The following is a 144,179-nucleotide window of genomic DNA, read 5'->3' on the forward strand; positions in this document are numbered from 1 at the left end:
ATTATAACTCTTTACCCGCCAAACACGGAATTTCCCATTATTTATGGAAAAACGCATCCAGGCCAAAAACTGGATTTTCTCAGCTTTTTGTTCAAAATGTTCCGTTTTTTTAATTAAACTTACCCATATTCAAGTGTTAATAAAAAAGGAATTCAAGAAGCTAGAATAAAACTGGGTGTTTTGTTTAAAAGAAGAGGATCAGCTCTTTCTTTTGATAAATTGCATGCTCAGATACTTAAAACAAAATATTCTATGGGCTATTCAATTTTGGTGAAAATGGTCAAAAACTCTGGCGGTGGTTGGCAACTTTTTTTGTTTTTAAATGCTGGTGGGGAAAGAGTTAAGCAGACAATCTTCTAATACTCTAATGGCTGCTAGTTGACATGTAGTTGCAAAGTTACTTATAGTCCGTAGAAAGACTAAAGTGGACTATTGAACGTGTTACCACAATGATCCCTCCATCCATTCCTAAGACATTTCTAATATGGTGTTCTACATTAGAGACCTTATTTCTGGAGAAAAAAAAAACTTTTTGAAGAAATCGTCCAGTTTGTCTCTTTAGTGTTTTTTAAACTGGTAGCATTAAGTTCATGGATTTCGCATTTCTAAAAAAAAAAAAAAAAAAAAAATCTAAAAAAACCCTAATAATTACAGGTGCTGGTCATATAATTAGAATATCATCAAAAAGTTTATTTATTTCACTAATTCCGTTCAAAAAGTGAAACTTGCGTATTATATTCATTCATTACACACAGACTGATAAATTTCAAATTTTTATTTCTTTTAATTTTGATGATTGTAACTGACAACTAAGGAAAATCCCAAATTCAGTATCTCAGAAAATTAGAATATTCTGAAATGGTTCAATATTGAAGACATCTGTGGCCACACTTTAATCAGCTAATTAACTCAATACACCTGCATAGGCCTTTAAATGGTCTCTCTGTCTAGTTCTGTAGGCTACAAAATCATGGGGAAGACTGGTGACTTGCCCAAAAGACGACCGCTGACACATTGCACAAGAGGGCAAGACACAAAAGGTCATTGCAAAAGAGGCTGGCTGTTCACAGACCTCTGTGTCCAAGCACATTAATAGAGAGGTGAAGGGAAGGAGAAGATGTGGTAGAAAAAAGTATACAAGCAATAGGGATAACCACACCCTGCAGAGGATTGTAAAACAAAACCCGTTCAAAATGTGGGGGAGATTCACAAAGAGTGGACTGCAGCTGGAGTCAGTGCTTCAAGAACCACTACGCACAGATGTATGCAAGACATACATCTTTCAGATTCCTTGTGTCTAGCCATTGTTGAACACCAGACAGCATCAGAAGCGTCTCGTCTGAGCTTAAGACAAAAAGGACTGGGCTGCTGCTAAGTGGTCCAAACTTATGTTCTCTGGTGAAAGTACATTTTCCATTTTCTTTGAAAATACAGGGTCCCAGAGTCTGGAGGGAGAGAGGACAGGCACACAATCCACGTTGCTTGAGGTCCAGCAACCTGGGCTCTTGTAACAACTGAGCAGTGCCACAGACTGATTGACTCCATGCCACGCCACATTGCTGCAGTAATTCAGGCAAAGGTATTGAGTGCCATGCTCATACTTTTCAATTAGCCAAGATTTCTAAAAATCCTTTCTTTGTATTGGTGTTAAGTAATATTCTAATTTTTCTAAGATACTGAATTTAGGATTTTCCTTAGTTGTCAGTTATAATCATCAAAATTAAAATAAATAAACATTTGAAATATATCAGTCTGTGTGTAATGAATTAATATAATATACACGTTTCGCTTTTTGTGGAATTAGTGAAATAAATGAACTTTTTGATGATATTCTAATTATATGACCAGCACCTATATATATAATAACCAAACATACATATCAACACTTCAGTCAACTGCTCATTCTGCTCTCATAAAATGTTTCTCTTCGAGTCTTCTAGTTCTCTGTTACCTGAAGGAAATGAATGTGATCCTGTGTGTGTGAAAGCTGCTCCAGCTCAGCGCCTCTCCTCCTCAGCTCATTGATCTCCTGCTCCAGTCGTCCTTCAGCTCGACTCACTGCAGTCTTTTCCTGATCTCTGATCTGCTGTGTGGCCTCAGAGCAGCTTCCCTCAATGAAGCGGATGAGCTCAGTGAAGATCCTCTCACTGTCCTCCACTGCTGTCTGTGCAGAGAGCTGTTAGGACACACATCACAATCAGCTCTCACTGGCATTTCACAGTCCATGAGCAACTAAACCATCATGTGACCAGCTGAATCCAGGAAAAGTAGGGTGAGGTAGTTTAAAGGTAACTTATTTGGACTTTTAACAAACGGCTGTAGGTTCAAAGTCAGGGATGAATGATCAATTACCACCATCATACATTAATTATCATGAAGCATAAGACCTAGTTCAAGCTGCAACTGTAAGTATAATAAACATGAATCTGACCCAGTATTTGCTTAGCATATTTTTACAATTTCAATACAAATAGGCTGAGAGCTGAAACTATTTGCAGCCAGGACCAGACTAGAGCATAGATGGATGTCTAGGGCCCAAACATACTAGTGGATATTGCCCACAAGAAGAACTTGCTGTTGTATCTGCAATTATATCAAAACCATGTCTTCCATGTCATTGACTATGGATGTACATGGCCCTATTAATTTAACACACTCATTCATTAAACACGCGCAGAACAAGTTTTTGTGTAAATCGTTCGTAAAGCTGTTCTGATGTTAATTTTCAGATTAATGAAAATATTGTATTTTGAACATTTTAGTTGGTATGAAAGAAATTTACACCTGTTCCCTACCACAAGTAAATGGTGCATGAAATATTTGAATGTTCTGTATTCTAATTTAGGTAAACTGATGACTGCACTTTAATGCATTATTTACCATAATAATATTTCAGGAGTTTGACCTGCCTTTTTCTTTTCACTTGTTTAACTTTGGTTAATAGGCACCACTTGTCCCTGTAAATTTTACCCAGCCGTCCACTCACAGTGGAGGACGGGCAAGACAAATACTACACCAACCAATCATCCATCCTACTTGTATAATGACTGAACAACATTGGAGTAGTTAATAGTCACTGCATTTTCATATTCAGTAATATTCTTCAAAATGAGATACTAGTAACGCATTACTGCCATGGATATTCTGTATCATAGCAACCAAAGTATCTCAGCTGAAAAAAAAAACGCTTACAAAGTCCTTTCAAGCACCAACATCTAATGCCAGCAACATATAGGGCTGGGAATCGATTCCAAAAAGAATCGATTCCTCGATTCCAAGGCGTTGGGAATCGAGAGTCGATTCCAACGTTTGGAATCGATTCCATCTCGGGGAATCGACTCCTCTTTATTCACTTGTCTCTCGCTTACTAATAATGATTGGAAGTCTATTTATTTTTTGCAAAAGGTTCTTTTGAACACTTAGTTTCAAATTACGAGTTAAAAATAAAGCAATTCAGCGTTTTTTTGCGTCATTGTGTGATGGCGTCACTAGAACGTAATTCTAACTACTTATTTTTATGGTATGAAACGTTCAAATCGAGCCATATGAGAACCCATATCGCTGATTATTACTATACCTTTCCTTCACTTGGTTTAATAGTGTTTATTGTCATTGTTTCCTTCTGTGATGCTGCATCGTGGACAAGTTTGCTACATTTTGCACACAAAAACTCCATAATTTTAAATTGTGAAATGGTTCTGTTATCCACAACGGTAGGTTTTGAGCGCTGCTTACAGATGCAGATGTGAGGGTCTTATTTTAATTTTCTATTTTCTTTTATTTTCATTAATCCATTGATAACAGAAAGAAAATGCGCCTAGTACAGCTTAATGACCGAGTCTATGTTGCTATAGTAATGAACGCAACTTGCTCGCGCATCTGATTGACAAACTGCGCACTCTTATATAATTCTTTTTCTTTAATATTGTGGTTATTTTACCTCGTACATTCTGTGCAAGCACTTATTTGAATGTAGTTATTTAACTTAACTGTGCACATGCATTTTAGACATGTCATGTAGTTTTAAACATGCAATAAATGCACATCCATGAATAATGTGCTATCCTTTTGATTTATTAGGCTAAATCGCATTTACTTCTGGGCTATATGGGCCATTTCAGGAGAATCCATCATTTAAAATTCATCAGAGTTATGGAAACGTATCATCATTTTACAAATAAAGTTTCAGAGAAGGATACTTTCTACATCCTTGTATCCTGCGGTCACTCCGGAGGTTCACCATCGATTTTGTTAAAAAAAAAAAGAAGAATCGAAAAGGAATCGAAAACAACAGTGGGGAATCGATTCTTGGAATCGACTCCGTCGATTCCGGAAACAGGAATTGGAATCGGAATCGATTCCAAAAATTTCGGAATCGACCAGCCCTAGCAACATAAGCCAACATCTGGCTAAATTTGCTTTGGTAAAAAGTGCTTTTGGTGAATAATTGGATATTGCTAGGCATATGGCCAGTTGGTCTCTTTAGCATTTATGCATAATACTGGAGCCAAACCTGAGAAGGAGGTCCAGGAAATTCTAGTGTTCCTGGTCATGTAATTTGCATAGTTGTAACTCATGGGCCGGGATTATGCAAATTAAGAACAACCGTGAACTTGCGACCCATTTACGAATGTTTGGAATTCTTTTTATTATACACGTTTCACTAGTGAATACGTGCATCCAGATGAGAGTTAAATAAAGGTCAATTTTAGGTGCAAATTACTCTGAATTTGCACGCTTGTATATTTACGAAAGTTTCATGAATGAGGCCTAATGATGGTGAACAAACTAAATACATATAAAAGATAGCTATACAAAGCAACAAATGCTAACAGTGACACAAATAAAGCAACAGTACAAACAGAAGTAGCAAACAGTAAAATAATGAACAGTAACACAGTAATCTGCATTATTTTTCATGTAGTGGTGTATTGCTGGGACATTTAGTTAAATACCATAGCTCCTCAGAACAATTAGCAAAATTTGGATAGCAAAAACACTTCTACTGCATAAAGTTTGACATGTTTTCTTAAGAATAATCTGAGCGACAAATTCAAACAGTGATCTGTGTGTAGGCCCGATTTAAATGATTTAATTTGAATTATATTATTTTATTTTTCCACACATTGGTATACCTGATTCCTCTGTCCCATCTTTTAATTTGTTTGTGTACTTTTTTTTTTTTTTTACTAAAAGTAAAGCGAACAAACAAATATACATTAATACTGGGTTAAATAGGTATTTGTCTTTGAATTAAGAAATTATAATTTTAGTGATTTTCCTTTAAAAAAAACATATTTGTAATGTTATGACAATTACATTTGTGTGGCCCATTTTCATGATATTATCTCCACAGAGCACCACAATCCCACCAGCCGGCCCTGCTTACAGCTACAGTACATTTCTGTTGACATCTGCAGTGTGAATGTTACCTTTTAATGAGCCTGTTAGCATTACTTTCTCAGTGCCTAGTTTTAAGTTCATACCTGTTTCTCCGTCCTCTGTATTGAAGCTGATACAGTATCGTGATTCATCCACCATCCAGAGTCACAATAGCTCAAATACACTTAAGTTTCCTGGACTCAGAAGATATCTGTTCCTAGACAACTACACTTAAGTTTCTATTTCCCTGAACTCAGGAGATTTCTGTTTCCTAGACAACTGCACTTAAGTTTCACTTTCCCTAAACTCAGGAGATTGCTATTTCCTGGTTCTGTGTTTAAGTGACATAAGCAAAATGGGTGTGTCTGCAAGTTATCAAATAATAAATCATTCACTAAATGTCAGTCTACAGAAAGACACTCCAAGAATACAAGTCACAAAGAGACAGGGCCGTAACCACCATAGACATAGAGAAGTCCCCCCAAATAATTATTGTCCCCCCCAATATGTGAAATTATTGCTCTGCTGCACTCCATTACGCAGCGCTCTGTATGTTAGGATGACAGTTTAAAAGTTAAATTTTTAGTTTGGTCTGCCTCAGGTTTAACGGCATTCATCAATATAAAAAAGGTTTGAGATGGCCTGTCAAGTAGGCAGGGTTTACAAGCCTTTTTTGGCTTGTGTGCAGTTTTCACACAGACAATCGCGTCAATCTATCGCTTTGCCGGGATTCTATTCTTTCTGGTGAAATCACAAAACAAAATGCCTACAAACGTGTCCATGCTCTTAATATACAATAATTGAACATCTTTGATTTTAATGAAGAAAAAAAAAAAACTGTATGAGGGCGGATTAGAACCTGTAACCTTCGACACAATACAAAATGTCTACCTCAAGACCACTAAGGAATTTAATTTATTATCAGCGTATAAATAGTACGAGTTTGCAATCTCGTAGAATGAATACGCCAAAATGAGTTTTGGCGTGCGTATGGTACGCGGTTTATGGCGTGCATATGACACGCTCTTGGGTAGGTTTAGGGTGGTGGGGTGGGGGGTTCGTATGTATAATACGCCATAAAGTGCGTCTCATATGCACGCGGAAATCCGCGTACCATACGCACGCCAAAACTCATTTTGGCGTATACATTCCACGAGATTGCAAACTCGTACTATTTATACGCATTTTCTAGAGATCCGGCTCGTATTTTTTCACTAACGGGAAGAATCTTGAGACTAATAGTCTAATAGACTAAAAGTCCCCAAATTAATATTTCCCAACTAGGATTAGACCTAGAATTTCGTTCACTGTTGTCTCTATGCTTGGGAGATCATTAAGTATTAGTGTTGACAGGTTCCCACTTTATATTAACTCTTTCCCTGCCAGTGTTTTTGAAAAATTTGTCAGGCAGCGGCAGCATTTTTGATCATTGTCACAATTTTAATGGCCCCCAGAATATTTTATTGTATGAATATCTGAATATGCAATATATTAAAAGAAATAACAGTCCCTCTGCTTGAGAAAACAAAACAAAAACAAACCCCCCCAAAAAGTTTTATCATTTTTTTTAAAAATACATTTGAATGTGGGTATGTTTGATTAAAACAAATAAAACAAAACAAAAATTTAAAATCAAAAGTCTGAGAAAAAATCTTGCTTTTGTCAAATAGTATGTCTTGATCAGATTCACATCGATGATCAAAACATAGATGGAGTAGATGAGTCCATCAACAGCCCCAAAGCTGCACAGTTCTATAGTTCATCCTGGGTCAACATTTTATTCAGTAATTATAAGGCAGTTTTGATTTATATCCTGTTCCCTTTCAATCGGTCGCGTTGGATGTACGTCAGACGTCACAGATGAGTTGGAAGCCTGTGGACAGGCTGCGTCCGCCCTGCATGCCATGCTGTTGCTCCAGGTGCACCAGGCCCTGGCACTCATGGACATGCACGAGGGTAGAACTGACCCTGAGCTCCTCCGGGATCTCCGGGCGACGAAAGTCCCCACTTGGTCCATTGGTTTAGATGATGTTCACCATGGTGTCCCAGGAGTGCCATCTCTGGCTCAATAAATGATAAATATTGTTTCCCGAACACCCCTATTTCCCAGCAGTTCTCGGCTGCCTAGAAGCAGACGGAGGCCATCAAGCACATCCTGCCCTGGCAGGTCGCTGCTGCTTCCCACCACCCACTGGCTGCAGATCCTCTTGGCAATGCGTCATCGCGCATCACGCCCGGATAACAGAATATGGGCAAAGAGACGGGACGTGGGCGGAGCTGAGGTGATGCGATGAATAACAGACAGCGGATAAATGGCTATCCACCTGTCACTCAAAGTGGCCATGCCCTTAATTATACAGAACTTTAGGCTTTTTATAATGTATATGAATGAGTTATAAAAAAATTATTAAAAAAATTCACCCCCCTCACAGATGTCATGAAGGGCAAAATTACCAAATGACCAAAACCACAATTTGTATCAGGCTGTAAACATGTTTTTTTTTCTGCTGTAAAGTAGTGAATTTTAACATGGGGCTCAATAAGATTCTGCTCCCTTCTGGAGCCTGTCCCTAGTGGTCAGTCGAGGAATTGCAGTTTAAATGACTTTCGTATTGGGTTTAATAGAAACTGGGGGAGGTTGCTGCTAGGTAAATCCAAGTAACCTTGAGACGGACCACGTTAACCCACCCCTCCGTTCCAACGTCTATGCACATGTACCTCATATAAGCTATAGCTCATATAATCGGGTTCAAAAATCGCTATTTTTGTTAGCATGAACCAGCAAGGGAGACTTGTGTTTACGGTCTCGTTGATACAGTAATATGCAGCAACTAGTAAGTTACGGTACATCCAATGGTGCTTAGCATTCGTTCAAATCTGTAGGTCTGTAATCTTCAACCCGCGTTTTGCAAATTGCAACTCGTTTTTTGTCGATTACCTCATCATTTTTATATCCAAACTAAACTATATTTGCTTGTTGCGCATATAAATGTGTAGGCAGGTGCACATTTTTTTCATAGATGCAGATACACTGAGAGCGGCGCAGCCGTGTGAACATTTTTTCCCCCAGGTTTTCATGGGAAGTAGCAAGTCTTTGCTTTCTTGTATTTCTCACGCAGAGAAATCGCCAGGCACACACTAAGTTGCGCGCTATTAGAGGAATCAAGCGTGTTTCCCATAGTATAGAGCACGGCCCTGCCACGCACCAGTTAATCTAATAAAAATAGAGACCGAACAGCCAATCATAAAATAGATTTGCTGTATCTGGGTAAGATATAGATATTCCCTCCACCCAATAACGTTTACGTTCTGATTCCAATGTCACATTCTGTGATTCACGCCACATGCTCGATCATTGAATCAAATGCTCGCTGAAGTACCGTTAGTTGGCAACTAGAAGCAACGATGACAGACACAGAGACACAAAGATAACGGTGTTAAGTTAAGTTTCTGACAGCACTTTGTGTTTTCTATTCTTAATCCCTCAACAAAACGTAAAGGAAGCTCAATCATGATTTGCATAAATGCATTTTGCTATCTTACGTTATTGCCCTCTCACTCAGTGAACATCTGTGCTCACCTGCACTCGTGAATGCGGTGATGGACAGCTGTCCTCATTCCACTGGTGTTTGGATGGGATGTTTTTTTTTTTTTTTTTTAACTCACTTTCATTAATTAATTTATTAAAAGTAACTCCATTTTGTAAGATCATTTTCATCTAAGTAATTCCAAACATCACGAGGCAGACGACATTGATCAAAGAGATTTAGAGGGATTTATAATGAATTCACTGCATTTACGGCAAGCGAAGCAATATAGTAAAATTTCAATCTTATATTTATTTTTCAAATATCAATTACAAATCGAATATATTCGTGCTCACCCCTATTTTTGAAAGTGGAAGTGTAGAGATATAAAATTTTCAATGCAATATGCAAAATGGCAATGCATTTCAGTATTTAAATTTACATTTTTCATACCATATGTGCAACATTTGGAACAAAATGATAATTCAAATTGAATAATATAATTTACATTTGCTATTTCCTACACTAGTTTTAACATATAATTTAAACATAAATTGTATATTGTAATACTTTGTATAAGTAGCTAAATTAAAATGTATTACAGAATTAATTAGATGTGTTTAACATGTTCAAGCAAAAATTGTAGCAAAATGATCATTTAAATGTTATTTTTCTAAATTGCATTTAAACTTCCATTTAAGATACTTGCTATTGCATTTAGATGATATATCCTGCAATGAATGTAGCAAAATTCAATGTGGAATTGAAAATGCAAAACTCCATCTCGCCTAGAGCCAGAGCCGGCCCTGCCGCTGTCATAAAGAGAGGAAAAAAATACAACCATACTGATATAGCAAACAATAATCATAGGCAGCTTGTCTAAGATTATTTGAGAGTAAAATAATCTCTGTTGTAAACCACAGCTCACTTCAGCGCGACAATGCTCATGTTAAGGTGCCACCAACCTCTGGACTGAAGGCCTCAAAAACCTGCTACCAACACCAATAAACAACACTCTCTCTCTCTCTCTCTCTCTCTCCCTCACTCACACACACAAACACACACACAAATTAAATGCATATTTTTTTTATTTGTACGAATGTGTCATTTTTTATATCAGACCCCCGTACCCAGCCAAACCCCGTTGCTGTCGCCACGGCCGAAATCTCACTCTGAACTCAGTTCAAAATTTGAGGGCCCTGGTGTCAAAGAATATCAGGGGAGACGGAGACAGGTGTGTTTCCAGTTAAGTCACATTCCAAGGAAGGTGGGGAAAACCCTGCTGGAGCTCCTGAGCCGACCTCCAGCCCCACCACCACAGTCAACTGATGAGCACTTCCTCCTCAGCCTTCTGCCTTTTCTGCAGAGCGTGCCGCCACATAGAAAAGAAATTGTAAAATTTAAAATTTATAAATTGGCTATGGAAAACAGCACAATTGTGCTAAATTTGGATCAACTGGACCCCCACCCCTCAGTAAAGTCAGAATGCCCTCCTTCCTCTTCTCCTATATATTGTGCCCTGCGGCTATTTCCACCTATCAAGCAAGGTCATTTTTATGTATGTAAATACTTTGTACAAATTTGTCAACCCATATTGTTGTTTTATATGTAAATAGTTTGTACATATTGTACATTGCAGTTCATCTTTTTATTTGATATGTTTGGCCTCAATAAAATATTTTGCAATATGACTAAATGCCTGGTGTGGTTTTAATGCTCAACAAAGCAAATATTTTATCACTTAACTTTATTTAAATATATGACACATATTTATGTCGTATTGAATGCTATTGATTCCATATGCACATCTATACATTATTAGAAACATCTCGATTGTGATGTAAAAAAAAAAAAACCATCATACTTTAGTGTACAACATCTGTGTAAGATCTCCTTCTATCATCTCAGGAACATTGCTAAACTCCGTCCCACACTTGGTCTGTCAGATGCTGAAAAACTTGTCCATGCTTTTATATCATCCAGGCTGGACTACAGCAACGCTCTCTTTTTTGGGATTCCTGGCAAAAGTCTACAAAAATTACAATACATTCAGAACAGTGCTGCCAGGATCCTAATGAGGATAAGAAAATATGACCATATCACACCCATCCTTCACTCACTCCACTGGCTCCCTGTTTCACACAGGATTAATTATAAAATCATCTTACTTACCCATCAATGCATCCACGGAAACGCTACCCCCTTCTTAAAGGAACTACTCATCGCAACACAAAACTCTTCATGCAACCTCCGTTCTGGAAATAAAGCCGTTCTTCAACCATCCACAACTAAGCTCCGCACTATGGGGGATCGAGCCTTCTGCTCAGCCGCACCGCGTCTTTGGAATTCCCTTCCAGAAAACCTAAGGGCTCCTCAAGCCATAGACTCTTTTAAGAAAGAACTAAAAACCTTTCTTTTTAAACAAGCATTTTTTACTTTTTGCAAAAAAATTTATTTTTATTTTTTATGTGTAGCACTTTGTGATTGTTTTTAACTATAAAAAGGGCTTTACAAATAAAATATATTATTATTATAAGAACATAGTTTGTGTCTGGACAGTGTTGTGTGAGAAGAGAACCCCCCCCCCCCCCCCCCCCCCCACAAGACCAGGTAATTAAATTTGGAGGCTGCCTCCATTTATCATCCAAACCAAAATAAATTCCAGAATATTTTACAGTAATAACCTGCAAAGTGAAATGTCACCGACCTATACCATTAATCAGGACTTCAAAGAAGGAATGTCATTGTTTTTCTAAACTATGCATGTGACAACTGAAGACTTGCAGTCATACATTTCTGATTGAGATCAAGAAAAAGTGTACCTATGGGATTGTATATCATGTTACATTGCTAATTGGAGTAGAGCAGCTAGCAGAATCAATGCAGCAGCAGAGCAGGTGCAGATAGACCAGCCATGACCTGCAAACAGAGGAGGATAAAAAAACTAGACACACAACAAAACAACATATTGCATTTAATCTAAATAATAAAAATAATGGAGGTTGAAGGATATTTTCATTTATTTTAAGGAAATGTTTATTATTTTCATGCAAGTTGCTTATTATGATTTTAAGTATTAACCATGTTGCAGATGATGATTCACAGTCTACAATATTAAGTATACAGTATTAATTGTGTTTTTCACCATGAAGTATTAATGATTGAGTATAATGTTCATTATGTATTGATTATATTTGCTTATGATGATTTAACTTGCAGATGTGCAGATGATTTTGCAGAAGCGCTATAAAAGTTGTGAAACGAAACTGAGGAGAAGTAGATGTGGTACGAGGTCAAGCAAGTGTGAGACAGCGGGGGTAGAGAATTTCTGAGAACCACATAGCTACAAGTGAAACTGAGGTTAAAGATGAAACAAAGATGCAGAAGGATATGTCTTATAATATGGAAAAATACCAGAGCTGTACTTTCTTTGTGTGTGTGTGGTTAACCTGTGTTCATAGAAATACTGCCTGGAGACTGATGATGCGGTACACCCAGATTGGAGGAAACGTGGTGTGGGGAGGAGATGGAAGAACAAGAATATAAACATGGATGTAAAAGTTGTGCGGCATTCAGGACTGCCCTGATGCTTATATCTGTTGTTCTGAATCCTGAGCTCAGAAACCTTTTTTACTCGCTGTTACTTTTAATAAATGTATACTTTTAATTGATAACCCGACTCCTGGCCGATCATTGAACTTGGGGAGGACTTTGGGGAATAAAAAAAGTCCAACAAGGTGCAACTATTTTTTGATAGTCATGCTCTTTATAGGTTTGCGGGTGGCTCTTAAAAGAGCCGTTGTGGGGGAAGTCATGAGGAGGACTTCAAAAACTACTCTTTTGGCTGCCATGGTACTGCTCCCTCCACTAAGAAGTGTGCCATGAATACATCCCTCACCCGGAGTGCCTTTCTGGACGAGTTGTTTGCTGCAACCCGACCCAGCCCTGGCAGTGGCTCCTCTCCAGCATGGGCCGTACCCCTCACCACAGGTGTTTCTCTCCCCTCCGAACACCTCTTAAAATTGTGGAGAACACGTCGCCTTCACACACTTCTCTGCAACTTCATGGTGGACCTCGATGAGGCGCCAGTACATCCACTACATTTTTGGGTGAACTATCCCTTTAAGTTATATTTCATTTATCATTCATCAGAACTAGGCGTATGCATTTTAGACACTTGCTTTGCGTTTGCTCTGTCCATATGATTTTTTTTTTTTTTTACTTGAACTGCTTGGGTATTAACTTGACCCATTTCCGTAAAACGTCTATTTTATTTGATATAAAATAACAGTGATGTTTCCACGCAATGAAAGCGTTTTATTTCAACAGTAGTGACATGGCAGTTAACAATGGCTAGAGCTTAGAACTATTCCTCGATGGAGAGCGGTCATCTTGTCATGTGATAGCAGTGGCCGTCCTGATGGAGAGCTTAAACGTGGACTGCTCAAAAATGTGTCAATGGAAGCTACGGATGGAACGTGAGCATAATTCAGTGAAAGGTGGAAAAGGGTGCAGCACTTTTCTGTGAAGGAGAGCTGTGGGGGCGCGGATGACGGCGCAACTTCGCCATTAATTCATGCATGTGATATAATATAATCTAATGTTTGAAAGACTTCGAAAACACAATTGAAAGACACAAACCTTTAACAGTTTGATTAAAGTGATCTATTATGTTATAAAGTTATTGACTGTTTTATTTGCTCACCAAAGCCCTTCAAAAGAAGAAAAAAATGTAGAAAGCAGTAGTAACTCTTTCATGCCGTATTAGTGGGATAAATGTTTATTTGTAAGCACAGTTGTTAACATATGACTGTAATATTGCTTGTTCTAATATTAAGTGGTATGTGGTTAAGAATGTTAAAGGGTTAGTTCACCCAAAAATTAAAATTATCCTATGATTTACTAGTCATCCTGGGTGTATATGACAATCTTCTTTCAGAAGAATAAAAACAGTTGTATTCAAAATGTCATTGCTCTTCCAAGCTTATAATGACAGTGGATGTGGCTGTTTTTGAAGTGCATCCATCCATCATATAACTGCTCCACATGGTCTGCAATGTTGTCAGGCATAGTGTAAGCATTTTGAATTGAGAGGTGCTACACCTTTTCCACCGATTCACTTCAGAAGGCCTTTATTAACCCCCCGGAGCCGTGTGAAGCAGTTATAAGATTGATAGATGCACTTTTATGGACTTCAAAAACAGAGCAACAGTCACTGCCATTATAAAGCTCGGAAGAGCCAGGACATTTTTAATATAACTGATTGTGTTAGTCTGAAAGAAGAATGTCAAATACACCTAGGTTGGCTTGAGGGTGAGTAAACCATGGGCTAATTTTCATTTTTGGGTTAACTAACCCTTTAACATGTTGGTATAATAATATTGTTTTGAACCATTTTGTAATGGGTTGAACCAAAAGTAATGCTGTACTAACAATAACTACCAAACATTAAACATGAAAAATATATCTACATCAACTACAGCAATACATCAAGCAACAATAACAGTAATTACCAACAATTTATTAACAGTCTGTCATTTTGTGTGTGTGTGTGTGTGTGTGTCCTAGTGTCTTAGATTGTCATAAAAGCTGTGGAAGTCTTTTGGTATGACCTCTTTGAGGTCTTGGAGGTGTCTGTATTTCATCTCCTTTATCTTCAGGCATTCTGTATAGAGTGGAGTGACTGAGGTGGTGTGTTGTAGTTGGCGCTTTGAAAATGGAGTCCAATCAGCTGAGTGCTGGATCTTGTAGTCCATGGTGCCATTAATGTTGTACCTAATAACGTGCAAAAATAATGATTTGACATGAGTTTGGACACCACCATTTACACAGCATCATTATAGTATTGTATTTTAACTGTTTTAATATTACATTGCAGATTTAACAGAAACTAAATGCAACATTATGTCTTGGGCTGGTGAGAGAGACATGATTTTAGTTTGATAGTTACCTGATGGCTCGGATATCATGGACAGGAGGGTCACACAGTTTGATCCCTGGGTGGATAGACTCACAGAGGCTAAGTTTGGTGAAATCTTGGAAGAAGTTATGGTCCACATATTTGACTTCATACGGGCTGGGCTTGGACCGCGCTGACTTCATCAAGGCAATATATTGAGCTGGGACATAGATTTCCTGGTTTCTCAGACGTCTCTCGATGACACTGTGCACTGAGTCACATTCCATCTGTGTATGCCCCTTCTCCAGGAACTTCTGAATGACTACCTTCTTCTTCTCTGTGGAAAATTTCAGAAGAGCACTGTCGACCACAGAATTGCTTTGGTTTTGGTAGCCACAACCATCACTCCACAAAATGTACTTCTCATGCTTCTTATGCTTAGAGAGGAAATCGATGACACATGATGCAAACTCACTGGCAGAAAGAGCTCCCTCACCTTCATGCCAGACGTAGCAAGTGGTTTTGTGTGTAGACATGTCATAAATTGTAAAGTTGTGGACAGTGAGTTTTGTCTTACAGTAAAGAGCTGACACGTTCAATCTGGGGCAGAAGAGGGCTTGCAGATCCATGCAGACTACCATGATTTTGTCACTCGCAGCATTTTTGTCCTGCACTTTTGCCACATGGGCCTCTTCCTTTATAAGCAAGTGGACCTGCCACTCATTATCTGGCAAGTTACCAGCCTTATAGGAGTAGCAGGTGTTACAATTGTCCTTCTTTGGTCTGTGAAGACTCAGGTTCTGCTGCTTAAATTCTTCTGAGAATATCTGCCTTGAAAAAGGTCTCAGCATCTTTTCCTCAGCAGCACGATGGTAGACTTTATAAAGGTCCATCATGGACTGAAAGAAAGGCTCTAGGTACTGTTTAGATGTCGAAGACCTACAGAAGTGGGAAGACACCTTAGGGAGATCCTGTAGAAAACTCCTCAAAAACTCATGAGCCTCATGTCTGTTGCATGATGCTGCATTCTTCTGTGTATTTCCTGTTTCTTGCACCCAGTTAAGGGCAGACCATGCCCCTATTCCAAGTGTTGCCAAAAACAAACTCTTGCACACCCTCCTTCTCTGTCCATAAACTTCTAAAAAGAAAATAAGAGTAGATGACCTTCTTGAATTTTCAGACCCCCTTCTCCTCTTTACAGGGATGATGTCTACCAAACCACGCACATACATTTTTTTTTCTTCCCAGTTCATGTTCTCCCAAAAATGTTTAAAAATATTCTCCCTGTCTGCTTCCCCAATTGTACTGCAGTGAAGCTTGGAGGATTTCACGCATGCAGCTGACTGGCATCTTGGTCCCATCACCCGGGGCTCCATGTTAACCTCTTCATTCCTGCTCATCCCAACATAGGGTTGTCCCATCATTCTTCTCCTTTTCTGCACACACTTCCAATTACTTATATCCTTCCTCTTTCTTCCTCCATCTGTACCATCCTCAGTGCCATCACAGGAGTCTTAAAAAATACAACAAAAATATTAGCGTGCATGTATATATCTACTGCTGTGAAATGTGCCCATCTATCCATTCAACACTAATTACCACTCATTATACATTGAAAAAAAAAATTCCAATAAAACCCATGAACCATTCACACACTGTTCACTGCACCTGCTTCCATATTAAATTCCTCTGAGCTGGTATAAACCTCCCCCCAATACATATTTATGTCTCAAATAGACAATACTGAACAGTGATGAAATTCCGATAACAGATAACTTAACAAAATAACATGAATTTAACTAGAACTTTTGACAAAATATTAATTGTTACAGCCTTAATGCTTAAAGGTCCCGTTCTTCGCGATTCCATCTTTCAAACTTTAGTTGGTGTGAAATGTTGCTGTTAGAGCATAAATAATACATGTAAAATTATAAAGCTCAAAGGTCAATGCCAAGCGAGATATTTTATATAACAGAAGTTCCCTTTCAAAGCCTACAGCGAACGGCCGGTTTGGACTACACCCCTGCACTTCCTTCAGGAATGACGTCACTAGAACCGTTTGTTGACTAACCCTCCGCCCACAAGTACACGCAAAATAGGGGGTGCGCATTCAGCGCCTGCATGCTCCCCGTTATGGTAAGAGGCTGGACCTTTCCGGGCAAAGTGCGCTATGCTGCTGTCCAATCAGAACTCGTTACGCATTTCTGAAGGAGGGACTTCATAGAACAAGGAAATCATCAGGCCGTTTTTAGGACAGAGGAAACAGCGGTGTACAGATAAGTAAATTGTGTGAAAAATACTGTTTTTTTACATGCGAAACAAACTCATGTTATATTGCACACTGTAAACATAATCAAAGCTTCGAAAACACGCGAAGAACGGGACCTCTAATTCTTTTGAACAAATTATTTAAATAAAAAAAATCTATCAATGTTACTATCAAAAGGTGATTTACTATATTTATTTTGATCACTACTGTAGATATTAGCATTATATCTAAACTATAAACTTTTATCCAAGTACTTTTGTGATTGCATAGTCGTTTGAATTGAAAACTTTCACACACAATAACAGATAAACTGCACCCTCCTATTACAGTGTTAAGTTGTGGACATTTCAGGTAATGTTAATGGTATGACCCATTTCAGGGGAGGCCAACATTACGATTTAAAATCGAGAAATACATCTTCATATTTACAAATAAAGCTTCACAATATGGATAGACTTTCTTTCATTTAAAGCTGCACTATGTAATTTTCCGTATGCTAGGGCGCCTATTCAAAACAAAGGTGTCATTTGATGACGGCAAGTTTGAGCGCAGAATCTTGGGACTTGTGGTCTTCACCTCACAGCCAATGGAAAAGAATCAGGCTAGGACTCTGATAGAAATCATGTTCACGGATACCGTTATTAATGTTACTGTAGTATAAAGCAGAGCAGGACAGAGTGTTATGGGAGCTGAGCAAGGCCACTGGAGCGATTTTTACGCAAACACACCTCACTAGCAATGGGACTTTTATTATGATGGGACAGTCGTCAACGCCATTTCCTGTCATGAGTATTAGGCAACGCAGATCTGTTTATAATATTAGATACATTTAAGCGTGTTTAAAAGGATGACGTTACTCTGTGCGTTTGCACAGCAGCTGTGCTATGACAGTTGTTGTACACTGCTAAGAGTAAAGTGTTTCTGCCAAATAAAACCGGAAACCGAGTGGACCGCAGATATGACGCTATTGACAGGCGCCTCCTTTAGACGTCCCGGCTCCTTGGTTTAAATAGCAATTTTCTCACAATTTACAAACAGTTGGAAACATTTGGAATATTGTAAGAACTCAACTGAACAAAATATATAACACTGGCCTAGTGGTTTTTGGATATTTTACTACAAAAATACTACATAGTGCACCTTTAATTTCTTGTCACATCTCTTGCCTACACTAGTCTCCTCAGTAAACTATTCCATCTATAATTTTCAATAGCCTACAGCTTAAAGATCCAATGGAGTTACGCGGTATAGTCACAAACGCACCTGAATATTTTCAATTGGTTGAATAATTGTAAAACAGACAGATGTAAAGGGTAACAAATGTTATGATTTATGAAAAACACTACAAATGACTACCGTATTTTCCGCACTATCAGGCGCACTTAAAAGCCTTTAATTTTCTCAAAAAGTCACAGTGCGCCTTATAATCCGGAGCGCCTTATATATGGATCAAGGTGCTCTGTCAAAATGTTTCAGTATGAAAAACCAATAAAAACGATTTAATAATAATAAAATGTTTCAGTACGACTGGTAAACTACAAAGCTGCACCGCGTCTCTACAGTCACTATTTGAATGAAGGCAACAGCACTAGTATGGGGCATGAACATCGATGAATTTCGAGGCGGTCCTTCTTGGTGCTTTCGTTTTACGAAACGACGTAATCTCTCCATACGAAAACGAACTACCGTCTCGCAGCAACCTGCCAAAAGATTACCACGGCTGGGAGATATTATTATGCAAATCAACGTTTGAACAACGTTACCATGGGAGTGAATGGAGTTGTCAGAACGCTTAATAAAGTTTGACTTGAGCCCTATTCGCATTGGATTAGTATCTGTGATTTCTGTGATTTAGAAATTTCTCCCCCACATCTGAGTTTTGCGTGGCAGTGGCACATTCGCACGTGATAAGCAAACCCTGTGATTTTACTCACATTTACTGACTTCTCCCGGATATGATGTCAGGACTTGTAAATGTTTTTTCGTTATAGCTGTATGAAATCATAAACAGTCGTATCGATATCGTTTTGATAGTTTTATAGTAATACAAATGATTTCGTTCAGTTAGAGAACACGCCACAATTAAAAACTGAACTGAGCACAGACCAGCGGCAGGAGTCAGATTTCATTCATCACGAGTGAGATGTTGACAATATACGGCGGAAGATTGAGTTTCAAAGCTAAATGTAGAAGAGCCCATTTAAGCGAGCTTGTCATTGTTACTTTTCTATTGTTATGTTTTTTATTAAGAATAGTATTGATGTTAATATTAAACACACCATTCAAGCAATTTGCTCCCAAATTGGTACTCATTCGAAAGTGAAAGTATAATCCGTGCGGGAATTCATAACGGTGCACATAATGAATGCAGCCTCCATTCTTCGTGAAAGATAATTGATAGAAATGCGCACAGGAAAAAAAAAAAAACCTTGCAAAAATTATATACGATCCGCCCAATCCTGGCCAAATCACAGAGATGCCAATTCGCACGGGACTAATATTATCACAGGACATCAGTGTTCGGCGAAATATGGTAGGTAATTTGCGGGGGAATTTTTGCTTTACAAATTACAGACATGGCCAATTTGCACGGGATTAAGATCACAGACAACCTCTGCAATTATTACAAATCACCAGAGGTCCCAGATAATACTAATTCCGTGCGAATAGTCAGTTTGTCTGACTGCTTTGTTGACATTCCCTTTAGCACAGCTCCATCTAGTGGATGCATAACGCAAACCCAGTCCAACGTTTGACTGCAATAGTTTCTATTCTATGCGCCTTATAATCCGGTGCGCCCTATATATGAAAACAGTTTTAAAATAGGCCATTCTTTGAAGGTGCGCCTTATAATCGGGTGCGCCTTATAGTGCCGAAAATACGGTAGTCGGTTTTCGCCAGACAGCAACAATATTTTGTTGACATGTGTAAAAGGTTACTTTGTCAATATAGCAAATGTGTGCGTGTTCCTACAGATTATTCCTCTTATCTGCTTTCACAAAGTTTGTGGGGATTTGTGTGTGTTTGTTTTTCTTTAACATAATTTTAATGTAGGTATTTAAAAAGTATTTTTGCACATAATGTATAGCACAGACGTACCCTTATGAAAAATATCCATGGTCTAATTATAGTAAAACCACGTGACTTTTTTTGGCAATAATAACATTTTACGGGCAAAAAAACTTTAAAAGCGATTTTCTCCGGGTTTCAACTGGAAAAAAAGGGCAGACGACCACAATTCAAATGGGTATAGCTTTAAAACCATATCATTTTAAAACTCCTCTTTAAGGAGACCATGATAAGGAAAATAAGCCTTAACATGTTGACATATTTTAGATGCAGAGAACAAATGTGAATGGCTGTGCATTAATTTGCGCATTAAATTATAGCTGTCACTGAAGGTTATGCATGTATTTGTGTACATTTATGGTGAACTTACAAAACCATGTGTTGCATGTAATGGTAGTATTCGTTGGGAAGATTTTGTGCTTTTAATGAGAGTGAAATGACCTGACTGCTGCTGCTGAAACGGAGCTGAAAGATGACCCTTATTACCCAGAACATTATGCCACATATGGTAAAATAGCATGACATTCAAGCATTCATTTCTATAGAAAAGGACATTTTAATAAGGATCAAATGACTGAGTTCAGCCTTGAGAATGAAACCAACCTGTTTGTGTCTCTGTATCTTCTGGTTTCACTCTGAATGTTTCTTCAACCTTAATGTCTTCACTCTCATCTTTAATAAACACTGCCTTTGATTGTCCCTCAGTATCTTCTTGTTTCACAGTGAATGTTGCTTCAATCTTCATGTCTTCACTATCCTCTTTAATAAAGGCCATCTTTTTTTGTTCCTCAGTATCTTCTTGTTTCACAGTGAATGTTGCTTCAATCTTAATGTCTTCACTCTCCTCTTTAATAAACGCCATCTTTAGTGTGTCATGTGGATCTCAGTTGCTTCACCAGGAGTTATTCTGTTTGCACAATAGGTCAGGATTGTGAAGAGAATAATTAACAGAAAGAAAAAATCCAAAGTACTAAATCTCTGGGTGCGTCTCAATCAGCTACCTAGTTCACTAGTCAGCACACTGATTGATTAGTAAAAATAAAACATACCACTAATAATATATAGTATGCATTACTATACAAAATATATAGTTTGCTCCTTACATTTGGTATTTAATGGTAAATTACACTTTAATGAAAGCATTTGGAGTTTCGTTTTTTAAAGTTGCCATTACGCATGCTTGTGTTTGTTTCTAGCTGCATTTACACTGTTTTGACCAGCATGTGTCGTCAGCGTGCGGCGATTCGAATCACTGAATCATTATTTTAAGCATTTGGTTCAATTGACTTTTGATTTCAAAAAGCTCCGTTTCTTCATCCCTATTTGCCAGTGACTGAATTCGTGTTGATTATGTATTTATTCATTAACTATATAGGGGGCGAAATGAGACGCACCTTTTCTGTTATTCATTTTGGGGATGCAATTTACTCACAATTTATTTTAAGTTTATTAACGTAAAATCAAGCATTAGAATGTTACATTCAATAATAACTAATCGTATTTCATAATGTATAAAAAACTATGAACTTGAATAAACATTTTGCATTGATTTAAACAACTTAAATGCTTAAAACCACTAACCTTTCTTCAGTCGAATCACAACAGACGCAGGAGCGCGGCGCGGGCGTATGACGTCATATACCCAGACCAAAATAAAAGTCCTGTTCAGTGTTCACATCCTACTGTCTAAAATCCAAAAGTTCATAGTAATTTACATCGATACACACAATGAAACAGATGTCAGTGGAATTTAAAGTTGATTTTTTTGTGAAGTACAATTAAATACTGGTCCAATTATGTGCTAAAAACATTCATCATATACAAATCCCATAGACTGTGACAAATCCTCATATGTAGCCTTATGGGATAGTAAAGTGTCCATTGAATATAAACTTCTAAATCTGGGTGGTAGTAATATTGTATCAATAACATTGATACAAGTTGTATCCATGTACATTGTGCAACAGTTCTGGCTTTATTTGACAAATGAATTATTTAAAAACGTTTTGTATATCAATGTATATCAATGGCGTAACTTTGTTTTAAAAAGGGGGTAGTATGTGTGTGTGGGGGGGGGGGGGTGTATATGGTTGTATATCAAGAGCAGGGACAGTTTGTTTAAATGCATTTTATTTCATGATTTCACTGGAACAAATAGAAAGTCTCTGCAATGGCGATTAAAGCGCTCGTCTGTGTGTAGACTGCACATGCACGCGCCACTGATAACAGCGGCAACGAGCGCCCCATATGGGCCTTTCACACCGAACTCGCTGCGCTTGCCGCGGGGTTCAGCGCAGCCCTTCAGATGCGCTTCACTGGCCAGCGCAAAGTAGGCGGAGTTTTCAAAACTTCAAATTATTTATGCACTGCAAAAGATCATGACTAGATCCAGAACAATACTGAATACAATTCCTCATAATAATCTCATTGTTAACACTAAGTAAAGCTAAAAAATGGTTTCAAAATCAATTATATCTTGATTTTTTTAAACAATTTTAAAAACCTTATTCGCCTACCTACAAGCTACCTTAAAACACACCTGGCATGCCAACTTGAATTGAGATGTGTCTCCATGACACAGCTTTTCTTCCGATGTCCCTATATGACCGCAAACTTGTATTATACAATTCCGGAAATTCCGACACGCACAGTACAAGATGTTCATCCATTTTGATTTCCGTGCTCGTTTCGATGTACTGTTTCCATTGGGCGCGCGGGTAATCGTCACAGAGCGCAGCGGCAAAAGTTAAAATATTTTGAACTTTGACCGCGGCATGTGCGCAAGCTCGTCAAGGGTGCGCTGACTGCACTCCGCTGCACGTGCGCTTTGGTCGGCGCAGCAACAAACCGTCCTTGCGCGGCGCAAGCCATTGAAATGAATGGATTTCTTAGCGCAGCGGCGCCGTTGCCGCGTTCGGTGTGAAAGGCCCAGGGCTAGTGGACGCGTTTGTGCAATTAATCATTTTTGTATTATTTTCGGTGGAAAAATAATTCCACTGAAAATAATAGTCTAATAATAATAGTAATAATGACTGTTCAGAAACCACAAATCTCATTATTATTATTTTTTTCTTCAAAATTAAGTTTGTAGCTATTTAATAAAGTATTCAGATTGGATGTGTAGAGCGCTTGCATTTTAGTTGCTATAGCGACGCGTGTTATGAATTCTGAATACAAATATACACACGCCAACCGATCTCTATCTGTTGGTTTGATTCACCAATTCACACACTTGCAGAATATTTTCTGTGCTGCTGATTTTGCGATCTTGAAGCAAATTTCTGAGAGACTTTTATTCTTGAAGAACATCGGAAGATAATATCCTTTATAACGTTATATTTTTGTTCATATTATCTTTTAATTTATTGTTCTTTTCTTATTTTAGAAGGAGTTTGGAGTTTTATTGAATTTTTTTGTCGTATTTTATTTTGGGAAGAGTATTTCAAAGGAGAGTTGTAGGTTATTGTATTGTATTTTGTATTGTGTTGTGTTTTTTATTGCAGTTTGGACTTGAAGGATGTCGATAGCTCACATGATGGGTGAAAGAGGAGGTGAGTGTGCTTTTGGTTTTCACTTGTTTATGGTTTGATGTTGTACAGTGATTGACTACATTAATGTAAAGAAAATTGTGTAAGGTTAAAAATCCCCCAATGTTCTCAGCTTAGTGATCACATTTATTTGATTCCTTGCATATGAAATAAAACTTTTCAATTTGAGTAACGTAACTATAGTAACAATATTTTTAATTGATCACTGACAATGTTTATTGATTATTATCGAAACATTACCAACTAACGTTATGTTATGTGTGAAATATTCCAGACTCAGGCCGCTCTAGATCCAGAAGAGCTGCTTTCTCTCAGACGGCTGGTCAGGAGATTTGGAGACCCTGTTCTGATGACCGCGATCTGCTGCCAGACCCGACCCAGATCCAGGCGTTTCCTAGATATTTAGCTCCTCCTGAGTTTTCTTTTTCTGTGTCCACAGGTCAGGCTGACAGGACAAGGCAGAGCGGCAGCCAACAGAGCTCAGATGATGACGAACATCCAATCACTTCATCTAAATGCTCTTGCATGGGTCATAATAGTATTTTAATAAATAAGTTATTTCTCCATTTCTATTTCTAATTTCAATGGCTGATCTGATGTCTAAAATTTTCCAAACTCAGGTCACTCCAGATCCAGGAGTGGATCAGACAGCTTTGATTGGTCGTGCCCTCCGCTGCCAGGTCAAGTTCCTGTCGAGCCAACAGGGACTTCTAATGGCCGAAATGTTCAGGGTGCCATGGAGGCTTCTCTCCTGAACAAGATCTCAACAGGTGAGACTGAAATAAGGCTGGCCAGTGTAAAGTGTACAGACAGAGATTTTGCTATTTCATGCATAACTGCTTCATGTTTTTATCATGGTAATGCCCGTTCACATTTACTGTTGCTCAGCACAATTTTGCTGAAATTTTCTTAGTTTTTTTTAGAAAAGATTTGAATTGGACATTTGTCTAACATTTTCAGAACATCTAGAGAACATTCAAAAGTAAAGTTCCCATAATGAAAAAGTATAAACTAGAATGTTCCTTTAACCAAGAAAAAATATATTTTTGAAAATTGACATTTCTTAACATTCAGGGAACATTTAATTTTAATATTAGCAATCTTAAATTGTTCCCAGTGTTACTAGTCATAATGGCATTTTAACCAGTGAGAATTCAGTTTTAGACATTTAGCACCTCTGTCTCTGTCGTGAGTTTTCTATTTCTGTCTCCACAGGTCAAGGCTGACAGGACGCTGCAGAGCGGCAGCCAACAGAGCTCAGATGATGATGAACATCCATTCTCTTCATCTTCATCTAAATGCTCTTGCATTGGTAAGAATAAGCTTTTAATAAAGAAGTTATGGCTCAGTTTCTATTTCTGTTTTCAGTGGCTGATTTGATGTCTGAAATTTTCCCGACTCAGGCCATTTCGGATCCAGAAGATCTGCTTCCACAGATTCTTCACCGGGCATCATGTCATCCTTGTCCCTGAGCAGCAGAGGCTCATTCAACGTCATTTGGAGGTGGAGTGGCGATGGATTGGACAGCCGAAGCGAACAGGGCAGGTCTGACAGCTTTGATTGGTCGTGCCCTCCGCTGCCAAGTCCAGTTCCTGTCGAGCCAATGGGGACTTCTAATGGCCGAAATGTTCAGGGTGCCATGGAGGCTTCTCTCCTGAACAAGATCTCAACAGGTGAGACTGAAATAAGGCTGACCAGTGTAAAGTGTACAGACAGATTTTGCTATTTCACGCATAACTGCTTCAAGTTTTTATCATGTAATGTCCGTTCACATTAACTGTTGCTCAGCACAACTTCGCTGAAATTATCTTAGTTTTTTTTTTAAAGAAATATTTTAATCGGACATTCGTCTAACATTTTCAGAACAATCAGAGAACATTCAAAATCGAATTCTCAATAAGCCATGAACTCACTGGTACTTGGGCTGACTGACACACACCCGAAACATGCGCACAGAAAGATGCTTCTCAGACGGCAAACAATCCAGAATAGAATTCTATTTCAAGACTTTTTGCTTTTGAATTGTCAAATACACAGAAAATTGTCAAACTGGCTGTCATATTACAGAGTCGGTTATGGCATAAATAACACATAGCTATACATTTAAAAATTAACGTTTATTTAAATATATTGTATTTAATATAACATAAATATATTAAATTTGCCATTACCAGAATCGATTTGGTCAAATGAAACCAAAAAGATCAGATAATGCAAGAAAAATAACTATATTGTGACCACTATAATTTTTAAAATAAGATTTTGGGACCTTTATGCAGGCATATTATCTAGAAGTCAGGAGGATAGCTTGGAAGTATTTCCGTTATTTTGGATTTATAACATTACAGATGAGAATTTAAAAGTAAAATGTAAGTTATGTCATTATATCGTTGCTTAATTTGACGTCATTCAAATGAAAATCTTAATTACAGAAAATCCTACAGAATGTGGGAAAGGGAAAATAATTCGTTCTTTCTTCAAGAGGGTATGGAAGGCTATGAAGAGTCCTGTCTGCTGCTGTTGTCTCAGTAGTGCTGTGGATGTTGTGGAGCCTTTTTCCCCTGATCCTGAGCCATCATCATCTGCGTCAGATCACTCCGGCGTCAAGCCAAATGATGGTAAATCGCTGATCATTATTTCTCCAACATCATTTTAAACAGTATTGTCATCTTGTTTTTCACTGAAAATAATGCTTTTGGCTTGTTTTGAGGAAATATTAAAATATTTTTTTAGGTCATATATTGCTCATATTTTTCTCTTTGTTTTTTAAAGTCTTTTGAGTCTCTCTATAATGTAGGAGAGATGCTTGGATCCGGAGGATTTGGCAGCGTGTACAAGGGAACACGCAAATTTGATGGCAAAAAAGGTAAATCTGACTGAATTGTTTAAACATTTTGCTCTTGAATGCATCAAAACATATTTAAAACTAACTTTCTTTTTTGTTGCAGGTTGCCATCAAGCAGTTAAGCAAGACTGAAAACAATCGTTATCTTAATATTGTAAGTTGGCCAAAACCTGAATATGTATTTAGTCGTTTCAGTGCAGATTACTGTAGTTAATACACCCATAGAAAGCATTAGGTGTAAATGTGACTGACAAATAAGCCTAGAGGCACCAAATAACTTTGAGCTGAAAAGGCTCTTTTGAACGTATCTAAAAATATACTTTAAAAAAAGGACTTTTAAAGATACTTTGATATGTTTTCTTCAGATTTTTACTCAGCTAACCTTCTGATTACTATTTTTCTCTAGCCTGGGCATCCCAAACCTCTCGTTACAGAAGTGGCGTTGCTGCTGCTGATGAGGCGAAAACCCATTAGCCCGCTCATCATACAGCTATACGAGTGGTTTGAACATCCTGGAAAATTCACTCTTGTTATGGAGTTCCCCGAGCCTTGCATGAGCTTGCGGGACTACATCGTTCGTAAACCCGTCCTGTATGAACCCACGGCACGGTTCATCATGCGACAAGGCTCTGCTGGCAGTACAGGTCTGCATCACGCATGGTGTTTTTCATAATGACATTCATGCGCAGAATTTCCTGTTAAATGAAAGGACGTTGGAGCTCAAGCTGATAGACTTTGGCTGCGGTCGGCTATTTAGTAGTGATGGCTACGAGAGCAAAACATACGTTGGTGAGCATTTTGAGAGTGTGAAAACCTGAATGTAGTGACTTATTATTTAATGCTTAAAAAAAGCTCATCAATGTGCAAATGTCTTCTTTACAGGACTACCGTATTACTATCCACCTGAAGTCTTAACAGAACCTCGTTTCCACGCCATACCAGCAAATGTTTGGGCTCTAGGAGTGCTGTTGTACACTATGGTGCATGTATCTCATCCTTTTGCCAGTTGGAAAGAAATCAGACGAGCCAAAATTCCATTTCTGTACTACCACTTATCCAATAGTGAGTGAATGATAATGACAACAGTGATAACACGCACACACATAAAGCAAAGGCCCTGAACAGAGACAGTTAAAGATGAAGTATGTAAGATTTTTTATATATAGCTCAACGTATAGCGAGAGTTTGGGGCGTGGCTAATGTAGCAGGTGGAGCCATGGGAATAAAAATTTAGCTAAAGAAGGGTAAAGCCCAAATTCGCTGCATTTATACCTTAAACAGGTCATGAACATGTCAAAGTGAACAAAGCATTGTGATACAAAGCACGCTTCAATAATAATAATAATAATAATAATAATAATAGATTTTATTTATAATGCACTTTTCATTCCGAAGAATCTCAAAGTGCAACAAAGGGAAAAAATATCAAAAAAATTAATAACAAGTAAAAATATAGAATAATACAAACAATCAACCAACACAGAAAACTGACCAGAAACAGAGCTGATGATGAACAGAAAACAGACCTGATGATATATCATAGTCATGCTCCCGTTCAGAAGGATACATTTTAATAAAGACAAATGCAACAAAGCTAAAAGTATTCCTAATATGTTGACTCTTAAACAAGAGCTGTGTTTGTGATGTTGGGGAAGACGTATTGCACAAAAGAGGCCGTTGCAAGGTTTTTTGAAAATATTATTTATTTTTGTAATTCCGCCCTGTGCCACTAGTGTCACAGAAACTACATACTTCACTTTTAAAGTAAAGCTAAAGAACATTTTACAGTATAATAATCATGTTTTAGATGCTGTTTTCATAGATGCATGACTGACTCCTTATTAAAATTTGTACAGAATACAGGGATCTGATTAGCCAGTGCCTAGCCCGGGATCCAACTAAACGGCCGACGTTAGAGCAGATGTCACAACATAAATGGATGAGATGACCTGCTGTAGAGAAGTTCAGGAGATTCACTCGATCAGTGATTTCAGCAGGTGTGAGGAAGTGTAACAGACAGAGTAGGATTATTATCATTTGTCTTATTTCAAATTTGCATTCTTGTTATAGTCAAGTCACCTTCATTTATAAAGTGCTTTATACAATACAGATAATTTCAAAGCGACTTTACTGTAATAAACAGGAAAATATACAGTGTAATAAACTCTAAAAATCATTCATGAGTTGACTTGTTCATGTAATCTTTGTATTGAATAGGAAACAACATACTTGCTGTGGAGGAGGGCTTGAGCTCGCGACTTGAGCCGAAGCCTGATGTCCAACCCCAACCTGACTGGGAACTCAGAGCCTGTCCACGTCTGAGCAAGAACACGAGAGACTGCAAGACTGGGAAGAAGTCGTCAATCATCACAGCCACATTTGCTTTGATTTTAAACGTCAAGACAAGTCATCTTAATTTATATAGCGCCTTATATATGACCGATCTTTACTCACAGCAGCTGGAATATTTAAACTTGTTATTTTTGATGGCGGATTGTAATCCAGAACGGTCCAAACGACAATCATCAGTGACAACTGGAGATTCACCCGTAGTCAAACTTAAAAGATTCGTCTGAAACCTGCAGGACACGCTAATACACGCTAAATACATAGAGTCATGCAATACTGATGTTTTTAGCATGAACAATTTGAGAACAAAGTTTTGCGGGGGAAATTTTAATTTTTTGCCAGAAATTTAATGGAATTGTTTTTAGGTACTTCACCTTTAGATTCACGTTTTATAATTCGTGGAATTGTTAATTTGCAAAGCTTTAATTATTCATCATAGCCCCTAAGCTAACTGAGTAGCTACAATCAATTCATTCAGTTTATTGACACCCCTTCAGTCAAAAATATAGGCGTTTAATTCAGATGTATTTCTTTGATTCTGTTATTTGATTTAAAATAATTAATTGGAAAAGTGAAGTCAAACTTTCGAAGTATTATTTTATTCATGTAGTAAATTTTAATTTGATGTATGATTTTACTTTACTACTGTACAGTATTCTGAATGCTTCTACTTCTGTTAAACGTCATCAGTCGCTGCCCAATACTGTTCCATTTCAAAGTTTACATCTAGCCAAGAATAGTTTAAATCCCCGGATGTGTCCTTGATCCGCCCCTTTTATCGAGGATTTATCGAGAGGTGACTTTAGCTGACTTGAGACAGACAGGTATCCCAGAATGCATCTCGTGCCAAACAAGTGTCAATAGCAGATGAGAAACCCTAGCCTGACAAGCCAGACCCACATTAAGATGTTTGGTCTGGAAACTCACCATTGACAGCTCAATCCGAGGGGCGGGATAAATGGTTGTCTTTAAAACTCCCTCTGCACGCGATAGGATAGCGCTACAACCAACCAGAGCAACGAAGGTGAAGCAGAGCTAGTTGACAGATAAAACTTTCACCGTATCCGTTCGGCAAAACTCAGAACACATCTTCCCTTTTTAAGAATAACTTCAGTGCCGTTCTTTTCTCAGAGAAAAGCTTAACTCCAAGTCTTCCAGAGTCGCGGTCAAAGCTGATTCGAAAGACCGCCGTTCGCCAGTTTCTATGTTTACTAGAAGCACGCAAGCGCAACTCGGCCGTCATTATATTAAGCCCCGCCCATCGACTCTATACACGATGTGATTGGCCCGACCAGAGTTTGCCGTTTCAGCTCAGAAGTGAATTGAGAGTTGCTAGACGACACTCGTGGCAGATTAGATTTGCTGCTGCTAGGGTGCGTCTAGATTTCTAGGCTAGAGAAACCCAGCGTAATTAAAAAATACTACTGCTAATGTGTCACGAAATGTTCTAGTTTAAAGTTCAAACCTGTGGTTTATTCATAAAGAGATCGCCTATTTGAATTTGATCTGCCGTTTTTAGAGTTGTGAGATCCAGTCGATCATCAGGCGCTTAGCGCTCTTCAACTCCGCCGAGAGCAGCCTTTCCTCGGCTAGTTCTTCTGATGTTTGCCGCTGACTCTGATGTCTCTGTAGTGGTTAAACATGAGATATAATTTGTCTAACTGGCAAATCATTTTGGCTGAGCTAGGGCAAAGTGAAGTTTCATAACTTTGTATGTTTAGGCTTGTTGGCCAAGTGATGAGCAGTGCCTGGTTTACTCCAGACATGACGCTTGCCATTCAGGCCAAAGAGTTCAATCTTTGTTTCATTTTTTCAGACCAGAGTTTAGTTTCTCATGGTCTGAGAGTCCTTCAGGTGCCTTTTGGCAAACTCCAGGCTGGCTGTCATGTGCCTTTTACTGAGGAGTGGCTTCCTCCTGGCCACTTCACCATACAGGTCTAATTGGTGGAGCGCTGCAGATATGTTTGTTCTGGAAGTTTCTTCTCTCTCCACAGAGTTCTTGGTCACTTCCCTGATTAAAGGGTAAGTTCACCCAAAAAGGAAAATTCCCTCATTAATTACTTACCCAAATGTCGTTCAACACCCGTAAGACCTCTGCTCATCTTCAGGAACCCAAATTAAGATCTTTTTGTTGAAATCCGATGGCTCAGAAAGGCCTTCATTGACAGTAATGTTATTTCCTCTCTCAAGACCCATAAAAGGCAGTAAAGACGTCGTTACAAAGCCCATCTCACTACAGTGGCTCTACAGTAATTTTATTAAGTGACGAGAATAGTTTTTGTGATCAAAACAAAAAACAAAACAACGACTTGTATAGTGATGGGCTGATTTCAAAACAAAGTTTCGAACGTTATGAATCAGTGTATTGATTCAAGATTCGGATCACCAATGTCACGTGATTTCAGCAGTTTTATACGTGATCCGAATCCCATTTTTTCTTCAGTGTTTTGTTTTTGCATAAGTCCTTTTCGAGGAGTACAGGGGCCACCAGCAGGGGGTTGACCCCACCCCAAGGCTCAATATGCTCAATAATGTGGCCTCCAAAAAAATTTGTGATCCGGTGTCTTATTGGTTACATGGCAGTGGGGCAGACTAACCTGGCCAGCCTGGGTTTCTTGAATCAGGGCCCGTATCTATGAAACATCTTAGAATTACTTAGAAGTAAAACAATTCTTGGCTCAAAGCTGCCCTTAAAAGTTAGTTATCAAGCATCCCAATCATACTTTAAGTAAAGTGTAGGACTAAATCTTAAGTGTCAGTCTTAGAGTCGTCATAGCCATGAACCAATCACTGAATAGATGTCCTTATTTAAGAATATTCTCAGATAAATTCACATTGAATGGTGAAATTCCTAAGAGGAGTTTACATCCAACACACTTTTGACAATAAAGACTTTATTTCAACTTTAAAAAAAATATATAATCAGCCACCATGGATTCCAAAAGAAAACCCAACATTAACCAGCGCTGAAAAAGATGACACCTGCTCTGTCTAAACTATACTGTTTAATTAACTGTTTGTCGTCAAACATGTCGAACACATTCTCCCTCTCTTTTGCATACGTCTGTCTCCTCAGTCCCATCACAAGCCCCTACTGGCAACTCCTAACCACTTCAGAGACCTCTCGAGCTGTCTTAAATAACTGAGAGAGTAAGAGTGATTCTTAGCTTTAAGAAATTTGATAACTTGCTTTTATACTTAAGTTTGAAAGTAGGAATACATTTCATAAATTGCAACTATACAAAACTAGTAATTCGTCCTCATACATCCCGCCTCCTTCTTCCCTTCATTGAAGAAAAATCGCGTTCAACGTGCAGGCATGTGATGTGACGTTATAAATGTAATGATAGTTAGTAGACATAAATTGACGAATACATTTTTTTTATTATACAAACAATACAACCAGCAGAGATGTACAGAGATGGAGAGGAAACGGAGGAGAGGCACCTAATTTAATTTTTAAAAATGTTTTATAATTTAGGCTACTTATTATGAACAGGCGATTATAAAAAACAACAACAACAAAAGTATAGGCTACTAATAATAACAGTAGGTATGGTTTGAATGTATTTTATTATAAATATGTCTCTATATTGCAGCACTCCCTTAGTGTTTTCCTGGGCACCAACTCCCAATCATAGACTGTAAAAAAGTGCATATTAATCCTAAATAGTAGCTATGTGACATTAGTATTTTTCAATACTATTTAGAGCAGATTACACATTGAGATGCGTAGGGCTTATCCTTTTTACGGTTTATAGTGCTCCACTGCTAAATTTTTAGTTCACCGCTGCTCCTAATATGTATGTAATAACTCCGACTGGAGTTACCATAATTAACCTTCACGTCACTTTTTCTCTTTTTCCATCTCCAAACCTCCTTTATTGCAATTTGAAGAATTTTGTAAAATTCCATCTGTATTTGCTTTTTAAACTCCAAGAGATTTCAATTTAATATCTTGCAGACTAATTTATTGATAAATTATTGATCTTAAATTATACTGATGATAATAAATAATATAATATTTGGCTTGTTTTGGGCCCCTCCACACTAGGTATACTTCATACATGAGAAGAATGTGAAACGGATGTCAGAAAATCCCTTATAGCTTCACATGTTGTATTTGAAAGTACCCTTTACTCATATCAATGTTGTTGTGTTAATATTCATTGTCTATTATACACTACGGTATACGATAATACATTTCGGTTTCAGTGTGTGCAATATTAAGAATATTTTCACTGCTTCAAAAGTCATTAGAAAGCCCTTTCCGCTCAAGAAACTGAAGTCATATGCTTTATAGCAGTGCTTTTCAAAGTGGGGATGCTAGGGGGGCCATGGCAAGCTGGCATTAAAAGTATAGCAAAACAAAATAATTAAATTAAATAAATAATTAAAGTAAACCAAATTCAACCACATTAAACAAACTAAAAAGTTTAGGCTAAAAGGACCCATGTCTATTTGAAAGTTAAACTGTTTTGCAATATGAGGTCAATACAATACAGGACTGAAGCTGCTGTGCATTGTTCTAGTGCAATAGGCTGTTGAAATACAAGCATTTTTTTGTGAAAATGTACATTTTCGTTTTTTTTTTTTTTTTTTTACTGTATTTGCTTAATGTCATTGTATAAAAAGAAGTTTAAATAAATACAAATCTTATAGACATACATGATTTGTATAATTTTTATTTCTGTGGTAAGATGACTTGAAGTGACTCGAAACTAAAATGGTAGACTTGAGACTTGTTTGCTTTGACTTCTGACTCGACTCGGAACTCGAGGGCAAAGACTTGAGACTTACTTGTGACTTGCATAACAATGACTTTGTCCCACCTCTGCCACTACCTAAAACATGTCTCATCGCTGTTTCCGCAGATTTCCTCCCACAAGACCAACCATCTTTCTGCCGAGCAGTGGCGGATCTAGAAAATTTTACATGGGGGGGCAAAGGGTCTTGGCAGGGTGGCAGGTGTAGACGGTACATGGAAATCCCTATATGTGAATTGCTTTAACAAAACAAACACAAAACCACTTTTAAACTACAGTACTTATTGTTTAATCATGCCCTTACACAATACAAAGGTTTTTAATTCACAACAGTAATAAGCCCAGCATTCGAACAAAACATTATAATTAAAAACAGCAAAATTAAAATATAAAAAAGTACAAGAATTGTGGGAATTGAAGGTCTACTCTCTTCCTCTCGGTCATCTTCCTCCTCCTGATCCCTCTATCTGAATCTGGAGCCTCCTCTTCATCTCTCACTGATTCTTCTTTTTCCTCGTCTCCTTCACTTATTTCCTTGTGTCCTTCACTATTTCCTCTTCTCTGTCACTTATTTCCTTGTCTCCGTCTGTCTTCTCCTGCTCTGACCCTCCTGGTCTCTCCAGTTTACTGCCTTCTCCATCATTTCCCTCACCCTCTTCCTCCTGTGTACTTCTTAGGATTTTTTTTTTTTTAAGCAAAAAAGCTAGTAAAATTCTTACTTTTAGCCTTCCTTTTCATGGTTAGGCTCCAGCTACTTTCTTCGCCTGCAAAAGTCAATATGTGAAAACCTTTGATTATCCTAGTATTACATTACACTGTAGGGCCATGTAGCTAATAAGTAGCCTAAATAACAAATATAAAAACAGTAAGATTTATCACATGCACACACCAGTTATGTTTAGACAACTTAATCCTATTGTATTTATTTCCCCAGTTCTAAACTGGTTTCATTGCTGTGATGTCTGAGAGGAAATGAATTTAATAGGACTGCTTAGCTAAATCAAATGTAAAATAATAATAATAATTGCATCACAATAAGTGCATTGTGATTGTCATTAACATTTTAGTAACAACTGAATTTTATTAGGTTTAGTGACAACATGTTACAGTGTTTACATGGTACAATTTCTGGCAAGCTACGCTTTGTTATTTCAATTCAATTATATGATGGCACACAAGATGTACCTAATCTCAAGAAAAAACAACTCACTAGCTCAGCTGGCAGTGCTATTTAAGGTAAAAAATAACTCAAATTATTATTTTTTATTATAATAACTTTATTTAATGATATAAATACAAACATAATAAATATGTAATATGGTACACTACACATATTTAACCAAATACTCTAGCTCTAGCTATTATAATAATCTAATGGCTTTCCTGTGGTAAATGTTATGTGTAATTGTTCTCCAGTTGTTTTATTGACCCCTTTGTTAGATTGATTGGTCGATATATATGAGGAATATACATTTAGGTAAGTTGTAGGCTACTGTTTCTTTCAAAATTGTTCATTCGTGTTTACTAGCTAGTAAGTTAGAAATGATCGGTCCAAGTGCAGCTAGGTGTCACGTAACATTTAACGTTACAAGCGCCAAAACGGCATTTATTGTTTGAATTTCGTAATAAAAGTGACAGAATCTGAGAGCTGGGATTTTTTTAAAATATCAAAACTCAAAAGTAAGTTAACCTGCTCTGTCTAGTGTGTCGGTCTCCGGCGCTAATTTTGGCTAACATAGACTCGCTGTTTTTGCTGATGCTGAATCGTCTTTAGCACACAATACATTCATTACAAATTTAATTTTAAGTTAAACGTGTGTTTAAACTACACCTGGGGAAACTTACTTCACCTTCAGGGGCTCTGGGTCGGCTCAGTCTCTCCATTGGGTTTGTTGGGCTTTGCACCGCTGCAGACTCGGTGTGTGTTTGTGTGCGTGTGTGAGCCAGACTGAGAGCGAACGAACGCAGCTCTGCACGTTTGAATCAGGGACGTATTTGAGGGGCGGGGCCGCGGGGGAGGGCTATTTTATGTATTTTAATGTTAATACATTTCAAATTAAAAATTAAATGGTTTAAAAATTTAGGGTTGTTTTTACAAGTAGGACTACAGTTTTTGGAACATCAGTTAGGGGGGCAAGGCTCTGGAATATTTCAAGTGGAAGCTGCACCGTCCAGCTGACCACTCTCAGGTCCCCGCAGAAGGTGGTACAGAAGCTGTTCAGCCAGGCCTTGAAGAGGCAGTGGAAACAAACAAAGTTTTTTTTTTTTTTTTGTTCCAATTTTGGGTTACCTTTTGTTCAGTTCTTGTTCTGTATTTTATAAATAAAAAAAAATAAAGGTTTGAAAAGTTCCTATTGTCTTGTACCTATTGTCAATATGCCACACTAATTGAATAAACACGTTTAATAAAAACTATTTTTTAAAAAAGTTTCAGACATTGTGTTTTTATGCAAAGTTAGCACTGAAATTACTTGAAAGCTAGTGAAATGTGTACAGTGGGGTGTGCTTAGTACAGTAGAGGTGGTTTAATCAACAAGAACTGAAACCAAAAACACAAAAATGACGTCACAGGCTCGGCAGAAAACTCGGGGTGGAAGGACCCCTGACCCTTGCCCGAACCCAACTGTCACAGGGCTGTAGGACAACCCCACAGAAACATCCCAATGCCAACTTATTCAGTGGCCGCCAAACTGGTTTGACCCCCAAAAGTTCAGCGTTTTTCCCCCTCAAATATTTCCGCATTCACATACTCGCGTATGCAAACCCACTTTCTAATGGTCGTTTGGACACTTTATAAAGATCGGGTTTATCAAGAAGAAAGGAAACAAGGATGCACAAATAAGAATTGAGAAGCACCCCTAATACTTAGAAATCTTTATAGATCACACTTATTCTTAAGTCAAGGAATAAAAATAAAAATACATTATTCTTAGAATTTTGACAGACTTAAGACTAATATTTTAGAGCGGCTTTATACATATGGCCCCAGACAACATACATTTTAATAATAAATGCAAATAACCATTTATTGTTTTAAGTGTTCAAAAATTTGTTTTTGCCTATTTAGAAAGACAGACAGACAAACAGTTAGACCGTTAGTGTTTGGATAAAGCAGAGGAGCCCCAACATTTACATTAAATCATCTAGCACACGTCTTCATCCAAAGCGACTTACAAATGAGTAACTGTGCATTAATTCACAAAAGATTAAACAAATAACGCAATGGAAAGCTCATTATTCTATTTCCTTTGTCCTTTTATCTATCATTTTAAATAAGACTAACTGGTGCCAGTTTAAATGGTTAAACAAGTGCAAAGAATTTTCACACAAATAACACAAAAAGGTTCTTACATCTAAATGATTTAGACTTATCTGCAAGTGTGATGACAAAATATATATATTTTTTACACTCAATGGAAACAATTAGAGTGGCCTCCCTCTGAGTAATTGCACAGGTGAATTTTTTTTTATTTTACATTTCTCAGTTTTCTAAATCTAGTCACACTGAAGAACACTGGTATTTCTTTCCAGAATGAGTTTGCAAATGTTTCAGTTCTGTGTGAAAATGTGAACCACTTTTCTTACTGAAGAAACTCTCTAGTGTGAACTCTCATGTGAGTTTTTAGATTTGCTTTGTTTGAGCGAGTCTTTCCACAGTGATGGCACATAAAAGGCTTCTCTCCGATATGGGTTATTACATGATTCTTAAGATTATGGCTGTCTGTGAAACTCATTCCACACTGATGACATATAAAACTGTTCTCTCTCAAGTGAATCCTCACGTGGCAATCAAGGTTTACTTTACGTCTGAAGTTTTTTCCACACTGATCACATGTGAATAACTTCTCTCCAGTGTGAATTCTTGTGTGGACATTAAGGGATCCTTGATGTGTAAAACTCCTTCCACATTGAGGACATAGGTAAGGCTTCTCTCCGGTGTGAATTCTCATGTGGGTATTAATTGTTGCTTTATGTGAAAAACTCATTCCACACTGTTGGCAGGTATAAGGCTTCTCTCCCGTGTGAACTCTCGTGTGTTTTTTAAGGTTTCCCTTTTCAGTAAAACCTTTTCCACACTGGTGGCAGGTAAAAGGTTTCTCTCCTTTGTGTATTCTCATGTGGACATTAAGATTTCCATGTTGACTGAAACCCTTTCCACACTGAGGGCATGTGTAATCGCTCTCTCCTGTGTGAATTCTCATGTGGACTTTAATCGTAGCTTTATGAGTAAAACTCTTTCCACACTGTTGGCAGGTATAAGGGGTTTCTCCTGTGTGAATTCTCATGTGGACTTTAAGACTTCCTTTTCCAGTGAAACTCTTTCCACACTGAGGGCACGTGTAAGGCTTTTCTCCAGTGTGAATTCGCATGTGATTTTTAAGGTTTTCTTTTTTAGTGAAACCTTTTCCACACTGTTGGCAGGTGAAAGGCTTCTCTCCATTGTGTATTCTCATGTGGACTTCAAGGTTTCCATGTTGACTGAAACTCTTTCCACACTGAAAGCAGGTGAAATAACTTCTAGTTCCAGGCTTTTGAGCTATTTTTTGTGAGGAAGACTTTTCAGTCCGTGAGCAACTAAAATATTTGTCTGCAATTATGAAATCATGATGTTTCTGTTCCTTTACATCCTCCCGTTCTTGACTCTCCTCATTCAGTGGCAAAATATCTAAGGTGAAAAAAGATAAAAAGTTGTTTAACCCCAGTTTAATGGCACAAAGCAACAGACATCATAATGTTTAGACCAGTGGTTCTGAATGTTTTTGTATCCTGGCCCCTTATCAGATCCTTATCCATATCCATCAAATAAAATGTAGTCTAATCGGTTTCCCTAAATATAATTGGTAATTGTTATTTTGTTTATTAGGGGCCAAGCACATATAATGCTGTAATGAACCTATGAACCACACCTTCTGAAATTATGAAAAGTCTGCCATTTTGACATGTTAATGTGTGATAGTTAAGCATTTTTTTTGTTTTTACAAAAAACTTTTTGCATTGGAAATGTTGTCCAAAATTGATTTTCTCCCTATCATACCATTCCATGGTTTATGACAGGGTACTCCATCCCTGCTCATCAAGGTGTTCAGTGTTACTTGAAAATGACAGGCACGTGCTGAAATATGTGAATATTGCTGGAAGCTTTGCTTCAATGTTTTCAGAGAAGGGGTTTCTGATCCACAGAAAATCAGCAGCCTGCTCCATAATTAGAGCTGGGAAATAACTATCAAATTTCTCCAGGACCTTTGATAGATGCTATTTGAGGTTGAATAGTTTTAAAATTCAAGTGTATCTCCAATAAATGCATGGGTGTGCTGGAACCCATGTCACTGAATGGGTCCGAAAGGTATCAGTTGACCAAGCCATTTGTCATTGTCCAAAAACGCTGCAAGGTCTGGTCTCTTGTCTTTAAGAAAGTCACGCAAGACTGGGCATTTCATTTGTAGCAAGCGCCTCTCTGTGCAGAAAGCGGTGCTTTAAAATGGTATGGGGTGCAACATCATTGATACGCTGATCTACCCCGGACTGCCTGTCAGTCATCGCGGCAGCACCATCAGAACAGAACCCAATACAGTCACTCCAGTTTCTCTCATTTTAATTTATGAAATTATCCAAAGTTTCAAAAATGATGCTTGTGTCGTCGTGGTACGGAGATTTAACAAAACAATTTTTTTTTTATTTTATCTTGTTTTTTCCTTTCATAACAAACGTATGCAGGGAGTTGAGCCATTTGAGATATGTCGGTAGACTTGTCTATTTGAAGTGCGACGTAATTGCCAAAAAGTTGCGCAGAAAGCTGACCCCTCGTATCAGAAGACATGAGGGGTCAGCTTTCTGCGCAACTTTTTGGCAATTACGTCGCACTTCAAATAGACAAGTCTACTAAGGCTAATCCTCTCCAAATAATTCCTTAATCCCTGTTGTGTATGAAAAACTCAAAGTTACTGCAATTTTGTGTCCTTTCTTTGCTTTGGCAGTTTTTTCAGGACCTGTATACGATATTTTTAAAAGTTCCTTGTCAGTAGCTGTGTCTTCCCATATTTCATTATGGGACAGTGTCAATTACTTTGCCTATTTCCAGTATTGCTAGCACTGTGACCAGAATTAGTGGGACCTACCTCAGCTGGGTCATCATTACTGTCTTCGATGCATCGATTAATCTAACGATTTATTTTTCCTGTCCGATTCGGTTTCGATTTGATTATCTCCCCATTAATTGCCTAATAGCAATTTATACATGTTGATTTAATTATCTGAATGAGAAAACAAATTCCTTAACATTGCAATATATGTTTATTGCTCTTAAAATTCCAAAGTAAAAGACTATACAAAAGCAATGCATTCAATAAAACATTGAAAACATAAAGTACACACACACACACAGGTTTTGTTTTGGCTCCCATGTTATCACGTTGGAGTTTGCACACCGCGTGCATGCTAGAAATAGAAGAGCGCCTATTTTTCACGCGACATGCTGGAAGCGTCTCCAGGCAAAATAGAACAGGAAAAGATGTTTATATCATTTTGACACGAATACATATTAATAAATGACATTTTCATGTTTGAAAGTCTGTAGATTAACATAAATGCAGATATAGGCCTAATTGTAATAATAAAAAAACGACAATTATCGATTTTGAAATATTGCAACTGTCAATACAGACCGAAATATTCTGTAGCCTATTTTGTCGTCAATACCATAGATATGTGGTTAATAGGCTACTGCCGACGTTGTCTTTGCTGTATCTGTAGGCTATTTATGTTTAACATTAAGTATAGGGCTTCCCTCCGCATCAATAGCAACAGCAGTGCCGCGTCAGACACGCTTCTGAGGCAGAGAATACGCCACGCAGCTCCGTGGATGACACGAAACACAAACGCCACGCGCATCCGCGGCATGACAGTGAAAACAGTTATGTAGAGTGCATTACGGGCGTCAATATTCCTTTTAAAACCGGAATAGTCCTGGGATGAAACTGTGCTCACATGCCATTAGACATTGAACATTTTAAATTTAAAAGCTTATTATGTAGGTAGCCAATGTGCCCGATGCTTTCACTTGATACAAACGTTTGTTTTTGTTATTAAAATACATAAAATATTACCAAAACATCTGTCTTCCTGTGTGCAGAAATTTGTTTATGTAGCCGTGACAACAAAACGTGTGCATGCGCGCCTGTGTTAAGAGCGCTTGCTCCGTGTGCGCCAACCCGCAAGCCTTGCACTTCTGAAAGTCTGAGGAGCCACTCGTGTTGCTACCATAGATATACATAATAAATAATATACTTATACATAATTAAGTATATTATGTAATTAATATATCTATGGTTGCTACTACTCTCCAGCGCCGCCATCTTTATTTTGAGTCTGACGAATCGGCGCGCATATTTTGTGTCAACGTATTTTTTGCGTTGACGTCATTGATAACATTGACTCGTTGTACCAGCCCTACTCAGCTCTCATGAGAACATCATCATGAGAACTCATTCATCACGATGACTGTAATCTGACTGCGTTTGTGATGTGACACTCCCTCAGCGGCTAAATCACATTATATTTAACAGACACATTCAGTTTTTAATTGTAGTGTCTGTACTCTAACTGTAATGATTTTATGAAAATGAACGTGGCGGGTAATGTGTGGTGGTGGTGTTGGGGGGGGTTTGGGGTTGTTCCATGTCAGACGGGGGTTTTCTAGTATTTGACCATGTCTAACATGTATTCAAATGTAAAACCTACAAATAAGTAAGCAGTTATGATCTGCAATACTTCAAGCAACTTGACTATTATTTATTAAAGAACCATAAAAGCACTTCGTGGGTAATGGCTTTACAAATTAAAATTATTATTTTTCCGGCCACAAAATGACTCTAATTTGCCTCTTTGCATTGGAATTCTCTATTTAAACCTTAATTACTACACTAATTGTAATATAAATAATATAAATATTAGAAGAAAAATATTTTAAGTGGTCATTAAGGGACCACAATTATTGCACAAATAATATTTAGTACCAAAAGAGATTAAGTACTCAAAGTACTCAAAATATTCAATAAATATTACTACACTAAAATATAGTTTATTTAATAACATTTATTTATTTGAAAAAATAGTTACGGTGTACAGTCACATTTGACTATGATAGTAAGGAATATATCAGGGCTAAATACAAGAAGAGCATAACATTACAATGTTGCATCTCCAGCAATCTCCATTTTGATGACACTGCCCAGATAACAAACAGACGTCGTTTCAACGTTGATTTTTGGTTTTAAAGGTCAGTATCAGTCGTCAATCAAATTTCAACGTTGAATCAACGTTCACTATTTGGTCGGTACATCAGAACGTTATTACGTCGAAAATATAACGTTGATTCCACGTTGAAATGAGGTTGACTTTCCAACGATATACGGCTGACGGATATGGTCAAAATAACGTCTAATATATGTTGAAACTTGGTTAGAGGAATCAGACCATCGCCTGAACTGAATTCTTATGGAAATAGGATAGCCTATGTCTTTTAATTCATTATGAAAAAAATATTTAAGTAATCTCCACAAGTTTATAGAAGTGGTTGATATTTAAATGGAAAGTCTTTGAAGTTTGCCAGATTTTTTTTTTTTTTTTTTTTTTTTTTTCTTTGTCGTCGGATGCCGACGAATTAAAATTACTAAATGAAAGCAGTAAAAAGAATGAAAGATTGGTGCGTAAGCACAGGTCAAAAACACATGAAGAACGATAATCCCACACAGAAATAATATTTAGGCTACAATACGTGAAACAATTAAATATATTGAAATAGCCTATATTTGAAAATGCATAGAAAATAAAGCTTAAAGAGGATATTTCATTTTATGTGTAAATATGTGTACATAGGCTATCTGAAAATATATTCATGCATCATATAGTTTCAAGTGAGTTTTTGCATGTTTACTATTTCTAAAGCTAGGCTGTATTATATTATAGCCTATATATATATATTATATTCATTGGTAAATATTTTTTATCTGTTGGTATGTGTTTGCTAGAATCCATGATACCATGTAGGCCAACAACATTAGAGAAAATAAATGCAGAGTAATTACATTTTAAACATTAGGTACGTTTTTATCCCTGTGTGCACCAAACCCATCTTGAGTTTAAAATAATTACTAAAATAATTAACTAATTAAAATAATTACCCATCAAAGAACGTTTGAAAAGTGACACTACTGACTTCAGAAGGGACTTTCTGTGGTCAGATGAGGGAGGGGGGAGGGGGGGAGGGGGGGGAGCATCTTGACAGCAAACATTTTTGATTTGTATGATTGAAGCTATTTCATGTCTACTATATAGGGTTTAAAGAATCTGAAAGCACTAAAGACTGGATCACAAAAGCGTTTTTGTAATAATTACATATTTAATGAGATTTTAAATGATGTCATGGTTTAACTCTATGTTAACTGTATGTTTATTTGTGCAAATGTTGCTTGATTGTGACGTGTTTAATGTGCATGCGCGTTAATATATTCGAGTTGCGTTCAAACCGTTCAAACACTGGAGCGGCTCGGAGTTGCCATGGAAACTGGGAACCGTCAACTGACAAGCAGCAAAACGTACTCGGTTACTTTCGTAACCTCGGTTCCCTGAGAGAGAGGAACGAGTATTACGTATGGGAAAAACTCCTTTTCTCGAGAATGTGAAGCAAAACTTTTAATAAAGGTATCTATGTAAAGCGCAGTGAGCTGCACGGCCATAGCCCAGCGCGAGGAGCGTTCTGATTGGCCGGGCTGCGGCAACTGCAGGAACCTATGGTGAGGCGGCTGAGAGGAACGAACCAATGGGGGGCGTTCCAGAAGCCCGCCGAAAAAGGTGCTTATATTTGCATACAGGAGGCTATATAAGACCCTAATTCGCCATAGGTGTCAGGTTTTAAGATCGACTGAAGCGATACCTGAGAAGCATAAACACGGCACGGAACGTAATACTCGTTCCTCTCTCTCAGGGAACCGAGGTTACGAAAGTAACCGAGTACGTTCCCTTTCGAGAGAGGTTCCTCGTATTACGTATGGGAACACAATGTAAAGCGCCGTGTGTGCTGACTGACCCAGTATACCCAAAGCACATGTTATAAACCCCCGAGACACCGACAGAGGCGGCTTATAAGGGGAATGAAGAACCGGAAGAGTCGGTTCGTTTGAACAGCTGATCGGACATAGTCGGATCTTATGATGAAAGAATAGTGCTTAAGGACTAATGTGTACAGGCCAAAATGTAAGGCAATCTGTTTGCCAGGGTCAAGATAGAGCCTAGATGGAGAGAAGCCCTGCTTGTAGAGCTGGAACCTCCAACTTGTAGAATCTGATAAAAGTGGACGGAGAGGCCCAGCCTGCCGCCGCACAGATATCTTCCAAAGAAATGTCACACGACCAAGCCCAAGATGAGGCCATGCCTCTAGAGGAGTGGGCTTAAATGCCTGTAGGACAGGTTAGGTCCTGGACCTATATGCTAGTGGGACTGCATCCACTATCCAGTGTGAGAGACTGTTTCATGACAGCACAAACTTTAGTGCGGCCACCGAAGCAATGAAGAGCTGATCCGACTGCCTGAAGGGGGCGGAGCGCTCTAGATACAATCTCAATGCTCTGACTGGGCAGAATAGGTTTGCGTCTTATTCTCTCTGAGACGCGGGTTAAGCAGTGCAAAGACCTGCATACTGAAGGGGTTGATAGCACTTTCAGCATAAAACCATGCCTCGGTTTGAGCACAACCTTGAAGTTGCTGGACCCAAACTCAAGACAGGAAGGGCTCACGGAGAGTGCAGGTAAGCCACCCACTCGGTTAACCGAGGCCACAGCCAGCAGAAAAACGGTTTTGAGTGATATGTGCTTCAAGCTCGTGTTCTGAAGTGGTTAGGAGGGGGAACCCTTCACGGCCTCCAAAACCATGGCGAGGTCCCAAATAGGGACCGAGGTAGGGGCAAGGCGGGCTGAATCTCCTGGCCCCTTTAAGAAAACACACAATAAGATCACTTTTCCCTAGTGAATGTGCCGCGATCGGAGCGTGGCTAGCTGCTATGGCGGAGACACACACCCCGAGTATGGAGGGGGGACGGCCCGCATCCATTAGCTCTTGGAGAAAGCGAGCGGTTCCGCCAGTTCGCATGAGTGTGCGTCGATGTTTCGCGTGGCACATTGGTTAGAAAACCACTGACCACTTCAAAGCAGAGCTGCCAGATAGCAGGGGCTCTAGCTTCCGAAATAGTGTTCATAACTTGTCAGAGAGGTTCCCGGATACCGTTGATGGGCCATACGTGGAGGGCCCACAGCTCGGGATTGGGATGCCAGACCTTCCCTTTCATTGGCAGAATAGGCATGGGGCTGTGTCTGACAGCTGAAACAGTATGGAGAACCATGTGCGGTTCTTCCAAAGTGGGGCTATTAAAAAGCACAGGCTGCAGCTGGATCGCGATCGGAGGGAACATATAGAGGGAGTCTGGGCCAACATGGGCCAGGGCATCCCTGCGTTTGCAGAAAAAATATTGGGCAGCGTGTGCTGTGCGAGCTGAATTGTTTGCGGGTAAAGGGACCATCCCCCTGGGGACATGGGTCCTCTGGATAACATGTCCAGACCCTGATTCAGAATACCTGGCACGTAAGCCGCCCTTAGGGAGCTCAGATTGTGCTCTGCCCATAAAATGAGATGCTTAGCCATGCAGTGAACAGAGTCTGATCTCGGCTGCCCTAGCGATTTTATGTACATTATCAAGACGTGGTGGTTCTTATGCCGTAAGTCTTGAGTCTATGACAATGACTGTACTGATAAGCCTGCCCCTCGAAGGCGAATCTCAAGAATGGCCTGTAGTGGGGGTGGGGGGTTATCGTAACGTGAAGTATGCGTTTTTCAGATCTATTGAGAAAACCCAATCCCCGGGGCGAATGTGCGCGAGGATTTGTTTCACCGTCAGCACCTTGAAACGAGCGTGCCATAAGTGCTTTGTTCAGATGCCTGGAAAATGGGCCTGAGACCGCCACCCATTTTCGGCATGAGGAATTAGCGACAGTAAAAACCTGACTCGCTAGCGTCGGGTGTACTGTTTTCGCCGCTCTCTCCTTTAACAGTCTCAATGCCTCAGCGAGAAGCACGTGACTGACACTGCTTCTTACAGAGGGCTCGACCACGGCTTGAATCGCGGGGTCTGCGAGCAAAACTGTAGCGAGAACCTCGTTTTATATGTTCAACACCCAATATTATATACCAGGAATGGCCTGCCAGGCCTGGGCTCGTAAAGCCAGGGGTTGAATTAGATTCGGGGGCTGGCCGCTTAGTAATAGGGGCCTGTTAGCCGGGTTGCTTGTGCTGTAACACTGCTTGTAACACTGTGGGGATAGTGTTAGTTTTGGCGGTGCAGGCTTTGCAGTGGGCGCACGCCTCACATTTATATTGTGTGTGCGAGAGTGAACTTTGTGAAAAGTGCTTGGGTGCAGGAGTGCAGACTGTAAAGTGGGCACATTTCCTACATAGAAAGCTCTTTTGTGTGTAGTGTAAACAATGTGCAGTGGCGCACAACCTACGTAGAATACCCACGGTGCAAACCAGTGAGCAAATCCACAGGGGTAAACGCACACAGCATTAGTGTGCAGACGAGCGTGTTTAACACAGGCTAGTTGACTGCAATATTTCATCTCCAGTCACTTAACTTAAGGGAACTGGGAGAATGTAAGGAAGTGCGGGTGGTATGTGAGCCATTCCACAATGCCGTTATGCTCTAGTCTAGACTGAAAGCGCGCATGCAGACAAGCGTGTTTGACCACAGGCTAGTTGACTGCAATAAGGCTAGTTGACTTTATATGGTGTAATCCGGCCGCGGCGGGATTTATTTGTGATTTTGTGAGGCTGAATTAACAGTGCTTATGTAGGGGTGCACACTGTGTAGTGGACACTTTGTCTACAGTGTAAAAACCTTTCCAGCCGCCTGAATAAAGGGGACTGAAAGTGATAGAGTGAAAAAAGGGCTTAGCTTGGCAGCCATTTTCCGACGCCCTTATGCTCTGACAGTGAGCGCGTGCTATGACGTAAGCCGCGCTCTAGTCAGCAACGCGCTGTGGAAGGGGCGCGCGCTATCATGACAAGGCAGCCATTACAACTTCCTTGGCAGTAAGCGCGCGCTGCAGCGACATTGTTCTTGACATACCCAACAGCCCGAGCTCGCTCGTCTAACTTACTCTAGTATTCTCTGTCCGCAGCGCTTCAGCACGGCGGCGGTAGAATGAGCACGGCGAGAGCTTCGGCTCGAGTTTGTTTATTCACTCTAGTATTCTCTGTCCGCGGCGATAGAGCGACAGGACGAGAGAATTGGAAGCGTGAGGTAAAACTCTGTCCGCGGCGCTTCTAGCACGGCGAGAGCTTCGGCTCGAGTTAGTTAATTCACTCTAGTATTCTCTGTCCGCGGCGATAGAGCGACAGGACGAGAGAATTGGAAGCGTGAGGTAAAACTCTGTCCGCGGCGCTTCTAGCACGGCGAGAGCTTCGGCTCGAGTTTGTTTATTCACTCTAGTATTCTCTGTCCGCGGCGATAGAGCGACAGGACGAGAGAATTGGAAGCGTGAGGTAAAACTCTGTCCGCGGCGCTTCTAGCACGGCGAGAGCTTCGGCTCGAGTTTGTTTATTCACTCTAGTATTCTCTGTCCGCGGCGATAGAGCGACAGGACGAGAGAATTGGAAGCGTGAGGTAAAACTCTGTCCGCGGCGCTTCTAGCACGGCGAGAGCTTCGGCTCGAGTTTGTTTATTCACTCTAGTATTCTCTGTCCGCGGCGATAGAGCGACAGGACGAGAGAATTGGAAGCGTGAGGTAAAACTCTGTCCGCGGCGCTTCTAGCACGGCGAGAGCTTCGGCTCGAGTTTGTTTATTCACTCTAGTATTCTCTGTCCGCGGCGATAGAGCGACAGGACGAGAGAATTGGAAGCGTGAGGTAAAACTCTGTCCGCGGCGCTTCTAGCACGGCGAGAGCTTCGGCTCGAGTTTGTTTATTCACTCTAGTATTCTCTGTCCGCGGCGATAGAGCGACAGGACGAGAGAATTGGAAGCGTGAGGTAAAACTCTGTCCGCGGCGCTTCTAGCACGGCGAGAGCTTCGGCTCGAGTTTGTTTATTCACTCTAGTATTCTCTGTCCGCGGCGATAGAGCGACAGGACGAGAGAATTGGAAGCGTGAGGTAAAACTCTGTCCGCGGCGCTTCTAGCACGGCGAGAGCTTCGGCTCGAGTTTGTTTATTCACTCTAGTATTCTCTGTCCGCGGCGATAGAGCGACAGGACGAGAGAATTGGAAGCGTGAGGTAAAAACTCTGTCCGCGGCGCTTCTAGCACGGCGAGAGCTTCGGCTCGAGTTTGTTTATTCACTCTAGTATTCTCTGTCCGCGGCGATAGAGCGACAGGACGAGAGAATTGGAAGCGTGAGGTAAAACTCTGTCCGCGGCGCTTCTAGCACGGCGAGAGCTTCGGCTCGAGTTTGTTTATTCACTCTAGTATTCTCTGTCCGCGGCGATAGAGCGACAGGACGAGAGAATTGGAAGCGTGAGGTAAAACTCTGTCCGCGGCGCTTCTAGCACGGCGAGAGCTTCGGCTCGAGTTTGTTTATTCACTCTAGTATTCTCTGTCCGCGGCGATAGAGCGACAGGACGAGAGAATTGGAAGCGTGAGGTAAAACTCCGTCTGTCCGCGGCGCCTCCTCAGCGCGACGGTATAGTGACGAGAGCTTCGGCTCGAGTTCGCCTATTCACTCTAGTATTCTCTGTCCGCGGCTGAAGCGCGACGGAATGAGAGAAGAGTGGGAACAACTCTGTGGCAGCGGCGGAAGAAGAGCCGCGGCGGCGGCAGAGTGAAGAGAGCTTCGGCTTGAGAGTGTGCTCATGTCCTCTAACATTCTCTCTTTCCGCGGCGCTATTCAGCGCGACGGGACGAGAGCAGAGGGAGAGTGAGAAGAGCTCCGTCTTTCCGCGGCGCTTAACGACGCGGCGGAACGAGAGAGTCCTCGAGTAGAACAAGCCTGTAAGCTCTAGAAGTGGCGTTGCAGCGGCAACACACACACAAACACATATAACACTCAACATAGACACAGTTTAAAGGATATATAACGCCGGATGGCGTAGCTGGAACGGCAGAGAAGGCGGAGAGGGAGTCCGTCGTCCTCAGCTGCAGGTTCCGCTGGTGCCTTTTCAACGGCGGTGCTTCTTCCGGAGACCAGCGAAGGTATCGCTGAAGGAGATAAAATCTGACACCTATGGCGAATTAGGGTCTTATATAGCCTCCTGTATGCAAATATAAGCACCTTTTTCGGCGGGCTTCTGGAACGCCCCCCATTGGTTCGTTCCTCTCAGCCGCCTCACCATAGGTTCCTGCAGTTGCCGCAGCCCGGCCAATCAGAACGCTCCTCGCGCTGGGCTATGGCCGTGCAGCTCACTGCGCTTTACATAGATACCTTTATTAAAAGTTTTGCTTCACATTCTCGAGAAAAGGAGTTTTTCCCATACGTAATACGAGGAACCTCTCTCGAAAGGGAACTCTGTCTCTCGCTGTTTTCACTGGTTTCAGGTGAGTTTATAGTCTCTAAAATCACACAAGTAATACATAAAACTGTTCCTGACAAGTTTCTTACCTGTAATTGACACGCTTCTGTTGAATATTTACTTTATAGAAATGGTTACGTGTCTTCGAAAACTTCAGTTAGCATTAGCCGTTTTCAGAAGAGCTAACATAACAGGCTATCGATTGAGCTCTTGCTTATGAAAGTTTGGGCTTTTAATCACATCTTTATGTGTAGAAAACATTTTTTGATAGTTATGCAAAGGTTTAGCTGGTAATTAGTAAGCTAATTTATTTAACCTAAAAGTATGCGATGTAACACTAATCGGTGACGTCACTTACACGTAGCCGAAAATCAGATGAAAACTCATTGTAAACAAATATTGATATCATAAAAAATTATTACAGGACTGAAAAAACCCTCTACAACCTAGGAGGAAGCTCCCAAGGTTTCAACATTTCTCAATGGAGCTTTTGACAGAATAAGGTGAACAGAGGAAGTTCATAATTTAATATGTATTGCATTAATTTCACAATATATCTCACCTATATCACCATGCATCTGTAGTTTTCTTTCACAAAATTATATATATATATGAACAATACTGAATGATCAAACCTTAAAATATAAAATCTGTTATCTTAAGAAATGTATTTATATTATTTACTTTGTTATGTTCTTCCTCTTTTCTACATTTTAACCTCTGCAAGCTAGAGCTTGGTTCATTGTAATAAACCTGGCATTATATATGAAATATGTTTGACTCTTTGACAAATTGCATTTTATGTTCCTAGATCCTCCCATGCTGATGGCCTGCAGCATCCCAGCAGAGTTGAGCACAATCTCCAAGGCTATAAAACCATATGATGTTTGAGTAAGCTCAAGCTCAAAAGTTTGGGGTCTGTAAGATTTTTTATGTTTTTGAAATAAGTCTCACATTTAAAATCATTAACCCCAGGTTGTTTAATAATAATAATAATAATACATTTTATGTGTAATGCTCTTTATATTAAACAAAATCTCAAGAAAAAGTGAGATTGTCATTGAAAAGCCCGTAATCTAAATAATCAGCTAAATGAAGAAGGCAACAAATATAATTAGGGATGCACTGTTATGAAAATTTTGGCTGATACTGAGAACTTTATATTTGAAAGCCAATAACCGATATATAAGCCGAACATAATTTTTGTTAGCATTAGTTAACCAACAATGAATTAACAATACTTCTACAGGATTTATCAATCTTAGTTCATGTTAATCTCAACATTTTCAGATCCAAAGTTGTGTGTTAAGATTAAGTAATACACTGTAAATGGACTGTTAATAAACAAACATTTTATTAGTAACATTAACAAATGTTATTGCTCTCTGTTCGTGTTAATGCATTAGCAAATGAGACCTTATTTGTGAAATGTTACCAACAATTATATTGCCTAACAAAAAATAAATAAAAAATAAGCCTAAATAATATTGCAAACAAGTCTTAGGAAATATATTATTACAACTTATATTCGCACAAAATCACACACAGGTGAATACCTAAAACTCCTGTGGATGCTCTTACCTGAAATTGGTACAATAAAGGGCTGCAGGTTATTAACTCAACAAAATGCGTCCTATATGAGATCAATCAGATGTTGTCTACATAAACTTAATATTACGACACATGCTTAAAATGACGCAAATGCACAAGCGATCTTTACTCCTGGTCAGAATGCGTTGGTGACGCGCTCTTCCCACAACAGCACTGAAACACTGTAACACAACAATCTTGCTGCAAATGTTGCACAAAAATGTAGTTTCCTGTTTGAAGTGATTCCAATCATATTTCGAGCAATTCAAGCCCATCATGGCGGACAGCGCTCCTGTGTCTCAGCTTAAGGAAATAAGACATTATCTATCGGCTTGAATATATCGGTCACATTTTCTTATCGGATCAATAAGAATAATATAAAAAAAATGCTCATATATCGTCCGATAACGATATTTTGCTGATATATCATGCATCCCTAAATATAATGTTATAATTGTAGTTATGATAATTAATTTAACTGTTATGATAGCAGGATGTCATGTTCGTTAATATATTTTATTTCATTTCTCTAGGTTTGTTTTGAGTTATGTTTGCCAATGAGACAGAGACCATACTGCACAGTGTTCCACTCAAAGGTATTTATTTGTATGTATGTATTTTTACTAGAGATGCACCGATTTTGTAATTTTGTGACCCACCGATACCAATTTTTGACAATTTTCTTTTAATAATTAACACCATATACCAACAAAAACTACTTTTCTAACACTGACTATCACAGCAAGCCTAGTTGCTGTAAAGGTCTTGAAGTATCTGTGTTTATTACACGGCTCTGTGAAATACTTGATTCTGATTGGTCAATCGTGCATTCCAGCGGTATGTTATTTCCAGATAACACCCGCTCATCCGGGTACTGCGAGTTATCTTGACCGGTACTACTTCTGTGCTTAACGCTGGCGCCGTCTTGTGGCTTAAACAGCCGTGGGTTACAATGGAAGACTTCAAGGCGGGTTTCCTTTATAAAGTTTTAAATATGTATATTTTTTTTCCACAAACGCATCGATTCGAATCAGAAGGCTCTATTAACCCATCGGAGCCGTGTGGAGCACGTTATTTGACGGACAGCTGCATTTTTTATGGACTTTAAACACAACTACAACAACTGCTGGGATTAACGTTAGCCTGGACTTTTTAAATATAACTCTGATTGTATTTGTCTGAAAGAAGAATGTCATATACACCTACGATAACTTGAGGGTTAGTAAATCATAGGCTTGGTTTCATTTTTGGCTGAACTAACCCTTTCAGCATTCATTCTCAACATTTAGCAGCAATAGATAAAGGCTTAAAGCAGTCTGGAACTGTTTTTCTTCGCGGAAGCTTTGCGTAAGAGCTAATACAATATTTAATCTCGAGACAATATTTTGTGTCTAATAATTATTTATTTGAGACTAGTAGCCGTGTAATAAGCGGGATAATGTCCACCCAGCCGGTTGTTATCGCAGAATAAACCCCTTCAGAGTGATGCTCCGCTTCGCCTCAGGGTCCTGATCACTCTGAAGGGGTTTATTCTGTGATAACAACCGGCCTGGGTGTACATTATCCCTTACTTAATATATGACTAGTTGTTTTTTTTCAAATTAATCAGTACAATCTCAGAACGGCTTTGGAGATGAAGTTCATCTGTTCATGTCGTCACAAGCTACTAGGGCTGGGTATTGACACAAATTTCACAATTCGATTTGATTACATGACATTGTTTGCAATCCGTTACTGACATGTTTCTCAAGTGATACGGATTTCATTAAGTTGTCCTGTATCTTTTAACACACTTTCAGATGCTCATCCATGTTTATTTGGCACTGGTTCTCTTGAGCTGAGCTGCGGCAGAGCGATCTCACATCACAACACCAAAACGGTATTTATGTTTTTAAATTTTGTTTAAAAAAAAAAAACATTTTCAAACTGAGACTTTGTAAAGTCTTAAAGCACATACATTTATTGCGATTTATTGGCTGGGAGGCGCACTACAATGTTTATTTCATTCATTAACTGAAAACAGGGATTTAAGAATGAATATTGTTTTGTAAAAGGGAGACTCGGATTGAAATCAATATTTTTTTACCCAGCCCTACAATCTACCTTGCTTATGATAATATAAATATAGTATTTACTCAGCATAAGTGCACATGGCTGTGTCTCTATGTAATAATAATAATTATGCCTAGATAATTGCTTATTTTTCACTTGTTTTGTAGTAGAGATTATTTTCTAATTAATATATGATTTTTTTATAATCCTAGATTTTTTTTTTTTGCAGTTCTTTTAATACAGTTATATTGTAAAACTAAAATCCCTATTTTCAGTTTGCGTGCTAGATTTGTGGCTGCATCTGAAGTTCTTTTTCGCTAATATATAAGAAAATAATATTACTGTCATATGCATGTCAGATAATAAAAATACTGTACTAAATACAGTAGTTTACTGTATGTATTTGTTCATGTTCTATTAAGGGTTAAGTCTGAAGCACACTATAAAATAATTCTTGCAACTCATACAGAGCTAGTAGTATCAGATCAGTACTCTGTATCGGCCGAAACCCTGAGCCCAGGTATCGGAGTCAAGAAGGAAAAAGGTTATCGGAACATCTCTAACTACCTATCTACTGCATGGAGGTTGTAAGATGGCTTCAAGAAGATTTCTGAACTGAAAATATGGACTTGAGGAGGATAAACTACTAAAATAACTTATTTATTTGTATTTTTAGATATAATGTGAGGATTAGAAGAGGTGTTTTATACAGTATTTGTCAGGATGGTTGTTATTTTGTAAGATTAGTGAGAGGCTGTACCTCCCATTTTTGTGTCTTGTGTACTATAACTTTAGAACAGGTGCTGCTGGTACTCCTTTGACTTGATTGAAAAGTTTTTCACTTTCTACTCTCATTAGCTCATGATATAATTTTTATAGCATTTATATACTACTACTACTATTACTTCTGCTACTACTACTAATACTATTATTATTATTATGTTAATATTATTAAGCAAAGTTATTAACAAAGATCTTTAAAAAATAAAAATAATGACCTAATTAGAAAATGACTTACTATGAAAATACAGTTTTACTTATATCTGTCTTTCCTTTTACTTTACAGCACATCACTGACTTTGTAACACGGATTCAAGATTTCCACCATTCCATTTATCCAAATGAGGTTAGTAAATGCGTGGAGGTTTTTTTATTCTATATGAAAATTAAAAGAAATGTGACAAGGTCACTGGTCTTCTCATAAAATGCCATGTTAAAGCAATATTCAGATGGGTGAGTTGAGAAATCATTCCTTTTGGGGAATATCATACCACAAATATTGTATATTGAGCTAAATTGAAATTGAACCTGGAAATTATCATTTGTGATACTGTATACCAGAGAAGATGCTTTATAAAGGGTATGTATGATGGATTTAGAACTGTTCAATTTTTATTGCAGGTTTTCAGGGATACCCAGTTTAAAGGCATCAAGACCCCAGATGTTTGCCTGGACAGATGTACCAACAGTCCACCACACCGACCTCTGCTTTTGCATAGATGGCTGATTTACTACCATGTCCTGTGCTATATTATTATGTGTGTGTTGCTATTATTACAGCAAAACTGAGCACCGGTGACAGTGAAATGTGTAGTTTTAAAGAATAGTCACACATCACTAAATGTAAATCATACAGAAATGCGCATGATTGGCCAAAATTTTACTGATCTACAAACGTTTGAGCCTGAGTTTCTTAATTTGTAGAATTGGATTTGTGCACTTGGAATGACGATTTTAAAAAGGTTGTTTTGTGTTTGGGAACGAGAAAGGAAAAAAAACTACTAAGCTTGCAACTCTTAACTTTTTCTTGATGATTTAATGGAAATATTGTCTACAAATTCCACTGTCACAGTTGTTCAGTTTTGCTACACTAATACTAGATATCAGTATAGTCAATATTCAGATCTCTTTTTTCCCCCAAGCACATTTAACAATGCCAATTACATCAAACTTCTTAACTATAAACAATATACCGGTACTCATCAAACCTGCACCTATTTGATCAAAAATACAGTAAAAACTGTAATATTATGAAATATTACTACAAGTTAAAATAATTGTTTTCTATTTTAATTGACTTCTGTAAATCCTGTGATCAAAGCTGAATTTTCAGCATCATTACTTCAGTGACACATGATCCTTCAGAAATCATTTTGTCTCATAATAGTTTAATCAATAGTCTCAGTCACAGTTAGAAAAGAAGCAGTGATAGTGAATTGTGACAATGTTCTGCCTAAAATCTCTTGTGCCCTAATAAAAATAATATAGGCTATTTGGTGCAAAAGAACATGACCAGTTTTATTCCTGAGTAAATATTGCATTTGTGTAAATTGGTATATAATTAAAATTGGTATATAATTAACTTTGATATTTCTGTGTATTTGAGTGTAAATGCCTTTTCTATATTGTAAACCCATACGAAAGGAAAATATATTTACCAATATATTACTTGAAATATATTATAATATATTGTAAATACATGGAATAATATATTGATGGTATTATACAATATATTATATATTCCTGTAATATATTGCAAAATATACAAATGATTGCCGCTTTCATATATTGCAATATTTTGGAGAATATAAATATTAAATCCTATATATGTGAATATATTGCCTAATGTATTACATGATATTTTCCAATATACTGCAACATATTTTTGTTTCATAAGGGAATGTTTTTTATACAGAAGGTTTGTATACTCTATGTAGGCTATTTGTAACTGTATTTGGTAAATATTAAAGCAATGTTAACTGAATGTGATGTGTGTATTTATCTATTAGTATTAAGTATTTAAGATTTTAAAACAAGTAGAAAATGACTGTTATACAGTTGCTTCACCTAACTGAAATCAGCATCAATATTAGGTATAAACCATTAGATCGATTTTAAGTTGATTCTATAACGTTGTTTCACCCAACTGAAAATCAACATCGTTTCAACGTTAGGTAAGCAAACCAATTACGTCGATTTTATGTTAGTTTTGAATGGCGTGTCTGACGTTGGTTCAACATTACTTCGATGAGCAAAACGATGCCGGATCAACGTCGTTTCGATGTCACGAGAAACGTCGTTTCTATGTTGATTCAATGTCAGTTTGCTATCTGGGTGTTGCGGTTGATGTAATAATCAATGCTCACTATGCTGTACTGTTTACCAAAAATTACTGCAAATGCCTGTATAGTGAAGCTGTTGTATGTTCAAATGTCCGCGGGGTTTTAAAAAGTATTAAAAAGTGATAAATCAAATTTGTCAAATTTAAGGCCATTAAAAGTGTTAAATATGGTCTCAAAGGTATAATTTTTTTCCAAATAAGGTATTATTTTTTCAGACTATCAGGTGGCCTATTCTGATTGAAATTTTATCTGCGTTCGCGTTAGTTCGTTTAAATATGGGCTTTAGCATATCTGGGCACATAATCAAAGATCTTTCGTCTCCGTCTCGGCGTATGTTTGACGCTGACGTCATATTCAGTGGTCGTTCGGCATCATCTCAGAACACTGCGCGCTCAACAGAAGTGGCTGGCTTTACGTTTTATTTTAGACTTGCTTCAAGGCATATCTTCAACGACTATCATCATAAGAGCAATCTTAAAGGATTTATATAAAGCCTAAAATGAACAAAAAGAGTTGTGAGAGAATGAGGCGCGAGACAGTATATAAAAAGTGAGATCCGCGTGTCTGTCTGCTCTTAAAGGGACAGCAGCCAATAAAGCTTCCTGTCAGTAAAGTTAAAGAACAAAGGGAACAGAGAAAATGACTCGCTGCTTTTGACTAAATAACTTTTGTAGCTTTAATAAGGATTAACTATTTAATTTATAGTTTATAAATTTAAGACAGGAAGGGCAGGAGTAAACGTGACATTTATTATGGGTTTATGTTAGCATTGTTTTAAGTTTACTTAAATTAAAAACTGTTATGTTTTTGAAGCCTAATAATAAATGTAAAAAAAAAAAAAATCAGTAGCTGTATTAATATCAGTAATACTGGCCTTCATTCATAAAAATATGCCATTTAAACAAGCATTTAAAATATACTGTCTTTATGTTGTTTCTATATTAATTTGATTAACTGTGAAATTATTATATAAAAAAAAAAAAAAATGTAAAAAAATCTTTCTTTATTGCAATTAATCACAGAAAAATATGTGATTAATCTAGTTAAAGTTTTTAATAGATTGACAGCACTAGTTTTTAGTATTTTGTTAAATTCAACAACTTATCACAGTTATAGAAATGTAATATTTGGCTCAAGTTTTGTTGTTGGAAAAAAAACACTAAATAATTTAATAATTTAATTGCTGAATTGCTAATTATTAATTGAAATCAAATGTGTATGCAGTAATGCTTCTCCTTAACCAATCTTTGTGAATGTTGCGATCTATTTTACTGTGTCTGAATAATAACTTATTACAGATTTCCTCCTGGTGTCGATTCTAAATCTATTCTTTTTTGTATGTTATATATGTCAAAATCTGTGTAAATAATAGAAAGGTCGCTGATTAACACTTGCAATTCGGTGTCGTGATGGTTTTAAAAAATATTCTGACGGTAGTAAAAAAGGTATTAAAAAGTAGTAAATTTAACTTAAGGATTGCTGTATATACCCTGATTGACTGACACAGCGTTGATTTGTTTAGAACTATTGAGAGCGCCCTAATCACGTGGCATAAAGTGTAATAATCTCAGAAAAAATGTATTCTAATGTCAGGCGCAGTTGAAGTAGTTGATTGTTTGCTTACATGGGTAGGTTTAGGGACAGTGTCATTATGCCAACATTATCTTCATAACTTTTTGTCACAACTTTCTGACATAAAGTTTATCCCTCAAAAAAATGTACTTTCCTCTCTTGTCAACATGCTTAGTGCATGTGAGCGCGGCACGCGCTCTTCAGTGGTGAAGGCGCGCTGTGTACGTCATATAAGGACGCACACTTAAAAGTTATCCGGCCAGGTCGTTTTCATGGTGGAATGTTTCGTTTGATCAATTCATGAAAAGGTTTATCCCACCCATCTTAAAACAATTTCAATTTCATTCAGTTTGTGCATTTTTATTACTATTGAGGTGTTTATATGGAGCATTTTTATTCAGATAGGACTTTTAAACGATTACAGTGCTCACTGTAAACGCACCCGACTGTAAAAAATTGCACTACATGGCACTTTAAAAACCGGATAGTTTATTTATAGTTCGATATTTCACGCCATTCGAATATCGAATAAAAAGTGGCAGCCCTATATACCACAACTGTTGTCAAGGGCAACACTTCTCGTGTGTGTGTGTGTGTGTGTGTGTGTGTGTGTGTGTGTGTGTGTGTGTGTGTGTGTCAAAGCACCTCAGAGAACAAAGGGGTGGGGTGAACAAAGCTCATTATAATTTAAAGCCGTATGCACTGAAATGGCTTGATGAAAACAGAGCTGTTTTTGTCCAGGTAAAATGAGTGTTTTCTTACAATACTAAGGAGAATTTTTTATTGAAGTATATTACAAAGTTTTAATTTAGACACTAAAGAATCATATTAACTTGGCTTTAAAAATGGCATTATATGATCCCTTTAACCTCGTAAACAATCTTTGAAGTGTAGTCCGTCGCACTTTTTTTGCACTTGCTCTGCTGTTAAGTCCACCCTATACACATTGTGTATTAAGGCCGACTCTGTACACAATGTGATTGGCCTGACTGGAGTTTGTTTTTTCCAAGCTTGAAAGCCAACGGAGAGTTGCTAGATCAGGGGTTTTCAAACTGGGGTCCGGGGCCCCCCAGGGGTCCTCCAGAAGGTTCTAAGGGGTCCCCAGAAAAATGTTTGATAATTAAAAGATAAAGCAAAAATTTATAAAGTCTACTGGCCAATCTAACTGTTTAATTTCTAAACGTTTCTCACCTTGTTTACCTTTCAGAATTGTATATGTTTTTTTTGTATCTTGCTAGTGAATTTCTCACTATAGTCCATTTTATCTCGCTCACTGGGTTCGTAGAGCAGAATTCTTAATCGGCTTACAAGTACATACATTTATTGTGAAAGTTGCTTATACAAGTCATTTTTAATTGAACACCTTCATCAGGTTTATACGTCCAACATTAAGTACATCCAATTTAAATTTGGAAACAATGTTGTATTTAAAATCTCATACTATTTATCTAACAGTTTAAATGTTTTTCAATACATAAAACTATATCGATGGATTTAAGGATTTAAGAAAACCCCTGTGCTAGACGACCCTGGCTGCAAATTACATTCGCTGCCGCAAGTGTGCGTCTAGATTTCTAGGCTAGCCTATAATTGCTTCATGTCAAATAAAAACACTTTATTTATGACACTCATTTGACATCTTTCAAAAATATCACTCATGGATCAAATTGCTGAGTTCAGCTTAGCGAATGAAACCAACCTGTTTGTTCCTCAGTATCTTCTTTTTTCACACTGAATGTTTCTTCAATCTTCACATCTTCATTCTCCTCTTTAATAAAAGCCATCACAGTCGCTTCATCAGGAGTTTTTCTGTGTTTGGACAGCCTGTCAAGGTTGTTTAAGATGAGAATATCAGAATGTTGATTTCATAACAGAATGGAAAATAAATCCACACTAAATCTCAGTGTCTCAATCAGCTCTAGTTCAGTAACAGTGCACTGGTGATCATATAATTAATAAATGCTCTGATTAACAAAAAAAAAAGCATTAAACTTGCAGTACAAATGAATCAAACATTTTAACAATACGTGCCATTACATTTAATAGATTTCAATTTCATGAAAACATTTGCAGTTCGTTTGGTAAAGTTGTCTTACACATTGTGTTTGTTTTCTCGTTGCATTTGCAGTTTTGACCAGCAGGTATCGTCAGTGCGGTGAATTGAAGCATTCGCTTCTGACTAAAAAGCTTCTCCATCACTAACGTTACTTGCCAAAGACCGATTTCGTGTTAATGAAGAACTCATTCACGAAACATGGAGAGAAATGAGACGCGCGGCCGTTGCACGTAATGTACTGTAATGTTGAAGCTTTACTCACAAGAGACACACGTTCATTATGTTTGATAAAGCATTATAATGTTGCATGCAATAATAATTCATTCATTTCACATCGGCGAAAACTGTAACATTGAACGGTTTGTGAAGATTTAAACTATTTAATAATTTAAAAAAAAATGAAACAAACCTTTCTTGAGACGAATCACAACAGACGCAGGAGCGCGGCGCAGGCCTGTGACGTCATATTACTAAGCCAAAATAAGAGTTCTGTCCACACGCTATTCTTCTTCTTTAATGGCGGTTGGCAAACCAGCTTTGGTGCATTTTCCTCTACATATGGGGTGGGGTGTCATATATAATTTTGACATTTCTAAGTATTTGTGTCCACTACACTTGTCATGAGTTTAAGATTTATAGTGTAGAAGAAAATTTCAGCAGTGTTCATCAGATGTTTACAAATCTAAAGGGATTGTTTATACTTAGTAAAAAAAAGCATATTTTGGCGTGTGTGTGATTGAGAGAGAGAGAGAGAGAGAGAGAGAGAGAGAGAGAGAGAGAGAGAGAGAGAGAGAGAGACTATTTTGAATTGACGACATGCCGTCATAATTGTGCGCCGCACTTCTGCGTCTGTTGTGATTTATCTGAACAGAGGTTTGTGGTTTTAAGCGTTATTAACCGTTCAATCCATTGGTTTTATAAGTGATGTAACTGAATTAATTATTATTGAATGCAACACCTGACTGACTTTATCTAACATTAATGAACTTTATTTGTGTCAGTAAAGTGCATCGCATCCAAACGAGTAATTGAAAAGGTGCGTCTCATTTCAATCAGTTTGTCACAACCAGTATTAACCATTGTTTTACTCACAAGATAGCATTACGAACCTGGTTTTGTTTCTGCATTAACAATAAACCTATAGTAATTACAAAATTAGCCATGGTTTTAGTATGCTAACCAGGGATTTAAAAAAAAATGTTCCACTCACCAGCCAATTTGGCTACAAATTTTAATTTACCAGCCATTCAGAATTTATACTAGCCAAATAGAAAAAATGAAGAAATGAACCAGATTAACTGTCACAGAGATTTCATATGTTAATTTCTTAAAACAAAATCCTGTCATCCAGCCATCTCCTCCCTTCCTCTTTCATCTTCATCGCCAACAATGTATTTTAGTTGGACAGAGCTATGCAGTAAAAAAAAAATTGGGTGGAAAATAACATGTCATTTTAAAGCCAGGACATTCGCTTTATAATGTTCAGGAAGAGCCAGGACATTTTTACTTATAACTTTGATTTTGTTCGTCTGAAAGAAGAATGTCATAAACCTATGATGACTTGAGTGTGAGCAAATCAGTTTTGGGCACTATCCCAATTATTGAGCGCAGCAATATGGTTTATAGCGTCCCCTCGTTTTGGGACTCATGCGTAAAGTCAATTTATCAAATGTATTAATAATTATTTATGCAGTTAAATTATTATTATTCATTATTGTTGTTATTCTAATAGTCAGCACATAAGTGTAAAATTTTACATGAAATGTATTTCATGTGAGCAATCTCTGCTGGTTCTCTCAGGCTGTTGGAGTTTAACCGGTCACACCACAGCTTTTTCTCTACTGCCAACATGCAAACTTTAATTAAGTCATCGTTTCCACTACTTCAATATTTTTTTGTGAGATTGTAGTTCATTGTTCTGAATCATTTTGTTACATGCAAGAACATGTATATTTTCTTTCAGATTATGTAACTGTTGTAATAAAGACTGTATCATAGAATAGTAACTTGTCATTCTGTTTTTATTTTCTAGAGATTTGTTGAACAACTGTTTAAATGTAATACAATAAGTTTTAAAACCATGGTTTTAACAAAACGTGGCTGCTACAGTTGCTGTTGCTGTATATTACTATAGTGGAACCATGGTGTCAAAACACGTTTTCATGAGAGTATTATCTAGTATGAAGGCTATATACACATTATTAAATACCAAATATAAATCATAACTAAGTCTCTATATTTTGTATTCCTTATTAATTTGCAGCTCTAGAGTATTCATTTAGAGCACTAAATTTGAGTGCTAATCAGTTCAGTCCATTATATCATTACTAATCAATCTGACTGATTCCCTTACCAGTGCGCTAACTACTGATCTAGGTAGCTGATTGAGACGCACCCAGAGATTTAGTTTGGATTTATTTTTCTCGGTAATTATTTCTCATCTTAAACATGACAAATTGTCCAAACACACAGAAAAACTCCTGGTGAAGCGACGGAGATCCACTTATTATAAAGATGGCGTTTATTAAAGAGGAGAGGGAAGAAGACCTGAGGATTGAAGAAAAATTAAGAGTGAAACAAGAAGATACTGAGGAACAAACAGGTTGGTTTCATTCTCAAAGCTGAACTCGGTCATTTGATCCTACAGATGATATTTATACAAATTATATTTTTTAAACAATGTCAAATGAGTGTTCTAATTTATTGACAGAGCGAGTGGACCGCATGTGGACAGACATATTGAGATCACATGATAGAGAAATGTTAGATCACTGTATTAGACAAAAGGTGTGTTTGACACCCAATGGATGTAACCCATTGGTTACCCAAACTGGGGGGCAATGAGTTATGAAAAAAGGGGCGTGACAAGGCTGAGGAATAGGGTATGGTCAGCAGATTATTATGCAAAAAAAAAACCCTGCAAGATGATAAAATACTACACTGTCTAATTATCCAGGTTATTATATGGCTACTTGCCAGACTAGTAAATAGTTCAACACAAAATATGAATTTAACATTTTTATTATGTCAAAATGACAAAGCTTGAACAGTCTGTTATCAGTTGTAGCAGTTGTTATGGTTCTGTACTAAGCGTGGACAATTTTGTGAATTGCCAGTGAAAGGTATTTTACAAGGAGGTGATGAATGTACATCAAAATCACAAATACTAAATGTGTGTGCACCAAGTCAACTTTATTTATATAGCGCTTTTACAATGACGATTGTTTCAAAGCAGCTTCACAGTGTTAAACTGGAAAATATTGCAACAAAATTTGATTTGGCTGTACAGTCATTCTGGAGAACACGGTGATATTATCAGCTAATTTCAATTTATCATATAGCGACAATGTGGGCAGATCAATTATATAGTTTATACAGTAAATTTAGTAATTCATTTTATTTGTGTCCCTAACTGATCAAGCCAAGCCAAAGGCGACAGTGGCAAGGAACCAAAAATCCATCAGGGATTGATGGAGAAAAATAAACCTTGGGAGAAACCAGACTCAGTCTGGGTGCCAATTCTCATCTGGCCTATGAATAAACAGTGTATGTTTATTATTCTGGCAACCTTACAGGTCAGAAATCATATTAGATCGGAGTATTTGAAAGTTCGAGGTATCACCCAAGAGACGGATTTATTGAGGATGACGCATCGATTACATAAAAATATGAATATTTGAATAATCGGAGTCATCGCGCTAGAGACGGGTTTATTTAGGATGATGTGTCGAGTAAACAATTATTAAATATGAATATTTGACAAATCTGAGTCATCACGCCGGAGACACACTTATTTAGGATGACGTGTCGAGAAAACAATTATTGAATAGGAATTTTCGAAAGATCGGATTCATTACGCTGGAGACGGGTTTATTGAGGATGAATTGTCGGTGGGAAAATTCCAGGGATGCGCTAGTCTGGCTATGTCTGGGCGCAAGTCCACCATCTGATCTGGATACGGCCTGCAGGGTGCGAACTACGGGGGAGCTAGGGGGAGCTCGGCTCCCCTAAATAAGACATGGGCTCCCCTGAAAACGTGATTTGTGAAATTTTGGGGGGTCTCAAAAATATTGACGCTGTTATTTTGAGGTGCAATTTCAGTTTTCTGTAATGTGATCATTGTGGATTATTATATTTAAAATTGCTAAAAATATATAATTAATTCATGCATGACAGCAATTTAAATTTAATTCACTTCAATAAAGATAACTATACATGCTGTTCTTGTCATGACCATCAAGGTGTGGTGGCGCTGCGGTGCAAATTCCACTTGTCCACATGTTTAGTACATGTCAATGCAAAGATTCGTAGGAAAAAAAAACGAATATCCACTTCTTGATCTTGGATTTCTGGAAGAACAGCAAAGGAAGATGACCCCAAGCCTCTGTGGTCGATTCTGTGTTAAGGCATATTATTCCCAATTATGTGTTGTGGCTGGGTTGATATAGGTCTGCGCGACTATCGATGTAAGAATACAAGCTTTGGCTTTACATCGCATGCGATCTACTCGTACAGTTGTGAGTAGGTAACCTTGCTGAAATTGCATCGCACCGTGTATGCCCAGTTTTTGGATTTAATTTTGACGTCCATTGCTTTGTGCCATTTAACTGGGGTTAACTTATATTTGTCTTTTTCTGCTTTAGACCTGATATTGCTGAAAGTTGAGAGTCAAGAAACATATGATATGGAAGAAAAAGATCTTCATAGGAAACATCGTGAATTTATAACTGGAGAAAAATCTTTTAGTGACTCAAAGACTGAAAATACTTCCTCACAAAAAAAAGCTCAAAAAACAGGAACTAGAAACTTTGAAGTCCACATGAGAATTCACAATGAAGAGAGAAATTTCACCTGCCAACAGTGTGGGAAGAGTTTCTCACTGAAAGGAAATCTTCAAAAACACATGAAAATTCACACCGGAGAGAAGCCTTACACCTGCACTCAGTGTGGAAAGAGTTTTACACAGAAGAAAAACCTTGATGCCCACATGAGAATTCACACTGGGCAGACCCCTTATACATGCAAACTGTGTGGGAAGAGTTTCTCACTAAAAGGAAATCTTAAAACTCACATGAGAATTCACACCGGAGAAAAGCCATTCATATGCCCTCAGTGTGGAAAAAGATTTAGACAGAAAAAAAACCTTGATGCCCACATGAGAATTCACACTGGGCAGACCCCTTATACATGCAAACTGTGTGGGAAGAGTTTCTCACTAAAAGGAAATCTTAAAACTCACATGAGAATTCACACCGGAGAAAAGCCATTCATATGCCCTCAGTGTGGAAAAAGATTTAGACAGAAAAAAAACCTTGATGCCCACATGAGAATTCACACTGGGCAGACCCCTTATACATGTAAACTATGCGGGAAGAGTTTCTCACTAAAAGGAAATCTTGCAACTCACATGAGAATTCACACTGGGGCGAGCTCTTTCACCTGCCAACAGTGTGGGAAGACTTTCTCACTGAAAGGAAATCTTAAAAAACACATGAAAATTCACACCGGAGAGAAGCCATTCATATGCCCTCAGTGTGGAAAAAGTTTTAGACAGAAAAAAAACCTTAATGCCCACATGATAGTTCACACTGGACAGACTCCTTATAGTTGCAAAATGTGTGGGAAAAACTTTACACTAAAAGGAAATCTTAAAACTCACATGAGAATTCACACTGGAGAAAAGCCGTTCATATGCCCTCAGTGTGGAAAGAGTTTTAGACAGAAAAACAACCTTAATGCTCACATGAGAAGTCACACTGGAGAGAGTCCTTATATCTGCAAACTGTGTGAGAAGAGCTTCTCACGTAAAGAAAGTTTTAGGATTCACATGAGAATTCACACTGGAGAGAAGCCATGTGTATGTAGTCAGTGTGGAAAAAGTTTCAGGTGTAAAGGTACCCTTAATCACCACATGAAGATTCACTCAAGAAAGGAATATTTTATATGTCATCAGTGTGGAAGGAGTTTCGCCGACAGGAAACATCTTAAGAATCATGTAAAACTTCACTCTGGAGAGAAGCCTTTCATGTGCCATCACTGTGGAAAGACTTGCATAAACAAATCAAACCTTGAGGTTCACATAAGAGTTCACACTGGAGAGAAGCCTTTTACCTGCCCTCAGTGTGGAAAGAGTTTTACACGTAAAGGAAACCTTAACATTCATGTAAGAGTACACAAAGGAGAGAGGCCTTACAAGTGTCTTCAGTGTGAGAAGAGTTTCACATTTCACACAATCTTGAAACGTCATTTGCGGAGTCATTCTGGAAAGAAAATGCAGTGTTCCTCAGTGTGACGAGATGAAGAAAATGAAGGAATTCCAACAATTGCATGCACATTCAGTTTGGAGGACAACCAATTGTGATCAGTGTAATGTATTTTTTCTTTGCCATCACACTTACAGATCCATACAAAAAGTCATGAAAATGTGAGACTGTTTTTATTCTTTGTTAAAGTGTATGGCCCCAGAAAATACATATCTGTGAAATTAAGACTATGTTCACACCAAAGCTGAATGTGGACCACATCTGAAGTCCACCCTCATGACCACTTCTTTTATAAGAATCCTTCACCTCTTTATACTTTACTTTGCTGCTTTTTATTTTCTTTTGTGCATATGACCTCCACTGCAGACCATCTCCTTTGCTATAGTTTGAAATTCTATCTTGCATTGAAATGTAATGTACCTGAAAGACCATAAATAAAGGACATAATTTGAACAAAATAATGAACAATGCACTGTAGTATTTGATTTATCTTTATTGAATGAAACATGAAACATATGTTTTCAATCTGGACTTCAATATGGCTACTGTTGGGGCTCATCCGGTGGCACAGATGATGTGGGTTGTGTAACATTGTGGCAAGCAGCGAGGCGAGGGACCGTGAGAGCGGGCCGGTGGCGAGTGATAATGAGCGCCAGCTGCACGCCACACTGGTCTCGTCTAACGGCGGAGCGACGGGAGTATAAAAGGAGGAGCGAAGACAGTGGAAGACGAGAGAGAACCAGACCTGAATTTATGTTATGTTTATGTTTTGTTGTGTGTGTGTGCGGGCAGTCGTCCGTGAGGGGCTGCCCGTGTTACTTTTCATTTTGTTTATTTTTATTTGATTAAAAGTTTTTGAATGTTCGCCGGTTCCCGCCTCCTTCCTTCCCATCTACGAACTGCGTTACAAACAGCTAAACATCATAGCTGTTTCACGGCTGATTCAAAGTGTTTCTAGCTTATTTAGTCAAGTCAAGTTCAATTTACTATTAAATATCTGGATAAGTTTACTGACTATTACAGAACCCTGGAAAATCAAGGTCATTTTAAAACTGTGATCAGGAAATATCATAGAGATATTATTCTAGTTATGGTGGGCCCTAAAATATGTTTTCATCAGCACTTGATTTTGTGTTGTATTTGGGGTAGCCTGAATGTACATATACTTATTTTTGGTGCAATAAACAATTTGTCTTCCTTTTCATATTAAATATTCATTCGAGAAGGTAATTTAAAATCCTAATGTAATGATGTTTAAGGCACAGGGAAGGAACCGGCAAATGTTAAACAAGTTTTATTATAAGATAAACAACAAAACTAAAGCACAGAGGTAGCCCCTCATGGACGACTGCCTGCACGGAAACTCAGAGAAATTCAAGACACTATATTTTTCTCTTTTGTTTAAAAACAGCTTATGCGTTGTAAACCTATACATATAAAAAAATTTTTTTATTGTGTCATGTATGTGTCATGGCTTGTTTTGGTTTCCTGTTTTTAGTATATGACCCTTCATATCTCTGAAAAGTCTTTAGTTTTATTATATTTATAAAAGAAAGATACGCTGAACAGAGTCTTTCCGGATAAAACAGATCAGATGGAGGTGTATCGTGTGGGCAGAGCTAAAGAATCACGAGCGTGTGCAGCTATTGTGTTGAGAGCGTCTGGAAGCTGTGACATCCTTAGGTCCCCTAGGTTTAATGTGAAATAATTTATTTCGTTCAACATATTTTCTCACTCTTTGTGTTTTGAAGTGGTTTTACAGTAAACAAACAGAAACCTATAGTGGTCAGCTAAACACATGTTTTTAAACAGACAACATACATTGCATGCTCCACTAATAAATTAACTATACACCATCATGTTGTTTACTTGATATGCACTTATGCGCCGATAGCCAAAAATAGAATTTGAAGCCGTTTTACTCACTGCCTGCGATTACAACGAACGACCGTGAACTTTTATAGTTGAGACCGCTCGTTGAGAACATCTTTCAGCATTAGACAATCAGCAAATCCAGAGTTGACCAGGGCCTTGTTTATAAAACAATCATCACAGAAATGTTGGGAACAAACTATACATTCTAAACACACTTCTTTGGTGACATTGTTGATTTCGTGAAGTCCTGTAACCTGCACAGTGCAGCAGATGACTTCCCTAAAGCTGAGCAAAGCACGTTGTTAGGAGAAGTGCCCGTACAAGAAAATTACGCCCTTGTTGACTTCCCTCAGACCCATACTCGAAAACACCTTTCCGAAACTTGTGTGAAACCGGATTGAGTGTTTTTGACACAGAAATACTCCATCCAATGGAGTATCAACCTATTTTTTGAAACTTTGTCCATGTTTAGCATGGGAATCCAAGTCTTTAACAGTGTAAAAAGCTCAGTATGCATTAAAAAAAAATTCACCATTGCTTTAATTTACCCTCACAATAACCTAACTATTGCAGACGAAGACATAACAAACTTCCAATACAAATACAAATATAAAAATTTCTTAAATAAACAATTAAGGGTGGGTTCACACTTGTCATGTTTGGTTCGATTAAAACGAACCCTGGTGCGATTGCTCGGTTAGTGCGGTTCATTTGGACATATGTGAACGCTGCCATCCGAACCCTGGTGCACACCAAACAAGCGGACCGAGACCGCTAAAAAGATGGGTCTCGGTCCGCTTCCAAACGAACGCTGGTGCGGTTCGATTGATATATGAACGCAACACGGACCAAAGACATGCAAACGAACCAAAAACCGGACGTAATATCACAAGATGCTACGCATAGTCAACTGATTTGACGATGCGGAAAGATCGGTGTATCCAAAATGACTAACGTTAACGTTAGAGGGCAAACGTGGAGCAACGAGGCGGTGCCTAATCAATATTTGGTCAGACGAGCGTGTTTCGAAAATGCTAGAAAAAATGCACAAAAAGCATACCTGATTTTTATCATCAAATGTTGCCCATACAGACGACAGAACGGCCGTGTCTTTTGCATAAGAGATGCCCGTCTCTTTTCTGCACAACGGAGGAAATCCTGCTGCTGTTTTGAATGTTTTGAACATTTTATGAGCTCTTCATGAGTTCTCAGCCGGTAAAAATAATGCCATATGTACACGCATACAATGACCTCGTTTAATCCAGCACACAGCGTTGTTTTGAACATTTCATGAGCTCTTCATGAGTTCTCTGGTAAAAAATAATGCCATATGTACACGCATACAATGACCTCGTTTAATCCAGCACACAGTGTTGTTTTGAATGTTTTGAACATTTTATGAGCTCTTCATGAGTTCTCAGCTGGTAAAAATAATGCCATATGTACACTCATAAAATGACCGTGTGTAATCCAGCACACAGCATTGTTTTGAATGTTCGGTAAGCAAGCTCCTGCGTCATATAAGCCAACCAATCAGGTTGTGAGTGTCTCCCTATGCCTTTGGTTCAGTAACTTTAGGTTCGCTGTTAAAAATGCCAGTGTGAACGTTATGCGAGCAGGACTTTATGTTTTGCTTTTGTTTTTTGGTCCGGACCAAACAAACCAAACTAACCGAACTACAAGTGTGAACGCACCCTAAGAAATAGCTAAGCAAGTTCTAAAACATGACATTTTGATTGCTTTTGTTTACCTTGAACAATGAATGACGTCTTATAAAGCTGCACCACTTAAAATGGATAAACTAAAGCAATTGTAACTAGGGATGCACCGAATCCAGGATTCGGGTTCGGATTCAGCCGAATATTGGGCTTTTTGACTGGGTTCGGTTTCCGCCGAACCTTAGAATTTTTTTTCCAAACCCGCTTGTGCTACGCGATACTGGTCGAACATGATGCCGCGGTTGATGGCAACGTGTTTACTAGGTGGGCCGTTCGAATGCAGTTGGCTGTGAGAAAGGGAATGGAACTTGTGAACAGAAAATGTGTTGTTTGGCAGTACTTTCAGTCACAAGAAGGCAATTCAAGTCGAGCTATATGTTCAATTTGCAATGCCGATCTCGTGGTGGCAAAACCCCTAAACAATAGCCGCTGGATGTCCGGTTTGCGAACAAATCGTTCTTTTTAACCGGATCTTTTTAGTGATCCGGTCGAACCAGTTCACCAAATCGGACTGAATCGTTCTAAACGGTTTGCGTCTCAAATCAGCGCAAATCTCACAAGTTACTATAGTTCCTCACTTTCTGACATGAGTGACAGTCCCTCAGACTAGAAATAAACTAATATCTTAAAGTATATGTTGTAACTCCAACAGTTCACTGAACTGAGACATGTTTTGCTGTGAGAACCGGTGAGCTGAGATACTGCATGCATAGCGTCGTCTTGAACCGAACTGTTTCTCTCGGAGTGGGACGGCTGCTGTTTCTCTCGGAAAACTGATGCTGATAATATATGAGCACGGGTGAACCAAGGATTTGTGTAAGTTTATGTTATGTCAATGTAAGTTTATTTAATCTGTGTAAAACCAGTGTTTGCACGACAGTGGCTGTATTGAGTGCTTTTGCAAAACATGAATTAAAAAACGTTTCCAAGATGATGATGATTACAATAATAATTATTACTATACTAAGTTTTGATTACAAATACTTTACATGAATGTGTTTGAATGTATTTTCATTCGCCGGTGTTGTGCCGATTTTTGACCCCCTGCCAAATTATTACCCCCCTCATTGAAGTCACTACCTGATTGCCTAATCCTAACATAGTTAGGATTTTAAAGGCATAATGTTGCCTTTAAAAAAAAAATTAAATTAAATTAAAAATACACTGCTGTGAACATTGTTTATGTCATTAATTTGCTTACTGTGATAATTGACTGAGGATGGGAGTTGAATTCGGTATTCGGTTTCGGATTCAGATTCGGCAGAATCTTAACCTGTGGATTCGGTATTCGGCCGAACCTCAAAAATCTGGATTCGGTGCATCCCTAATTGTAACTATTTTAAATTAAATTAATATAGACATTAAATTAATATAAATCCAGGAGCCTACTGTGGCAACTTTCAGCTGAAACCAACGAACCACAATGTTACAAAACAATAACACTATATAGACAAATATCCTGTTCCTTAAGTAAGAGCTTTTCTGCTTTTTTGCCATCAATGTGATTTCTTTTTTTGTCCATCTCATAGGAAACTGCACTAAACAACCATTCGCTTTTAACGCTTGTGCAGGGCACACAGAGGTATGAGCAGGAGCAGGGAAATGGACCTAGCTGGATTTCCAGTCTTTCTGGGGAATTGTAGCTTATACTATGCACGGATCTATAAAATAGCACCACAAATGATATATACTGTATGTATTTTTTCCCCTTTACTTTCTTTTGCAGTCACGTTGTGTTTTTTCGTTGGTGGAAGTGATGTATATGCCGTAAAGCAGTCTAATTTTGTAGTTCTTTTTGTTCTCGGGTTACTACCCGAAAAAGTTCGATTAAAAATGATACAGACCCCGTCAAGCTATGGCAGACGTGTAATTCAACCAATTGTAAGTCAATGTATCATCACAAGAGTCTTGAAAATATATTATGAAGGTTGAAAAGTTACCTAGTGCTGCTTTAAGTTAATATTTCAGTTAATAGTTTTTCAGTTTTCATTTGTTTTCATTTAATTTTTTCAGGGCTAGGCTACAGGAGCAGCATAGAGTGCACTCTCGTGGCTGTTGACGTAAATGTTTTTTGACGTTAAAATTATTACACCTATTTCCAAACAGTTGAACTGATTTATTTTAACTTAAACTGGGTTAATTGCACTGGTGAGTAAAATTCATCCAAAGTTAATGAGATCACACCAGTTTATTTCGACAGATTGTGTGAATGTTTCCTGACCATAATTTACAAATTTGAGTCAACCACTAGTGATGTTACATATGACACTGAAGCTTCGATGTGAGTATCGCGCATGCGACACAATTTGTAGTGAAGCTCCGTATCGGGGTGTGTATTGGTTTCCCTGAGTCACGTGATCGATGACAGATGAAGCCTCACTTTCTGTCCAATCATGTGCACGTTTCACTTTGCGTGTCAGAAGCTTCGAACCCCCAGATCTTACTTAAGGAGTCCCTGTTGGCTCAGTCTGGTTGATTGGTTTGTGAGGAGAGTGCTGTACTTTGAAAGTTAATCAATATATTACATTTAGATAAACATTTATTTGTCACTATTCATTCTTTTTTTGTTGTTGGTGTTGTGTTTTTGTAGTACGGTAAAACCGTTGCATTTTTTTTTTTAGATAATTTGGTGTTGTATTTAGCGTTAGGGTGGGATTAGAGGATAGGGTGTTGGTGTTTGGTGAAGGGTTTGTATTTAGAGCAATGGCAACAGAGGAAAAAAAAGAAAGACTTCTCCTATCTGGGAACATTTTGAGCTTATAGCTTCCAATGTATGTACGCTTTTTTTAAAGATGGGGATATATATCAAGACATTTTACGTATTTTATTCTTGTATGTAATTTCCTTTCCTTTTTTCAGAAGGTGAGATGCTTGGTGTGTGACAAGGAGCTTGCGTATGGAAACAGCACATCATCCATGCTAAGGCATTTCAGAGCTTTGCATGACATTGCACAGCCCCAGAACAATCCTACAAGCACACAAAGTAGGACTGTTGCTTAATGATTTTTATTCATAATTGTAATTACATGATCATGATTTAAATTAATATATGTATATGTATATTATCACCATACATTATATCATCTCACAAGCAAATGGTTGATGAGGCATTAGTCAAGATGTTTTAAAAGACTCAGCCATTTACAGTGGTTGAGGATGAGGGTTTCAGGGGCCTCATCCATGCTCTGGATCCTTACTATATAAAAAAACTTTCAACAAAATGGAGGTAAGATGGCTTCGTATATATACCTATTTTGTTGATTGGCTGAGTACTCTCCACCTGTGTCAATTATCTGACATGTTCCTCCTAAACCTCGGTTAGTAAAACAGCATTTAAAGTGATCGTTCCAGTGGACAAATATCATTGATTTTTTTAAGAAACTTTTGCAAAAATATCACCATACAACAAAATAATATGCATTTTTTGTAATTCCACGCGCAGCTCCGCATCCGAAGATGAACGAGTTCTCGGCGAAAACATTGTGAAGATCGATATTTGTAGCATCTCACATAGACTACAGTAGCCTATTTAAAATGGCACATGCATCCATTATATTCTCAATTTAATTTACAAAGCAATCCCTGTAAAGTTTTTAGGTTAACTATAGAAGAGACCAGGATTAGTGTGTGTCACACTGGCATGACTCGCATCGGGCGCGTGGCATCAGGATGGTTTTGCATTAAATGAACGGCATTTAGGAGATTATCCACTCATTTTCCCCCGGCCTTTATTTGAGACCCCGGCCACTATCAGAGGCCTGGCGTTTAATTGACTACAGGCTTCTATTTGAGGAAATACGGTAATTAACTAATTTTGCTATGTTTACTAAATAATGTTGGACAAAGTTTTCAGACTTTGAAATGTGGTATAAAGGTGTTTTAAACAGTGCTCAAAGTAAAACAACTACTTTCATCCTGCCTCTCAAATATGTCATAGAGGTTTGCACAATGAACCTATTTAGACATCCCTTTGTTCATTTAAGATAGTATTTTTTTTTTTTTTTTTATTAAACTACATTACCCATACCCTTTATCATTCTATCGGTGGAACAGGCGCTGCTATTTGTAGTTCATTGAAGTGTGTAGTCATATGGTTAGGGTTAGGATCTCTGTAAAGGAGTAATTTCTCAACATTGCAACACCTCATTAATAACTTATTGTATATCTGACATAATAATAAAAATAAAACATATTTTGTACCATGAATCAGTTTTAATAGGCTATGGCTTAAAAGACCAATGGGACCTGTGGGTAAAACGTCAAAGGCAGTGAAAACCCAGCTTTAAAAATAAATTATCCATTGAGCAAGAGGTGGCAAGGTTGAAATCAGAACAAGATAAAAGCAGCTGGAATGTAAATAGCAACAACAATTTTTTTAAATATCCGACAGAAAATAAGTAGCATGGTTTAGTACCACCATGGGTAGTCCAACATGTCGGTAGAATATTTGACACGGACACAAATTGTCCATGTAGATGAGAGAGTGAATGCTTATTTGTCTTTCTGTGTTGCAAAGTCCTACTGGCCACCCGTCCATTCATTCAAACCAAGATGGGATAGACTCCCGCACCTTACTACGTGCATGGTAATTTTACAGTGTTGAGTGTAGCCAATCACAGACATATGTTCAGCCCATTGCTGGAATGGCCAATGAGAGGTTTTTACGTTAAAAACCTCACTCTATGGAAATCAAATATTTTCGGGGAACTCTAATTGTTAAAATAGCAAAAAGTAATTAATATGTTTAAATTATTATATAATTTTCTGTTATGTCAAAAGAGATCTGTGGATTACCTCTTTATCTCTGCTGTATACCTACAACTAGACTTGCCACTTAGTTCATTTTACTTGAAATACTTGTATCCCATTATTTAATAGCATTTACATAAAGCATTCCAAAACGGTGCAGTACATGCATGTAAATATGTATTATGTATGCACCAGAATACATGCATATTAATCAGAATTTGGAAATATTCCAATTACTAATAAGTCATGTAAACACCAATGTTGCCATTAATAATTCAATAACATTTTGATTCACACCCCTGGATAGGGGCCTGTTTTAATCTGAAATTTGTTGCATGTTAAACACCTTCTTTGGAAAATTCACTGATAGAAGATCTATGCGCATTGTGGAGTTGTGGGTAAATATTTGGAATGGCAACAACCATGTGTAGATCGGTATACTTACAGCAACTATGCACACGGGAATATTATGACGCCTGTACGCATTTAAACACTGTATTAAATTCAAGAAGATGAAACTTCAAACATTGAAAGAGATCATTCCAGTTTATGCCCATTCAGTTGCATGCATACATACATTCAGCTTCATAGACATTATTATATATTATTAGTTATGTAATTTAACAATATTTTACAACTTTAAAGCTGCTGTCCGTCTGAACTGTGTTTTAACAGCGGTAGGTCTCTGCGCGACTCGCCATAGACATAAACAGCGAGACACATGCAGTTATGTTTATTAACTGCTAAGACTTTTAAAAATGACACTGAAATAAGACACTCTGCAGTGTTTTACTCTGCAGTTAGTCAGTTTTCATTAAAAGTGCTAATATGCAATACCTTCTTGTTTATACATCCCTTTTCCTTGCTTGCCTCCTGTCTTTGGGACTATTGTGGATGAATCATCTGTAAAACACACACAGACAGTATAACATTTGGGAATAGACCTTTGTTCAAATTTAAATAGAATGTTATGCATGTTGTGCAGTTTTTTTTTCTTCCTGAAGTGAAAAAAATCAACTGCATCTTTGGTGTTAGATGGGGCAGCATGGCTGTTTTGGCAGGAGACAGAAGGGTTTGTAGATGGATTTAAATGGATTTGAGGAAGGGAGATGCAAAAGGAGGCAGGAGTAGGGAAGGGGGCAAATGGTGTAGGAGGAGGAGTGGGGAAAGAAGGTGGTGGAGGAGGAAGAGTGCAGACAGAAGAGTTAGGAGAAAGAAGGGTGTAAAAAGAGGATAAATGAGGAGGGAGGCTGGAGTAAGAAGATGGAGAAAGGATTTAAAAAGAGGAAGGAGGATGGAGGAAGGAGATGGAAGAAGGGTGTAGAAAGAGGAGGAAGGAGGAGAGAGGCTGGAGGAAGAAGATGGAAGATGAGGAGGAAGAAGGGTGTAGAAAGAGGGGAAGGAGGCTGGAGGAGGAGGAGGAAGATGGGTGTAGAAAAAGGAGGAGAGAGGCTGGAGGAAAAAGATGGGAGGGTTTCAAAAGAGGAGGAAGAAGGGGGGAAATATAGATCTTGTGAACGAAATACTTACTTAAATTCATAAAGGCTAGTCATCCTTCCAAAGATATTTTGAAGTGGTCCAGCTGCAAATGGGCCCATTGAAGTGATGACTTCAGCCACAAACCCATTTTTTTCCCCTTTGGAAATATAGCCAAGTAGCTCCAATTTCTTAACCTGTAAAAAAAGAAATGCACAGATAGACAAATAAATATCACTCTATTCATAATGGTAAGCAGGGATTTAGCAGACAATTATGTTGGAAATCAACTGGATTATCAAAGCAAAAAGAAAGGTGACTAAATGTTTAATTGAATAATGTAGCAACTTAATAACTGCACATAATGTGAAAAAACTGCACATAATTTAATAAATAAAACATCATTATTGAAATAAAATGTTCATAATGTAATAATATTCTCAAAATGAAATTAAATCTTAAGCTCATAATATGTCATAAAATACATAATGTATTTTTTTTTGCAATATGCATTTATGATTAATGCATTATGATTAAAAAAATATTACATTATAAACTCACCAAAACATATTTTCATTCTTGTAATAGCTTGTAAACCTTAAAAGTAAGTATTATGCATTATTTCATGAATATTTAAATTTAGGCTGTTAGTTCAAGACTGGATTTAGATATATATTTTTAAATGTTCTATTAGGGAATACTGATATATTTTGTTTTAAAAGCTGTAATAAAAATTAAAATATGACATGTTTTGAATGATTTTATAATGTAATACATTTCTCAAAATGTAAGAATTGTTACACTATGAACAGAAAAATATATATACTACATTTGCAGAACAAGACTTACAGCAATGCGGGCAGAATCCACCACACAAGCAGCATTTCTGTGTTTTTTGTGCGGGAATTCCATGCACTCTCCTCAAAGTTTTTATTTTTTATTTTATTTGAAATAACAAATGCAGCCTTGGTGAGCGGAAGAGACTTATTTGAAAAAAACATAAACTTTTATAAATTGTATATTTAGTCGATATTCGATTTAAAATAACAAAAAATAAACCATTATCGAACTTGTCTATTAGGGCATTTTGACACAAAAAATAGTTCATAAAGTGTCTGATAAACTCCAAATTATAAAGTATTAGCTAATATGCTAACACTTGACCTTGACATATTGGTACCATTATTAGCAACATATAACGTTATAGCATGCATCACGTGTCAGGTATCATTAGCACCAGTCAGTTTTTGGGTATGGCTATATTTATTTATATATTATATATATAGCAACCAAGATACACAAAAAAAAGTACAGTGATTCCAGTTTAGAATTACAAATTATATAATTTCTGTACCAGAACCTACCGTGCAAAGATGAGTTATAGCAGTGTAGTGATGGGGTAGAGCAGTGTGTAGTGACTCAAAAGAATCGATTGCTTGACTTTGAATAGCCTCAGAGTTGGGGTCGACTCCAGCACAGGAATCGACACGCGGTGTCGACTCTGCAAAGCAAGACAAGTAGTAGTCTCGTATTAGTTGTAACCAATAGTAGTTTTTGATTATCTTACAGTTTACTTAAACTCACCTTGATGTAGACATTTCATTGTTCAATTCATGTGATTTGTCCATATAGAATTAGTGCACAAAATTGTAAAGCAATGATAACATTGATGAAATGAAAGACAAAAGGATGTTGTATTGTTTTAAATCATTAATATTAAATTTTGTATTTTTTCATAACTTGAATTATATTGAATTTATGACTTTATGAATTCATTACTTACATTATATTCATTACAGGCTTTTCACGAAAAAACAAACAAACAAACAAACAAACAACAACTATAAAGCAATACCGGTAACTGTTACAGCATACAACATTTCTCTCACGCCAAATAACTGTTGCGTCTTTTTGCTAACTTGGATTCGTCTGCGCACTTCTGGGAGATAGCCTTCTTAATTACATTTCCTTCAACAGTGAATTTATTTTTGATGTAGCCTGTAAGAGAAATAAATAAACAGAATGCAAGTTTACAAAACATGACTGAAAATTATTGGTATTATTGAGAAATGGTACTGGCCATCTATGTTCACAACTGAACTCCTCAAGGCTGAGCCTTGTTTAAAAACTAGTTTTCTATTACAGACAAATCTATATTCAGCATAAAAAAAAAAGTTATACATTAGAATTCCTTTACACACTGTAGTTCGTCATGCAATACGTGATTTGCAACGCATCCCTGATTGCTAATGCCAGAAAAAAATAGATGTATGAGCATTTCTGACTAAAAACTGCTCATCAACCCAAATCGGTTGTAGTGAAAACTGCGATTACAAACTGCCTGTTTTTTTTTCTTATTTCCTCAAGCGAAAATGTACCTAAAACCCACAGATGGCATCGCCTTCTCTCGGGTTGGTTGCAAAGAGATGAATGGGCATCATTTGCAAACAAAACAGATAAACACAGCATCGGCATCCAGTATATTGGGCTGACCCAAAGCCGAGCTGGAAATAAAGCGCTATTCACCTATTTATTTTTAATGAAAAATACAGTTATCTATCTTTAGGTAAAGCAAAATGCTTGTTCGTTGACCTTTTATAAAATATTATGTGCACATGTTACATATTAAATATTTTATGAAAGTTCTATTACAAGCTTGCTCACAAAATTATTTATATTTCGCACACTATTTATTTTAGCACTTGTTTATATACAAATATTTATTTTATTTTGTAATAATATTTCACAATATTACTATACCTCTGTTGGACAAAATTTCTGCCCAAATTTCTCCCCCTCTCCCTTTCCCCCAGATTCAAGTCATAGAATGTCTATATATGATGTATCTCGTAAATCTATAGTTCCATTTAATGTTTGATATCTTTTCACATGTCTCAGTGTGATTGGTAAATTGGTCTCGTGGTAGTATGAGAAAGATCATGAGAATTCTATTTTCCTCTTTGAGTGGTCTCTAATGCCAAGTTCAGACTGCATGATTTTTAAACTAGTCGGGTCACTGCTCTTTTTATACTGCATGACTATCTAAGGTAGCATCTAGTCACTGCTGTGTTCACACTGCACGATGGATCAGCGACAGGAGAGTTCACACCGCATGACTGTACAAGAGGAAGAATCGCCGACAACTCTCTCTCTCCAGTGCGCAAACTACGTTTCCCAACTAAACACACGTGCACTGTTTAACTATTCTTATTTAAAGGGGGGGGGGGGGGGGGGTGAAATGCTGTTTCAAGCATACTGAGCTTTTTACACTTTTAAAGACTTGGATTCCCATCCTTAACATAGACAAAGTTTCAAAAACTAACGTTGGACGTTTGATAGAGTATTTCTGTGTCAAAAATACTCCTTCCGGTTTCTCACAAGTTTCGGAGAGTTTTTTTCAAGTATGGCTCGACTTGACGTTAATAATAGCGGAAGGTCCTTGTATGGGCCGTACGGGCTCTTCTCCCAGTAGGGTGCACGCGCGCGTGTGACTAGAGCGAGAGAGGAAATGCACGCCCATAAACACTCTCTCAGGTGCAGATCCAGTCGTCCGTGAACACTTATGTCACGCGCCGCACTCCACTTTATTCCTATGGGTGACGTCGAGCGACTTCAACGCTTCAGCACAGCATTCCGGGAAGGCAGCGCTGCATTTGAACTGATTTGAACGCAGAAATGATGGGAAGCTTCACAACATCGCTTCAGTCGCGTCTCAAAGTGGATTTCCACCCCACTGCTGTCACAGGACTTCACCAAATCATACCAAAGAAGTGTGTTTTTGACGGAGCGGTCCCAGCGATAAAGGTTCGGTCCTGCTTTGGAAGCAGCCGGTGAGTAAAACTGCTCCAAATGTCTGTGCTGTTGGCTATCGTCACGTGAGTAAACATCAGTAAACGACACGATCGCGTGCTTCGTCATTCAAATGCGCTAACGTTACTCCATTGCTGTTCTATGTATAATGTTACCCTAGTCTGACGTGCAAAACCGTTTTGCTTGCTACTGCTAAGGTTTAGTCGCATACAATAGTCCATAAACCGAATCATGTCCTCATAAACTGCGAGTAAAGACACAAATGTTGACAGGCCACTCAATACAGTACATACCACAGAGACGGACGTCCTGCGTGTTGCTGTTTCTCCTGTTCAATTTATTTCAGCCTCCGGATCTGATTCTGGATCATAACTATTAGCTGAGATAGCCATGGGTTTTTTGACTGAAACTGAGTGTTTCACCCCCCTTTAAGTTCTGTCTGGCCAAAATAAATGTTAATCTTGATTTATTCTGCATCATTCCTGACCTGACAAGGTAAAAAAGTCGCTCTGTAACATCAGAACTGGCTAATTTGTATCTGTGAGCTAATGTAATCGTGAACATTGAGTCTCTGTGCGATACCGGGTACCGTGGTTGAACGAATAAGAGAAAATAAGAGATAAGAAAAATCAACAATCTATATTAAATCTCAACTAATCTTATGATCACCTGTTAAGTAACAATTTGTTGCTTTTAGAAATCACAATTGTATTTGTTTTTTGGGGGTGTATATTATATACTAGTTTATTTTTTTGAATTATTCAATATGATTTAATGATTTAATAATATGATTTATATTAAAATCTAAGAATTTATTAGCCAATGGCTAATGATAGATACTATTTAATCGCCCGGAGTGAAGATCTGCTCGCATATGCGAGTGTTTTACTCATATTGTAGAGGGTTGCTTATAGAAACCAACATAGGCCTGCTATCCCCAAGATACTTCTAGCTCCAGCCTTTCTCCATCTGGAAACCTGAGGCGCAGTATTATGGAAAGGGTCTGAAACGATTACATACTGCCTTGTATCTACGGCTATCCAAACCCTCAGGTTCGGCGATAAACCCCAGTGGCTAGACATGCAACCAAACCATTTCTCTTGCCAGCCTTCCTTACTCATAACGCCCGTTTAACACATACTCCGTCTGCAGTGCGTGTGCGATGCGTATTTTTTTCAGCACCCATGTTTCAGTTACCCAGTACCCATTGTACCATGGGCGTAGGAAGCAAAACTGTAGCTGGTCTCTGATTTTTTTTTTTTTTTGCTGGAGTACGTTAGATGCCATTAACATTACATACAAATATACCGCAGTTTACTAACGATTGATTGCGGCAGATCACTAAGTTATTTACCCTGGCTATAGAGAAGGGGTAAGACGCATGACATTAAATTTTGACGCAAATCGATCAGGTTCGAAACCGCCTTTTGCCGAACTAACTCTACTCCCTTTTCCCATCACATATCAGATCGGAAAGGCATTTATTTTCAATAAATATTTAGAAAATATTAGAAAAGTGGAAATAAAGAGTCAAACGTGTTTAATAACACGTTTTTCTCGGTTAGGGGTAGGTAAACTATGTAAGCCCGTTTCCGCCACAGTTGGGTAAAAAATATGATTCTTTAAGTCAAAATAATGAGAAACTTTCTCGAAATAATGACTTAACATCTCGAAATAATGAGAAACTTCTCTCAGGAAGGCTTTGGACTCTTCTGCATAATGGGCAAACAGTTTTCCATGTCTGGGAAATAGAGATTAAAGATTTAATATTACATAGTTTCTTATTCATGAAAACTTTAAGTATTCAAAAACCCAAAACATATATTCTTTACCGACAATCGTTTCCATGTGGCTGTCCTGGAAAACCCTTAAATATCATGAAAGGAGGGAATAAGCACAATTTCATAGATAGACTGATGGATAGACAGACTGATACAAACAGAAAGATAGACAGCAACCTGTAAATCAAGGCCTGTTTTTTTCTGTCCATTTTCCAGGTATTATCCTATATGCAATGTCCCTGTCAAGAATTCAAAGGACAAATATATGTATGCAGAAAGGTTGTACAGTGTTACATCAATATCTACAACAGTGTCTCTCAAATGGGGTCTGTTTCAGATACACTGGACATCCATAATTTCAGTGTAATTTTTTGTTTGTTTCCCAGCCTTGGAAATCACCATCAATACATTGATAAAGCCAAAATGAAAATAGATTAAGTCAGAATTAAATGGCAAACCCCAGTATGAGAAACCTGCTCATGATTGCTCACTTAAAAAAAACACTAAAAGTTCAAGCAAACAACTGAACTATTTTACAACCAACTTGCGTACAGAGACTAGTCAAAAGGAACAGACCAGCTCTAAACAACAGAACCAACATCTACAGCTGGATGGACAAACTCAGTTCCTAAACACATCTGATCAAGCTAATCACATCCTTCAAGCTTATTTGAAAACTATAGAGTTTTGGAGAAGAGTTGGAACTAAGCTCTGCGGGGCTGTGGATCTCCAGGAACTGAGTTGACACCCTTTACTGTATATGCAGAGATGTCAGACCTTAAGCAGACGTTCTGTATCAGGAACATCAGTATGGAATTTGGAATGAGATGGTGCTGAGTAACTTAATTTCTTTTTTTGTTTTTGTTGACTGTTTTTTGTTAACTGTCATCTGTACCTCTAAAAAGGGCCTTGGTGAAAAAGGTCTGAGAAACCTGCTTTAACTGATGAACTTAAACAATGAACCTGAACAGAGAAAGGTCATAAGAACGTGACCATCTCTAAATTATTTTATCTGAAGACCTCAACAGTGATTTGTATCTCTGATCACCAAATCCATGGGGTGTCTCATAACATTTAGAATCTAGATGGAGAATCACTCTCTGTGCTGGTTTCAAAACCTAAAGAAATTCACTTTAAATCAAACTATTACAATGACATGTACTCTATAAACATACTAGCCTGACAAGCCAGACCCACATCAAGATGTTTGGTCTGGAAACTCACTATTGACAGGGCTCAATCCGAGGGGCGGAATAAACGGTTGTCTTTAAAACTCCCTCTGCACGGCGTGCACGCGATAGGATAGCGCTACAACCACCCAGAGCAACGAAGTTGAAGCAGAGCAAGTTGAAAGATTAAACTTTTGCCGTATCCGGTCGGAAAAACTCAGAACACATCTTCCCTTCTTAAGAATGACTTCAGTGCTGTTCTTATCTCAGAGAAAAGCTTAACTCCAAGTCTTCCAGATTGACGGTCAAAGCAGATTCGAAAGACCACCGTTCGCCAGTTTCTGTTTTTACTAGAAGCACGCAAGCGCAACTCGGCCGTCATTATGTTAAGTCCCGCCCACCGACTCTATACACAATGTGATTGGCCCGACCGGAGTTTGGCGTTTACAGCTCAGAAGTGTAGAGTTGCTAGATGACACTCGCGGCAGATTAGATTTGCTGCCGCTAGGGTGAGTCTATATTTCTAGGCTATAAACATACTGTATTTGCCATAAATATGACAATGCTCACATACAATTATTAAAATGCTATAATGTATAACTTTCTGAATCATAGGATTTCCATTACATACACACAACTGGTAGTGTCCTGGTGTCCAAATGGGAATTATCACAGCATCTTTTAAGTGAGCATCATCCTAGAGCAGCAATGAAAGATTTTTAGTCCAAACATATAATTTGTGAACATAACTGGGAATTACAAAAATGCATACTTACAGGCAGACTCAACATTGGATTACAGTTGCTTGGGGGCAGCCATGTAGGTATGATAAACAGGTCAACAATATGAATGTCTTTTCACTGAAGTATATTGTGTGAAGAATCAGTCTGGCTAATCTTAATTTTAATATATAGAGTTTGATAGATTAGAAAGTACCTTTGATGCTGCAATTTGGTCAATGAGTTGAAAACATGCATGGACAGCTATGACTGATTGACATGAATGACAACCCTAACAAAAACTAACCATAGTTTCACTGTAGTAAATCCATGTTTTTTGGTATACTGACTTAAAGGGGGGTGAAATGCTTCATTTGCTTGTTTCATGCATACTGAGCTTTTTACACTGTTAAAGACGTGGATTCCCATCCTAAACATAGACAAAGTTTCAAAAACTAATGTTGGACGTTTGATGGAGTATTTCTTTGTCAAAAATACTCCCGGTTTCTCACAAGTTTCAGAGAGTTTTTTTTGAGTATGGCTCGGCTTGACGTGAACAGAGCGGAAGGTCCTTGTATGGGCCGTACGGGCTCTTCTCCCGGTAGGGTGCGCGCGTGCGTGACTAGAGCAAGAGAGGAAATGCACGCCCGTAAACACTCTTTCAAGGTGCAGATCCAGTCATCCATGAACACTTCTGACGCACCCTATGGTCGCGCTGCGCTCCACTTTATTCCTATGGGTGACGTCGAGCGACTTCAATGCGGTACCATGCGGACGGAGCGGTCCCAGCGACAAAGGTTCGGTCCTGCTTTGGAAGCAGCCGGTGAGTAAAACTGCTTCAAATGTCTGTGCTGTTGGCTATCGTCACGTGAGTAAACATCAGTAAACGACACGATCGCGTGCTTCGTCATTCAACGAAGTGCGCTAACGGACTCCATGATGTGCAAAACCGTTTTGCTTGCTACTGCTAAGGTTTAGTCGCATATAATAGTCCATAAACCGAATCATGTCCTCATAAACTGCGAGTAAAGACACACAAATGTTGACAGGCCACTAAATACAGTACATACCACAGAGACGGATGTCCTGCTGTTGCCGTTTCTCCTGTTCAATTTATTTCAGCCTCTGAATGATTCTAGATCATATCACCTCCACGTCACCTCCAGGCGCTCGGTTTTTTCAGGAAAGACTCAGTACAGCCCATATTTCTGTATGAGTGTTTCACCTCCCCTTTAAGCATAATACAAATGGAAATACCATGTTTTTTTTTTTTTTTGGAGCCAAACCATGATTAATTTGTGGTTAACCATGGTTTCACTACAATAACAGTGTTGTTTGGTAATTTGAAGAGCCTAGTTCGGCTGGTTATATTCGGGACAAAATTATAATTAAATTAAGGAAACACTTGAAAAGTACAGATGCAAAACCTTCTAAAAGGCATCTGAAATGTTCTAAAATTAGCATTTTAGCCAAAGGATATGTTTAGGTTCAGTAACTCTACTTTAATATCAAAGTTTAGGTTCTTCTCATTGCCATTAAAGTGAAATAACTGAACAGAGACATATGAGCTTGATAGAAACGCTATCAATACATATAGAACATTTTATGAAATGTAAAACTGATATCCTACACCAATATCTTACAGTAGACTCCATGTCTCTGTTTAATCCTTAGGTCAAAAAATCTGCACAGGTCACCCAGATAGCATGGTGACATTGATTCAATGTTGAAATTCCATCAGAATCATCATTTTGGTTGAGGTTGAAATTTCAATGCTAAGTAATATTGGATCAATGTTGAAAATTCAATGCTAAAACCATACTGGACCAATGTTGAAAATTCACTGCTAAATAATATTGGATCAATGTTGATAATTCCATGCTTTTCAGTGTTGAAAAGACAAACATTGAATCAATGCTGATGTTTGGTCAGCTTAATTCTCCACCGGTGAGGCTTACGGTCAATCTATCTGTCACATTATTCAACATGTTAAGGCAAGTCCAAATCAATTGGCTACATTTGTGTGAATGTGAGCACATTTATTATCCTCAAAGGATACGATGAGTACACCAACGAGTATGTGGATTAACAAAGAATACATAAATGTAAATTTTGTAATTGTAAGCCTTTCTTTACATTTTTCTGGAAGAGTTAAAATTGTACGTATGTTTGATGTCTGACTCTTCCAATAAGAAAGCTGTAAAAACTATGAATCTTTTTAAAAGGTATATTATTTTCCTGCTTACTGGCATGTTGTCATTCTGTGTTTCATGTTATTATAATAAAAAATGCAAAAAACAAATAAAAACAAAGAACTTCTACCATAAATTTAATCTATCAGTTTTAAATAAATAAAAATGTAGCCTATTATTATTATTTAAATCATGTAGAATGTACATGTATTTCATTATTTATCTAAAGTATACAGAGTTAATAAAGAATTTAGAATATGTGTCCCTATCGAATGCGCCACAATCCATCCAGCAGGTGGCGGTAATGCACCTTCAAGACATCCACCAATCAGATCAAAGCAAGCGCAGCTGAACAGACTTCAATCGCGAAAAAGAGACACAGGACGACCATGTTTTTTAGAGGTAAGTAGGCCTACAAAAATATATTTATACAATTCATCTCAATTTTAATTTAGTATTTTTATTCATCTTTATGTTTTACAACTTGTGTGTTTCTGAGAGTTTTAGTGAACTACAATGTTAATAATAGTCACATGAGCACCCTCGTAAGTTACACAACCAACGGCCAGAAATTTAATACATTGAGTTTCAGTTTGTTTTTCACCAAACCATATCATATTTGTATTCATTTTTTTTTTCTTAAGATTGGCATATACACTGTGAATTGCGTCCGAATTCTGACTCGTGCAAATTTTTTTTTTTTGGTCGTGCGTCGTTTGTTGTGAGGTGTTCATCTATTTTATGAGATGATTTTTGTATTAAGATGATTCATCTGTGCGTGCAACGAGTAAAATGAATGTGCGGCGCGGATCCACAAACGTATCTTACTCGGTGCACGCACAGATGAATCATTTTGAATCATCCCATATTCGTCCAGTGTATAAACGAGAGGCGATCGGAAGGTTAGATGAATTTCTGGCTTGTCAGTAATTGTGTTCACCACTCGTGAGAGTATCTCACAGCTGAAGCAGAACTAGAACTGATTGACCTGTCAGCGGTGAGGGGAAATACAATCAGCTCAGCTCAGCTTCAGCTGTGAGATATCATCACGAGAGCAGATCACAATTACATCCTTACAGTTTAATCTTAAATGCAGCAAGAAAAAAGAAAAGAGTGAGATCTTTAAGTTCTGTAGGCAGCTATGTCAAACTACAGAAATTTAGTAAACAGTTGTGCCTCCAATTCGTGTTGTAAAATGGAAAAAAAATCTCTTCCAAACCACCATGTAGCCTATACAGCTCCTCCTTTATTTTCTTAAAGCTACACTGTGTAACTTTTTTAGTTTATTCTTAGCTAAAATCACTTAGTTCTTTCAAAAATATATGTGCTCATTAATGTATATTTACTTCTTTCAAGTAATAATGCATTCTCATAATTTTATAATATACCATTGAAAATACATAAGTGTTGAGGGTTCGGATGGCGGTCGCCATGTTGCTCCTCCATCTTGAAAGTACATTTGCCAAAGAGGGACATACCCGTAAATTCAAGCTTCGCCTTTCGCGTTTTAACACTCGATGGCACTGTGTCGAATGTGAAGAGGGGGATTGCTTGAGGCTGCTTTATGATGATGGAGGATCACTCTTAAGCCCCTTTCACACTGCACGTCGGACCCGCAATATTCCCGGAACATTGCCGGGTCGCCTTCTGTGTAAAAGCAACCACGTCCCGGAATTGATTACCGAATTCGACCCCGGTCGGGGACCTAGTAACATTGCGGGATATGTATCAAAGTCGCCAAGGAAGCGGAAAAGAGAATTAAGACGGCAACGCGACGGGCAAATCAACAAGACAAAAGTAAATACTGGAGTGGCCTTTCCAAGATGGAAAGAGCTCATGAGGAGCAACGATTTTAAAAAGAACGCCGACCTTGCCTGCTTTCTTCTCGACAGGTAATATTAATTCAGCCTATTTGTGTATATTGGAAGTTTTATTGTTGCTTGGCTAATTATATCATGGTGTGCTGTGCATAACACTAGAACGACGTCTAGGATAGTTTTCCTCGCGTCAATGATGAAAAAGTATTGTTTACCTTATAACATAAATCCGTGTTCTGTGACGGATAACATGAGATTAATATTTTAATTGCATTATAATTTGTTTGCCTTATGCTAGTGGTGTTGTACAATATACACAATAACGATAGCACTGATAAAAGTTACTTTACTAAGAGCTTGCATTCGTCTGGGAACCTGATAGCTGATGTTAGCAATGAACTGGTTATTATTCAGTTCTATTATTCATTTTACATAGATTAACTTGATCATAGATCATTTGGTAAATTAAATAACTGCAAATTATAATAGTTTTCAAAAATTACCTCATCACTTGAGTTGACGCAACACTCACCGAAGAGGTCGAATTGAAAGCCATGACTAAATCGGCCACCGTAGGAGTTGAAACGAAATTGAAATTGAGAGGAGCAGAAACAATTATTCACTGGATGGTCATATACCTTTACACCGCTAGATGGGAGAAAATATCACACAGTGTAGCTTTAATTTAACTATTTGGTCATTCATTTACTTGTTTCATTTTCACACTTTATTTATTTACTATTAAATACAATAATATTATTAGATAAAACACCGGATATAGTCACTTTGCTTTTTCATTCATTGTTTGTCTGCAGGTCCTCTAAAGTCTATTTTAAAATGCATTAAATAGTCCTGAATTTAATGTTACCGTGTTTTAACTGGGATATCAAGATTTTGATAAAATTTCATGTTTCACTTCATTTTGTAGTAGGCTATATTTGTAATGTATAATTAATCACATTTCCAAATATTTACTAACTTCTTGTTGTTTTAGATGCCGTGAATGCTGATAATAAGAGGCATCAGAGTTTATCTTTGCTGGGACGGTGCAAAACTGGCTCCATTACAACCTGAAAGGCTTCGGGACATTGCTCATGGTGGAAACCCCTGAGTTTGGAGTATTTTATTCTTTCTTCTACCTTCTTTCTTTCAGTAGTACTGTGTCATTTCTGTATTTATTGGCAAGTTTACATTTGTATTTACTTCCATTTTGCAGATGCACGTTGTCATGTTTTTCCAGGCTCTTCTCATTTGTGTTATAAATTCAGATGTAATTGTTTTAAGTCAATGTGAGATTTCCTGTTGTAACTGTGGGGGCATAAATAAAGACATTTGCATGTAAACTGAAGGATGGTGTTTACTTTGAGTGACTTTTTGATGCAAAATCATATCGACTGCAGCCACACATGGTCTCTGATTAAAATGAATAAAATAAAGAGACAAATTAACTGGCATAGAATCCTGCTGTACATAAAGCAAGATTGATCTATTTTTCATTGTTGAAATAACATTATTTCACGGTGCAAACCTGATGAAAAATCAATGTTATATTTCAATATTGATTCAATGATATTTTGATTGATGCATTAACATTGATTCAACATTGATTCACTTAAATAAGTGGTTTAATTTTAGTTGTTAAACTATTAATTTTAAGCCCATCTTGATCTGTTTTTCATCGTTGAAATAACATTATTTCAGGGTGCAAACCTGATGAAAAATCAACATTCTCAACATTGAGATCTCAACATTGATTCAATGATATTTTAGTTGATGCATTAACATTGATTCAACGCTGATTCACTGTTTGTCTGCTATCTGGGCAGGCATGCCTTTGCTGTTCGAACAATCAGCTCCTTTGCAGGCTTCTCTATGTCCAGTATGTAGTTGAGCTTAAAAAAAATGGCAATATTTGGAAATGCAAGGATAAATACAAACTTATGCAGATGTGTTGTTGATCTTATTAAAACTAACCAGTTCTTTCTGTACTGAATGGTACGTTAAAGACCACGATGCTCTGCAGGCAGTAATGTTTTTTGCAATTAAAAAATTGTCTGCTACAGATTCAACCCCTAGGATTTACCAATTCTTGCTTAACCCTTGTACATCGTTATGGACATTTGTCTCCTTTTCAGTTTTGTTTTTTTGATAACTTTGCCTGTTGTAATGCTAACTGCATTCATTTTGGCAAAGGTGTGTATTTTTATTGGAATTTTACTATTTCACCCCCATTTCCTTTAAAAAAAAATGTGCACTAGGTACACAAAATACTTAATACACTCATACAAAATACTATACACTCAGGCCCTTTTGGACAAAAATGTCCACATTGAAACCCATTAAAACAGCTATTTTTAATCCTGTTGCCATTTAGCTATACAATTATGCAATCTTTGTTAATAGGCTTTTATTCTGTTGGCAAGGCTTCAAAATTTTAATTTTTACTATTTTTTTTACTAGATGGGGTCATTTTCGCAGGTTTGGCATATACACAAATACTCACTTTATTACTGTTTTATGTTTATGCATATTATAAAGCCAATTTGATAAATTATGCAGCGTGTGGTGTGTATGTATGTAATAAAAAAAAATTGTGTATAGGTGTGCGCTTGTAATATATGAGAGAGAAAAACTCAACCGCTGTTTACCACTGGAGTTTTGCTGGCATCTAATGGGGAAAAGTTGGCACTGAGCCCAAACAAAATCTTAGGGTGCGTTCACACTTGTAGTTCGGTTAGTTTGGTTCATTTGGTCCGGACCAAAAAACAAAAACAAAACATAATAGTCCTGGTCCGCTTAAGCGTTCACACGGGCATTTTTAACAGCGAACCTAAAGTTACCGAACCAAAGGCATAGGGAGACGGTAACAACCTGATTGGTCGGCTTATATGACGTAGGAGCTGCTTACCGAACATTCAAAACAATGCTGTGTGCGGATTACACGCGGGCATTTAATGCGTGTACATATGGCATTATTTTTTACCAGAGAACTCATGAAGAGCTCATGAAATGTTCAAAACATTCAAAACAACGCTGTGTGCTGGATTAAACGCGATCATTTTATGCGTGTACATGTGGCATTATTTTTACCCGCTCCTTACCCGCTCCTTTTTCCTCCGTTGTGCAGAAAAGAGACGGCCGTTCTGTCATCTGTACCTGCTAATAATGGGCAACACAGAAACTTTGATGAGAAGAGCCAGGTATGCTTTTTGTGTGTTTTTTCTAGCATTTTTGAAACATGCTGGTCTGACCAAATATTGATTAGGCACTTCCTCGTTGCTCCACGTTTGCCCTCTAACGTTAAAGTTATTCATTTTGGATACACCGATCTTTCCGCGTCGTCAAATCAGCTGCATTATGCGTCGCATCTTGTGACATTATACGTCCGGTTTTTGGTCCGTTTACATGTCTTTGGTCCGTGTTGCGTTCATATATCAATCGAACCGCACCAGAGCTCGTTTGGAAGCGGACCGAGACCCATCTTTTTAGCGGTCTCGGTCCGCTTGTTTGGTGCGCACCAGGGTTCGGATGGCAGCGTTCACATATGTTCAAATGAACCGCACTAACCGAGCAATCGCACCAGGGTTCGTTTTAATCGAACCAAACATGACAAGTGTGAACGCACCCTTACTGAGAGCTAATATTTTTTGAGATATCAACCTCAAGTTTGAAACACAGCTTTTTTAGATTTATGGCTTTGATTTTCTACTTTTAGAGCTCAACATGTTTTTATATATATATTGTTTTATAAAATATTATTCCTAAATAATTTTCATAAACTTAAACTTCTATAAATTTTTTTGTTTTGTTTCATTTTTTTTTTTTTTTGAGGGGTATTCTTTAAAATTAGACCAAACTGAAGTCTGTGATCCCACGATTAATTTTTTATGACAGTTTTTCGACATGGACATTTTTGTCCTTTATGAACTTTTTTAAAATTGATGCACAATGATTAAATAAAAAGATTTGAGAGTAATTTGTACAGAAATACCTTCTGTCAAACCCTGTGTCGTGTCACACTGATGATACTAAAAAAAAATAATAATAATAATTCCAAGAGTTAAAGCTGCTGTCCGTAACTTTTTTTGTGTTCTAGACTTACAAAAATTATATAATGAGAATGTACAACATGAATCCATTTTCCAAACCGTGTTTTTGTCTTACCCTGAATCATTATGGTACACTTATAATAAGTATTTATATTGGGAATATTTCAGGCCAGACTGGTAGGTACCGCTGCGAAGGAGCACAGTCCCTGCGTGATCTGCCATAGACATAAACAGAGAGAAGTAGCTTCGGCTGCAATGTTCTTCCGCAAGATGCATGCAGTTCTGTTTATTAACCACTAGAGTGCAAAAAGTTACGGACTGCAGCTTTAAGGTTGGCAGGTCTTTTAAAGACATCCTTAAAAAACACCAGGCAGCCCTGCAACAACAACAGCAAACATTAAAAAAAAAACATCTGTGATGTAGACGAAAGTACCGACCCAGTGCCAAAACACACACACAATTTAAAATTGTCCAACACGTTCTTTTAACTTTTTTTTGTAAAGGCTGTTAGATTTAGTCTTTGCACTAGCTGAAGAGCGAGTGTGTTTAGAGGATGAGATCATACATCTTAGTTGATAATTCATTATACTTTATTTTGACAAAACATCCCATGTTTCGGTAGGGACTGCACATTTCGGTAGTCTGACTATCACCAGACTAAGCTCAATTTAAAATTGAACATTGATCTGGAGAGTCTGCTCTGTATTTTCTACTGCACAAGAGGCATGATCAGCTGGCATTATTCGAATAACAACCAATTTGAAGGACCGCAAAACTCTCTCATATTCTATGGTTGAAGGATTCTTTCAGTCCTCCAACCAATCAGACTGGAAGAAGTGTGATCAACAGGCACCGACCCATCATTTCTCTATCTGCCGTTGTGTTAAACCCACCAATTGCACGCCTGGTGGATAAGCCAGTCTGTGATTGGTTGTAGTGTAACAGAAGCAGCAGAAATGAAAGGTTTCCAGACTAATGCTGCCTTCATGTGCTATCAGAATTATTATAAATACGAGTTTCCGAGGTAAAACTTGCACATGAATGCCCTCTGATGTCGTGTTTACCACTGGAAAGTTCGGAAAAAATGTGATACCCAAGTTCCCAAGATGGGCGTGGCATAACCAGTAAAAATGACGGATGGGAGATACATTTCTGCTGTGGCAGGCTTTTTATTAGTTTTTTTAAGCAGCAATTTCATTGTCTTGTCTTGTCGTTAAAGTAGTACATATTTACATATTTTAATAATCATGAAGCATATTGTGTATTTTAAACACATCGAAAATCGCATGTAGTTGACCATCATTCCAGAATATTGAGCAAGCTGACTATCTAGATAGTGGGGAAAAATAAATATACAATAGGATCATGTATGGTTGAAAACTTTAAGCAGCCTTATCTTGTCTACATTATGCCTTTATTGTGAATGTAATTATAAACGATATGCTTTCGTGTTGTGCTGCTATGTTTGCCAGTGATTCTATGATTTTCTGGGACCCGGAAATGATTGAAATGTTTATAGTGTTAAAATAACATTTCCCCAAGATGCACAAAAGTATGAACCTGGCGTCCTCCATTCTTTCCGAAAACAAAGCACCTGAACACAACAAGCTCATAATCAAGACTTCTGAAGTGGGACTGCATGGAAAATAAAACTGCATAGCACTGAATCTGCTTTACTAAAAGTTGCCAATGATACTTTGTTGGCGACTGATAATAGGTATGTTGTTGCTTTGGGCTGCATTTCCCGAAACCTTCTTAACTCTACGTCATTCTTAAGTTATACCTTAAGGTATCCCTTAACGTTAATATGTGTTTCCCGAAACGATCTTAGTTAAGAAAACCTTCTGTAAGTCATACTTTCGTAAGGTTGGTCTGGACCACTCGTAGCTATACCTTATCACTATTAAAAGTTCATTCCACTAGTGGCCACCACTGTGCAAAAAGTTTCTATATATGTCAGTCTATATGAATATAATTCTGAAGTTGTAACACACCAAGTGTTCAATTAGGCTAGTTGAATTGTTTTTTTTTTTTTTTAATGCAAGGATTAAAATTGTCATAAATTTTTTAATTACAAACACTAATGGTTGTTAGCTTTTTTAATGATATTATCCAAAGGTACATCAGCTGGCAAACCATTAGACAGGAAAGGCTTAGGAGTCTATTTAAAGGGAATGATTGTGGAGGAGCAACCCGATCACACATAAATGCGTATAAATTGTACGAGTGTGCAATGTCGTGGAATGTATACGGCAAAACTCATTTTGGCGTGCATATGATACGCTGTTTTTCGCGTGCATATGATACGCAATTTATGGCTTATATATGACACGCGCTTGGGTAGGTTTAGGGTGGTGGGTTCGTATGTATAATACGCCATAAAATGCGTATCATATGCACGCGAAAAGCAGCGTGCCATAGACACGCCAAAATGAGTTTTGGCGTATACATTCCACGACATTGCACACTTGTACTATTTATACGCATTTTTGTGAGAATACCCTGGGAGGAGAGTTTAGTCAAACTTTGGCAGCGAGGCAGCGAATAGAATTTTGCTAAATCAAAGACGGCGCCATCCGCGGAGCCATTTAGTCGTGAAAACTTTACTCCCCTGGCTACCATGTCAGAAGCTGCTATTAAAAATAAATTTCGCCTACCACGACAGCAAATTTAGCAGCTTTTAGAACTTGTTGGACCAACTTTTTTGAGACAAACTGAACGGAGCTCAGCTATAGCCTGGTTTTACCAGACTCTCGTACATTTCATTTGTACATAGAGTCTGGCCACTCTCCATTGACAAGGGTTTATTTCCGCGAAGGCAGGCACCTTGTTGAGGTTTAAAACTATTGGATCTGCCCTGAGCCACTCTGGATCTGCCATAACCAATCGCTAACGTTTGGTCGTGACGAATGTCATGCCCCCTTCGCCTGTTTCACTCATGGAAATCCGACAAAATAAAAGTGCACATGTGCATGCCACCTCAGTTATAAAACTATAGGATAAAACCTAAAATTTGTGCATTCGGATTGTGATTTATTCACGCCACGGTGGAGAGGAGAGTTTTGTGATCTGGAACGCGGCGCTCACGTGGTCCGTAACATGATTGTATCATGCTGTAAATGATAATAATTAAGATGATAATAAATGCTGCTATAAATAACGGACCAATTCAAATGTTTAAGTGCTTTTATTTTAATTTGTTTGAGCAGTGATGAAATATATTGCTCTTCTAAATACTTGCCAGCATTTTAAGGAAATACAAGTCTAGAAATGCATAAGAGCAAAGCAACCGTATGGTGTTCTGTAGTGGTCAAAAATGATTACAAACAGTGAATTTTGAAGTGATATATTGTTGAAAACTCAGAGATGTGGATTCGGACAGCTATTACATCAACACGACCTTGCGTTTGTCAAAAGCAGTAGGTAACTCGGCCGGGGATTTTTACGCGGGTGGTGAGAGACCGACGGCAATAAAATAACTGACCAGTCCCTGTAACTTAAATAATGGCAACACCTTCCGACCCCACGAGGAACAGTTACCGTCCGAATAGCTTCAGCCAACTCCTTCATCACTAACGAAGCGATTTGGAAAATCATGGCCACCAACAAACCCCAGCAAAGACTGTTATTGCCCAGGCTTTAACTTCTGAAGATTCGGCAGCGGTGCCACAATGCAATAAATGGTTTAGTTTGCATCTTTCTCCGCCGCCATTACTGAACTACATCTCAAACTAGCGCTCGACATCAACGTCATCATTCTCAGCCACTCCCTCTGTTCGCTGATAGGACCGGTAAAAATTTGTTCGGAGAAAACCTAAGACTACACAGCAGTCCCAGACGTAGTACTGAAGGAAAATTAAAATTGAGCGGAAGTACGTAGGAGGACAGAGCCAGGCTAGCTCAGCTACCCCCTCAGCCCTGAAATCCAGCTGCTGGTGGCTCTCCTCTTTCTTTATTTTTTCTCTGCATATTGTAGCAGCTGATTAAATGTTTTGCGTGTGGTGTTTTTATTGACTAGGCCATCTAATAATATAAATGAGTCATTTACACAATAATGTGATGCAGCTGCTGCATGGGCAATCATCCCTGATTGTGGAGTAAATCAAGACACTATGGAAAATATATTGTAATAATTTAAATGACGCGTGCTCATGATGCGGTTGAGCATGAGATTGCTGGTTCGTGCACTCATTTCAGAATTATGTAAAATTTAGGTGCAATTTTGAATGATAAATGAAAGTTCAACTATTTCTGAAGTGCTTATTTTATAAAGAACATACTTTTTTCACATAACGCAGTAAAACAGCCCCTGCATAGAGTAAATAATCGATTCTTGAGCCATCGATATAAGCCAATTCAGCACCGCCGCCACGAACAGCACCCGCTAACATCGCACTTAAGAAGGTTTACCTTAAGCGACTTACTAAGGTATAGTTCGGGGAACACACCTAGAAATGGTATACCTTCAGTTAAGTTATACCTTTAGAGTCTAAGCGAGCGTGAAACAACGTTATCGGGAAATGTAGCCCGGGTCCTTTTAGATCTTAGCTCAGCATTTGATATGGTTGACCATAAAATACTCCTCTCTCGATTGGAAAACTATGTAGGCATCCATGGTACTGTTTTAAATTGGTTTAAATCTTATTTAACTAATAGGACATTTTCGGTATGTATTGGTAAATATACTTCCTCGGCAGCACATCTTTTCTGTGGTGTTCCACAGGAATCAATTCTTTCTCCAACACCCTTTTTACTATACATGCTTCCATTGCGATCAATCTTTCGTAAATATGGTGTGTCTTTTCACTTATATGCCAATGACACTCAATTGTACATACCTTCTAAGCGTAATGATTTAAATGCTTCTTCAGTATTACTAGCGCGTCTTCAGGAAACGAAATTATGGCTTGCGCAAAATTTCTTGGCTTTAAATGACAGTAAAACTGAAGTGATAATATCCGGTCCAAGTGATTTTTATGACCATGGGAACTTGGATCTTGGTGAACTAAGTTCCCATGTTACTCCCTATGCAAAAAACCTTGGTGTTTTGTTTGACTCTGGACTTCGGTTTGATAAATAAATTAATTCTGTTGTTATATCCTGTTTCTACCATTTACGATGCCTTGCCAAAGTTAAATCGTTTCTCTCTGTCAAAAATGTTGAAATAGTGATTCATGCATTCATCACATCACGTCTCGATTATTGTAACTCACTGTATTATGGAGTTAACCATTCTTCCATTGAGCGACTTCAAATATTTCAGAATGCTGCGGCCAGGCTGTTGACAGGTAGTCGAAAAATTGATCATATTACTCCAATTCTTTCTTCCTTGCATTGGCTACCAGTTAATTTGAGAATACATTTTAAGATTTTAGTTCTTGTTTTTAAATCTTTAAATGGCCTAGCACCGGGATATCTTTCTCAAAATGCTAAACATGCGTATTCCATCAAGGTCACTTAGGTCCGGGGATCTTGGACTTCTCACGGTTCGCAGGTCTAAATTGAAACAGAGGGGACAGAGCATTTGGAAAAGCAGGCCCAAACCTTTGGAATAGCCTACCGATTTCGATCAGAACGGTGTCATCTCTCTCTAATTTTAAATCAGTACTTAAAGAACACTTATTTACTATAGCGTTTAACACTTGAGTGTTTTTGTCTTGTATCTTTTCTTTCTTTCTTTATTTTTAACATTTCTCTTGTTTTTGTGTATTGCCTTGTACAGCACTTTGGTCAGCCTTGGTTGTTTTAAATGTGCTTTATAAACAAACAAACAAACAAACAAACAAACATGTTTTCTTTTATAGGAGTAAGGTCATAAAGGGCGTAAGAATAATCCGGATGGACCAGGTAGCTTTTTGCCTTTTACCTTGATTTTGGGCTGCATGTAAACGCATTACCCTTATTTTTGTCAGCTTATTGAAGTGCGCATGCGCAAAATTAGAGTAGATTTAAATGCATCCAGACAGAGCGAGCTAGCGTTTTACATGAAATAAGGACATATATCACAAACACAGACTCTTTTAAGACCCAGAAAATTGTAAAGATGTGTTTTTTTCATGAGGGATAATATGAGCCATAAATCTCCCACTTATATGGTGCACGCTTTATTTTGAATCACAACTGACGTAACATTTGAAAAAAGTCAGATACGGACATTTATTTTTGACGTCATTACATGGAAATAGCCCCGGTTTATTAATAAAGTCATGTACATTGTCAGTTTACTGGTTTGGATGTAAACGGGGAAAACTGATTATTTCAATAAGCTGATTTTTTGAGTTATCAGCTTACTGGTGTGCATATAAACGCACCCACTGACACCACAGTGCACTGTCTGATGCAATACTGCAGTAAATGGTTGCATAGTAAATTTTTGTTCCTAATATTATCAATCTTGCACATAAAGAAGTTCATAAAGTCATTACAGCTGTGCTGTATGCAAACATCAGAAGTTGTTTGCCAATTTATTTCTTTTTAATTTAGCAACTGTATCAAAGGGGTACCAAGGGTTATCAAGGGTTGTTTGTTTTCTTCTAAGAGAGTCGAGAAATAAGGAGATTTTCTGCCAGAAAGACTCGAGAGAATAAATACTGTGACAATTATCCATTTATTAACAACCCAGCAAGCAATAAAGTACTTTGGCATAGGCCCTGTCTGTAGCTCGCAATCAGAGGGTACAGACTCTGCATATCCTGCCTGAAGACGAAGGCAGAGGTGCAGTCGACTCGACCCCCGATGATGACGGCCGAGTTGCGTTTGCGTGCTTCTAGTAAACACAGAAACTGGTGAACGGCGGTCTTTCGAATCAGCTTTGACTGCGATTCTAGAAGACTTGGAGTTAAGCTTTTCTCTGAGAAAAGAACAAAGAACGGCACTGAAGTCATTCTTAAAAAGGGAAGATGTGTTCGGAGTTTAGCCGACCGGATACGGTGAATGTTTAATCTATCAACAAGCTCTGTTTCACCTTCGTTGCTCTGCTTGGTGGTAGCGCTATCCTATCACGTGCAGAGGGAGTTTTAAAGACAACCGTTTATCCCGCCCCTCGGATTGAGCCCTGTCTATGGTGAGTTTCCAGACCAAACATCTTGATGTGGGTCTGGCTTGTCAGGCTAGGTCTTTATTTTTTGTGGGCTAGGTGTTTTTGGATAAAAGACAAAGGGATTGACTCGAATGCTGTGGTTTTTCGTGGCACTGTGTCTATCAAACCATCTTTGTACTGAAGGTGATTTTCACAAGTTTGACAACCCCTTTTTAGCGAATTCACTAGTGAGCTCAGCACACCGAGGAACATCTGCATCTGGGTTTGCACCAGAGGTGCCGTGTGCCAGATTGTCTTCTATAATCCAGTCATGTTTTTGCACTGTAGACCTGGTCCGTTTGATTAGTGTTATGGCTCTCCAGGATAATTTTACAAACTTTATAAGTGACCACTGGAATTTTAAAATAGTAGAGACAAAATCTAAAGATTATAATATTAAATCATTTAGGAAGAGGTGCTTGATTGTTTTATTACTTTTGATCTCGGGAAATGTTCAACCAAATCCAGGCCCAATTTCTGCCTCAAGTTTTGAAAAACCTGCAGATTTTAAATCAAGGTTTGGACTTGGTTTTATACATTTGAATGTTAGGAGTCTAATCTCTAAAATGGATATGGTTCGTATTTGGGCACAGTCAACTGATGCAGATATGTTTGTTCTGACTGAAACTTGGTTGAACAAATCTGTCTTAGACAGTGACATTTGTATTAATGGTTATAATGTTTATAGGGCTGACCGACCAAAAAGGGGTGGAGGCGTAGCGATTTTTATAAAACAAAAGTTTAATGTTAAAGTATTACTTTCTAAATCGGTGAGTAAACAATTTGAATTTTTAGCTCTCAATCTTGAGGTTTCCAAATCTCTCAGCATAACAGTTGTTGGCTGCTGTAGGACACCATCTGCTGAATGTAGCGCTCTCCCTTCTTTATTCCAGCTCTTTTCAGACCTTGATGCTAAAGAATTGGTAGTTCTTGGTGATTTAAATTGGAATTGGTTGCATTCAGCAACTGATGAATTTAAAACCTATTGCGATGCATTGACTCTTTTTCAGATTGTTGACAGTCCCACTAGACCGAATCCAAAATGTCCAGAAAAATCATCCCTACTATATTTAATTTTAACAAATGTTCCATACAAGTATTCAACCGCATCCATATTTGCAAATGACATCCGTGACCACTCTGTCATCGCAACGGTTAGAAACACTAAAATACCTAAAACCAAACCACGCATCATAACCAAGCGAGACATGAAACATTTCTCAGAACAAGGTTTCCTACACGACTTGAATAATTTGGAGTGGGGATAAATTAATTTAATCCCTCACCTTGAAATAGCCTGGGAATTATTTTATGCTAGTTTTTCTGCTTTAGTCAATAAACATGCTCCCCTCAAAAGATACAGGGTGAAGGGTCGGAATAATGCATGGTTTTCTCCTTTTTTAACAAATATGCTTCATGTGCGCAACCTGGTATGGGCAAAAGCTTAGCCTGACAAGCCAGACCCACATCAAGATGTTTGGTCTGGAAACTCACCATAGACAGGGATCAGTCCAAGGGGCGGGATAAACGGTTGTCTTTCAAACTCCCTCTGCACGCGATAGGGAACACCAACCGGAGCGGTACACCAACCAGAGCAACGACGGTGAAGGGGAGCTCGCTGACTGATTAAACATTCGCCGTATCCGGTCGGCTAAACTCCGAACACATCTTCCCTTTTTAAGAATGACTTCAGTGCCGCTCTTTGTTCTTTTCTCAGAGGAAAGCTTAGCTCCAAGTCTTCCGGAGGCGCGGGCAGAGCTGATTCGAAAGACCGCAGCCGTTCGCCAGTTTCTGTGTTTACTAGAACACAAACGCAATTTGGCCGTCGTCATTATGGCCCCGCCCGCCGACTCTATAGCCTACCTACACGATGTGATTGGGCCGTCCAGATTCTGAGGAATACAGCTCAGATAGGAATTGAGGGTTGCTAGACCACACTTGCGGGCAAATTAAATTTGCTGCCGCTAGGGTGCGTCTAGATTTCTAGGCTAGCAAAAGCTAGGAAAACAGACTTAAATTCAGATTGGCTTGATTTTAGGCGACAGCGTAACGGATGTACCGTTGAAGTCAGAAAAGCAAAAGCTGAGCACTTCCTTATGCAAACATCAAGTAACTTAAACAACTCATCAACATTTTGGAAAACTGTTAAATCATTAACTGAAAATAATATAAAGGTATAGAACTTCCATCATGTATTAAGAAGGGCTCTCATACAATCATTGACAAGGTAAATATGCTTAATTGTTTCAATGAACACTTTATAGCTTCTGGCTTTTTGTTTGAGTCAAGTAATGATGGTCATGTAAACTCTGTTACTGTCCAGTCAGAGAGTATCGTGTTTAGTCAATTATTCAACTTTTCACCAATTGAAATTTTTGAGGTGTTGCAAGCCCTAAAATCGTTAGATGTTTCAAAATCAGCAGGTCCTGATAAACTGGAACCTTACTTTTTAAAGCTAGCAGCTGATTTTATTGCCCCACCGCTGACTCATATTTTTAATCTTTCACTTGTCTTAAATTAAATTCCACTTATATGGAAATCAGCTTTTGTTCTTCCCCTGTTTAAAGGCGGAGATCCCACACACCCAAATAATTACAGGCCGATTTCCAAGCTGTCTGTCCTGGCCAAAGTCCTAGAAACATTTGTCAACAATCATTTGAAGGACCTTCTTTCTGTTTATAATATTCTGTCTGATTTTCAATCTTTTAGTGTTTTCTAAATCAAAAACAATCCCTCATAATCTTCCTTCCATTACTACTTCCCAAGGTTCAGAGATTTAGTTTGTGACTCAGTATAGGTATCTTGGGATTTTAATTGATGATGCTCTTTCTCCTTTGGCCCTCATGTTCAGCATTTGGTTAAAAGATTGAAAGTGAAATTGGGCTTCTATTTTAGAATTAAATCATGCCTTTCCTTCTAAGCGAAAAAGAGGCTTGTTGCTGCCACTTTTATGACTGTACTGGACTATGGTGATGATTATATTTATGCATGCATCTTCTCAGTGTTCATGCTTTAGACACTGTGTATCATGGTGCACTGAGGTTCATAACAAATCTTAAATCCCTCACTCATCATTGCGTGTTGTATGCTCGGGTTGGATGGTCTGCTTTGTCCATCCGTAGACTAAAACGCTGGCATACTTTTATTTATAAATCGATTCTGGGTCTACTTCCTTCATATCTTTGTAATAATAATGACTATGAGTTTAATGTCTCGGGGAATAATTAACTCAAAAGGGATTCAATATTCATGAATTTATGAATATAATTTGCTAGTCGTTCATTACGTTATTTAAATTTTCCGATAAGGAAAATGTTTAAATAAATACAAGTAACCCTTTACGGAATTGCTTAAAATTCCCTTACTAAGTTTGTCCTGCAAATTAGTTATAGACTTTCAAATCAATTCTCAATAAGGGATTACTGCTTTACGAGCGCATAAGAAACATTAACTTTACTGATCAGGACAAATTAATATTTCATATGTTCGTACAGTTTACGTTACTAAAATAGTAGCATAAGCAGTTAGGTAACGTTAGGATCGTAAGTTTCATTGACTTTGTGTATGTGGAAGAGTAACAGATTCAATTCAAAAATGTCTTTTGAAGGTTTAATAAACACAGACTAAAAATAACACTACAATTCACACAGAAAGTACATACTAAATATGCATAAAGAGAGTAGAAATATAGATAGTAGACGAAAAGAATATGGTACATAAATGAAAAGAATGAAAAGACCAAAAATATATATATATATATATATATATATATATATATATATATATATATATATATAGAGAGAGAGAGAGAGAGAGAGAGAGAGAGAGAGAGAGAGAGAGAGAGCGAGAGAGACAGCGTTTACTTCAGTTTGTTACACAGAGCCCTCACGGAGTTAACTTGTCCCAAACGGGAAATAACACGACCTTTTTAACAAAAGTTTGGATTGTAGAAATAAGAATACTTGCTTTGGTTTTGGCTTCTCGCGTGTGTGCGTGTATTCTGAGTTCAAATGTCCTGCCTGTCCAGTGGTTCTTTCCGAGGTCGGTGTGGGGTGGCGGGTCTCTTGGAAGTGCGCTGAATTCTCCTCTCTGAAGAATGCCCTCTGGGGCTGGAAAGCGGATGGCCGTTTGCCTGCGCCGTTTGATGCGATGCAAAAAGCCAAAAGTGAGGGTCACATTGGCATTTGTTGATCAGGTAGAGCGACATACATTTCCTGGATGGTCCAATCGATCAGAGCGTTTTCGGCGCGAAACAAAGTTCTTTGTTCGGCTTAGTTCCTCCTCTTGGCTCTTATCCAGGGAAGATATGCTCATGCATTTTTCTTTACAACGCTGGTATTTTTGTAATAATGCATGTTCTGTAAATTCTTTTACAAGATTCGGTACGATCGCATTTTTCTGATTACAAGGATACCATGGATCATAAGTCTGAGATCTAGGAATACACAAATACAGGCTTTCCACTGTCTGTTGGCCTACACAGCTTGAGTTACATTCATATAATCCTCCTAATTATTTCATACACATATAAAAACACTTCAAGCAGAAAAGCATACATTTAATACGTTTTTGGGGTGGCTTTTAATCATACATTCCTCTGATACTGGTGGAGCTCTATGGGTGTGTGTGTGTGTGGGGTGTCAGATATCGTGCAGGGCCATTTGGGGGGCAATAAAAGTCACTACGGAGCCTGCTTGTTGTCTCCCAAGGGAGATCAAAGAGTGGTCTTCAGACATCGTGGTGCCATTTTCGGTCATCAATCGTATTAACATGATCTGATAACGCGCCTCACGAGAGGCGAGAGCCATCTGGCCGTTTGCCAGATGAACAGACATTGTCATTGTGGCTACATCTTAATATGTACATCAGTAAAAAACATGTTGGTAGCTATAGCCTTCGGTCCCAGGAATTCTTCCTTCTGTCTGTTCCAAGGGTACGTACTGAATTAGGAAAAAAGGCATTTAAATTTGCTGCGCCATCTGCTTGAAATAACTTGCAATTGAAACTCAGGGATATGGTTTCACTGGACATTTTTAAAGTGATGGTAAATGATTTGGAGACTAGAGACTAGTTGGAGACTAGTTTTGTTTTTATTTTTTTGTAAAAATGTATGTATGAATGTTATCTGTTAAACCCACGTGAGATTTGTTGCTGTCACTCTTGGCCAGGACGCTCTTGTAAAAGAGATTTTTTAATCTCAATGTGCTTCTTTTTCCTGGTAAAATAAAGGTTTTAATAATAATAATAGAGATAGATAGAGTGATGTAACAATTAAGTCTTCCCGGCAGAACTTATGCTAAAGCTTTCATTTTTTAAGGCTCCATTTTTCTGGCTGCTGTTTTAAGGGCCCAAGTTTGCTCGTTGTACCACGGCATTGGACTGTTTTCTTTCATCTTCGTTATGCGCCGAGGAGCAACTGTGCGTAAAGTGCTATGGAATAGAGAGCCTTTAGTCTCATTATTAAAGCATCATACTCTAATGTGGAAAGACCTGTATTCATTCCCCACCTAGAGCATGCGGTGCAAACCACATCAGCAACAGTTACTCACAATCAATTTGTCTTTAGTGATTTTGTCATCAAAAAAATATGAAAATGTTTATTCAGAAATTATTTATTTTGGGATGAATTGAGACATTTTAAATTGAAAAGTTCTGTAAGACATTCAAAAGTGTCAGTGGAAAGGATCTATAGACATGCCTCTAATATAGCTGTAATGAAATGTGTGGTATGATAAACCAAACAGTTAACCATTAAAAGTGTTGTTAATGTGGGGCCTCAGCACCAACATGTGTACAATAACAAACAAAAATAAGATTCATTCAGACAAACAGCGAAAAAAAAGGTGCCATGCTTCGTCTTGTGGTGCCGTCTGATATGATCCAAGACTGAAACCCGGGCTACAACCGGGGACCTTTAGATATTTACCCAGATAGCAAGCATGTTTGGGCCACATGTGGGTATTATCTGGCACATTTGGCCCAGATATGGCATGGCTGAACAGATATGGGCCAGAATGTGACCATATTTGTTTTGCCATAACTTTGGCGGGAAAGGTTCACAACTCATTTTGAGATATATGGCCCAGATAACAATGTACACATAAGGGCCATGTGTGTTTGAGCTATGGCACAAAGTGAGAAAGGCTGACTTGTGGTAAACCTTTGGATTATATATGGAAAAACACAGGACACCTGAAATCAAGCGGAGCTGACATCTGAGGTTTCACACCTTAGGTGTTTGCATCTCATTAGTGAAATTAATCTGACTGATACAACGGCACCATTTTCTCATCTGCTCTCATGAGTTTTCGGTCACGCATATCTTCAGGTAAGTGAGGTTTTGGCCTTTCAAAGTCTTTTTAAGGTTATTTTGTGCATCATTATGTATTTGTTTGAGGAGGGTGTCGAATTAACCTCAGTTGAGTGTATTTACCATTTCAATCCCATGTGTAATGCAGCACACAGTCACCAAACGAGTCATTGATTGATGATTTAAAACTCCGGACTACATTTCTTGCATGCGTCCGTTTTTAACGCCCTTCAACTATCTTACAGTCTGACATTTATGAAAGTTTTGATCGTACAGTGTGACATGGCTTACAGCCCTGATTATGTTTGTAAAGCCTGACATGGAACAATCGTGAAGGACTATAATAAATCTAAAATTGTGCATCCGGGTTAAGTTTTGTTGCGGACGCAACAAAGTTAGTTCGTTTTTTTGGCGCAAAAAATAAATTAATAAATTCAAATCTTAACCTTGCTAATGATAAGTTACAATGATTAAAAAAAGTGACAAAAAATTATGACAGAATTATATTTTTGGTTGAACTATTCCTTTAGTTTAAGATTTATTTTAATCATAATTATGCAGACCTAGCTTCCAGGTTGTATTGCTGTTAACATAATTTAAATGTAACTTTTTATTGCAGGTGCAGTTGGTTGAAACAACGCCAGTCCCAGCAACACACTTCCAACACTGATTAGTGTCACAATTCCCCAGTGTGAGGGCCCGTGCTCACCACCAGAGGGCACTCCAATCTGGACTGTCATTCTATCACAAACTACAGCGGTGTCTCATTTCGTTAAATTTCGAAGGCTGCGTCCTCCGGAGGACACGTCCTGTGTAGGATGCAGTATACGGAGTGTCCTCAATCAGAATTAAACGAGACATCCTTTGTAGGACAAACAGGCAGGAAGTATCACGTTGCTATGCCAACACGTTCACCCTCGTTGCGCTCTCACGCCAGTTATATGAATGAAAATTATTTATAACTTGAAAATGACTATGAAATGTTTCTTGTTTTTACAGCAATGTACTGTCCTAAACGTTTAAAAAAGTACTAAACAGTTGTAATCCTGTTTAGCACAACCTTCTGTTTGAGGTAATATAGCTTAAAAAACAAAAACAAGCTTGAACTGCTTACATTTAAACACATCTACGCTTGCATGTATATCTGACAGTGGTGCTATTTTTTCATATAATATTTAAAAAAAAACGGTTGTTAACGCCGACGCAAAGAATTGTGGGTTATCTCCAGCCGTGAAGGATACACCTCATGCACACTCCGAATGAAAGAAGGACGCATTTGAAGGTCACATTTGGAGTGTCCTTACCTGTCTCTCCTGTCTTGTTTGCCTTTTTGGACTGTTTGCTTGTGTATGACATTTTGCCTGTTTTTGACTATGATTGTGGATTACCCTCTTAATAAATACTGCATTTGGATCTCCTACATTCTGTCTCAGAGCGGTTCTTTACAATTAGAGACTTTTTTTCTCTTGTGAAGTTGTTATTTGTTATCTTTAGCAAGTTACTGTGATTCATCCCTCCCTTCTACTTTAACACTCATGGCTAGTTTAGCATAATACACACTTGAAATTCGGTGTCACACTTTGAATGTTATTTATATTAATAAAAATGGTTTCTGATTAACTGTAATTATTTGTCAAAAGTAAATTATTGAATACATTTTTGTTGTTGAGTGTTGTATTTACCTTTGGAGTTAATAAGACTTTTACATAATGCTCAAAGTTGCATGTGGGCCACATAAGGGCCATTAGATTTGAACAAAACTCAGCCATACTAAAATTCCATATAAGGCCCACATACAATTGTATTGTTTGGCTCACGTTTGGTGGAGTTATGGCACTGCTTTGGCTGTGCTGTGGTAAAGAAGAAGTGGGCCAGATCTGGGCCGGCAAACACAAAGTAATCTGGGCCACATCTAAGCTGTTTATCTGGGCCAGATCTGGGCCAAAGGAAATGTGCTGACTGGGTAGTCTCTCTTAACTAAGATATTTTGGCCAGGTAAGGCTGCAGACTTGCCAGCATGGATTTCATTTACATTTACATTTAATCATTTAGCAGACGCTTTTATCCAAAGCGACTTAAAAAAGGGGAGAGCAATAGAAGCAACGAAACAAACAGGGCCAACAACCTGTAAGAGCTGTAAGAAGTCTCAATTAATTAGCACAGTACACAAGTTTTTTATATTTTTTTATATAGCCATCTACAATAGCCACCTACAATAGCCACCTACAACAAAAACTCACCTACGCAAAATACCGAACACTGGATTTTGATAGCCACGTAAACAACCCATTAGGACTGAGGCTGTTGCCCCAACTGTTGTCGTTAATGCAGATTCAGTGGCCCAATGGGTTGGTTTTGTATGGCATTCTAGCTAAGTGCGCAGCAATAGCCATACAACAAAAACTCACGTACGCAAAATACAGTACACCGGATTATGATACCTATGATAACTATGTAACACACCCGCCTGAAGGCACAAATCCGGATGAGAGACGTAGATATAATCCGGGAGTGTGCGCTTTTTGGTCGTTGCTGTGGTGATCAGTAAGTGCTATTCTGTATTGGTCAGGTGCAATTGGAAAAGATGTGTCTTAAGATGTTTTTTAAAAATGGCTACAGACATGGCAGCACGAATTGAGATCGGCAGGTCATTCAACTAGGTGGGAACGGTCCAGGAAATCAAATTTCATGCCTCTTTGGGATGGAACCACGAGGCGCCGCTCACTCGCAGAACGCAAGCTTCTGGAGGGCGTGTAAGTCTGAACAATTAGTTAAGGTATATTGGTGCAGAGCCAGTGGTTGTTTTGTAGGCGAGAACTAGTGCCTTGAATTTGATGCGAGCAGCCAATGGCAACCAGTGCAGTCTGATGAAGAGAAGCATAACACGCGCTCTCTTCGGCTCATTAAAGACCACTCTCGCGGCTGCATTCTGGATCAGCTGCAAGGGTTTGATAGTGCATGCTGGAAGCCCAGCCAGGAGAGCATTACATTAGTCCAGTCTGGAGAGAACAAGAGCTTGAATCCAGGAGTTGTGCAGCCTTTTCTGATAGGAAGGATCTAATCTTTCTAATGTTGTATAAAGCAAATCTGCAGGACCGGGCTGTTGCAGTAATGTGGTCAGTGAAGTTTAACTGGTCATCAATCACAACTCCAAGGTTCCTGGCTGTGCTTCATGGAGTTATGGTCGATGAACCAAGCTGAATGGAGAAATTTTGATGAAGTGATGGGTTGGTTGAGAAAACAAGTAATTCTGTCTTTGCAAGATTGAGTTTAAGGTGATGCTCCTTCATCCAGTCAGAAATGTCTGTTAGACAGGCAGCAATACGAACACTGACTGTAGGATCATCTGGTTGAAATGAGAAGTAGAGTTGAGAATCATAAAACACATCAAATTTAAAATGTTTTATTAAATTGAACAAATATAAAATATACACAAATATTGAAATGAGTACACACACACACACACACACACACACACACACACACACACACACACACACACACACACACACACACACACACACACACACACACACACACACACATATATATATATATATATATATACAGGACAATATTTAAAAAAGTGGGCACGTAATATATACAGTAAAGTGTTTATTGAGGAGGTGATCTATTGATTACATGTTTATGGTTAAATAAAATGAATTCAAAAAAGTTGTGTGTGTGTGTGTTGGGGGGGTGAGGTGGGGTTGATGATTTGATTGATATGATTTATCAGATTTAATTTATCTAATAAAAAACACATCAAATTTAAAATGTTTTATTAAATTGAACAAATATAAAATATACACACAAATATTGAAATGAATACACACACACACACACACACACACATATATATATATACAGGACAATATTAAAAAAAGTGGGCACGTAATATATACAAAATATATACAGTAAAGTGTTTATTGAGGAGGTGGACTTTGTTGTTTATTTTGCTGTCGCTGTTCTGCCAACCAGTCTTCCAAAGATTGTCCACCAGAGGCACGCAAGCAAAATGTGGCATTACCATATCGGCTATGGCCAAACTCTTTCGTTTTGGGCTGTCCACATTTGCTGCACATGTTAAAAGACACCCCTCGCACATACTTCCTCTTATGGACTCCACTTTCCTCCTCCTGTGCCCGCCGGCGCCTGTTCCTCTGGGTGTAACGGGACAAAGGAGCAGCAGAAACAGGAGCAGCAGAAACAGGTGCAGCAGATACAGGAGCAGCAGAAACAGGTCCAGCAGATACAGGAGCAGCAGAAACAGGAGCAGACAGAGCTGGGCGTGCACTGGATGTTGAAGCACTTGAAGACTGAAACACCATCGACACAGTCATGTCTGGGTTAAGGACTAGTGTGCCCATCAATGACCCAGGTGCTGAAATGGGCTGCACAAGTCCTGATGTTGTGGGGGCAGGTGCGATGGGGCACTCCCTGGTGGCAGCAGCGGGCCGTCGACCTGGTCGCAGAATAGGTGCTTGTCCTTCTTGATTTTTCGGAAAGATAAAAGTATGTCTTGGGCCCGAGGTCGATGTTGCTTCATTTAGTTTCTCCCTCGGTGGAGGAAGCTGTGTAATAGACACACCTATTGAATCAGCTGGAATCAGTCCCTGAGCAAGGACACTCATTTCCTGATTCTTCTGCCGCCGTTGAAACCTAAAAATAAATAATTTATTATATATATGTTTAGAAGCATTAATTTTATTTGAAGCAAATAATGTGCCATGCTTACCACTGAATGAGTGTCCTCTGGTTTAGCTCAAACAGCTGGATCATTGTTTCATCCATCAGCCTGCGACTATTAAGCACCAGCTCTCGGATGTGGTGGTAATCTGATAGGATTTTAGACCACCTGGGAGTGCAAACTCCAGCCTTCTTGGTTGGCGACTTGTGTAAAGCACACAGCTTCATACAAATGGCCTCAACCAAGCGGCTGGTGCTGGGCCACTGTGCTGGACCCCCAGGATGTCCAATCAGACAACGTTTGACACTTTCCACACCCGGTGTGACACCGGACCGCTTTGGAGCCTTAAAGCGCCCATGTGTCAGCTGAGGCTGATGTCGAGACTGATAGTTGACCCGCTGTTTATCACAATCAGGGAGAGCTGTCCACAGCTGGATGGCCTCTGTCATCTGGAGGTCAGTTAGGTAAGCAGCCTCACGAAGACCCACCAGGTAACCAGCCAGATCCTGGACCTTATCCCACCCAGCGATGCCATCTGGGCCAATGACTGCTCCCTATTAAATGCAGATTAATATTAATATATGTGGAATAAAACAAGATTGAACTTAAATAAAGCACTTAAAGTGTCTTACCTGAGCCTCATCAGAGAGACTGCTTCCAGTGTCAGATGGCTGTGACAGCACTGAAGGGGCAGGGGCAAGATGCTGTCCTTCTCCACCAGATGATGTGGATGGCTCAGCCAATGTTACTGGGGACTGAGGCTGAGGCAAAGATGAGGGGCTGTTTCCGAGATCACTGCAGGGGTCATCCTCATACAGCACTGGAACTGTGATGTCCTCCGGGATCTGTTCCTCAAATCCCTCATCTTGCAGATCCTGGTCATCAACTTCCTCCACCAGCCTGTCTTCCTCCTCTGGGTTTTGGAGCACTGGAGTTAGTGTTTTGCCAGTCTGGCTGTAAAGATACTCCATTCCCAGCAATTCACCTACAAGAAATGAGAGAAAAGAAAGTGAAAAAAAGAAATTCTTAAAATGCCCCTATTATGCTATTTTAAAGTTTCCTAATTTAGTTTTGGAGATATTCAAAGTCAAAGGTCAAAAAACACTTTCATTTTCTCATAATATACATTGCACATCACCAAAACGTTCAGCCAAACGCTCACTCTGCTCTGACCGGTCAGACAGCCCAGTCTGTTGTGATTGGTTTACCGCATATTCCAAAAAAAAAAAAAAAAACATTGTGTCCAGAGGCTTCCTAAAGCTCAGTGATTTGATTGTAAACACTGATTTTCCATAAATCCCAGTGCAAATCTGAATCGATGATGAAACAATGGTAGAACTAATTTTTTAACCTTGAGCAGGGTTAGGGTTATGGGTAGCCCTTGAGCAGGGTTAGGGTTGGGGGTAGCCCTTGAGCAGGGTTAGGGTTGGGGGTAGCCCTTGAGCAGGGTTAGGGCTGGGGGTAGCCCTTGAGCAGGGTTAGGGTTGGGGGTAGCCCTTGAGCAGGGTTAGGGTTGGGGGTAGCCCTTGAGCAGGGTTAGGGTTGGGGGTAGCCCTTGAGCAGGGTTAGGGCTGGGGGTAGCCCTTGACCAGGGTTAGGACTGGGGGTAGCTCTTGAGCAGGGTTAGGGTTGGGGGTAGCCCTTGAGCAGGGTTAGGGCTGGGGGTAGCCCTTGACCAGGGTTAGGACTGGGGGTAGCTCTTGAGCAGGGTTAGGGTTGGGGGTAGCCCTTGAGCAGGGTTAGGGTTGGGGGTAGCCCTTGAGCAGGGTTAGGGTTAGCCCTTGACCAGGGTTAGGACTGGGGGTAGCTCTTGAGCAGGGTTAGGGTTGGGGGTAGCCCTTGAGCAGGGTTAGGGTTATGGGTAGCTCTTGAGCAGGGTTAGGGTTGGGGGTAGCCCTTGAGCAGGGTTAGGGTTGGGGGTAGCCCTTGAGCAGGGTTAGGGTTATGGGTAGCTCTTGAGCAGGTTTAGGGCTGGGGCTAGCCCTTGAGAAGTTTTTTTTTTTACTTACTACATGAAAGGTAATTTTCAGAAAAAAATAATAGGGGCTCTTTAATATTTTGTCTAGTACATTAAAGGCTAAAATAGAAATAAAAAATTAATTTCTTGCCTGTATATGCTCCAGGAGGCCGATAGCGCTCATCCCAGGGTTTCCCAAAGACTGTTCGGCTAAGCTGGTCCACAGCCTCTCTCATGGCACTGCCATATGACCGGATAGATGAAGGTCCTTTTATGGCTTCATCCATCCGGTCATCATTCCAACGCATCAAGCCCTCAAGGAGATAAGCCTGAAAATGCGCATCACTGGCACTGGTTCCTAAAAGTTAAATAAACAAAAAAGGGTATTATATGTCACATATGTACTACACATGATGTGCTATGAAGTAACTGGTTGCATGTAATAGAGTTATGTAATTTAGATAAAAAAGTGTCATTAGTTACTAGTGATTGTCAGGCAAGACAGCTTTGTCAATGCTTATGACATCAGAAAAGAACTGTAAAATTACTGTAGAGTGTGACATTTATTAAAGTGCCATTACGTTAAAGTAATGGAAGCAGTTACAGTGCTTATATTTTAAATTAGTAATTCAATTAGTAAGTAATAAAATATGTATGTAATACCTGGAATAAAACGGTTCAGGTGCAGGTGGAATGACTCCAAGGAGGTAGAGCCACGGGCACACCTGTAGCAGCACAGCTCCACACCACCCTTCTTCAGTGTCCCTGTCTTCATGTACAGTGGAAAGTTCTCTGGATCTTGGATACACTGTACATGCTTCTGCTGTTCTTTCCATATCCGCTGGATCCTTTCGTGGTCCAGCAGAGGAGCTCCCAGAGTGTCCTTCCCGGCCGCACCATCAAACAGATCAATCAGTGATCCGATTGATCTGGTCGTCTCCTCCATCCCCCTGGTCTTCCTTCGGCAGTGCAGTGCCAACTCCCTCCTTGTAATGCGAGCACTGACCGCCTTTCCGGAGATGTGGCCAGTCTTCTTTGCCGCCAGCTCACCTTCCTTTGCATGGCGAAGAGCAGCCACATCCTCTGGATCCCACTGAAAGATGCACGTGGACAGACGTGCCATGAAGATCCCATAGAGAGGATGAGCCTCTGTCGTGACACCTGCAGCAAATCGCCGCATGAAATGCCAGATGTCAAGGCGCACTTCAAGCTCATCCCACTCCGAAAACAGGACCTTCACTCAAGACTGGCCATGCTGACTGCAGCAATCTCTGTCCACGTACATCACTTTTGGGGCTGCCTCTCCTGCCTCCCGGTAGCGTTTCATCAAACCAGCTGCCATGGAGTCCAGTCCATGTCCTTCGGCAGCTGTTAGCACAGAGACAAGGACTTGGCCGTGTTCGTTCCCCACATTTGTGCACCAGGCAGCTGTTCCTGAAGCAGCACCAGCCAGTTTCTTTGTGACCTATAGGGAAAAATAAAAGGGTCAAAAACCGTGTTCATTATGTCTGTGTACATATCCATGTCTGGCAAATATCTGGATACAAACAGGGCTGTGATACCTTTTTTGTGGAGTCCATCTTGAGAACACAGCCAAAGATGGATGTAATTTTGCCCTTGACCTCGTGCAAACGCCCCAGAACATCCCTGGCGTACACTGCTAACAGCCACTTAGGTTTAGGTAGGGCAGGTAAAAGGGGAGGCTCAGCAAACACAGGAGGCTGCACAAGGGAGAACCTTGTAAATGGTTCGCAGGCAGTCAAGTACTGCAGGACACGCTGTGTCCATGCCTCACTGTGCTGCTCCATCAGCTTCTTGTAAAGCTGAGTCACACTGTTGCCCAGTGTCCTCTCCCTCATCATCCTCAGCACCCGGTTGTCACATGAGTATCTAAGAAAACAACAGTATAATCATGCAAAAAAACCACACAAATAAAAGCGCCTAATAATGAATGATTGTCGTTAAGAATTACCTGTATGTCAGCAAAGCTGGAAACTGACTGCGGTGGCCCATATCCAGCTGCCCTAAGATGTCCTCGGACCAGGCAGGATATTTCTTTTTGCAGCGTTTGCACTCCAGATACTCAGTGGCAAGGTCATACCACCCGTCGATGTCCAAGACCTTGCGCACGGTGCGATAAAGTCCTGCCGCTGTCAGTCTGTGCTTAACACAGTCTACGCGAACACAGACAAGGGGAAATAACCACATCTTCAGCGGCATCCATAAGAAAAGGGGCCGACAGAAGAAGAGGTCGTGTGAGGCGGGTGGCTGAGTGTTAATTAAAGGGGGCTGAGGAGGGTACCACCAAAGCTTCAGCTGGGACACTAGTTCTGGCTTGCCGGTTCGAAGGTTGGCCTTAAACAGTGTGTTCCGGATCCACTCATGTTGGAAAGGTGGAAGATGATCTTTCCAATGAACTGGAAGATCAGCTGGTGGGTGATGATTTTGAAGATCTGGTGTTTTTGCAGTTTCCGCTGATGGAGACGGACCAGCACAGGCCTCTGAGTGAATAGTAACAAAAAACAATATAAGCATGACTGCTGCATTTGATAGTAATATGCCAAAAATTCAGCCCACAAACAGCCTGCGAAGCAATAATTTTGGACAAGTATTAATAATCATTAACAGTGAAGAAAATGGTACTAGTGTTAAAAAGCAAAGAACGCAGTGTACACTTTATTGATGTAAGGAATATGGAATCAATAAAGCTCTTTGAGGATGAGGATTAGATGAAATGGAGTAAGGAAAATGAGGCACGATTAATTCAGACACGAAGCATGCACAAATATACAGTAAGGAAAAAACTGTTCCACTAATCATTAGAACAATGAAACTCCATGATCCTGTCTGCTCAGGGGTAGCTAAAGAGTGAGTGAGAAGAGCAAGCGGAGTGAAAAAGTTATCCGGCGATTGTTTCACAACGGGTAAGTTCGGAAACGCAAATAAATACCCCAACACCTTTGGACATCCTTACGGTTTTGAAGAAGTGCACTCAAAGAATGCATCCTGCTTGAAGCATGATGTGACATAATTCTGTATTTTAAACAAAAAATATTAAAAACAAATAGATTTTTTGTGTTTTTACAAAACATTCTTATAACATTTGGGTAACACTTTAAAAAATGTACAGTTATAAGTCACTTATAAGTTATTAGTTGATGAATTTACAAAACATAACTATACATTTGTTAATGTTTAATAAGTAATATGCTAACATTTTATAAATATTTTGTTAATTCAGTTATAAGTAATTTATTAATTATTACTTAATACATTCATAAATTATTATTAAGTGGTATGCAATACTGTAAATCCTGTATATATATATATATATATATATATATATATATATATATATATATATATATATATATATATATATATATATATATATATATATATACAGGATTTACAGTATTGCATACCACTTAATGTATCACTCACTCACTCACTCACTCACTTATATATTTATATATATATATATATATATATATATATATATATATATATATATATATATATATACGGATACAGTACAGGCCAAAAGTTTGGACACATTACTATTTGTAATGTTTTTGAAAGAAGTTTCTTTTGCACATCATTTGATCAAAAATACAGAATATTTTTTTAATATTGTGATATATTATTACAATTTAAAATATTTGGTTTTCAGGATGGTTTGATGTTCGGGATGGTTCCTCCAGTCTTCAGTGATCATGATCCTTCAGAAATCATTCTAATATGATTATTAATTACGAGTGTTGGAGACAGTTCTGCTGACTAATATATTTGATGAATAAAAGGTTCAAAAGAGTTGCATTTATTAAGAATAAAAACATTTTTAAAATAATATAAATCTCCTTTACTATCAATTTTTATTAATTGAACACATCCTTGCTGAATAAAATTATTTATTTATTACAAAAAAAGAAAGAAAAAAAATTACTGACCCCAAATGACTGACCAGTAGAGTTTATCGCTGTTACAAAAGATTTCTATTTTTAAAACATTTTGCTTCTTTTTTTCTTTTTTTTTTTTACTTTTTATTCATCAAAGTATTATAAAAAAGTTTCACAGGTTATGAAAAAATATTAACAACTTTGAAAATGAATCATCATATTAAAATGATTTCTGAAGGATCATGTGACACTAAAGACTGGAGGAATGATACTGAAAATTCAGCTTTGATCACAGAAATAAATGATCATTTAAAGTATAATAAATTGAAAACCAATTATTTTAAATTGTAATAATATATCACAATATTACATTTTTTTCTGTATTTTTGATCAAAAAACATTACAAATAGTGATGTGTCCAAACGTTTGAGTTCTTACTAGGACAAGAAAATATGTTCATATAATACCAATTTTATCGTCTCTACACTGGTTACCTATTAAGTTCTGTGCCAATTATAAAGTATTCCTACGAATTCTGCATGTTTGTGCGTTTGAACACAGACAAGCTTATAATGATCATTTACTAATGGTCTATTCATTACTTGTTTAAGATTAACCATTATCAGAGACGATACTGAAACAAGTTTGACCTAAATACTTAAAATACTTAAATAGACTCAAATAATGATTTATATTTTTTACCATAACTTACAGCACATTTGTATATTGTTTGCAAACCACTTTTTAATAAGTTATATTTATATGATTATAGTAAATTATTAGTTCATCATTAAACCAAAAACTTATAAGTGTCTTAAAACTAACATTTATAAATGGTTAGCGTATTACTTATTAATGATTTATTATTGTATAGTCATGTTTTGTAAATTATTAATTTATCATTAACAAATAACTTATAAGTGACTTGTTACTGAACATGTTAACAATATTGGCATTTGTCATATGCCACACCTGTATTTAGCTGTGCTTCACATTGGGATGCAGCAAATACCAGCTCCTCATCATCTTCTTCAGCAGTGGGAACAGGAGTGCCTGGAGCAGAAATGTAAAAACTATTACTGTGAACAATACACAAAAGACAAACGTATGCAAGATGGTGCTTACTTACCAGTAGTGAAAATCTGCCTTTGGGCCAAACGTTTGGTTGAAGGTTCTGCTGCTGGAGGAGGTAAAGTGGACTGCGGTAATGGATCTAGAAACATGACAAGTTTGCCATAACGATAAATAAATACATGTTGAACTGCTGTATGGGAAATTCAATATTTACACTCACTACTCACAGGGTTTAACTGGTGACATGATTTTTCTCGCCAGCTGTGAAGGAGACAAATGTTTGCCACGTGCCAACAGCGCTTTCACAGTGGCGGTCTGTTGTACACCAGTTCGGATGTCTGAGGGTGGAGGTGCAGAGGTACTGGAGGCTGAGGGTGGAGGTACAGAGGTACTGGAGGCTGAGGGTGGAGGTACAGAGACAGTGGCGGCAGCAGGTGGACGTGCAGGTGGACGTGCAGGCTGATGTCCACTGGTGCCCACAGCAGAAGCCTGTCTTTTCAGGACGTACGCCTTAAAAAGGGCCATGTTGGTGTTGGGCCTGGCATCTGCCTTAACCAGGTACCTGATGAGGTCCTTTGCCTCCTTGCTCTGGTCCTCATAAACTTCCTTCATGGACCGACCCTGGAAGTCTCCAAACTCCACCATCAAGCAGCCCTGGTCTCCAGTTGCCCGGGCTTCTGCTTGCATATCCTGCTTCCTCTTGTACTTCTCCACTTCTTCTGCCATCTCTCTACTATCAGAAGTGTACTGTAGAAACAGCTGTTTATTTTCTGACAATGGGTTTGTCTGCGCTTTCTCAGTGGAAATGCTGAGCACCAAATAAACTGCATACCCCAGTGAGTTTTCCAGGAGCCATCTAAATCTCTGGCCCTGGTACTTCCCAAACTGAAGTTTGCAGTGAGCCAGTACTAAAAACTGGTCATTGGGGTCGCCACCGTTTGTGCAGACATAAGTACTGGCCTCTGTCAGCACCTCCTCTTTCGGTTTGGCCCTTCCAGACTCCACATTTTCAAGGCGCTTCGCCTCCGCCGATGGCGCCATGAGGAGTCGGCTTGATGTTGGCGTTTGGCGGCGAAAAACAGGGTATGCGTACATTTTCTGAAATGAAACTCAGAAAGTGACTATTACCTCAAGAAATCGAACAGTACCTGTCCGTTAAGTGTGTAACTACATATATATATATATATATATATATATATATATATATATATATATATATATATATATATATATATATATATATATATATATATATATATATATATACACAGACCAACCACACTTAATCACATGTAAAAACCAAAACTTGTTTTTGCTTTGTATTTACAATGTTGTTTTGTTATATCTGTCTCATTATGTCCTGTCCTAGGTTTTTATTTTTTTAAGTGTGTGTGTAATGGCATTATAACACACTACATGTAAGAAAGAGACTATTACCTCTAGAAATCGATGCGATACCTGTATGTTAAGTGTGTAACTATATATATATATATATATATATATATATATATATATATATATATATATATATATATATATATATATATATATATATATATATATATATATATATATAGTGTATTTGTACTACCTCTCTATCTGTGATGCATCTTATATATATACAGACCAACACACACTTCACATAAAAACTCATCATCAGGCCAGTGTATGGTAATGTTTATTACCACAGTAATATGGTAATATACAAAGCAAAAACATCAGTGTTGGAGGCCTCACATGTAAAAGACGTTTTTGCTTTGTATTTACAATGTTGTTTTGTTATATTTGTCTCATTATGTCCTGTCCTAGTAGCTAAAAAAAGTGTGTGTAACGGCATTATAACATTATAACGTAACCATATTACTGTGGTAAAAAAAAAACAGTCGAATACGAAGTATATAATTTGATGGGGGATGGTGGTAACGATTTTATAGGCCCAGGCTCTCGGATGTCACTAGTATTATTACCAAATATAAGTATTTTTTGTTAAATCATTATCTTTTATTCACACACAATACACACATCATTGTTGACATCAATATAGCTTAACGGCCGATGATTTTAACTTATCTGAACATTAGCAATGTTTTGCTCAGTAACGTTACGTTATTTATCATGGGAAAAAGTAACTTAAAAGGTTGACAGGTACTGAGGAAAACCTGTGCTGTACATGCTATCTAACTACATTGACACGTTTCATTTTCTAAAAATACACACTGAATATAAACAAATTATATTAAAATAAATCAGAGCGATATATCATAGTCTTACCTGTAACAAAGATGACGATAATAACGGACGACGGCTATTGGTCAAAAGTAGCCAGAGGAGAGAAACGCGATTGGTCAAAAGTAAGCCACGGGAGCGAAACGCGATTAGTCAAAAGTAAGCCACAGGAACGAAACGCGATTGGTCAAAAGTTAGCCACAGGAACGAAACGCGATTGGTCAAAAGTAAGCCACAAGAGGAAACGCGATTGGTCAAAAGTAAGCCCCAGGAAGAAACGCGATTGGCTCAGGTGGGCTTACTTTGGGCTTACTTTGGCTCAACCGGTGGAAAGCAGTAGGCGCAAAAGAAGGGGCCCGATCTTTCCGCTCATGCACGCAAGCGAAAAAAACGCATAAAACGGGAATACGCCGACACATTTCCCCTTAACATTATTGGGGTTATACTCATGTGCGTTATGGAGAAGTTGTAGTTACATGTGAAACAAATCCCAGGGAAAGCAAGAATTGACAAAAAAAAAAGTAAAATGTGTACCTTGAATGCAATGTAAGTCGCTTTGGATAAAAGCATCTGCCAAATGCGTAAATGTAAATGTAATGTAAATCACCCTCCGTGGGTTGGACTCGAACCCGTGGTCTGCTCAACAAAATATCCAAGTGTGCAATCATCTATGCCTATATTTAGTTATCTATGACGTAACCCTTTTCACAGACTGTGATGGCGCATTTTAACTAGTATCAATCCAACTCTATTTAAAATATATTTGAATGTATTCTTAACCCAATTATGAAAAGCTATGAGAAACCCAGAAATGTGAAAAGGGTCTATAGAGCTCCGGAGCTTGACGTCACGCAGCCTAAGCGCCGCCATTTTGGCAGGCAGTCAGGGGAGCACTAGAGTGGCTGTTGCATTGGTATCTATAACAATTTAAAACCAGACTGTTTAAACCTTACTATTTCAACATAATGACAGCTTATGTGCACCAGGATGCCAGAACAAGTGGGAGAAAGCAAATGGGAAATAATTGTATCGTAGTAAGTTGTTGAATGTCGTGAATTTCAGTTTACTCTTCATTCTTAAGTAACGTTACTTTTGCCTCATGTAAATAATGATAAAAAATATCCCAATACTTAATCATGAATAACATAAGTGCTTTTATGTATAACCTCAAGAAAGGCTATTTGAAACTAAATTTAGGATCAATAAATAAATACTGAAGAAAAAAAAAAGAAATTACACTGATTGAGTATGACTGATTTTATTTTACAAACACAAAACGGACCTATGGATGCAGCAGTGCGCTGTTTTGGTTTGTGTTAACCTAACATAACGTTAATCTGTTCACATTTCTATCATGTAAAACAAGAGCGTGATGCAGTTCAGTCTGCCTGTTATTCTATCTGTTAATGTTACTCCTGATCGCAGGCTTCCGTGAATATTTAGTTTAAGCATAGATTTAAGCTTCAACTGAGTTTAAGTGCAATGCAAAAATATTGCATATAGCACTAGTGCATCAACATTGTAACTTAGTGCCCATTTAAGTCAAAACTAGGCTAGTTAACTTGCGCACAGCTGGTGCAACAGGTGTCCTGAGGGGAAAGCTCTCCCTTCCTTTATCGAGACACGTGAAAAGCACCCCGGGGGCAGTTTACCACCACCACCGCCACGGTGGTCTAGGGCTGTGCTGGTGAACGCACCGGCGGTGGTCGGCCAAACATTTTTTTTTTTTAGTATGTTAATGCTTTACGTGGATATTATGACACGAGTGAAGTACAACGCTTTATGTACACAATAAATCGATCTGGTCACCAATCTGGTTAACAATAGGCTTACTTAATAGGCAATAGATGTAGGTCTAAATTAAGTATCTTGTTCAGCATGAATGTTGTTTCCATGGCTGCGAGGTAACAATTGCGGACCTATTATTTATTTTGTAAATAAAGCATTGTGCTTCACTCGTGTCATAATATTCACGTAAAACAGTATTTACATACACAAAAACTATTGTTTGGCCGATCCCTGCCGGTGCTACTCAGCCACCGCGGTGGCACTCTACCACCACGGTGGTAATAATAATAATAATGCATTTTATTTAAAGGCGCCTTTCATGACACCCAAGGACACCTCACAATGAAAATACAGAACACTGCACAAAACACACAACGAACACTCCGCATATACAATAGATAGTATGTAAAAAAAAAAAAAGGAAAGGAAAATGCAGTCAAGACTCAAACATTATAAGAAAGCCTGTATAAAAAGATATAAGACGCGTTTTAAAAGTCAATAAACAATCACTGTTACGAACATCAAGAGGAAGGGAGTTCCATAAACGGGGGGCAGCATAACTAAATGATCTGGCACCCATGGTAGTTAGTCGAATCCGTGGTACCACAAGAGAATTTGAAGATGAAGATCTGAGAGCATGTGATGTAGTGTAAACATGGAGAAGATCAGTAAGGTATTGGGGTGCAAGATTATGAAGTGCCTTGTAAGTAAGTAGCAAGATCTCAAATTCAACTCGATATTTTACCGGAAGCCAGTGCAATTGCTGAAGAACTGGAGAGATGTGCTCAAAAGAAGGTGATCTAGAAAGAACATGTGCTGCAGAATTTTGAACCAACTGAAGCTTACGTAGCAATTTCAAAGGAACACTTGTGAGAAGAGCATTGCAATAGTCTATACGTGAAGTGACTAATGCATGAATAAGAACGGCTGTATTATCAGTTGAAAGAAAAGGACGGAGACGATTGATATTACGCAAATGGAAGTATGCAGTCCATGTAATATGATTAATATGAGTGTCAAAGGATAGTGTGCTATCCATGATAACACCCAAACTTTTAACCTGTGAGGAAGGACAGATTGCGTTATTATCAATGTACAAACAAAAACAATTAGCTTTTGATAAAACGGATCTAGTGCCAACAAGTAAAGCCTCGGTTTTGTTACTATTTAGCTTCAAAAAGTTGGCTGAAAGCCAATCTTTAATTTCAATTAAACAGCTGTTCAACGATGGTGGTGTAAAAGAATCAGTTGGTTTGGCAGACAGGTAAAGTTGGGTGTCATCCGCATAACAATGAAAATGAATACCATGTTTTCTCAAAATGGAACCAAGAGGAAGCAGATAAATAATAAAAGGAAGTGGGCCAAAACAGAACCCTGGGGAACACCAGAAGTGACCGTAGATGTTCTTGATTTAAAACTTTTTAATTGAATATGCTGAGTGCGTCCCGATAGATATGACCCAAACCAAGACAGAGCCGTGCCAGCAATCCCAATAGACGCTAACCTATCGAGAAGAATCTCGATTAATATTCTTGATCTCGATCTCATAATATTCACGTAAAACAGTATTTACATACACAAAAACTATTGTTTGGCCGATCCCTGCCGGTGCTACTCAGCCACCGCGGTGGCACTCTACTACCACGGTGGTGCGGTTGTCATGTTCACCGGACACTGGCACAGCCCTAGACCATCGTCGTGGTAAAAAAAAAAACTGCCACCGTCACAGTCCTAGTTATGTTCTGTATGATCTATTAATTTTTTCTATGTACAAGTCTATGTCTTTTGAATTAACGTGCGCAGTGAACTCCATTGCCTTGAAACTCATGCTGGCGCCAGCTGTTCTTGCCTGCCAAAATAGTGTCGTAAACAGAATGGGTCACGTGACCTCCGGAGCTCTATTGATTACATGTTTATGGTTAAATAAAATTAATAAAAATGTTTTTGTGTGTTTTTGGGGGTGGGGGTGAAGAGATATTATTTGATTGATATGATTTATCAGATTTAATTTATCTAATAAAAAACACTATAAATTTAAAATGTTTTATTCAATTGAACAAATATAAAATAATACACACAAATATTGAAATGAGTACACACATACTCCCAGAAACACACACACACACACACACACACACACACACACACACACACACACACACACACACACACACACACACACACACACACACACACACATTTATAGAAAAGTGGGCACGTAATATATACAAAATATATACAGTGAAGTGTTTAGTGAGGAGGTGGACTTTGCCGTTTATTTTGTTGTCGCTGTTCTGCCAACCAGTCATCCAAAGATTGTCCACCTGAGGTACGCAAGCAAAATATAGCATTACCATATCGGCTATGGCCAAACTCTTTAGTTTTGGGCTGTCCACATTTTCTGCACATGATAAAAGTCACCCCTTGCACATACTTCCTCTTATGTACTCTGCTTTCCTCCTCCTGGCCCCACCGGCGCCTGTTCCTCTGGTTGTAATGGGACGCAGGAGCAGCAGATACAGGTGCAGCAAAAACAGGTGCAGCAGACACAGGTGCAGCAGAATCAGGAGCAGCAGACCCAGGAGCAGACAGAGCTGGGCCTGCACTGAATGTTGAAGCAGTTGGAGACTGAAACACTATCGACACAGTCATGTCTGGGTTAAGGAATAGTGTGCCCAGCAATGACCCAGGTGTTGAAATGGGCTGCACAAGTCCTGATGTTGTGGGGGCAGGTGCGATGGGGAACTCCCTGGTGGCAGCAGCGGGCCGTCGACCTGGTCGCAGAATAGGTGCTTGTCCTTCTTGATTTTTTGGCAAGATAAATGTATCTCTTGGACCCGAGTTCGATGGTGCTTCATCTAGTTTCTCCCTCAGTGGAGGAAGCTGTGTAATAGCCACAGCTATTGGGTCAGGTGGAATCAGTCCCTGAGCGAGGACACTCATTTCCTGATTCTTCTGCCGCCGTTGAAACCTAAAAATAAATGATTTATTATATATATGTTTAGAATTATTAAATTAATTTGAAGCAAATAATGTGCCTTGCTTACCACTGAATGAGTGTCCTCTGGTTTAGCTGGATCATTGTTTCATCCATCAGCATGCGACTATTAAGCACCAGCTCTCGGATGTGGTTATAATCTGAGAGGATTTTAGACCACCTGGGAGTGCAAACTCCAGCCTTCTTGGTTGGCGACTTGTGTAAAGCACACATCTTCATACAAATGGCCTCAACCAAGCAGCTGGTTCTGGGCCAATGTGCTGTACCCCCAGGATGTCCAATCAGACAAAGTTTGACACTTTCCACACCCGGTGTGACACCGGACCACTTTGGAGCCTTAAAGCGCCCATGTGTCAGCTGATGTCGAGGCTGATAGTTGACCTGCTGTTTATCACAATCAGGGAGAGCTGTCCACAGCTGGATGGCCTCTGTCATCTGGAGGTCAGTGAGGTAAGGAGCATCACGAAGACCCACCAGGTAACCAGCCAGATCCTGGACCTTCCCACCCAGCGATGCCATCTGGGCCAATGACTGCTCCCCAGTAAATGCTGATTAATGTTAATATATGTGAAATAAAACAAGATTGGACTTACCCAAGCTTCATCAGAGAGACTGCTTCCAGTGTCAGATGGCTGTGACAGCACTGAAGGGGCAGGGGCAAGATGCTGTCCTTCTCGACCAGATGATGTGGATGGCTCAGCCAATGATACTGGGGAGTGAGGCAGAGGCAAAGATGAGAGGCTGTTTCCGAGATCGCTGCAGGGGCCATCCTCATACAGCACTGGAACTGTGATGTCCTCCAGGATCTGTTCCTCAAACTCCTCATCTTGCAGATCCTGGTCATCAACTTCCTCCACCAGCCTGTCTTCCTCCTTTGGGTTTTGGAGCACTGGAGTTAGTGTTTTGCCAGTCTGGCTGTAAAGATACTCCATTCCCAGCAATTCACCTACAAGAATAAAATGAGAGAAAAGAGATTGAAAAAAGAAATTCTTAAGATGCCCCTATTATGCTATTTTAAAGTTTCCTAATTTAGTTTTGGAGATCTTCAAAATCAGGTCAAAAAACACTTTCATTTTCACATAATATACATTGCACATCACCAAAACGTTCAGTCTCTCTAAATCCCTCCTTTCCGCGAGCCTACTCTGCTCTCACGGGTCAGACGGCCCAGTCTGTTGTGATTGGTTTACCGCATATTCTGGAAAAAAACAAAACACCCATTGTGATTTGATTGTACACACTGATTTTCCATAAATCCCAGTGCGAATTAGCCTGACAAGCCAGACCCACATCAAATCTTCCAGAGTCGCGGTCAAAGCTGATTCGAAAGACCGCCGTTCGCCAGTTTCTGTGTTTACTAGAAGCACGCAAACGCAACTCAGCCGTCGTCATTATGGCCCCGCCCACCGACTCTATACACAATGTGATTGGCCCAGCAAGAGTTAGGCGATTACAGCTCAGAAGTGTATTGACAGTTGCTAGACGACACTCGCGGGCAGATTAGATTTGCTGCTGCTAGGGTGCATCTAGATTTTCAGGCTAAGCGCGAATCTGAATCGATGATGAAACAATGGGAAGAAATAATTTTTAAAACTTGAGCAGGGTTAGGGTTGGGGTTAGCCCTTGAGCAGGGTTAGGTTTATAGGTAGCCCTTGAGCAGGGTTAGGGTTGGGGTTAGCACTTGAGAAGGTTTCCATAATAGGGGCTCTTTAATATTTTGTCTGGTACATTAAAGGTTAAAATAAAATAAAAAATGAATTTTTTGCCTGTATATGCTCCAGGAGGCCGATAGTGCTCATCCCTGGGCTCCCCAAAGACTGTTCGGCTAAGCATGTCCACAGCCTCTCTCATGGCACTGCCATATGAGCGGATAGATGAATCTCCTTTTATGGCTTCACCCATCCGGTCATCATTCCAACGCATCAAGCCCTTAAAGAGATAAGCCTGAAAATGCCCGTCACTGGCATTGATTCCTAAAAGTTAAATAAACAAAAAAGGGTATTATATGTCACATATGTATTACACATGATGTGCTATGAAGTAACTGGTTGCATGTAATAGAGATATATATAATAGTCATTTACATAAAAAAATGTCATTAGCTACTAGCAGTGGTGTAGTCTACGTGATACGCAGGTATACGCCGTATACCCACTAGGAAAGGACAAGGATTTCCATATACCCACTTAAAAAAGCGTGAGGATACGTAACAAAATAACATTTTGTAACAGAACTTTCATTCTTAAATTCACCACGTCTGTGTTATGAAAAAAGACTGTGGTTGCGATTGCGAATCACTAACGTTTTTGGAGCATTTGGGGCTTCCGTGGCCTGTGACATTGATCTGACGTTGCTTGGCGGTCTTTTTTGGCGCAAGTTTCAAATTAGTGAAGTTCACAACATAATTTCGGAGTGAACCCATCTAGTCTTTCAATTAGCAACGTACACAAACGCAAGTTCGAGAGGCGTGAACCCATCTAATCTTTCAATCAACCGCAAAGCATATAAGCAGCCTCCTACCTACAGGCATCAGTCGTTTTGCTCCCTCCACCTCCCCAACTCCACCTACTTACATTCACGTTTACCTTTCTCTTCTTCCTAGCACTAGTAGTCCCTGGGGGGGTGGGGATAGTAGAAGATAGTAGACTCTTTGAGTGTTTTCGGAAGCCTGCCCGTAAAGGCTGCAACATACTCTGCAAGAACAGAGAAAAAAGTTCTCGCTCCCAGGGCTGCGAGAACAAAATGACGTCATTTTGTTCTCGCAGCCCAGGTTTGGGAGTTCTCGCAGCTTGTTCTCGACATATCGCCTGAGCAGAACTTTTTTCTTGCGGGTGTCTGAGAACTATTGTGTGATTGGTCATACATTTAAAGTGGGCGGGGTTAATGCAGAGAAACGTAGATGATCGACACCTGCTTTTCTCATGAAGTATGAATGCACTGACCAGAACAAACTTTGTTCTTGTTCTTGCCGCTTCGAGAAAACAAACAAATTTCTTTGTTCTTGCAGAGTATGTTCCAAGCTTAAAGCTACAGCAGCTTCGCGTGACACTTCAGCTGTAGCAGAGGACACGGACGTTACAAAAAATCCAGTGCGACTCCCAATTTTGACCAATCACCGCAACTTTTCTGCACTTTGATCAATTATTCGCTGCGTCCTGATTTTTACACGAGTACATCTCTGCAGTCTAAGCGCGATGCACTGAAGCTCACTCGCTCATATCTGAGGTAAATCATTAACACCATTACCGCTTACATTACATGTTTTATTGAACTAAATACATTGCAATCGGCCAAAAGGAATACGCAGTTTACTTTTCTGAACAAAAGCGCTCCAAGTCCGTGTTTCTCACACTGTTCGTGTGAATCGCGGCACAGTTCTGCACACACACACAAAATACCGGCAGTTTAATGGGGGACGCGCATCTCTTAAAGGGGCCGCGCTATATTCCTCCTCCAGGTATGGTGTTGTTCTGGTGCGCTCCCAGGTCTGCATGACAGCTTTCACATTACCAATTTTTCATAAGAACTGTGCCCTGTTCTGAACTAAACTGCCAGTGTAAAAACTCCCTTTATTTATATTCCCAAAATGAGAGAAATTACTGCTTATTCTGAATTTTTAAGCTTAGGCTAAAGAGAAAGGAACTAGTTCTTAGAAAAAAAGCTGTGACCTTTGACGATACTTGCTAGTCTTCATGCTGTATTTTAGAATAAGTATGATTTTACTTACAAAAAATGTACATTTGCAAAAGTATATATAAAAGTATATATATATATATATATAGTCGCTGTCCGATGAAAACCACGTATGTCCATTTTGCCGATTTTGAGATTTTTCTACGGATTGAATGTCCAGGTTCATTTCCGTATACAGTATGCTTCACAAATTTAAATGACCAATGAAAAGTTGTGAAATCATGTCATCCGATTTTCACGTATATCCATTTGGTGTCAAAGCTGTCAATCACGCCGGGTATCTCCCACCCTGTGGAAGCATCTTGCTGGTCTCGTGAAGTTTCATCGTATTGTGAAGATGTTAACGCATGGATTTCCGAAGTGAAGTGAAACAATGTTGACTGGGCATAGCACTATATTTTTTCTGATCTATTTTTCTCCCTGTATGTAGGGCTGCTCCGATCACGATCGGCCGATCGTTAATGCACATCTGGTCAGTAAAGCCAGGTCCCTTTCGTTCAGTCACTCCGACGTAACGTCAGTGACTGACGAATGGGGGTTTCGCTTAGAAGCCTATCATCTCCGAGACTAGAAAGCGCCCAATGGCAGTGCCAATGCCATGGGCATGCGAGATTTGCATGCGTAACTCCGCCTACCCACGTGGGTATATAAGGAAGTAGCTGGCATCATCGCATTATGTTTTAATGCTTCGGAGCCAAGGGTTACATACCTTTCACTCCTATAAGCCTTCTGAGTTAAGTCAGTTCTTCGAGACGATCAGGATCTTCCAGTCGGTGTTGGTGTTCGGCGCGTTCCAGCGGTCACATACTTCCTGCCTGCTGGTCAGACGATTGGTTTCCAGTTGGTGTGTGGTCCCCTGGGCGCTTCGGCATCGACAGCGAGGTTAATCCTCTCACAAAAGAGCTCACACGTGGCACGTCCTTTTCAGGATGTCTTGTCCGTGTGCTTCTGGGTGTGGCCGGTCTCTACACTCTTCTGATGGGCACTCGCACTGTCTGGCATGCTTGGGCTTCCAGCATGCTCAGGCGGCGCTTGTGAATGAGTCATGTTCCCACTGCGGGAACATGGCCATCTCCGTGTTGCTGTCGAGACTCAATGATCTCCATGCGGCCGCCGGAGTGAGTGTCCCCTCCGTCACCCCCTGATCTGATGTGTCCGCGGCCTCGGTATCATCCGGTCCGCGGGGCTTCTCTTCGGCTGGTGGCCAGGGTGACCTGAGGGTGATGGTGTGAAATACAGCTCCGACGCTCATGCCTCGGCCCACACCCCCCTCTGTTCCACCGGTACCCGCGAGCGTTGTGATGGAGCCCGTGGCCTCGGTTTCGACCGGCCCACGTGTTTCGTTCGGCGCTCCAGAGGAGGACGAGATGTCGGTGACCGCATCACAAGGTGGGCTAGAGTCCTCCGAGGATGATGATTCGGCTGTGCGGCCGCCTCCTGGCGCGCCAGCATTGTCAGAGTCGGACCCGGAGCTGACAGCCATGCTTGCCCGCTTGGTCTGGAGTGGAACCCTCCGCCCCGGCCAGAGCGTTCACGGCTTGATGATTGGTTTTTGTGTGCGCCACGTCAGGACAGCCGTCCTGCCGTGCCCCCAATTCCTTTCTTCCCGGAAGTGCATGAGGAGGTTGCGCACTCGTGGAGGGCCCCCGTGTCTTCTCGCGAGCATTTGGCAACCTCTTCCGCCTTCTCCGCCCTCGATGGGGCGGCGGCTAGAGGGTACACTGGGGTCCCCCCGGTGGAGCGTTCTGTGGCGATGCAACTGTGTCCCCAGAGCGCCTCCTCCTGGCGTGGCGATCCTAAGCACCCCTCCAAGGCCTGTAGATTCACATCTTCCATGGTGTCGAAGACCTACAGAGCTGCGGGGCAGGCTGCCGCCTCTTTGCATGCCATGGCAACTCTTCAGGCCTACCAGGCCAAGTTGCTGTGTGACATGCACGAGGGTGGAGCCGACCCAGGGCTCAGAGATGAGCTGCGTGCCGTGACCGTCCTCGCCCTCCGGGCGACGAAGGTTACCGCACGCTCCCTGGGCCGGGTGATGTCCACATGTGTGGTCCAGGAGAGACATCTATGGCTCAACATGGCCGATATGCGGGACGCCGAGCGGACTCTTTTCCTCGACGTCCCCACATCCCAGGCTGGGCTATTCGGCGGTGCGGTCAAGAGCTTCGCCCAACAGTTCTCGGCCGCTCAGAAGCAGACTGAGGCTAAAAAGCATATACTGCCCCGGCGGCCCGCTGCGGCACAGTCGCCTCAGCTGCCTCGCTGCCGAGGGCGGCCTCCTGCAGTCCCCCCCGCTCCCGCGCGGCCAGAGCAGCAGCCTTCACCCGGGCCGCACCGCGGAGCGCGCCGCAAGAAACCGCCCCAGTCTGCGCCAGCCCCGCAGCCCGCTAAACGCCAGGCTAAGCGGCGCTCCTGACGCGGACAGCTCAGAGATGGGCAGTTCTTTCCAGGAGACGGCAGCAGGGCCGCTCCTTCCCCCGGTGGAGGGCCGGGGGAGAATCTTTCGTTCCGCTGCCGCCCCCCGGGGTGGCAGCACCCTAATGTGGTTAAAGAAAGAACTGACATACCCATCTCTGAGCACCCTGAGACCGATGACGGCAGTGTGCGCCGCCCCCGGGCCACGCCGCTCTCGTCCCTCTCTGTCCCCAGCCCCCTCTCAGAACAGACCCCAGTGGAACGCGAGTCCTTCCCTGGTCTCCTCTGTCAGGGCGCAGCTGTTACCGCCGCCCCGACACTGGGCCGCTACGCCACCCGAGTCCGGGCCGGTAACGCTGCCTCACCGAGGGTACGCCGGTGCTCCCCGTTGGTACACTCCCTGGGAGCGTGGCTACAGCTGCCGGGACTGTCCCGCTGGGTCGCACGGACCATCCGGCTCGGCTACGCGATTCAGTTCCCGTGAGCTCCTCCCTGCTTCCGGGGTGTCCGGTACACCATGGTGGGGTCCAATGCCCCAGTCATGCGTGCGGAGATCGCGACCCTACTGGTGAAGGGCGCGGTCGAGCTCGTCCCTCCAGCCGAGATGAAGTCCGGCTTTTACAGCCCTTACTTCATTGTACCAAAGAAATCCGGTGGGTTACGACCGATCCTGGACCTTCGCGTCCTGAACCGATCCCTGTACAGGCTTCCGTTCAGGCTGTTGACTGCGAACGCCTTTTCAAATGCGTTCGTCCATGCGATTGGTTTGCAGCGATCGACCTGAAGGACGCGTACTTCCATGTCTCCATCCTTCCGTGACACAGACCGTTCCTACGGTTTACGTTCGAAGGGCGGGCATATCAGTATGCCGTACTACCATTCGGGCTAGCTCTGTCCCCTCGCGTCTTCACGAAGATTGTCGAGGCAGCCCTTGCGCCACTCAGGCAACAAGGGGTTCACATCCTGAACTATATCGACGACTGGCTCATACTGGGCCACTCTCGGGACCGGGTGTGCGAACACAGAGATCTGGTTCTCCACCACTTAGCTCGTTTGGGCCTTCGGGTCAACTGGGAGAAGAGCAAACTCTTCCCAGTGCAGAGGATCTCTTTTCTCGGTATGGAGATCGACTCGGTCGCCATGTGTGCGCAGCTTACCGGCGTGCGTGCGCAGTCACTGCTGACTTGCCTCCGGCAGATAGAGAACAAGAGTGCGGTTCCACTGAAACTGTTTCAGAGGCTCCTGGGGCATATGGCATCGGCAGCCGCGGTGACGCCGCTCGGATTGCTTCATATAAGACCGCTTCAGCACTGGCTTCGCGATCGAGTCCCGAGATGGGCATGGCAGTCTGGCACGCTCCGGGTCCTAGTGACTCGGGCCTGCAGACAGACACTCACCCAGTGGTCGCACCTCAGCTTTCTACGGGCAGGTGTGCCCTTAGAACGAGTTTCCCGGCATGTTGTTGTGTCAACAGATGCGTCCACCACAGGTTGGGGTGCCATGTGCAATGGACAGGCAGCCGCCGGCTCTTGGTCAGAGAGCCAGAGCCGCCTGCATATCAATTGCCTCGAGTTGCTGGCAGTACGGTTCGCCCTGCACTGCTTCCTAGCGTTGCTGAAGGGTCAACACGTACTAGTCAGATCGGACAACACGGCCGTAGTAGCGTACATCAACCACCAGGGCGGTCTACGCTCCCGCTGCATGTCTCAACTCGCCCGCCATCTCGTTCTATGGAGTCAGAAGCGCCTGAGGTCCCTTCGTGCTGTCCATATCCCGGGGATCCTGAACCGTGCAGCCGACGAGCTCTCACGGGTTCAGCCAATCCCTGGGGAGTGGAGACTCCATCCCCAGTCGGTCCAGCTGATTTGGGATCAGTTCGGGGACGCACAGGTAGATCTGTTTGCCTCCCACGACTCGTCCCAATGCAGCCTGTACTATTCCCTGACCGAGGGCACGCTCGGCACGGATGCACTGGCGCACAGCTGGCCGCAGGGCCTACGCAAGTATGCGTTCCCCCCAGTGAGCCTTCTTGCACGTGTTCTGTGCAAGGTCAGGGAGGACAAGGAGCAGGTCATCTTGGTTGCCCCGTACTGGCACGGCCGGACCTGGTTCCCAGAACTAGTTCTCCTTGCGACAGCCCCTCCCTGGCCGATTCCTCTGAGACAGGATCTACTCTCTCAGAGACGGGGTACCCTGTGGCACCCGCGTCCCGATCTTTGGAACCTCCACGTGTGGCTCCTGGACGGGACGCGGCAGGTTTGAGTACCATACCACCTCCGGTGGTGGCTACCATCACTTCCGCTCGGGCCGAGTCCACGAGACAGGCCTATGCGTTGAAGTGGAACCTCTTCGTCAATTGGTGCTCTTCTCGCCAAGAAGACCCCTGGAAATGCCCGATCAGGCCTGTGCTCTCTTTCCTCCAGGAAGGGTTGGATCGAAGGCTGTCTCCATCCACCCTGAAGGTTTATGTGGCCGCTATCACCGCCTACCATGACCTCTTGGATGGGAAAACGGTAAGTAAGCACGACCTGGTCATCAGGTTCCTGAGGGGTGCGAGGAGACTACATCCTCCTCGTGCTCCTCTCGTACCCTCTTGGGACCTCTCAGTAGTTCTAAGTGCTCTGCAGAGGGCCCCATTTGAGCCTTTGCGGTCAGTAGATGTTAAGTTCTTGTCTATGAAGACAGCGCTCCTGACCGCATTGGCCTCCATCAAGAGGGTAGGGGACCTGCAGGCATTTTCGGTTGATGAAGCGTGCCTGGAATTCGGGCCGGCTGACTCACGTGATCCTGAGACCCCGGCCTGGATATGTGACCAAGGTTCCCACCACTCCGTTCAGAGACCAGGTGGTGAACCTGCAAGCACTGCCTTTGGAGGAGGCAGACCCAGCCTTGGCATTGCTCTGTCCAGTACGCGCCCTTCGCGCTTACGTAGACAGGACGCAGTGTTTCAGGACCTCAGACCAGCTCTTTGTCGGTTATGGTGGGAAGCTGAAAGGGAAGGCTCTCTCAAAGCAAAGGCTGTCTCACTGGATAGTGGACACCATTGTTTTGGCTTACCAGCAGCAGGGACGTCCATGTCCCCTTGGGGTCAGGGCCCATTCCACTTGGAGTGCGGCCTCCTCTTGGGCTTTAGCACATGGCGCTCCGCTGACAGACATCTGCAGAGCTGCAGGCTGGGCGACACCAAACACATTCGCCAGGTTTTATAACCTCCGAGTGGAGCCTGTATCCGACTATGTACTCGCCTCTACAAGTGGCCGGTAATGGATTGGCTCAGGTGTCTTCGCTTGCTCGCCATTCCACTCCACGGACTGGATACGTGCGATATTCTTCTCAGGTGAGCTCCCCGAGAGCCCTGAGCTCCTCCAGCACTGACGACGCCGATACCAGTAAGTCTGCCCTTAGCCCAGACACTCGTGTCCAGCCAGGTGCCCCATGTGCATGGTTCCCCTCCGGCGACCCCCACATGTGTATTTCCACCGTAAGCCTCCCTGAGCGGGTGTATTCCCTTGGCAACCTTGCCACCCCCTGGGGTTAAAAATCCACCTGCGGCTGGTACCCCAGTGATCTTCCGTATGCAGCCCCCCGGGGTCATATGTGTATTCTTAAGTCCTCCCTACGGGTAGGCATCTTGGCGCATATCTCCTCCTGGAATATGCCTCCCAGTGTACCTTGGTATTCCTGCGTTAAGTAGAGGCCTTTGACCGTCCTAACTTGCATCAGGGCTCTCACGCTTGCGCAGGGCACTGGAAGACAGCCGAGTAGCGTTATTTCATTGGGACCCCCATTCGTCAGTCACTGACGTTACGTCGGAGTGACTGAACGAAAGGGAACGTCTCGGTTACGTATGTAACCCTCGTTCCCTGAGGAGGGAACGGAGACGTAACGTCCCGTTGCCACATCCGCTGTACCGCTGGAACGGAGTTCAACTTGGCTCCTCAGCAGGTAAAACATAATGCGATGATGCCAGCTACTTCCTTATATACCCACGTAGGTAGGCGGAGTTACGCATGCAAATCTCGCATGCCCATGGCATTGGCACTGCCATTGGGCGCTTTCTAGTCTCGGAGATGATAGGCTTCTAAGCGAAACCCCCATTCGTCAGTCACTGACGTTACGTCTCCGTTCCCTCCTCAGGGAACGAGGGTTACATACGTAACTGAGACATTCTCTAATCAGCGGTAAATTCCCTCAGGTGCTTGATTTAACATAGAGCAGCTGTTACTACACAGAGCCTTTGTTAACCCTTAAATGCAGACGTCACTACCCTGCTCCTCATTCATTTTTTAAAGTTAGACATCAACCTTCTTAAGGCGGGCGTACACTGTGCGAATTCGGACACTCGGAAGGTTGTGAGATATTGCAGACGCTACGAGTCATTTCATTTGATCATCGCATCAAATCAGCTGGTACACGGCACGGCTGTTTGCACCGCGAGCTGGCCGCGATCACACAACCCTTACGCAACAAAAATATATTTCTCAATATATTAGTTGACAATATATTTCATGTGTCTCCATATATTGTGAAATTTACATGGTAATATATCATATGATATATTATATAATAATATATTATATATGCAAGTTATATATTGCAATATATGGGACAATACTGCAATTATTGCCGTTTTCATATATTGAATATATACATATTATTATACTATTCAATTTATTGCTATGTATATTGAAATATATCCTACAATATATGAAATTATATATTGGAAGAGTCATTGTATATATATGTAAATATATATGTAAAATTATATGAGATAATATACCTCAATGTACTGGATAATATAATCAGATTTTTATGGGAATATGTCTTAAATATATTGATTTATATTACATAGTATATAATTATCATATATATTGTATACATGGTAAATATGAAATAATCTAATGTACACTGTCTGTCATATATTTTAAAATATAACAGATTAAAATATAATATAGAAATTAGGGCCGGGACTCGATTAAAAAAAATAATCTAATTAATTAGAGGCTTTGTAATTAATTAATCGAAATTAATCGCATTTTAATTGCATATAAATATTTGACCTGAGAACAATGAGAAGTAATTTTTCACATGTATTTTTAGTATACCATTGAATAATGACTGAATACATAAGTGTGATAAAGTTCGTTTTGTGAGGAAGGAAGAGGACACGGGGGTCGGCTTGACTGCTGACGCTTTTATTTATAAATCAAACTCAGTCTCTGTACACTCTCAGCGAGTGTGTATTTCTCTCAGTCACTTCCGGGTTCCGGTTAAACATCCGCTTCCGGGTCAACGTGCTCAGTTTCTCAGTGTCCGTGTGTGTCGCGTCAACAGTCCCTCTCTCTCTCCCTGGTCTCCGGTTCCACTGATGTCTTATACCCTCTCCGCGCTCAGTACTGGAACAAGAGACAGGTGTTATTAATCTGCGTCCAACCCATTCACTTACCGCTCATCCCGCGGCTCTCTCTCCCGCTGCAGACCTCGCTGAATCACGCCCCCCTTGCCACATACCCCCACCGCCCGACTCAGGCCGGGGAGCCGTCCGGCCTGCAGCCCCCCCCCCCCCCATTTCTGGAGAGGAAGTCGGCCACAGCCATCTGAGCACCCGGCCTGTGGACAACCTGGAACTTAAACGGCTGAAGAGCTAGATACCAACGGGTGATCCGCGCGTTGGTATCCTTCATGCGGTGGAGCCATTGGAGAGGAGCGTGGTCCGAACAGAGGGTGAACTCCCGCCCCAGAAGGTAGTAGCGGAGGGTGAGAACGGCCCACCTGATGGCAAGGCACTCCTTTTCAAGTTCAAGTTCAAGTTCAAGAGTTTTATTTGTCACATACACAGTTATACAGAATACAACCGGCAGTGAAATGTAGACAGGTCCGCTCCATGGACAGCAAATAACAATTAACAAAAAAAGCACAATAAATTATAAAATAGGAATAGGATAAGGTGCTATATATATACATATGTAGAATTATGAATAAATCAAGTAAAGAAATAAGAGATGTGGAATAAAATAAGTGAGATAAAGTAAACTGGAGACTGGATTAAAAATAAATACGTGGATAACAGAAGTGCAGGAGTGTAATGTGCAAACAGCATTATAATGAGTAGTTACATGAACACAAGAATAAAGTGCAGTGCAATATCAGTATGTGAGTTTGTTAATACTGAGTGAGGTGAAGTCACATGTTGTTAAGTGACAGCGTTCAGGAGTCTGATGGCCTGTGGGAAGAAACTCCTCCTGAGTCTCTCAGTTTTGGCCATCAGGCTACGGAAGCGCTTACCAGAAGGCAGCCGGGTGAAGTGGGGGTTGGCCGGGTGATTAATGTCCTTGATGATTTTTGTAGCTCTGCCTCTGCATCGTTTGATGTAGATGTCCTGCAGAGACGGGAGAGCTGACCCTGAGATGCGCTCGGACAAGCGCACCACTCTTTGCAGGGCTTTGAGGTCGTGACTTGTGCTGTTACCATACCACGCTGTGATGCACTGAGTCAGTAAACTTTCTATCGCCCCTGAATAGAAAGTTTTCAGGATAGCTGGTGAGACCCGGAATTTCCTCAGCTGGCGCAGGTGGTACAGTCTTTGCCTGGCCCTTTTCACCTGAGACTGGATATGTGCAGTCCAGGTCAGGTCCTCGGAGATGTTCACACCCAGGTATTTGAAGCTGCTCACTCTCTCTACAGGTGTCCCGCTGATCATGAGAGGGGAATATGACCGTTGCTGTCTCTTCCTGAAGTCCACAATCAGTTCTTTGGTCTTGTTCACATTCAGAAGGAGACAGTTGTCTTGGCACCATGATGTCAGTTGCTCCACCTCATTCAAGTATGCGGTCTCATTGTTGTTGGAAATGAGGCCCAGGACAACAGTATCATCCGCAAACTTGATGACAGAGGTGGAGCTGTGTGTGGAAAAACAGTCATGCGTGTAGAGAGAGTAGAGCAGGGGACTGAGGACACAGCCCTGTGGAGCTCCCACACTCACGGTGATGGAGGTGGAGGTGAACTGTCCTACTCTCACCACTTGAGGTCTGCCAGTGAGGAAATCTTCAATCCAGTGACAGAGAGAAGAGTTCAGTCCGAGATCCAGGAGTTTGTTAGTTAACGGTTCGATGGTGCTGTTCAGTAAGTACAGTTCGATGGTGCTGTACTTAGCCTCTCTCTTTGAGAGCTTGCGGCTAATGTACAGCACCGGCCGCTCTCCCCCCTCCACCTCCTGGGCCAGGACTGCGCCCAGCCCCCTGTCCGACGCGTCAGTCTGCAACAAGAAAGGGAGAGAAAAGTCAGGGGAGTGTAAAAGCGGCCCGCCACATAGAGCAGCCTTAACTTGGGTGAAGGCCTGCTGGCACGGCTCCGTCCACTGGACCGTATCTGGTAGCCCCTTTCTAGTAAGGTCAGTCAAAGGGCTGGTGAGGTCCGAATAATTTGGTATAAACCGTCTATAATATCCCGCCAGCCCCAAGAACTGCCTTACCTCCTTTTTGGTCTTGGGTCTCGGACAGGTTGCAATTGCGGCGGTCTTATCAATTTGGGGACGCACCTGTCCATGACCCAAGTGGAAGCCCAGATACCTTACTTCCACCCGCCCAATCGCACACTTCTTCGGGTTGGCCGTGAGCCCCGCTCCCCTCAGCGACCTCAAGACCGCCCTGACATGCTGCATATGCCGCTGCCAATCATGACTGTAAATCGCGATATCATCCAGATAGGCAGCAGCATATGCGGCATGGGGACGCAAAATCCTGTCCATGAGGCGCTGAAAGGTAGCGGGCGCCCCGAACAACCCGAAAGGAAGCGTGACAAATTGGTGCAATCCAAACGGCGTGGTGAAAGCTGTCTTTTCTTTGGAAAATGGAGACAAGGGGATCTGCCAATAGCCCTTTGTTACGTCCAATGTCGAATAAAATCGAGCCGTGCCCAGCCGATCAAGCAACTCGTCAACCCGCGGCATTGGATAAGCGTCGAATTTCGACACTCTATTCACCTTGCGGTAGTCCACACAGAACCTGACCGAGCCGTCGGTCTTAGGGACCAAAACTATCGGGCTCGCCCAGTCACTGTTGGACTCCTCTATTACTCCCATATCGAGCATTGCCCCTAATTCTTCCTGAACCACCTTTTTCTTGTGTTCAGGCAAGCGATACGGCCAGCTGCGAACTACCACGCCCGGCTCGGTCTCGATATGGTGCTAAATCAAATTGGTACGTACCGGTAGGGGCAAAAACACGTCGGCGAACTCCGCCTGTAGCTTTGATAAATCAGTGAGTTGGGACGGTGAGAGGTGATCTCCCCCAGGGGCCAGCGCGACCGATTGTGCTTTGATGCTCGCCTCTGGCCCGAGATCATCCTCTCCCCCGATCACCGTTGCCAACAACACTGATTCCACCTCATTCCATTTCTTAAGGAGATTGAGGTGGTATATTTGATGTGCCCCGTTCCTATCGGATCGTATCACTTCATAATCGAGGTCTCCAACCTGTCGTGCGACCTCAAACGGCCCCTGCCACTTTGACATTAATTTAGAGCTCGACGTAGGGAGTAATACGAGCACTTTCTCTCCCGGTGTGAATTTGCGTAGCTTCGTACCCCTGTTATATGACCGGCTCTGGCGGTCCTGGGCTTGCAACAAATTCTCCCTAGATAGCCGCCCCAAGGTGTGGAGTTTTGTTCGCAAGTCCAGCACGTACTGAATTTCGTTCTTGGCCAAAGAAGGTCCCTCCTCCCAAGTTTCTCGTAGGACGTCCAGCACCCCCTGGGGCTGCCGTCCATAGAGAAGCTCAAAGGGGGAAAACCCCGTGGAGGCTTGCGGAACCTCCCGCACGGCAAATAAGAGGGGTTCTAACCACCGATCCCAATTTTTGGCGTCTTCCTTTACGAACTTACGGATCATGGATTTAAGAGTGCGATTAAACCGTTCGACCAAGCCGTCCGTTTGTGGGTGATAGACGCTTGTTCGAATGGATTTAATGCCCAATAATCCGTAGAGTTCGCTTAACGTGCGTGACATAAACGCCGTGCCTTGATCAGTGAGGATTTTTTTTCGGAATCCCCACTCGGGAGATCAGTTGAAACAGTGCGTCCGCAACACTCTACGCGGAGATGTTGCGGAGAGCCATTGCCTCCGGATATCGTGTTGCGTAGTCCACGATGACTAACGCAAAACGATGTCCGCGTGCGGATCGCTCTAATGGCCCGATGAGGTCCATCGCAATTCTCTCGAAGGGGACCTGCATTAATGGAAGGGGGCACAACAGCGCTTTTGGGGCGGCCAGTGGATTCACCAACTGACATTCCGGACAAGACGCGCACCACCTGCGCACATTGTCATGAATGCCTGGCCAAAAAAATCGGGTCATGAGGCGATTCAGCGTGGCCGCCTGTCCCAGGTGGCCCGCCATTGGATTCGAGTGAGCCGCCTGGAAAAGCATTTCCCGGCGGCTCTTTGGTACTAACAACTGGGTTGTATCTACCTTTGTCTGAGTGTCTTGGGTCACTCGATACAACCGATCCTTTATTATGGCAAAATACGGATACGAGACAGGCAAGGCAGGTTGGAGAGGCTGGCCGTCAATCGATCGGACCTGCTGGAAGGCATTTTTGAGGGTCTCATCTTGTGACTGCTCCAGAGGAAAGTCATCGCGGTCCGAGAGAATCAGTCTCTCGATCCCGCTCGGTTCCTCTGAAGCTGTCCCCAAGGGTCCCGTCTCAGTCTCTCCAAGCTGCACTCGCGCCGCCCCCCTCCTCGCCTTTTTCTCCCAAGCGGCATCCGCGCATAGCGACCCCAACAAAGCCGGAAAGGCGGGCCAATTCGTCCCCAGAATTAGCGGATGCCGGAGGTGTGGACTAACCGCCACCTCTACATTATGCTTTTTCCCCCGAAACTGTATCGTGACTGGGACAACCGGATATTCCACCACATCCCCGTGCACACACCGCACCTTAACCATGCGGCTTGTATCCAATGCCCCAGGCTGCATCAGGCTTTGATGAATCGAGGTTTGGTTACATCCTGAATCCACCAAAGCCTGATATGTACCCCCCTTGATACTCACAGGAATTTGGTACTCTCCTGCTTGATCGGGGGTGGTCCGCTGGACGTTCGGGATCCGGATCATTGTTCCAATGTCCATCATCGGACATCGGTCCACAAAATGATCCGGATCACCGCACCGCCAGCAGGCCAGCCCAGGCCTACCCGCCGCCCCTGCGGCGGTCTTCCTTGGGAGCCGAGTGATAAACTGCTCCAGCACCACCAGATCGACGATATGGTCCACATCGCTTCCGCCGGCCAAGAGCCATCTGCGGCACGAGTCCCGGAGCTGTTGGTCCATTGCGAAGGGTCAGCCGGCCTCGTCCCATTCCATGGAGCGGAACCTCTGGCGGTGCTGCTCCGGCCGACCCGCTGAAGGATGGCCCTCTTCAGGTCGTCGTACTTCAGGAGGTTCGCCACCGGCAGCTGTTGTGCGGCCGCCTGGGCTTCTCCTGATAGTAATGGAATAAGGCGCACCGGCCACTGTGCCCGGGGCCACCCGCAGGCCTCCGCGGCCTTCTGGAACAAGTCTATGAAGGCCTCCGGGTCGTCTTCTGGCCCCATTTTGTGTAGGGGCACGTGCACCGGTGCGCTGGCCAGCCCGGCGGCCTCGGCGCGAACCTCCCGATCCATCCAGCTCCGGAACCTCTCGCGGTCCTCTTGCTGGCCTCGGACAATCGCCTCAAAGCGGCGCTCTTGATCTGCCCGCAGGTCCAGCATCGCCTGGTGTTGGTCTTGGTGGAGGGCCGCGAGGGAGGTGATGATGTCCGCAAATGGCGTGGCGGAGGGCGTCTGCATGGCGGCGGCGCGGTCCTACTTCATTCCCAGGTTTCGGCACCAGTGTGATAAAGTTCGTTTTGTGAGGAAGGAAGAGGACACGGGGGTCGGCTTGACTGCTGACGCTTTTATTTATAAATCAAACTCAGTCTCTGTACACTCTCAGCGAGTGTGTATTTCTCTCAGTTACTTCCGGGTTCCGGTTAAACATCCGCTTCCGGGTCAACGTGCTCAGTTTCTCAGTGTCCGTGTGTGTCGCGTCAGCAGTCCCTCTCTCTCTCCCTGGTCTCCGGTTCCACTGATGTCTTATACCCTCTCCGCGCTCATTACTGGAACAAGAGACAGGTGTTATTAATCTGCGTCCAACCCACTCACTTACCGCTCGTCCCGCGGCTCTCTCTCCCGCTGCAGACCTCGCTGAATCACGCCCCCCTTGCCACAATAAGCTTAATCAACAAAATATTGTTTATTTATTTCAGTCCAGCAGACCAGCGCAATGTTTGCCATTAAGTGTAGCAAAAGCATATTTGTGATATTTGAGGCTCGATGTGCTGCGGTGATATGCAAATTCCTTGTTGTATAGCTTGCTCACAACCATGCTCTTGACGACGCTTCCATTCTTTCGTTTTTTAAAACAAAATTTCCCAGTCGTGACTCCGGAGCGCTAGTTGGTGTTCCAGTATAATTGTTCCGTCAAAACTCATTCATTGAAAAACGTTCCGCGGTGCAAAAATAACAAGGGGGTAATCTAGCGCTCGGAAAGTGTTCCACCCCTAGGGGCTGCCATTGCTAACCAAGCCATCACCTGCTGTTAGCATCCCATTGACTCCAATTCATTTTTGAGTCACTTTGACAGAAAATAACTTTACATCTGAGACGTTTAAAGACTCCATTTGTCCATTGTTTATAGTGAGCGTTCAATGTTGCTGCTATAGCTTCAGATACAAAAAATAAAGAAAAAATGTGTGCAAATGATTTGTTGAAAAGCAGAGAACCTTTTAACCGAAACAACCAGAGGGAGAGAGAAGAGTGCATGTGAGAGAGAGAAAGTGTGTGTGTGTGTGTGTGAACGCTGTATGTTTGCAGCCACTGAGCTAATAATAGTCATAGATTGAGCCTATGTGACGTGCTTGTGCATGATTTGGCAATAGGGGACAGCCATATGCTGGTAAAAATCGGGCCGACTCCCCGAACTTTTTAAACATGTTTAAAAATGATCGTAAGGTCGGAAGGTGCTCTTAACGTGCTCGGCTCGTCTCGTATTTCCTCTCACACGGTGCGAGCCGCGACCATACGAGCATCCACGATGTCCACGCGATTTCTCCCGAGAAAAAAAAAATCGTCTGCGAGTTCGTACGACAGCAAAAATCGCACCGTGTACGCCCGCCTTTAGTATTCCTCAATCAATCCATAACAAGAAAAAAATCTATATAATTATAATTGAATGCCTGTTTTTTCACTAGTTTTTTGTCAAAATTGTATAGGGTCGTTTACGACCTGAGGTGTGTAGTTTTGTGGGGTACGTATATTTTTTTGCACAATGATAAATTCATCCATAATGACGAAATTGGCCGCAATTCACCTTTATTTCACAAGGTGACAATGTCTGATACGCAATGATGAAGTGACATTTGACTCATAGTTACCTCTGACAGAAAACGAAACAATACTAATTATATCTTCAAAACTTGAAATGGCTTAGTGATTTACTGCAGAGAGCAAGTAGCCTACTAAAACAATCAAATATTAGTATCACTGTCTCTTGATGATGGATGTGGTCAAGAAGCTGTCAGAGATCAAAATAGTGATTTCAAGACGTTGAAAAAGAGTTTGGAGAAAATGCTCGAGATCGTGAATATGAGTCAGATGCTGAATGTACTGGTAAACGAGCTCTGACGAGGACAAATGATGATGGTATTAAACATCTGCTCACACTGAACCCTTCCAAGCTCCAAAAGGTAACCAAATAGGTTTTATTTTATTCTTCTGCAAGTGTTAGGCTACTCTAACATTAGGAGTTTTATTATCACGACAGGTAGAGATCTAGCCACGTTAAATATAGATCCGGATCGCTAACGACCCGAATATGTAAGAATGCTTGGCGAAACAGTCATGCATTTAAGGGTTAACTGAGAATATGCGCAAATAAATGCTGAAAATGATTGTGAAATATGAAACGCGACTTGGCCATTCTAATTAATGATCAGAAGAATGTGTATCGACCACCGTTACTGTAAAATATGCACGTGTGTCCATTTAAACTCAATTTTGGTCAAATGTGGATTGTATCATTACACTGGCAAGAATATGGTTACATGTAGAGATGCCATACCAAGTATGACAACACTACATTCAACTGCTTTTGAAATACTGTTTTTTTCACTTCCTGAAAAGTAACCGTTTTGGACATACTGAGTTTCATCAGGCAGCGACGAAATATATACACCTTTATATATCTTCATTACCTAGCAGAGCCGAGCAGCCCTATACGCTCACTACGCAAGCTGCGTAGGGCCCCGCAATTTACTCAAGGCCCCGCCTCCCCCTTGTGTCAAAGCGCGTCAATCAATGTTGTAAACACTGATGATAAAATTAAGCAGAATTATCCTTCTGGCCATGAAAAGGGGGAAAAAAACACCACAAGAGTGAATTGCAGGAACAGCAATCAGGTAAACTTGTGTTATCTCCTCTCCAAATTTGATGTTAGCAAATAACAGTAAAGTTAAGTTGATGTGCATCTCTTCTGTTGTCTTGCTAAGCTGGACAGGCAGGCTATAACCCAGCTAACAATTTTAGGTTATAAGAACGTTTCCCTAACGTTCCCATTAAGTTCTAAAAATGTTTTTGAATGTTCTAGGAATGTTGAAATGTCCAGTTTGTGGAACGTTGTATTAACGTTCTCATTAGGTTCTAAGAACGTTAAATAACGTTCTTATAAGGGTGTGGAGTATGATCAAATAAAATATTCCGGTTTTCTCCTTTAATGTACTTGCTTTTGTTTATTGACATCTTATTCTTTCCTAAAAAAAGCTAACTCCACTTTTATAATTGACTTTTATATTTATATTACATTTATATTTAATATATAATTAGTTTACTAGATTTTTCTTCTGATTGTACAAAAAATAAATATATACACGAAAATAGCATTTAAGTGTCATTAAGTTGTCTCTGGATATACAAATTATGTATCTGAAGTTTGAGAAAAAAGCTGTATGACTAATTTGTAATGACTAATACTTTTTTAATGTAGTAACGTTTTTAAAACCTTCCACTAACAAGAATAACGTTTTATAGCTAACGTTTTTAGAATGTTTCTCAATAGCAAATAACATTGGCACAACGTTCTAATAACGTTACTGCAAGAACGTTTTTTTGATAACTTTGAGAGAACTTTCAGAGAACGTTAGCCAACGTTCTGAGAACGTTCCCTGTTAGCTGGGAATGCATTTCTTGGTCTGTCTTCCTCTGCATGTTTATTGTTGTTGGTTAGCCAGCACAAGCAGAGCCGAACAGCCCTATACGCTCACTACGCAAGTTGCGTAGGGCCCCGCAATTTACTCAAGCCCCAGCCTCCCCCTCGTGTCAAAGAGCATCAATCAATGTTAAACTGATGATAAAATTAAGCAGAATTATCCTTCTGGCCACATCAATCAGGTAAACTTGTGTTCTCTCCTCTCCAAGTTTGATGTCAGCAAATAACAGTAGCCTACCCTAAAATTAAGTTGATGTGCATCTCTTGCACTGATGGTTAAATGTTTACCTCACAAATTGAAGTGAGTCCGTACTATTTTATTTTTATGTTTGAACAGTTTCTTCTTATAAATTCAACGACTTCATTACGTTTGAGTCATGTCATGCTCTTCTCGAACGTCAGAAATCCGGACCAAACTGTAAAATGTATTTAACCCGTTTTTTAATTATTTTTTTTTATATAATACCAATACCTTACAGTAAGCTGCACAGTTTTAAGCCATCTCATATTCTGGGGAGAGAAAACGTATATCATGATTCTGTAAACCTCAAAGGCCATGATTTCA

The 144,179-nt window shown here is 40.0% G+C and overlaps 4 protein-coding genes and 1 long non-coding RNA gene across 13 annotated transcripts in view; 2 read left to right on the forward strand and 3 right to left on the reverse strand.

The window, feature by feature from the left end:
• LOC137048702 (stonustoxin subunit alpha-like) overlaps positions 1–2,090 on the reverse strand; it is a 7,781-nt gene extending 5,691 nt beyond the window's left edge. Inside the window, exon 1 of the mRNA XM_067426922.1 lies at positions 1,952–2,090. The gene's annotated coding sequence lies outside the window, so the exon portion shown is untranslated. The remainder of the gene's footprint in view (positions 1–1,951) is intronic.
• Positions 2,091–13,623: 11,533 nt separating this feature from the next.
• Positions 13,624–21,780, reverse strand: LOC137048699 (uncharacterized). The gene is made up of 4 exons (XM_067426919.1): positions 21,728–21,780; positions 20,750–21,053; positions 14,860–16,321; positions 13,624–14,684 (listed from the first exon to the last, which is right to left on the reverse strand). Exons 2-4 carry the CDS (start codon positions 21,006–21,008, stop codon positions 14,474–14,476), a joined length of 1,932 nt encoding a protein of 643 aa, XP_067283020.1. The 5' UTR covers positions 21,009–21,053; positions 21,728–21,780; the 3' UTR covers positions 13,624–14,473.
• A 14,825-nt stretch (positions 21,781–36,605) lies between these two features.
• LOC137048981 (gastrula zinc finger protein XlCGF57.1-like) lies at positions 36,606–60,074 on the reverse strand. Of its 2 annotated transcripts, none has more exons than XM_067427361.1 (3): positions 59,999–60,074; positions 59,233–59,357; positions 36,606–38,320 (listed from the first exon to the last, which is right to left on the reverse strand). In XM_067427361.1, exons 2-3 carry the CDS (start codon positions 59,315–59,317, stop codon positions 37,236–37,238), a joined length of 1,170 nt encoding a protein of 389 aa, XP_067283462.1. In that variant the 5' UTR covers positions 59,318–59,357; positions 59,999–60,074; the 3' UTR covers positions 36,606–37,235. The 2 variants fall into 2 exon arrangements, with proteins under 2 accessions (XP_067283462.1, XP_067283461.1); XM_067427360.1 differs by lacking the exon at positions 59,999–60,074 and adding an exon at positions 59,630–59,903.
• Positions 49,190–55,603, forward strand: LOC137048983 (uncharacterized). Of its 5 annotated transcripts, none has more exons than XR_010899541.1 (7): positions 49,196–49,222; positions 49,622–49,700; positions 50,009–50,113; positions 51,321–51,383; positions 52,587–52,666; positions 53,906–53,965; positions 54,241–55,603. It is a non-coding gene; the product is annotated as an uncharacterized lncRNA (long non-coding RNA). The 5 variants fall into 5 exon arrangements; XR_010899543.1 differs by lacking the exon at positions 49,196–49,222 and adding an exon at positions 52,397–52,463 and having other exon boundaries at positions 49,306–49,700; XR_010899542.1 differs by lacking the exon at positions 49,622–49,700 and having other exon boundaries at positions 49,190–49,222.
• A 338-nt stretch (positions 60,075–60,412) lies between the features above and the next one.
• LOC137048833 (zinc finger protein 569-like) lies at positions 60,413–72,330 on the forward strand. Of its 4 annotated transcripts, XR_010899520.1 has the most exons (4): positions 60,413–60,462; positions 62,062–62,191; positions 64,233–65,955; positions 72,305–72,330. XR_010899520.1 is itself a non-coding variant. In XM_067427137.1 (3 exons), exons 2-3 carry the CDS (start codon positions 62,104–62,106, stop codon positions 65,879–65,881), a joined length of 1,737 nt encoding a protein of 578 aa, XP_067283238.1. In that variant the 5' UTR covers positions 60,413–60,462; positions 62,062–62,103; the 3' UTR covers positions 65,882–66,565. The 4 variants fall into 4 exon arrangements, 3 of the variants coding, with proteins under 3 accessions (XP_067283238.1, XP_067283239.1, XP_067283240.1); XM_067427137.1 differs by lacking the exon at positions 72,305–72,330 and having other exon boundaries at positions 64,233–66,565; XM_067427138.1 differs by lacking the exon at positions 72,305–72,330 and having other exon boundaries at positions 60,430–60,625; positions 64,233–66,565.
• The last annotated feature ends 71,849 nt before the right edge of the window (positions 72,331–144,179 follow it).

This window comes from Pseudorasbora parva, chromosome 20 (assembly GCF_024679245.1).
Source record: "Pseudorasbora parva isolate DD20220531a chromosome 20, ASM2467924v1, whole genome shotgun sequence".
NCBI lineage: Eukaryota > Metazoa > Chordata > Actinopteri > Cypriniformes > Gobionidae > Pseudorasbora > Pseudorasbora parva.

Excerpts from the sequence above, each read along its gene's own strand:
- LOC137048699 (XM_067426919.1), bottom strand. The coding sequence starts at position 21,008 with ATGGCGTTTATTAAAGAGGAGAGTGAAGACATTAAGATTGAAGCAACA. Across the intron at positions 16,322-20,749 it reads AGATACAGAGACACAAACAG|ACTCCTGTGATGGCACTGAG; the intron begins GTTGGTTTCATT and ends GTATTTTTTAAG. Across the intron at positions 14,685-14,859 it reads CATGATATCCGAGCCATCAG|GTACAACATTAATGGCACCA; the intron begins GTAACTATCAAA and ends GCACGTTATTAG.
- LOC137048981 (XM_067427360.1), bottom strand. The coding sequence starts at position 59,655 with ATGCAACGAGAAAACAAACACAATGT. Across the intron at positions 59,358-59,629 it reads CGAGAAAACAAACACAATGT|GCTGTCCAAACACAGAAAAA; the intron begins GTAAGACAACTT and ends CAACCTTGACAG. Across the intron at positions 38,321-59,232 it reads AGATACTGAGGAACAAACAG|ATATTTTGCCACTGAATGAG; the intron begins GTTGGTTTCATT and ends TTTTCACCTTAG.
- LOC137048833 (XM_067427137.1), top strand. The coding sequence starts at position 62,104 with ATGGCGTTTATTAAAGAGGAGAGGGAAGAAGACCTGAGGATTGAAGAA. Across the intron at positions 62,192-64,232 it reads AGATACTGAGGAACAAACAG|ACCTGATATTGCTGAAAGTT; the intron begins GTTGGTTTCATT and ends TTTCTGCTTTAG.